This window comes from Equus caballus, chromosome 20 (assembly GCF_041296265.1).
Source record: "Equus caballus isolate H_3958 breed thoroughbred chromosome 20, TB-T2T, whole genome shotgun sequence".
Taxonomy (NCBI): domain Eukaryota; kingdom Metazoa; phylum Chordata; class Mammalia; order Perissodactyla; family Equidae; genus Equus; species Equus caballus.
Window position 1 is genome coordinate 50,877,769 of NC_091703.1, and position 144,179 is coordinate 51,021,947.

General features: G+C 37.5%; 5 protein-coding genes and 1 pseudogene across 11 annotated transcripts in view; 4 read left to right on the forward strand and 2 right to left on the reverse strand.

The window, feature by feature from the left end:
* Positions 1–3,856: 3,856 nt before the first annotated feature.
* Positions 3,857–34,799, reverse strand: MMUT (methylmalonyl-CoA mutase). Of its 4 annotated transcripts, none has more exons than XM_014734211.3 (13): positions 34,550–34,799; positions 29,674–30,098; positions 28,294–28,661; positions 24,941–25,098; positions 23,050–23,221; positions 21,277–21,525; positions 18,745–18,856; positions 17,543–17,658; positions 15,480–15,595; positions 13,789–13,920; positions 12,473–12,620; positions 8,574–8,741; positions 3,857–4,199 (listed from the first exon to the last, which is right to left on the reverse strand). In XM_014734211.3, exons 2-13 carry the CDS (start codon positions 30,056–30,058, stop codon positions 4,071–4,073), a joined length of 2,253 nt encoding a protein of 750 aa, XP_014589697.2. In that variant the 5' UTR covers positions 30,059–30,098; positions 34,550–34,799; the 3' UTR covers positions 3,857–4,070.
* Positions 34,737–53,187, forward strand: CENPQ (centromere protein Q). The gene is made up of 9 exons (XM_001498531.7): positions 34,737–34,904; positions 39,197–39,339; positions 40,104–40,158; positions 41,223–41,349; positions 41,942–42,010; positions 44,877–45,006; positions 50,563–50,682; positions 50,821–50,898; positions 52,222–53,187. The coding sequence occupies exons 2-9, from the start codon at positions 39,238–39,240 to the stop codon at positions 52,351–52,353; spliced, it is 813 nt and encodes a 270-aa protein (XP_001498581.3). The 5' UTR covers positions 34,737–34,904; positions 39,197–39,237; the 3' UTR covers positions 52,354–53,187.
* Positions 53,188–57,527: 4,340 nt separating this feature from the next.
* On the forward strand, positions 57,528–74,267 carry GLYATL3 (glycine-N-acyltransferase like 3). Of its 3 annotated transcripts, none has more exons than XM_001498549.4 (6): positions 57,528–57,673; positions 61,686–61,802; positions 66,218–66,325; positions 67,068–67,194; positions 69,984–70,110; positions 72,307–74,267. In XM_001498549.4, exons 2-6 carry the CDS (start codon positions 61,725–61,727, stop codon positions 72,731–72,733), a joined length of 867 nt encoding a protein of 288 aa, XP_001498599.4. In that variant the 5' UTR covers positions 57,528–57,673; positions 61,686–61,724; the 3' UTR covers positions 72,734–74,267. The 3 variants fall into 3 exon arrangements, with proteins under 3 accessions (XP_001498599.4, XP_070100812.1, XP_070100811.1); XM_070244710.1 differs by having other exon boundaries at positions 57,587–57,673; positions 61,697–61,802; XM_070244711.1 differs by lacking the exon at positions 66,218–66,325 and having other exon boundaries at positions 57,552–57,673.
* A 17,698-nt stretch (positions 74,268–91,965) lies between these two features.
* On the forward strand, positions 91,966–96,776 carry C20H6orf141 (chromosome 20 C6orf141 homolog). 2 transcript variants are annotated; one of them, XM_014734485.3, is made up of 2 exons: positions 91,966–93,931; positions 96,363–96,776. In XM_014734485.3, the coding sequence occupies exon 1, from the start codon at positions 92,940–92,942 to the stop codon at positions 93,534–93,536; it is 597 nt and encodes a 198-aa protein (XP_014589971.3). In that variant the 5' UTR covers positions 91,966–92,939; the 3' UTR covers positions 93,537–93,931; positions 96,363–96,776. The 2 variants fall into 2 exon arrangements, with proteins under 2 accessions (XP_014589971.3, XP_005604039.3); XM_005603982.4 differs by having other exon boundaries at positions 92,043–93,849.
* Positions 96,777–130,465: 33,689 nt separating this feature from the next.
* LOC111769372 (U4 spliceosomal RNA) lies at positions 130,466–130,597 on the forward strand (annotated as a pseudogene).
* A 10,815-nt stretch (positions 130,598–141,412) lies between these two features.
* RHAG (Rh associated glycoprotein) overlaps positions 141,413–144,179 on the reverse strand; it is a 20,561-nt gene continuing 17,794 nt past the window's right edge. Inside the window, exons 8-10 of the mRNA XM_001498599.7 lie at positions 143,161–143,234; positions 142,866–142,939; positions 141,413–142,126 (exon numbers count right to left, since the gene is read on the reverse strand). Coding sequence (XP_001498649.4) covers positions 142,100–142,126; positions 142,866–142,939; positions 143,161–143,234 — 175 coding nt within the window. The 3' untranslated portion in view covers positions 141,413–142,099. The remainder of the gene's footprint in view (positions 142,127–142,865; positions 142,940–143,160; positions 143,235–144,179) is intronic.

Sequence of the window (144,179 nt, forward strand, 5' to 3'; positions counted from 1 at the left end):
GCACAAATGCAGCACGGTTCAGGAACAATTATCAACATTTAGTTTCATTGACCACAGATCATGATCACAAAGGATGACACTAGGTGCACTAAGCAGATTATTAAAGAGATGTGCTTTTTCTGAGAGTGTTTATAGCACCTATGCATCTCTAGGATGGACATCATTTCAAATATTGTTTCAGGGAAATAGAATAATCCTGAACTTAGGGAGACACCTACAGGCACAACAGAAAAAAATAAAAGGAGGATCTGAGAACCAGAAAACAAAAGCATTATGTTTAATCAGGAAACCAAAATGATTTTTCTTTGAAAATATTTTTGAATGCTGAGAGCATTTTTCATAATGATAAGCACAAATTACACAAGGATACCTTAATAAAAAATATATACATATTTGTATATATATTTTTTAATATTTTATCTCTCAACTTTAGGCTACTTATAAAAGCAAGCTTTGTCTAATGGCCTAAAAGATGGTCCATAATTCTTCGGAAATGAGTCAAGATTTACCATTGGTAGAAATAACATTAGTTGTTATTATCATCATCATCATTTTTACTGAGTATCTACCAAACAGCAACAAGTCTATTTAAATATTCATCACTTTGATAAAGTTTTTTTCCCCTCATTTAAAATAAAAATATCCCTGGTAAAATAAACATATTCTACATTAGCAGACAGTTATGTCTTAACATAAATGGTTTTATTAGATCCTTTATTTTTTTGAGAGAAGGTTTTTGAGTAGTATGAAGTGGATCGGAATTTACAGATATTAGTGGGGGGTAATGGTGACACGTGGCACATTCTTGTTTTCGGATAGACAGCTCTAGAGCTGTTTAACAATCCCCCTCACCTCTCCTCTCCATTACATGAATCCTCACACCCTGAAATGGAAATCAGAGAAAGGAGAATTTGTCTTATTTTCTTTTATTTTTTACTTTATCTTTCCTACTTCCATGCAGGTTTTGCTCAGATAGGATGCCTCTTCAAATCTCTCCTCCAATTCCTATACTGTTATTATAACATTTATATAACACTTAAATTTCCATTAAGCTGCAGGGAAAAAATTCTGATGTCTTCAAAGTACCCTACAGACATCATTCTAGAGTACTTCCAAAGCCAGAAATGCTTCCAAAGCTCTAGTACTGACAAAAAGATCATTGAAAATCAAATCCCATAATTTTACCTTTTTCTGACTTTGACATTATACCAGTGTATCCAGTCACGAAACTGCACATCACGAAAGGTCCACAAAACAACAACCAAAAGTAGGTGAGGGGACATAGCAGAATCCACACAGCAAATACCTAAGGATCAAGAGCCTATTCATTTTTTTAAGATAAAAAAGTCAGATTCTGTCAATACAATGTTCCAAAATAAGATCATATCCTCTCCATCTTTGCCATCTCTGAGCAGACCTAAGTGCACAAGCTTGGAGACTTACAATCTCTCTATTACATTGCTCTACCAGTCTCTTATCTCCAGTCCCACCCCCATTAAAAGGCATCTTCCACAGAGCTGCAGTGCTAAAACACAAATCTTATCAGATTATTTCTGTGGTTAAAACCCTTGTATGACTCTCTGTCTTTACCTTCAGGCTAAAGTCCAAATCCCTTAACTGTACAAGCCTCTACACATGATCTGGCCCTTGCCTACCTTCCCAGTTTCATACCTTATCATTCATTCCTTTGTAATAATAACAATAATAATAGCAACAGTAACCATACAACATCAATACTACTACTACCAACTACCATTTATAAAACATGTGCCATACGTCAGCACTATCCTAAATACTTTTTTATTGTGGTAAAATATACATAAAATTTACCTTATTAATCATTTTTAAGTGTACAGTTCTGTGGCTTTAAGGACATTCACACTATTGTACAACTATCATTACCATCCCTCTCTGGAACTTTTCACCTTCCCCAACTGAAACCCTATGCCCGTTAAATGCTAATTCCCCACCTCCTCCTCTCCCCAGCCCCTGGCAGCCACTATTCTACTTTCTGTCTCTTTGAATTGGACTATTCTAGGTACATTATATAAATGGACTCATACACTATTTGTGCTTTGTGACTGGCTTATTTCACTTAGCATAATAATATCTTGAAGGTTCATCTATGTTGTTGCATGTGTCAGGATTTCCTTCCTTTTCAAGGCTGAATAGTATTCTATTGTAAGTATTTACCACATTTTGTTTATCCATTCATCCGTCAATGCACATTTGGGTTGATTCCACCTTTCAGTTATTGTGAATAACACTGCTATGAACATGGGTGCACAAATATCTGTTTGAGTCCCTGATTTCAATTCTTGTGAATATAACTTCCTTGACTTAGGATGTGGTTATGTCCCAATAAATCCATTATATCTTGAAAATATCATAAGTCAAAACTGCATTTAATATACCTAACCTACCGAACATCATAGCTTAGCCTCGTCTACCTTAAACATGCTCAGAACACTTACATGAGTTCTCAGCTGGACAAAATCATCTAACAAAAGTCTATTTTATAGTAAAGTATTGAATATTTCATGTAATTTATTGAGTACTGTACTAAAGTGAAAAACATAATGGTTGCATGAATACAGAATGACTGTAAGTGTATGGCTTGTTTACCCTCATGATTACATGGCTGACTGGGAGCTGTGGCCCGCTGCCACTGGCCAGCATGACAAAAGAGTGTTGTACCACATATCGCTAGCCCAGGAAAAGATCAAAATTCAAAATTCAAAGTATGGTTTCTACTGAATGCGTATTGCTTTTGCGCCATCGTAAAGTTGAAAACTCAAAAATCGTTAAGTGACATCATCATAAAAGTCTGGGAGCATCTGTATGCCCAGAAGTGGAATTGCTGGGCCATTTGGTAATTCTGTTTTTTGAGGAATCGTATCATTTTTTACAGCAGCATCATCATTATACATTCCCACCAGAAATGTACAAGGGCTCTGTGATAGGTAATTTTATGTATCAACTTGACTGGCCACGGGGTGCCCAGATTAAATATTATTTCTAAGTGTACCTGTTAGGGTGTTTCTGGATGAAATTAGTATTTGAATCAGTGGATTTAGTAGATTGCTCTCCTCAATGTGGGTGGGCATCATCCAACACATTGAGGGCGTGAACAGAAAAAAAGGCAGAGCGAGGAGGAATTCACCCCGTTTTTCCTGCCTCACTGATTGAGCTGGGACACCTCATATCATTTTCTCTAGCCCTTGGACTGGGATCTAGACCATGGGCTCCCTGGTTCTCAGGCCCTCAGACTTAGAATAAATTATACCAGTGGCTTTGCAAATTATACATATATATACACCATAGCCCTTCTACCTCCCAACTTACATCATCATTCTGGAGGAAGCCATATTGACAACCTAAGCACTTTCACTTCAGGGAATATTCATAAACATCCACTCTCCTGGGTCTTGAGCCAAGCCCAGCAATAACAAGGTCATATGTTCACTCCCAGGAAGAAAGTAAAGTCAGACCTGAAGAAATATTCTGCTGTTTCTCCCCTGTTTCAACCTTCGGGTCTGATTTAAAACTCAAGGTAATCCTGGTAGAGTCTGGCTGAGGACCACAACCACAATAGATTTCCCTACATTTCCCACTATTCTTCTAAGATAAGTATAACTATTTTATTCATATATAGATTTTATTTTCTGGTGCTCAAGTCGACATAATGCTAAACTGAAGAATGAGACTACTAAGATTTATTTTTAGGTAAAGTTAATTCTTAAAATAGAAAGTAAATAGATTTATAAGAAATATTTCAAATAAATATCATGATGTTTTAAAAAATAACACCTTTGTCTAGAGTTTCTGCTAAAGTATTGAGCAAGGGATACAGAGAGTTTTTTTAAGGATACATTTTTTTAATTTTTAAAGTGAAACTGTACATCACACTTATAACATGACAACATTCTTATAAATCAAGCTTTTTAATGTAAAGCTTTCAGATAAGCACATTATCAGGAGTTGAATTAAATTGAAGACATGGCTGTATTCTCTTTGATCATCATTGAAAGAATATTTTAGAAAAAGAAAGCTAAATCAAAAACAAGATGTTATATAGATTGCTGTTTCTTTTCCAAACACTTCTCGATATCATCAAGCACTTGAATGGCAGCCTTTGGAATTCGAGTCCCAGGACCAAATACATTGGAAACACCAACTTCAAATAGAAATTCATAATCCTGTTGAAAGAATTTGTTTAATTAATAGAAGAGACAATATTTCTAATTTCAAGGACAATGAAGGCTGTCCTTTCTTCTTTGTCCCTAATGCCCCAAACTTTCTCAACTGGTACACCACTGGCATTTAGGGCTAAAAATCTTCCTAGGTTGGGACTGTGACTAATGGCCACTAGATCACCCATACATTCCAAGTCATTAAAAGAACAAAACACACTCTGCCCAATTTCTAAATACCCCAGTGTTTTACTGTTTGTGTGTGTGGTGGCAAGCTTTATGGCCCACCGATTGAGATCTTCTGAACCCTAAACCATAATTTTTTTCACCTAAATTTTCACGACTTGTCATTATTTGTGTTAAATTGAGTATCATATTATAGCTTTGAGTATCATATTATAGCTTTGAGTTTACAAGGTTATTTATTTTCTCCAAGGTATTTTTTCTGCAGCTACTGAATGGTGGTACTTTGAATTTGGCTTTATGATGGAATTAGATTTTCTATAAATGAAGATTAGCTCATTTTTTAAAATTCCCTATTGGTGCTGCTGTGTTTGTTAGTTTAGTTTAAATAGTCTAAGTTTGAGTGAAAAGATTCCCAGGGCACAAGTACTGCTCGAAGCTTTAGTCTGTTTAATATTAGAATATTTGTACTGTGGTATCCAGATTAGGACATGCTTTAAAGTCTTGATCCTCATCCACTAGGGTGATCACATATTCCAGGACATTCTGGTTTGTTGCTTATTGTTGCAGCACCCTTTTTTTCTTTTTATGAGTCTTTTTTCTTTTTCATTGAGGTATAACTGACATATTATACTAGTTCTGGGCATACAACATAATGATTCAATGTTTGCACATACTGTAAAATGATCACAATAAATCCAAGTTAACATCCATCACCATATATAGTTAGAAAATTCTGTGTGTCTTTTGAGAACTTTTAAGATATGCTTTCTTAGTAACTTTTAAATATGCAATACAGTATTATTAACTATAGTCACTATGCTGGACATTACACGTCCATGACTTATTTATTTTATAATTGGAAGTTTGTACCTTTGACTATCTTCACCTGTTTCATCCATACCCCACCCCCTACCTCTAGCAACCATCAATCTATTCTTCCACATGTAAATGAGATCATAAAGTATTTTTGTGTTTCTCTGTCTGACTTATTTCACTTAGCTTAATACCCTCAAGATCCATCCATGTTGTCACAAATGGCAAGATTTCACTCATGTTTATGGTTGAATACTATTTTATTATTCAAAAATATATATCACATTTTCTTTATCCATTCATCCATCGATGGACACTTAGGTTGTTTCCAAGTCTTGGCTATTGTAAATAATGCTGCAGTGAAGATGGAAGTGCAATATCTTTACAAGTTAGCATTTTCATTTTCTTTGAATAAATACACAGAAGTGGAATTGCTGGATCATATGGCAGTTCTATTTTTTAATTTTTTGAGGAAACTCCATACTGTTTTCCATAGTGGCTGTACAAATTTACATTCCCACCAACAGTGTACAAGGATTCCCTTTTCTCTATATTCTTGCCAACAACTATTATTTCTCGTCTTTTTGATAACAGCCATTCTAACAGGCATGAAGTGATACCGCATTGTGGTTTTGATTTGCATTTCCCTGATGATTAGTGATGCTGAGCATCTTTTCATGTGCCTGTTAGCCATCTGAATGTCTTCTTTGGAAAATGTCTATTGAGATCCTCTGTCCATTTTTTAATCAGATTGTTTGTTTTTTGCAGCACCCTTTTTAATAGCACCCATTTTCATTCTCAAAAGTGATCACATTTGTATGATAAATTATATGATCATGCTAATTATCCCCCATCTACTTCTTTTCTGTCTCTATTATTTCCTTGTAATATTCTTGTAATACTGTAATTCTGCAATGGCATTTAACACATCTTATTGAACTTTTCTCCTTCTAGTCTGTGAACTTCTAAGGGCAGAGATCACATCTAATCTTTATATCTTAAGCGTTTGACACATAAAGGCGCTCAAAATGTGCCACTGTTCTTGGGCAGGTGCTATAGATTTAAGAGTTCATAAGAAAATTTGATGAAATGTGTAATAACAATTATCGTCAAAATGGAGATGGTCAAATTGATAGGTTATTTCCGTCTATCTTTCCTAATAATGCTGTGTACCATTTGTTCTGACTCTGAGTTACAGATTAGGAATGGAGGACTCAGCTGAGAGGGGACTGTGAAATGCTGCAACTGAAGAAAGCTCTTGACTTACCTAAGCTTTACATAAGCCTTGTAAAATGTACTTCAGTGAGGGGATGTAATGTCAGAAATAAGTGAAGTGAGTAAAGGGTATACAAGTGTTCTTTGTACTATTTTCATTTTTGTACCTTATCTATTAGTTTGAAATTATTTCCAAATAAAAAGTTATTATTATAAAATATCCTCCACTGAGCTGAGCCAAGCATACCAGATTGGCTGCTTCATGATGGAAGTAGACCTCGAGGCTGCTAACCTTGCCTAAAATACTTGGAAGCCATTGCTATTAAGAGGGTTAGAAGATCCTGACGGTAGTAACACACACTGGCAAGCACAGACCATATTTATTTAAGTGGGCTGCAGAAACTGTAAGCTTCATAATGGCGGTGGCTAAATCTGTTTAACTATCACGTATTAGTGCTTTCTAATTTAAAGTCTAAGTGACCTTCAGCTGAATAATAGCAACATGTTATATATTTACTGCAAACAAATTATGAGAAAAATACATGGGTGTTGACTGTTATAATTATATTATAAAGGATACCCATATTAACACACAAGTGTGCCATTATAGAAAATGATCCTTAATCTTTAAACTTATGGGGGGAAAAGTATGGAAAACACCTACAGATGTTCTAAGTAATTCAAATATCCAGAGGGTTACTACAACTTGTGTGAAATACATTTCTTGAAAATGTCAGCTCACTTATATAATAGGCCTGTGCTTTTTCTCAACTCATATTTTAATTCCAATATTTTCTGCTGCTTAATTATTTTGGTTCTTAAATTTTAATATCATGCCCAAGAGCTTAGATATTATAGACTCTAAAACTGCAATATAGATAGAAGTGTTCCATAGATAGACAGCAATAAAAGAATAAAAGCCTTTTATATTCCCGAATAGTAAACTATATTTATGAAAATAATAGGCAAGTAGGTTAACAAAAGCAGTTGTCTTGACTATATCACCTTAAGTACTGTGTTGTTAGAAAGAATAAATAATATAGGTTTACGTGCTGGCCCCACATTATGAATCTCACAACCTCATACATATGTATTTTCTCATTTATAACTAGTACATAACATCATTATTTTATATCCTGAGCTGTAATGGAGGAAAAAACTTGTAGACTGGGCACAAGATCACATTTCGCTGAGACACTCCTGCTGTAGTGGTTAGGCCTGTGTAACATCTATAAATCATTTACTTAGAGCAATCTCCTCTATAGTTCTTCTAACTCAATATTTTTTCCATTCTCAGTAAAAAAAGAAAACTTGATATAATTCAAAGTTGGATTGGAACTAGGCCCAATTTATATTATAACTAATTATTTCAACTGATAGGTACGGTAATATGCGGACGGTGTCCCCTCACTCCATTAATAAATTCACTGACAACATTGATTATTACCTAGCCTCCATTTCTCCTTTCCTAAGAGGATTCACATTTTTGTTCAAGAATCCACCTCTTCCCCATTCAGCCAATAATTTTCAAGACAGGCTAATTCCATTTATGTCCATCCTAAAATCCCATTTAGGATATTTTTGTCTCTAAGAAAACTATACCTCAATCAGATTAGCCTTAATAAAAAAGCAGTTTTATGGGTCCATGTAACTGATACAACTCTGAGTCAGATATGGACAAGGTAGTTACAACAGAAGCAAGTGCTGTCAAGTGCTAATTAAAGGACTAGCGCGACAAGGAGTGCTCACTTTCTCTCTGGCAAGGAGTTGATACAGGCACTGTGTGTTTACCATTCTTCTCTATTCCAGCTGTGAAATTTTATTACTTTTATCCTGTTCCTTCTCTATCACTGCTTATTGAATATGAAGAAAGTAGATCCCTATCTAGGTTACTAGTTTGCCAGGAGGTAATTCCCTCATAGAAGCTTTGTAAAGTGTTTAAACTATACATAATGAATTACATATAGCTTGAATAGAAAACAACATTGCCCACTTTTGCACTTTATAGAATTTACTTGGTAAAATCACCAGGAAATAATTGGGCTCAAAATCTACAACAAATTTATCTTTAGTAAAAGTGCACAGTAAATTAAAGAACTACATATAAGCTATTGTTACTCAGGATTCCCATTACTGAACTAGAAAAATATAGGAGATGAAAAATACCTGTGGTGGTATCACCCCTCCACACATGACAAGAATATCTGGCCGTCCAAGGGAGCTGAGTTCTTTGATGAGCTCAGGAACCAGGGTTTTATGACCAGCAGCAAGTGTGCTCACACCCACGGCATGCACATCTGCATCCACAGCCTGCTGGGCCACTTCACGGGGAGTCTGAACAATTAGAAAGGAAAGAGACAAATTATCATGTATTCCAAAAAAGTGTTTTAAACATCTTATCTATTTAATCAACATTCCAAGATTTTCCTCATTAAAAATATTGAAGGGAAAATAACTTCATATTTTATTATTCTCAAACCATAAACACCAACTTATCCAACTGATGCAATAAACAGCACTATATTTGCTTCTAGCACGAGAATTTATCAATTAGATTTAAGTTACATCAAAATATAGTTCCCCAAAGAATCTTCAAGATAAAGAAGAAATATAGCAAACTATATTATCTCTTCATTGTAATTTTTTAAAAATACATCAGTTGTCTTCTTATCAAGATTTGAGTGGTTATGCAGTAAAAGGCAACATGTTATAGTATCTATGACGAAGTAAAAGACTAAACATAAAATGCAATGTGAAAAAGTAAACTTTCAGTTTTAAAATAGAATGATAAGGAGTGATGCTAACAAGATGGCGGACTAGGAAGCTCCAAGACCTTATTTTCCCACAGAGACACTGAATTAACAGCAATATATGGACCAAAATAACATTGTGAGAACTCTAGAAATTAGTTAGGGGGCTACAGCACCCAGACGAGTACATAAACAAGAGAAGGGATGATGCCAAGGAGGGTGTGTTTCTCATTTGTTAACTGGACTCAGCCAGTTTGGGATACAGAATCAGAAAGGACAATTTCATGAACTGAGTTACCCAAGATCACATCCATTCTCTGCAATGAGTCTGTGACATTGCTTTGATACTTTATGTGTATTTACATCATTCCATATAAAAGATGCCTACAAGTTTCCAACTGTAACAATTATAATGTAAATTGAGAAATTTGGGAAGGATGAGGCCACCTCAGAAATCACTGCACAATTATAAGCATAAAAAACTTATTAAAATCTGTGAATTTTCTGAGTTTTGTAAGATTTTAGGCTCATAATTTAATGTGGAAACAAAAAGATTCTATACTCTTGATAATGGAGCCACACTCAAGAGGATCTCTAGGTAAGTCATACAGCATATAGGTAAAACCTTGAGTCTGTGAAAAATATCAACAAATAAAATTGAAACCTTGGAAAAAAACATGCACATTCTTGCTAATGATTTCTTTATTCTTTTTTTTTTTTTGCTGAGCTAACATCCATGCCAATCTTCCTCTATTTTTTAGTATGTAGGTCACCAGCATGGCATGGCCACTAACAGAGCAGTGTAGGTCTGGCACCCTGGAACCAAACCCAGGCAGCCAAAACAGAGCGCACTGAACTTAACCACTAGGCCACTGGGGCGGGCCCTCTTGCTATTGATTTCTTAAAGGTAAGAAAGGTAATTAATTTAAGTAGGATTTGTCGTTCATACCATCCATGTTACCAAAATTTATTAGATTAAAATTCTATTTAAACAATTCAGTTCCATGCTTTATGCTTATATAAATGAAACTGTATTTTACATTATTAAATGTTGAAAATTTAAAACTTGAGATCTAATTTTGATTAAATCAGTCATCAGGGAACTGCAGAATTGTACTTTCAGCCACAGATAAGTCTTTTTTTAAATGACACAGTATTATGTTAATAGAGTTGGTGATACCAAAGGCAAATTATATTTTTATAGATGGGATGTAATGAGGAAATAAACTTCCAGTTCTTTGAAAAATTCTTTAGCTGCCAATAGCTGACAAGAGTTTTTTTAAAATTACTCTCATTTTATGAAAAAATATTTCCCAAACGCTAACTACTAAAAATTGGAAATGCATTATATTCGATCACTACTTAAACAAAAAACTAAAGTAAAAGGGTAATAGAACGTAAGTAAAAAAATAAAATGGGAAAGTATTCAAATTAAAGGAGGAATGAAAGCAATTTAAATATATATTTATTTAATCCAAAATCTATTTGAGATTCTTAACAAAACCTACCTTAAATACATAAGACTCTAAACACATTTATGAATTTACCTACCAACACAGCTCAAGGACATATCTCTAGAAGTCTGGGCTAACTCTTTACAGTAACAATTTCCACTAGACTCTCTAGAATAATATTTAAAAATTCAAAAAGGGAAAACTCATGGGAGACTCTACAAAGGCTAGGCCTCTTCAGGAAGTTTACTTCTTTACTAGTGAAAATACAATGACTACTCTAGTCTTCATCTCAGTTGACCTATCCGTAGTATGTAATAATAGTACTTCCTTCTTGAAACTCTTCTTCTCTTTAGTTTTTATCCCACTACTCATCCCATTTCCTTTCACTCCTTTGCTGCTTCCTTCTCCTCTATTTCCTTTTAATGTTCAGGTTCTCACCTTGCTGCATATACTCTTCATGAGAAATTACATCCATTTTCTTGGTTTTAAGTACCATTTATATACTGATAAGTATCAAAACCTTGTCTATGATTCAAGCTCTCTCCAATGCTCCAGACATGTATAGACATCTTCATCTGAATGTTGCACAAATTGGTTCTCTTAAGCCTGCCTGCCTATCTGTAAAATAGCCCCTTCACGAATTTTTCTCCAAAATCCTAGCTAACTTTTTGTTTCTGGTAAGATCCTGATACTGCCTTGTTTAAGGCCTTCATTGTTTCTCACTCAAATACTGAACATCTTAACTGGACTCCTTGCATCTAGTCGCAGCTCCTCTGAACCCACTTCAGAAAGTGATTTTACTAGAAAGTGAGCTTCCTAAAGTATAAATTTGATTGTGTCACTCTACCCAAACACCTTTGGAATGAAGTTCAAACTCCTTAGAATGGAATATAAGGCTATTCATCTTAATCTACACACCGTCCCAAGCACTGTATTTGGATCTCACCGAACCTCTTGCAGTTACCTGAAGGCATCATGTCTTCTATATCTCTGCACCTCTGCTCATGCCAACCCTTCCTCTTAGCATGCCCTTCCCTGCCATGTTCACCAGGCTTCTGAAAGGCACAGCTCAAACATAAGTTCCTAGGATACTGGGACAAGTTCCTTGTCCAAACTTAATTACAGTAATTATTACTCTGCTATGATTACTGGTAAGTAAATTTCTCTGTGTTGGGGCCTGTAACCTTCCCTGAAGACAGAAATTGTATCTTATTCAACTCAGAACCTAGCATGTGGTAGATGATCAATAAACATGTAGTGGATAAAGCTTTTAATATAAGTTATTACAATGTACTCCTCAGCTAAAGATTTTTTTGCGGTAAATGGTTAATGTTTTATCACTCTATAGTGAATTTCAGCTTCATTTACTTCCAACAAATTATTTTCCTGCTGGGTCAATATTCTGCGATTAAATAAAATGCTACTAGAGAGTAACAAAACAGAAAATCTAATTACGAATTGAGCTTACTCTGATGCTTGATTTCCCTTTCAACACATTTTCCATCAACCCAATGTAGGCTATCTTTCCCATAAAATGTTAGCCAACTCTCAAATAAATACTACAGTAAGATCTTTGAAAGTAAACTTCAGTTTCAGAAGCCTAATAAAAGTTTTAGTTCAGAACTGACATTGATTTTTACAAAATCTGAGTAACAAGTATTAACATGAATTATATTTAATTCTTATTTCTATCATAATTGGATTATATGCATTCAAAAATAAATTAGGGAATTTGTTGAATTCATGTTCTTCTTTTACAAATTTAAAAACATCAAATTGTTCTATCATCTTTTTACTATTTTTCCTAAATGTAAGTAATTTATGACATACTTTTGAAATTTCCCCTAACAATTTTCAGTACCTGAAAAAGAGGACCTATGTCCACATCAAAACCAAGATCAGCAAATCCTGTAGCAATAACTTTTGCTCCTCTGTCATGTCCATCTTGTCCCATTTTTGCCACAAGAAGACGAGGTCTGCGACCTTCACGTTCCATGAATTTATGAACCCTAAGGAACATTTTTAAATACAGTAAGTTATATTAATTGTCCAAAAGTAAAATATAAAAACTATATTCACAGCAAATCTTTCAAGTTTATTTAAAAACACCTAATTTGTTTACTCATACTTTGTTAATATCTCTATTTTACTTTGAGAACTCCATTAAAGTGTGAATATGTTTACTATCTCCCTCTTAGAGGAAAATTTGAAAGAGGGCAAAACCTGCAAGCCCCTAACACTGAGAACATCTCAGTGAAGCAAGATGAGAATACGACAACTTTTCACTTTCTTAAGCCAGTCTCCAGAGTACAATGTGCAGAAATATTTCAATATAAACTAACAGGTGCCTTTCAGAGTTATTTATACACATATGTGACTCACCAGCTGTTCTGAACTGTCCATATCTCACCTACCCTTCACAAGAGTGAACTCCCCCAGCTGACTGCAATGTGGTGTCTTATAGTGATGTATAACCAAAGTACTTGCTTACTCAATAAAATAACTAATCAATAAATTAATTAACAAATTTACACCCTACATGAAAAGGCACATTCATTTTTGTTAAAAGAAAAAAAATGTTCCATTTTGATAACTTTCACCTTAGCTGTTTTGATATTTCTCTCATTTATAAGGAGTGACATAAAATTCTTAGTGGGAAATTTATTACAAGAGTTGAGAAAACAAATCATCAGGAAGTTACCTTCTACACTTGAGAAGCAGGATCAATTTATATTAATTTATATTTCCAAATCATACTTGACAGTGTTATTCAGTGTCAGTGCAGTGAAGACTGATTTTAATTTATGCATAGATGGCAACCAAATATTTACTTTCAAATAGGAAATTAAGATTTCACAATTATTTGAGCAATTAAACAATGTAAATAAACTTAAGAAAATATGAAAGTGTACGGTAGTAAAGAGATTGAAATGTACCTAGCTGGAGGATATGAAGCAATACCGGTGTTAGTTAAACAAACACTTGTTTGAAGTGAGAAACTCCTACAGGGGACTATGGTAAAAGTTCATAATCTTATTTTCATAAAACTATAGACTAACAGGAAAGTCAATCAAATATTTTCCAAGTGGTATGTGAGAAAATCAAGCCCCCAGTAGATTTATGAGGATTGTGTTAACAGAAAAGATGACATTCTGGTTTAAAAGTCTCACATATTACCTCTTGATAGCAGATGATATCTCTTTACTTTCTCCAAATTCCTGGCGATACGCTCCACTCACCATACGATCACTCGCTTTATGTTCACCAAATACCTTTTTCAAGGCATCTGTGATTTCCCCAACTGTACATCTAAAATATTAAATGGAGGTTCTGTTAACATCATTATTTGAGATAAAAATATTTATTCACCTTAGTATTCAACACAATTAGACATCTGCTTTACCTAAGTAAAAAATAGGCTGCTAAAAATCTAAATGTTTTTTATTACATTCATGAAGGCATGTTTCTTCAGAACACTTATGAAAAGATGATTCTGGATGCCTTTAAACACAGCAATCTCTTTTCAACATTTGTTAATCAAAAAACTATAAATAGACAAATGTCTATAGGTTACTGAATAACTCACCACTTAATATGAATGGGCAAAGAACAAGATTCTGACTGACACTTTTTGATAAAAAGTAAATCTTTTAGCATATTCCAGCCATTTGTTTATTAATTCATTCAACATCTAGTGAGCACCTGATACAGGTCAGGCACGGGTAGGCAGCAGAGCTACAGTGATAAATCAGACTGAAAAAAAAGTACCTGCTCTTACAGGGCTCATCATCTGGTCAGGGGACACAGAGAGTACACAAGCAAACAAAAAAATTAATAAGATAATTTCATGTGGTAATAAGTACTATGAAGACACTAAAATAGGCAAAATGGAATGGGCTGCCTAGAAAAGCTACTTTACAGATATCGGAGATATCAAGATATAACTTTTGAACTACGATCTAAATGATGAGGAGGAGAAACCCAAGGGAACATAAGGGGGAAGAGTGTTTGATAAAGGAAACACTAAACGCAAAGGCTGAGAGGAAGGAAAACATGCTTTGTGTTCTAAAAATAGAAAGGAGGACACTGGGGACACAGCCTAATCCAGGAAGCAGGATGAGGTCAGAGAGGTAGGCAAGAGTCACATCCAGCACAGTCTTGCAGGCCATGGTAGGATTAAGTTTTAATTTAAAAGGAAAAGGAGACCCTTGGAGTATTTTAAGCAGAGAACTCATGTCATTTTTTTTAAGAAATTAAAACTGAAAAAAAACTAACCCACATACTACTTACTCTACCCCTTAAGCACTTAAAACATGTTTTAAAAAGTTCATTATATTAGGCAATAAATAAGAAAAGCAAAAATAATTTATTTAGTGACATTATCATATACTGGGAAAAGTTTCCATGGATCACTTGCTTTTCTGCGTGTCCTTTGAGGCAAAGCACTGATTGTCCTTTATTTTGACTAACTTTTCAAAGATGTCTGTGTAGTGAATGGAAGGCAGAGATATTGTCCACCTCTGGACAAAGGGCAGGTTTGCTCAGTATCCAATATAATCATGTCTCCCTAGACTTGAAAGTACATCAAACTAAAACCCGCAAATTAGTGAAATGGATTCATTACAATAGAGTCAAGGGTCCTGAGCCACAGGGAAATACACAAGTATTAATACACTCCATTCAAAATATATGAATGTTTTAAATGCACAGATGTTTAAGAAAAATAAGAATTAATTTTATTTTGGTTTCCAATATTTTGTTTTGGGCTCACATGGTTTACCAGATCAACTTTTCATTTAAGTACACTCTGAAAAGCTAAACTGGTCAACTTTTAGTATTTGGAAATCCGCAAACTTACATATCCCTACCTTGCACGAGTTGCATCCACTGCAAGAGCCAGAATATTCCCATCTCCACTGGCTGCACATTCAGTCAGTGCAGCAAGACACCGTTCAGCCAAAGCTTGATCCCTGCTGGATTTGACCTAATGGAAAAGGTCAAGAAAAGGGACAACTTACATGAATAGAGAATAAAACAGAGATCAGGAGATTAGATTCTGGTATACATCATATGGAAATTGTTCCATAATCCTAACCTCAAAAATAAAAGAAAAAAAAAGAAAAGAATAATACGTATCCTAGGTCTGATATATATTTAATTTATTCATTCACTCATTCAACAAACACTTAAGGACTTTCTAAAACAATATTAAATTCTGTGTAACCCTGATAAATCAAAAACAAGCAGGGCAATAATAAGTAATAGTGCTGACCCTCCCAAGTAGTAACATGCTCCTTAGGATTTCTAATGTAGCAAGATGTTAAAAATAAATGGATCTTGAATATGGAGAATTTTGAAGAATAAAGACAAATAGCGACAAGGAAGAAAAAAATAATAGATTAGAACTTAGAGAATGTTTTAGTTATAATTTAAGTTTCCTTTAGCTAACTAAATATATGTAATAATACGTATGTATATTGCCATTTTTTCTATTTAAAAATAATCCGAGAGAGAGACAAAGACAATGAGAAATATTGTGATAGAGAAAGACAATGAAAAGCATAGTCAAAAACTTCTTTCCTCAGATCCTAGCTCTACTCTTCTCCACTAACATCCTGCCTAAACAAAGTTAACTAAAATCCAATTTTTTACAGTCTTCACCAACTGTAAAAGAGTCTAAAATATGATACTCCTCAAGTTGCCACTAAAATCATATAGTATCTATAAGCAGAGGTGGGACAGAAAATTTGTATTAAGGGCAAGGAAAAACCTAACTCCATTATCATTAATGAATTTCTCTCTTGCTTCAAAGAAGGTTTATCATCATTTATAGTAAATGGAACCCCTCAAGCTGCGAGGATATAGAGTTAATAAGAACCTAAAGTATAAAAGAGAGAAAAGGAGTTTTCCAAATGTTAAACACTGAGATATTGTAATCACTAAAAATAAAATGCTACGTCTTAAATAGGGCCTTTCAAAAAATGACAAAATGTGAGAGAAGAGTCGTTATCTCCCGGTTGAGGGTGGAAGAGGAAATAACATCATTAAACATCTGCCATTAACTCTAATGGGAGAAAAAAAAAAACAGAAGACGATAGTTACACATTCAATCTAACTGGACAGTCTATTAGATTCTTAAAGAACATTTGAACTGAGAGAGAAAAAAGTCATATTTTAAACAATCACAGTGAAAGTGAACAGAAAAGAACCATTAAGAAATTTCAAGTTTCCTGCCTTGGAAATAGTGGTAATTACAAAAGCCAGAGATTCAGAGACTATGGTAGCTTCATTCAATAGAAATATACAGGTTACAACAGTAAGAATATGTTTTATCTATTCTAGTATTTCATATTCTTTGGATCATCTGGAAATAAAATAGAAAGACACTACTCTAGTTTCAATCAAAATAAATATAGTTCATTATAAACTGTTACTTACTAAAACACTACAAAATACATTTGAATTAAAAAATAAAGAGAAAGCAAATGATTCTTTTACAGTATTTTCAAGAACCATAGTCAAGTGGAAATAAATTACATTCAGAAGTTCTACGTTCAAATACTGACTCTGAACTTTATTTTGTTTTTAACTTTGATTGAATTATATAATCACCTAAGCCTTAGTTTTAGTCTGTAAATTACGGGAGGTATTATTATTATGGTGTGGTTTTTAATACATTTCACAGAGGCAGATATCATGATTTAAAACATGAGCTTTTAATGTCAACAGACCTAGATTTGAGTCTTGGCTGTTTAATTATTTACCTCGGGCAAGTTTTTCAATCTCTCTTATCTTTAGTTTCCTTATCTGCAAAATATTGGAAAATAATACCCCCTTCATAAGGTTGTTGCAAGAATTAAGCAAGACAATGTAAGGGCTTAGCCAGTACCCAGAACACAGAAAGCACTCAAAAAATGATAGCTATTATTACCTTCTTAAGTTTTTCAATCTGCTTGTTACGCACTGAGGTATTATCAATTGCCAGAACATCCACAGATTCTTCTTTTTCCAACTGGTACTTATTTACTCCAACAATTACTTCAGAACCTATTAATTTCCCAGAGGAAAATAATATGTAGATTATCTTCAAAAATAATTGCGTAATGGTAATGCTCTGATCATCAGGTATTTTCCCTATAAGTTTTAATATTTTTAAGTAATATTCTTAACTCTTAATGAACTTCAATATAGAACAGCAAATCCCAATATGAAATGGGAGTGGGAGTGGAAGGAACAGATATATATCAGAATCTCTGTAAGGGAAGACTTTTGTCACTCTCCCAAACTATATGCTTTCCCAGAATTTCTGAGAAGCCCTCTTCTAACACTGCAAAATTAAAACAGTTAATAGCAGCTACCATCTAAGATTTATAAAGCAGAGGATTAACATCCAACAGGTTTTCTAATATTTTCTTGAATTCTCTTACAGCCAATCGCTTTTAAACAAAAAAATACTTTTAGAATGTCTAAGTGATAAATCAAAACTACGAAGACACTTTTTTAACACGATAAAGAATATATTTTGACTCAGACTACCAGATTATCACTCTATCTAAAGACCTCCTGCCACCCCTGCCCCAGAAGGAAATTATATCCTTCTAATTTCCTTCATAGAACTTACCACAATCTGTAACTATTTTGTTTATTTATTTGTTCATTTTCTTTCTCTCTCTTACTACAATGTAAGCTCTATGGGTGCAGAGATCATGCCTGTCTTGTTCACAGTTGTATGCCCAGACATAGCAGTGTGTCTCAAATATTAAAGACCAAAAAAGTGTTGACTGACTGAATGAATGAATGAATACTCCCATGCAGAGCACAATGACCAATAATAATGTCATCTTCAAAATGTTGGCGATACCCACCCACACACAAGTACATGTACACAGTGGGCATACTTCCACAAAGAGTTTGTACATATGCCTGCCATGTACATGCATGCATGCAAAACTACAAACCCAGAGACAGACAGATAGATAGACAGACAGATGGATATAGATGAGAAACATTTTACCCAAGTTTCATTTTTTCATTATTTTTGTTTTATTAACTGTATCTGTTGTCTTCAAATGCAAATTAATATTTCTTTTTAAATACTGAATTTCACATATGAACTTTTTCACTTTATCTTACCAGAATCTATTCTAGCTTGTCTTCGGGCAGCACATTCTTCAATTCGAAGTTTAGGTATTCCCTCTGCTACAGCTTTGGCCATTCCACCCATTTCTTCAATTTCATTAATGAGCTAAAACAAAAACAGATTAATAAAACTAGAAGAGAATGTAAAAATATTTTTATAAACTATACAAATTTGTTATGTTACATAATTACTGATATTAATAAAATTATAAACTATGTCAGTGGTAAATTTAATGATTCATAAAAAAAGAATTAAGTTAACATCAAGTATGTTAACTACAAATTCTGCAGAGTTAACAATACTGTATTGTATATTTGAAACTTGCTAAGAAAGTAAGTCTTAAAAGTTCTCATCACACACACACACAAAATTTTAACTGTGTGGTGATGGACATTAACTAAACTTATTTTGGTAATCATTTCACAATACACACATATATCAAATCATTATGTTATACACCTAAAACTAATACAATGTTATATATCAATTACATCTCAACTAAAAAAAAAAGAAAAAAATTTGTGTTTAAAGTTACTTGGAAAGACAACAGTAAAACAAACAAGTATATTTTGGAAAACATAAAACCTCTCACTCAAGTCTTGGGGGAAAACAAAAGATAACGTCAATTTCTAAGCTTCATTTTTAGTTACACAAATAAAGTTTTCATGTTTATATAAGGAAACTCTTTAAAAAGTTTAAAAAGTATATTTCAAAATGCAATTTTACTTTTGATTTGAGCAGCAGAGTAATGTTATAACTCCGTCTTTATTGACACCAGGAAACATCTTAACCTTGAATCACAGCCTCACATACAAATGAGATGGTGGAAAATGGTTGATGGAATGGTACATGACTTAGCAGAAAGAAACAAGGTCAAACTTGCTTTCCCTTGAATAATTCAAGAAAGAAGAATCTGTATTGGATTCAACAGAAACCAAGGGTAAGATAGGAAGCTAAAAAGAGGGTGAGTACTTAACAATTTGCAACCACCCATCTTCCATTCTGTCAGGAGAACCAAAGTTTACTGTCTGCAGAAAATGAACTAGAGGTAATGACAGAGAGAGGCAAGGGTAAGACGTCTTACTGAAATAAAAACCTACAAGCTGAATGATAAAACTAAAGACAAAAGGCACACAGAGGAAACAGAGGCAATACAAGATGTAACAGAAAACTTAAAAAAAAATAACTAACATCCTCAGAAAAACACAAAGAGATTCTGCATTAATGAAACAAAGGAGTGTGACATACAAGAGGGAAAATTAAAAAACACAAATGAGCTCTTAGAAATTAAAGATATGACATATGAATTTTAGTATTTAAGTAGAAAGATAAAGTTGACAACTCTCCAAGAAAATAGAACAAAAACTCAAAGATACATTATAGAACAGACAAGAATAACAGAGCATCATTTAAGGAGGTCCCTACATGATAACTAGGAGTTCTAGAAAGAGAAACCACAGAAAAATGGCAGAGAGGAAATTATCAAAGAAATAATACAAGACAATTCCCAGAGCTATGAGAATACGAAAAAAGGGCCAGATGAAAAATGATCACCAAAGGTCCAGTACAATATACACCCACCAAGGCATATCAACACAAAAATAAAAATACAGATCCTGAAATTTTCAGAAAGAAAGATCCTGAGTGAGAATGGCATCAGACTTCTGAACAGAAATATTGGAAATAGAATAAAAAATAGATCAATGATTACCAATTTGCTTAAAAACTCCCAAATGAAAATAATTTCACATCTAATCAGACTATCAATCAAATAGGAAAGTAGAATAAAGACATTTTCAAACATCAAAAGTTTCAAATAATTCACCTCCCATGCACCATTTTTAGGAGGTTCCTATGAGATGTACTTTAATAACAAGGGACAAATCAACAGAGATTGACACAGGATTCAGGATACAGATTCAAAAGAGCAGTGGTGAAAAGAATTCCCAAAACACTGGCAAAGGGAAGTCAAAGGACAGCAGGGGTCTAGGGAACCAGTCTAAATCAATTGAGAACATAAGAGGACTTCAGGAAGGATTTATATTGAGATATAATCATATTGGTAGTATGGGACAAGAGAAAGAAGGGCTAAGAATCAGCTAAAATACTAAACTACCAGACTAACAAAGCAATAAAGCATGTCTAAAATTAATGGAATTAGAACAAATAGTAAATACGTGTTATTCTAAAATATGGAGATAAAAACACATAAAAAAGATGTAGCTGACTCAAGGAAGCAGGAAAAAAACAAGTGGAGGACAAAGGACTGTTGCTTTTTTGTTATAAGCCTTTTAATACTAGTTGTCTTTTTAGCCCTTTGAATAAAATACTTTTATACAAATGCGTTTTTAAATTGTTTCAGTTTTGAATACTATAAAGCCAAATCTAAAATTCCCTTTTTCTCTCAAACATTTTATAAATCTTGATACAAATCTATAAATGATTTGATTTATAAATCAAAACACCTATAAATCTTTATAAACCTGTAAATCTTGAAAGCAAAGTTTCAAAGAGGAGAAACTTACCTTCAGGGCGGCATCATAGACATCATTTGTGAGAGATTCCATCATATATGAACCTCCCCAAGGATCAGCCACTTTGGGAATCCCAGATTCTTCTTGAATGATGATTTGTGTGTTCCTGGCAATTCGAGCACTTTTCACAGTTGGCAAACCCAAGGCTTCATCAAAAGAATTTGTGTGCAAAGACTGAGTCCCTCCAAACACTGCTGCCATCGCTTCTACTGTGGTACGAATAACGTTATTGTAAGGATCCTAAAACATTTAGTGAAAAACAAAAAACAAAACAAGGCAACAGTTGACATACACTGCAGCTGTAAAAGACAATACGATTAAGCAGCGGTTGCTGCATACTTTCTTTTCCAATGTCTACCGTAGGCTTCAGAATATCAAAGAAATTTAGACAAATTAGTAAATGAGCCAGACTTAGAATTAAGAGTCAAAGTATCCAATCTGTGCTTAGGCACTAAAATACTGCCTCCTGGGGCTGGCCCCATGGCTGAGTGGTTAAGTTCGCGCGCCCCGCTGCAGGTGGCCCAGTGTTTCGTTGGTTCGAATCCTGGGCGCGGACATGGCTCGGCTCATCAAACCACGCTGAGGCAGCATCCCACATGCCACAACTAGAAGGACGCACAACGAAGAATATACAACTATGTACTGGGGGGCTTTGGGGAGAAAAAGGAAAAAAATAAAAAAATCTTTAAAAAAAAAAATACTGCCTCCTATAATCCCCTGAAATATTAAATATTTGTTGTGCTTACATTCGTATTGTCTAAATAATCTTCTATGAGGGTAACACAAATGTATACATTGTCTACTTAGATTATAACATCCCTCATTTCATAATTCACTATCTCCTAATTATTTTGTATACCTCAAAGTATCTAATACAAAGATGTGGACAAGACAGGTACTCCATAAATGATTTATTAATAAATGATTAATAGAACAAATGAACAGGGGCTGTAAGATAAAAATCCTTGGTTCTGATTTCTAATTGTGATTTAGAAAAGTCATTGGACCTTTCTGAACTTTAATTTCCTTAGCTCTTGAGGAGGTTAAGACAAAAATGATTATTAACACTTCTTCCAACCCTGAAATTTATATTTCTCTATTTATAAGGACATGAAGTTATACTTACTACGGAGTATATTAGTTTATATTCACTTTTAAATGTCTAAAAGCAATGTAACTTTAAAGGTATAAATTATTTTTAAATGTATCAAAAAAATTTAATATGTAAAAAAAATACATGTAAAAAAAGATCACCACCACACAATTTTTAAGAGAATGAAATTAAATTAAAATAAATTACCCAAGTAATAGTTTTTAAATGGTCTGCTTACATGCATGCTTATTTAAATACACAACTATAATAAAAAACATAAGTACAAAAGCATAAAACCAAATTTTAATTAGGCAGTTTAAGAATTTTAACTCAGAATTATTTGACAATATTAATTATACTTAAGACAATATTAATTATATTATGATTTGTACTTCTTCCTCATCACATATTTTTTTACTTTTAAAAGAGCAAAACAGCACTACATGTAAGCTAAGATTTAAATGATTTTATATTCTTAACCACTAGAGGGAGCCAAGTCTATGCATTTATTATGTGTAAAAACAAACGTAAGTGCGCACTACACTTCAGAATAATTATGATTTTCAAATATTAGCAGATAAGTTCTTAAATCTATTTCCTGACTGTGCCATGTTGCTTAGAAGAAAACATATGACCTTATTAAAATTCCCCACTTTAAACTATATACATACCTGCTCAGTAAGTGACCATCCTGATGTCTGACAATGTGCTCTCAGAAGAAGAGATTTAGAGTTTTTAGGCTGAAACATTTTCTCTATTAAGTGAGCCCAGAGTCTTCTCCCAGCTCTCATTTTTGCTATTTCCATATAGAAGTTCATCCCAATTCCCCAGAAGAAAGACAACCTAAAATAGTAATGTTAAATCCAGAATTTGATTATACTTAACAATATAAAATGGAAAATAAAACGAATTGTATCACATAACAAAAAACAAAAAATGTCCAGAATTTAACTTCAAACAACTTAATTTGAATTAAAACCAACGCATATATACTTCAGTAACTTTAAACCTAAAATATAAAAGTACAGTTCCATGCCTACAGAAGAAATTTGCTTCAGGTAAAAATTATTCACTTTACAATTGGTTTTCTTTACGAAAGAAGCTCCTCTTATGTCCTCAATTAAAAAATGATTCACTTTCTTAAAAAAATAAAAAATTTCCAACAATAAACAAAGGCGAGGTCGTCTACAAAGGAATAAAACCACAAACGTGCTTTATTTGGATAGCCAGAAAGTTTAAAAGAACGCCCATGTATTTGGTCTAGGCATATACTTTTCCAATTGTTCCAAACCCACTACTCCCTTTTATCTTATATCCTGTACACATTTAGAGTTACTTGCCTGCATCTAAAGGCACAAAGATTGTGATCCCTTATATGAAACAATGTGAAAGTAAAGAAATTAATAAAAATTCTTGATATACATTTGGAAGAAGTTCTTAACACAGCAGTTCTCAAATATTTTTGTCTCAGGATCCCTTTTCACTCTAAAAATTACTAAAGATCCCAAAGAACATTTCTTTATTTGAATAATCTCTATCAATATTTTATATATTAATTGATTTAGAAATAACATATCTGCAACATGTTAACATAAGTACATGTTTATGAAAAAAATGACACTTTCCTAAAATAAAAAAAATTATAATAAAAGAGTCATTGTTTTACATTTTTGCAAACCTCTTTAATGTGCGGCTTAAGGAAAGATAGCTGGAGTCTCATACTGCTTCTGCATTCAATCTGTTGCAACATCACATATCCGGAAAAAACACTGTACACTCTTAAGAGAATGAAAGCGAAAAAGGCAAATAAAATCTTAATATAATCATGAAAACAGTTTTGACCTCTAAGACCTCAGAAAGCGTTATAGTGATTCCAAGGAGTCCTGAGACGACACTTTGAGAACTGCTGTTGTAATAAGTATGCAACAGCCCCTGGTATGAGGAGTATTTCCCAGACTCTAAACTCAGAAGCCATGTTTTTCACCTGTTGTATTCCCAGCATATGAGCCAGTGCTTGGCCCAGAGCAAAGCTTAGCAAGTGATTGCTCATCCAACTGATCTGTGACCCCCAAATTTAAACATTTCATAAACTTCATTTAAGCTTCCCATATTTTTCATATGACTTTCTGAAAACGCTATTATGAAACAAAAATGTCTTAATAGCACTATGTATTCCAAAACATTTATATTACATAAGTGCAACAGAAAAAAATAAAACGCAATAGATAACTTCTGTATTTTAAAATGGAAAAATTAAAAGCATAAAAGCAAATCTGTCTAAAACATTATGTTTACATTTTAATATTATTTTAACAATTGTGTTCTATGAATAGCAGAAGACAAGATTCCTCTAATTTACCCAGAAGTATGGTCAAACTTAATTCTGATTTTTAATTATAAACAGTATTGGTTTATTCTCCCATTACCACTCAGATAAAAGATAAGAAAATCCAGTATGACATTTATATATACAAATTTATTTTAACAATACATTTTCCTCTACACTCATAAAATGGTCCTATGAATTTTCTTAATGTTGCGATATGAGTTTAATTTACTCACCGTGGTGCAAATTCATCAATTGTCAGGCCAGCTTGGAGCCCAGTTCTACAGTACTCCAATCCATCTGCTATAGTATAGGCCAGTTCCAGAATGGCATCAGCCCCTGCTTCCTGCATATGGTATCCACTAATTGAAATTGAATTAAATTTTGGCATGTGCTATATAAAATGATAAAAAACACAACAGTGAATAAAAATATGAAAAGGTTCTATTAAAACTGTTTTCTAAAAGACAACATTATTTTAAAATGATGTTCAACTCAGATATACTAAGTAATTCATAATATTAACTGAAAATATTTAATGCTTACTTTGTTACAGTTAATTCATTTTCCAATTTAAATGGCTGATTCAATGAACCATCGTAAGGACTGTACCTGCCTTGCTTTTCTAGCGGAAAAGAATGTGCACAAACCATCCTTTAGCACCAAAAGTTTAAACTTTAAAATTAGCTGGCTGAGATTAGGAATGTTACCGTTGGCCTGAGAACTGATTGAAGACATCTTTAGTTCCAAAGAAATGACTTCAACCTTATAAGAGGTCCTAAGACCTCATAACTTTGAGCTAATCTGTGAAGATGTATAAATTTAATTATTATTTACTAGTTATTAATTATCTTCTTTGAATTAAGTCATTGAACATGAAAAGAAACACAGAGAGGAAAAAAAGGAAAATGATTCAATCCTTAGTACTATATACTGAAACAAACAGGATAAAATGAATGGCTTACAAATCGAAGGTTTCAGTTTGATTTACTGTAACATCTAACACTGAGCATATCTCAGACAGGTTCTTTCTACCACAATCACTAAGTAAATGGCATTTCCATTATTCCCCTAAAATTTCATGTTAGGTAGGGTATGTAACATACATATCCTCCAGAGCCAAAAAAAATTATCATCCTTCCCAAGATTTAACTAAACATAAAATAATAAAAACTAAATCACAGAAACTCAATACAGTGGTTAAAAACATGGGCGGTGGAGTTAGAGTCTTCAAATTCTAGCTGTGTCACTTAACTAGCCATGAAACTATAGGCAAATTTCTCAGCCTTGTGACTCCTTGGTTTCCTAAAGTATAAAATAGATATAATAATTGTACCTTCCTCATGGAGCTATTGTACGATTAAAAGAAATGATTCAGCTAAATCAGTTAGTATTATGCCAGTATATAGGAAGCATTCAAAAAAACATTATTTGTTGTTTGCATATGATATGGATTATCTGTATTTTAAATTTGCGAGTATTTTTTTTATAACTAACCAAGAACTTTTGAAAAATCTTTCATCACAAAAGCAGTAAGAGGATTGAATTACATGAAACTGAGAGATCAGTTGAGTATATTTGAAGTTTACAAATAAGAAGCAAGGAAGCCAACAGGTACTTCTCTACTGAGGAGATTAGTAGCAGAATTTCTTTAAGAATAGAAATACTAGAATACTGGAATATTATTCAGCCTTAAAAAGGAAGGAAATTCTGACACATGCTACAACATCAATGAACCTTGAGGACATTATGCTAGCTGAAATAAGCCAGTCACAAATAGACAAGTACTGTAGGATTCCACCTATAGGAGGTACCTACAGTTGTCAAATTCACAGAGACAGAAAGTAGAATGGTGGTTGCTGGGGGCTGGAGGGAGGGGAAAATGGAAAGTTATTATTTAATAGGTACAAATTTTCAGTTTTGCAAGATAAAAAGCGTTCTGGAGATGGATGGTAGTGATGGTTGCACAACAATGTCAATGTACTTAATGCCACTGAACTGTACACTTAAAAATGATTAAGAAAGTAAATTTTATGTTATGCATATTTTGCCACAATTAAAAATTTTTTAAAAGAAATAATATAAAAGTTTACAGTTTACAAAGTACTTCAATATAACATTATTTGATCAATATCTGACACTGGCACTTTTATCACTTATATGTAGGATTATATAAAGCAATTTTGAACTTGTAGATGACAATAGGATCTTTTACAAGGTGAAACACCCAAGTACGTAACAACACAGTTCCTACTCTCTACTTCAATAACCATTCTCCACTCTCCTACGATATCTGAACCATAAATTCAGAGTGCCAATGTGCAAGGACTACATTTCCAATCTCCTCTCACTACTGTGGGTGTCATTGAGATACAAGTGGAAGTTTAGTTTATTCCTTCGGGAAGTTCACCTATAATCAGAGAAGTTGGGTCCTTCTCACCCTACAAACACACCTGGCCCACCTACTTCCATAACCAAAAGCCCACACACTAGAGGAGAAGAAGGATGAAAGGAGCCTGGAACCCTGATGACTGTGGAGCGTCCACACAACCAAGCCCCTGCCAGCCTACCTTGCAGCTTCTTTTAAGTGAAAGAGAATTGGCTTCTATTTAGTCGAAGCTACTGCTACTCATTTCTCTGTGTGTGTGTGTGTGTGTGTGTGTGTTATATACAGCTAAATGCAATCTTTCCGTGCATATGTTCTTGAAATTGAAAAAAGGTGACAAAAATGTACAATTCTATACAATTCATGTGGGCAGATGGAGTTTATAAAAAGAAATAAAATTCCAAAGTGTAAAAGCTAAACATCAAATGAGGAGAGTAGGCGATGCTTGTAAGAGTTCTGAGATAACATCAATTACAAGAGATGAACGAGATTAAAAAGGTCTCATGGTGGAGGAAAGATATGCCCTTTGCTATGAAATAATGGTCTAACTTTAAGGTACATAAGGAGAAGGAGAACACTGTCAGCAAGATGCAAAGTGTGAATGATGCGGGCAAAAATACATGAAATACTCAGGAAAATGAAGAAGCTTTGTATTTTCCTGCAGAGGGACTGCTGCTAATATAGGAACAATATAAGAACCTTCTTTTCCCACCACCCTGATTGGGGAAGATTAACTAAATTAAGGAATGAAATATTAGGGACTTCATTTTGGTTGCAGATATAGGAGATATCTTGTAATCCAGTTTTTAGCAGAAATAAAGCTGATATTTTGATCGCCATCTGTCTGACACCAGTGTCTTATTCACAACTGAATCTGAATTCTGGAGAGAAACAAAGAAGTATAAATTATGAGCCCTCCTTGATTCTAACAATTATCAGACAATAAAAATTTTAACAATAAAGAAAATATAATAAATGTCTAGTGCCCAGATTCCTACAGGTAATGACCATAAAATGAGTACATGAAAAACCAAAAGGTAAAAACGAACAACACACACACACAAAAAAAAAACCCCACACCCTGACTTTATATTTACAACTATCTCAGACTCAGTTACCAAATTCAAATTAGATTATAGTATGCTATAAAAATTCCTACATTCAAAGTACTACAGTAAATCCTACAATAACCACAAAGGATACCTGTGCTGTATATTGGAAGATGTCAGCGATAATTCTCATGGATGGTTCTGGAGGAAAAATATAAGTATTTCTGACCATAAACTCCTTTAGTATATCATTTTGGATTGTGCCAGTAAGCTTCTCTTTAGGTACACCTTGCTCTTCTCCAGTTACTATAAAAGCTGCAAGAACTGGAATAACTGCTCCATTCATGGTCATGGAAACTGACATATTTTCTAAAGGAATTCCATCAAAAAGAATTTTGGTATCTTCCACAGTGTCAATAGCAACTCCAGCCATTCCAACATCACCACGAACTCGAGGGTTGTCTGAATCATAGCCACGATGTGTTGCCAGATCAAAAGCAACTGATAATCCCTGCTGACCAGCTAAATATATAAAGAAAAATAATTTAGGATTAAAGAGTCTGGCATCAAAGTAAACTGATTTACTTTAACACTACTAAAAGTGTTGATTCATCTCATCTAGTATACTTTCATAACAAACATATTTTTATGCTTATACATGTGAAAACAAATTTAAATAAAGATACTTTATTTCCTAAGAGAGCCAGCTATCTCCCATATGCTAAAATACACAAATTGAGTTCCAGATCTCACTATAAACAAGAATGAAAGGAACAAAACATCTCACTTATCTCATGTCCATCCGAGAATTTTTTATCTTAACAGTTTAGAAAAATTTTTAAGATTCATAAAAAGATCTGGCTGTTTATATATAGTTAAAATAATTTAGTATTTGTCTCACTTATTGTTGTTATTTTACTTAATATGGTCATGACAGGATGTCTTGGCTATTCAAATATTCTGGGAAACAGAATTACAAAAACCAGGCAAAAAACTAAAATATTCCACACCAAATGTAAGTTCAGGCCTTCATGGGCAATACAAACTTAAAGATCCTCAAGTTTAGCATTCAAACAATATGATTTTATTATAGATCAGAAAAAAGAAATAGTAAATATAATTTCCATAGAATGAATGCCAGATTGCACTGAATATGTTTGTATCACATTATTATTTGTTTATTACTTCCTCTGGGCATCATTTAAACCATTTCCCCCTCCAATTCCTTTCCTAACAATGTTAATCAAAAGCTTTTCAAAAGCAAAGCCAATATCTCTTTTCTTCATACAACTTAACTAAACCTAATTCCTTTTACACAGAGCACATTTAAGTGTGGTTTCTTTCAAGAATTTAGTACTTTATTCTGGCTTATCTATCTTTTTGAGGATAGAAGTTGGAAAACATTCATTTTTTTCAGAGTATAATCTTAACTACAGAAATATAAAGTGACTATTATCTTTAGAGAGATTAAATAGCCCTCAAAAAAAGCCCAGATTAGGAAGTGTATGTTTGATCACAAATACTAAAATCTCACCTTTAATATTGTCCTTATAGAACTTATTGCTCTCTTCCACAGTACTAAAGCCCGCATACTGGCGGATGGTCCAGGGCCTAAAGGTGTACATAGTGGGATATGGTCCACGTGTGAATGGCTTCATTCCTGGAAGTTCTTCAGGAAAGTCCTTGGTATCTCTGCTGGAATATAAGGGCTTTATGGAGATCCCTTCCGGGGTGTGCCAGACCAGGTCTTCTGGGTTTTTGCCTTTCAGCTGCTTTTTAGCCATGGCAGCCCATTCCGGGTGAAGGGGTTGTTGCTGGTGTAGAAGTCGCTGCCATACAAGCCTGCAGCCTGATGACTCTTTTAGTTGCTTCAGGTGATGAGGTGAAAGCAGAAAAAGCCGAGTCTTAGCCCTCAACATGATGAAGCATGGAAAACACCCAGCAGGAACAAGAACTGACCTAGAGAAAGAAGCACAGTGTATACATTTTTACAAGAGAGAGGCAAAATGGGAGCTATTGGTGAGAAGAGAAATGAGAAGGAAGAGGGCATTAGTATAATTTCTTCCCTTCTCCTTTTCTGCTTCTTGTACCTGATATTTATAACTTTGGCCCCTCTTCTGCACAACTACTATCTCTGCTCTAGTTGTAGTCTTCTTCCTCAGTAGCCTTTTAGCTGCTTTGACTGACCAGTCTTAGGCCCCTCTAATCCATTCTATACACTGACACCAACGCAAATCTGATGTCACACTTCTCTTAAGATTTTTCAAAGGCTCTGCATCATGTAGAGGACATAGTATAGCTCCCAATTAATTTTTTCATTCAAATAGTTTTTATTTAACACTCGCTTTATGACAGGCATTGTTTTGGATGTAGGAGAAAAAAGCAGTGAACAAACTCCTGGAAGATAATATTGGTAGTACACTCTTTGACATTGAACTAAAAAGGATCTTTTCAAATACCACGTCCTCTCAGGCAAGGGAAACAAAAGAAAAAATAAACAAGTGGGAACTCATCAGACTAAAGAGCTTCTGCAACGCAAAAGAAACTAGGATCAAAACAGACAAACCACCAAGTGGAAGAAAATATTTGCAAATCATATATCTGACAAGGGGTTAATCTCCATAATATATAAGGAACTCACACAAATGAACAATAAGAAAGCAAACAACCTGATCGAAAAGTGGGCAGAGGAGATGAACAGACGTTTTTCCAAAGAAGATATATAGATGGCCAATAAACACATGAAAAGATGTGTTCAACATCACTAATCATCAGGGGAATGTAAATCAAAACTACTCTAAGATACCACCTTACGCCTGTTAAAATGGCTATAATCACTAAGACTAAAAATAACAAATGTTGGAGAGGGTGTGGCGAGAAGGGAACCCTCACACACTGCTGGTGAGAATGCAAACTAGTGCAACCACTAGGGAAAACAGTATGGAGATTCCTCAAAAAACTAAAAATAGAACTACCATATGACCCAGCTATCCCACTACTGGGTATCTACCCAAACAATTTGAAATCAACAATCCAAAATAACATATGCACCCCTCTGTTAATTGCAGCACTATTCACAATAGCCAAGACATGGAAGCAACCCAAGTGCCCATCGACCAATGATTGTATAAAGAAGATGTGGTACATATATACAATGGAATACTACTCAGCCATAAAAAAGACAAAATCATCCCATTTGCAATAACACAGAAGGACCTAGAGGGAATTATGCTAAGTGAAATAAGCCAGTCTGAGAAAGACAAACACCAGATGATTTTACTCATATGTGGAATATAAACAATGAAAACAGTTCAGTGGTTACAGGGGGTGGGGCACAGCAGCTGAAGGGGAGCACTTATGTGGTGGCAGTCAAGAAATAATGTACAACTGAAATCTCACATTGATGTAAACTATTATGAACTCAATTAAAAAAAAAAAGTAGTGAACAAGACAAACAGGCATTCAAGCCCTCCAAGACCTGATCCCTGCCTACCTCTCAGATTCATCTCTGCCTCTGTCCTCTAGACATTTTGTGTCCTAGAAATACCTGATTACCTACAGTTCCCTGCATATGTCAAAGTTCTGTGACATGCTCTTGCTCTTCTATCTGCCTAGAATGTCCTTTTTTGGCTAATTCAGCTAAGCCATCATCTTCAATATGCATGGCTTTCTATGTGCCAGGCAATGCTCTAAGGACTTTACATAGAGAAGCAAATTTAATCCTCACAACACCACCAAGAGATAGATTCTAATATTATCTCCATTTTACAGATGAGGAAACTGAGGCACAGGAGAGCCAGTAGGTGAACCTACACAGCCCTGTTTCAAAGTCCTTGCATTTAACTGATACACTCACAGCCTCTGCCTATACTCACAAGCTGGACTAAATGGCCTCTTCAGTAATCTACAGCACTCTGCTTCCCTTTTATACATCTATCATCTTCCACACTACAATATATTAGAACACTGTTTTTTATGCTTATATAAGATATATTATATGATACATTTGATATTTATATAAAATACATCTATATATACTTCTATATCTATATATCTCTGCTAGTCTAGAAACTGCTCTGACATTAGAGCTATATATATTCCTGATAACTAACAGAAAGTCTTCCACTAGGAGACTAAGTCCAATTTCATCATTTTACAGATGTAGAAATTAAGGCCCAGAGAAATAAGGAAATAAAGTAGCTTGATCAAAATTCCACACAGCAAAGCAGTAAACTGAATACTTGTCAGAATCATATAGCCTCAACATCCTGAGCCTAGTATTTTAAAAGATTTTGAGATGCAAATTTTATTAATAGATTAATCATGTCATATTGTTTTATAATGGATAAGGCAACAAGTAACATGCACTTAAAATTCTATTTTCCCTACCATTTCTTACCTACCAATTTAATGAAGCTTAAAAGAAAATAAAAGAATACCCAACATTTGTTAGGGGGTTGCAAAACAAAAGATCTAAACCACTGGTGGGAGTATTAATTGCTTTAACCACTTCAGAAAACAAATTGGCAATGTGTGCAGAAAGTCTCAGAAATGATTATGCCATTCCACTGAGGAACATAACTCCTGGGAAAGCTACTATTTAAAATATACATTCCCTATAGTTTTACTTGTAATAAAGAAAACAAAACTCAGAAACATCATCAATGTCTAACAACACAGGAATGAGTAAGTGAATTATAGCACAGACCAATAAAATTTTATGCAGCTATTACAATACGTTTAAAAAATAGACAAAACTAATCTTTGATGTTAGAAGTCAGAAGATTGGTTACTTATGGCGGTTAGTACAGAAAGGGAACAAGAGAGGAGCTTTTGGGGTGATGGTCTTGATCTGAATACTGATTATACAGATAGATTATTCAGTTTGTGGAAATTCGTCAAACTGTGTAATTCGTCAAATTACAATTATAATATGTGCACTTATCCATAAGTATATTATACATGAGCCAAAATTTAAAATATGTTATACAGTTTCTTAAAAAGGAGACAGGCTCAAAAAGTGTTAAGTGAATGAATCAGGATAAAAAGTTGTAAATGCAATATGTTCAACTAGGTAAAAAGTACACAGAACAACGTCTACACGGAAATACAACAAAAACATTTCCTATTATTTTTTAAAGCTTTTATGATTTTGATTCTATTAAATCCATGGGGTCCTTGTCATCCATCTTCTTGCAAGCCATCCACTATATCTACTAGCTTAAAATGTGGGTGAGAAAAATAACTAAGTTATAGCTGAACCATTAAAGTAGTAATGATATAAAAGGTAATTTGAAAACTTTCTGAGACTAGATTGTAGACAGTAAATACACCCTCGTTTCACACAAAATACTCATGAGGCTTTCCTAAACCTGGAGAAATGATAGGAAAGAGCCCTATATAAGAGACTTCCTGAAAATCACATGGCAAATTGGTAAAGGCTGGAAATAGACATCATTTTTAGATAAGAACACCACTACCACTGATAGCAACAGGACTTGTGAATTTTCTCAGAAGATCCATCAAGAGAGGCTTCAAGCACTCAAAGAAGCAACATGTAAAGCAAATATGTTATTGATGATTAGAATGTGTTAAAGAGCAACGATGAAGCCCATCCCACCCCCCAAAAAACATATGAGAACGACACCTACAGTTTTGAATCAAACAACTTTCAAGTTTTGACTGTTTACCTACGATTACACATTAACACTCCAAGAAGGCTAGCTTCCAATGTTTACCCATTTTGAGTTGGGCAGATGACAACATACAGCATGCAAATTAAATTTATTATTAGCATAAATAAATCATTACACATAAGAATATATTGGGGAAAAACCCATCAAGTGATTTAAAACTTTATACACATACGTTAACCAGGGTTTTGAACTTCTTTCAGAAGCTGCTCTCTTTCTAGATAAAACTGAGGATAAGTTAATAATTTATATCAATTTAGACCTAGATTTCCTGTTCTGCCTCTCACCTTTACCTCCACCTGTATACAGAAAGATAATTTCAGTCTTGCCATCTCTTACAGAAAACCCTGTGGAGCCCACGCACCCTGCGGGAATCGTACAAGTGACCCCTGCTTAGAGGAACTTCGTTCGGGATGCTTGGGGACCCAGCAAAGATGGTGACATGGCCCCTAAGGCAGTAAAAGCACCTTCTTTCCAGCAGCATCTCCGAACTCCCAAGGACCTAACTGAAAGTGAGAGGTCAGTCGAGAATCTAAACCTAAGAAGAAGGTAGAGCGTGGGATCCCATCACAGTAGGAAGGTCAAGAAGGAGGAAGTTGGGAGGTGGGAAAAGACAGGCTCAGAGAACAGGGGTAGGGGGTGAGAGAAGCAAGAAGAATGGAGGGATCTGAAAAGCTGACGTGCCCCCAAGGTGCACAGTCCCACTCACTGGCCAACCTGTGTCGGACCTCGGCTTTCGAAGAGGGCTGTTGCGCACTCCCGCGCCCTGCAAGTCAGACGTCCACACACCTGGGTCCACTGAGCAGGCGCAGAAGCCCGCCAGGAGGGTCAGGGGGCGTCGGCCGACACCTCCCACCTTTCAGCCAATCTCATCGCATTCTCGTGGCGCGCTCCTGATTACGTCAGGCTTATGGTGGACGCCCGCCTCTCGCCACCGGAGTTTCCTGTTTCCACCCCGCCCACTTCCGGGTCTCCTCCTCTTTCGATTGTTTGGGCGCGAACTTCCTCAGCACGGCTGCTTGAAAGGTTCCAGAGGCGTCGTTGGTGAGCAGCGAAAGCGCCTCGCCTGCCGGTAGGTCCAGATTGACGGATGTTTTGTGGTCAACTCCGCGGTTTGCATTTGAGGAGCGTGAGGCTATTTTCCAAGGGGAGGGGAAATCCGGACAGCTCTGCCCTTCGGGGCCACGAATTGAAGTATTTGATTCCCGAGGAGCGAGTGAAGCCACGCAGCGTTCTTCCCTCCCTTCCCCGAATCTTCCTCATCCTCGTCCTCCTTCCTTAATCTCTCCCGCAGCCAGGCGCGGGCCGAAGTGCAGCCTTAGGCTTCAGTAATTTTGGTTTCGAGGTGACTGCGGTCGGCAGCGGCGCTGCTGGAGGCGCCGCTCGTCAAGAGGTGAACGCTGTGTGTGTTTTGCCAGACGTCGTGCTCACCTCTTGTGCCCACATAGAGGTCTAGATTGAGATACTTGGTTTCCCCCAGTTTTAGCCAGCTGGTCACGAATCAAGACAACCTGGGCTGCCTCCGCTTTTCCTACGGGGTAAAGATCGAATCTTTACTGCAGTGCACAGTCTGGCCGCAAATACCATTCCAGTCTGATTTCTATTTCTCTCATATACGTGAAAAGTCTCGCTGAACTTTTCCTGTCCCTGAACACACCCGTGTCTCTCAAGCTGTCCTGCATGAGGCTTTTGCTGTTTTCTCTAGAATACTTCATTCCTGTTCCTTCTAGTTAAATGTTTCAAAATGTAATTCAAATACTGCTTTCTTCTCTGAATGCTGTATATCCCTCCTACCCCGCGCACACACCAATTTGAGATAGTCATTCACTCATTTGTCTCTTATAACGTTTGTCACATTGTGTATAATTGTGTATAGTAATTGTTTTCATATATGTCTCTACGCACAACCATTAGGCTGTGGTTTCCTGTGCATCTAAAACGGCAAAGTTTCTATTCCTTTTTGTATATGCTACAACTAGCCCAGTAGTGATAGAAAATTATTGCTTTTATTTATTGAGTTCTTACTGTGTCTCAAGTTTATGTATTCTGTACAGAATTTTAGCTTTACAAAAGCCTTTGATGTTGGTACTTTTCTTAACCCATTTTACCAATGGGGAAAGTGAGCAGGTTTACTTGCCTCAGACCATACAGCTAGTTAAATGACAGAGCCAGGATTTGGAACCTGGGCAGTTTATCCTCACCCCTGGCTCTCTCTTGGCAGTGGTTCTCAACCTGGGATGATTTTGCACCAGGGGACTTCTGATAGTGTCTGAAGGCAATTTTGGTTGTCACAACTAGGGAAAGTGCTAGGTGGGTAAAGGCCAGGGATGCTGCTAAACATCCTATGGTGCACAGGACAACCCCCACACCAAAGAATTATCCTATCCAAAAATTAGTAGTGCTGAAGTTGAGAAACTTCTTGCACTTTGGTTTATTCCCTCAAGTAGGTTATCAGTGAAAACAGTGCTTCTTAAACTGTCTGTGGTAAAGGGCCAATTTTTGTTTGTCTTTTATTTTTAATCAGTCACAACTAACACGTTTATAAAATACAATTAAAAATGAATTGCTAGTGAAATCCATAGAATGTACAACGGCAAAAATGAACCCTAATGTAAACTGTAGACTTTGGGTCATAATGATGTGTTGGTGTAGTTTCATGGATTGTAGCAAATGTACCACTTTGGTACACGATGTTGATGGGGGGAAGGCTGTGGCAGGGAGGGGAGCGAGGTACAGGGGGTATACAGGCACTCTGTCTTTTCTGCTGAGTTTTGCTGTGAATCAAAGACTACTCTAAAAAAGAAAGTTAATATTGTTTTAAAGATAAATTCTAGAAAAATGAAACTTAGAAAAACAAAAAACAAAGCCAGTTATTTTTTTATCAGATTCAACGTACATAAAATTGCCAAATTACTGTAAAAGTTTCTAAATGAATACTCTCAATTTCTATACTTAAAATGACTATAGCAAGTAGTTTGTGAACCAGATTTGGAGCAGGACTGAATTACGTGTTACTGAATAAAGAATATTAAGAAAAAATGATTAACAGACCCAAACAATAAGTAAGTGCCAACTGAGAGTCAGAGAGCATAAGAGCCCATTCACAGAATGAAGTGGAGTGGTTAGGAAGGCTTTGAGGAGCAGGTGGCTCACGTTCTGGGAGGGTGGGCAGAGACAGGGGAGAGCAGCTCAGGTAGAGGGTACAGTATGTGCGTTACTCAAAGTGTGTTCAGAAAATCATCCAATGTAGCTAGAGAGGGAGATTCAATTAGGGAGAAGTATGGAAAGCTAGGCAGGGCTGGATTGTTAAGGACTGTAAGTGGCGTGGTAAAGAGTTGGATGTTGAAAAGTAGGTATTGGGAAAGGATTTTTTTTTTTTTTCTTAGTGAGGAAGATTGTCCCTGAGCTAGCATCTGTGCCCATCTTCCTCTGCTTTGTATGTGGGGTGCCTCCACACTTGATGAGTGGTGTAGGTTTGCACCCAGGATCCAAACCCAGAACCCCGGGCTGCTGAAGTGGAGCACACTGAACTTAACCACTATGCCACTGGGCTGGTGCCATAGATTTTTTTTTTTTTTAACTAAAGAAAAAATTACTTATTTTCTTCCAAAATTTGGGATTGAAAGGATTTGGTAGGGCTGACTCATGTCTTTTCCATGCAGTGTCAGCTGCAGCGTATTGGCTCAGGTACCTACACCAGGCCGGCAAGTTGGTGCTGGCTGTTGGTTGGGAGTTTCATTTGGGAGTGAACCTGGGCTTCAGTTCCTCTCCATGTTGGCCTTTCGCATGGCATGGTAGCTGGGTTCCAAGAGCAAATATTTCAAACAGGAGGAGGTTGCTTCTGCCGGTCTCTTCATGCCTGGACCAGTAAACTGTTACAGAATCATTTCCACCATATTCTACTGCTCAAACAACCGCAGAGTCTGCCAAGATTTAAGACAAGGGTACATAGACTCCACTTCTCAATAACAGAAATAAGAAGGAATTTGCACCATTTTTAATCTACCAAATGGAATGAGGACTAAATCTCAGCCCTCACTTACTCCCTCACCTGGATACTCTTCTTCAGTGAACAACCTGAACGGCTGTACATGGCAGCCCTTCCAGAAGACATCCACAAATGAAACTCTCATATGGATTGGTTTTTAAGAAGGGGAAGTATAAGGACATGGATGTCAAGTTGAAAGAATTAGGCATTTCAGGAATGGAACACAGGAGATTGGATGTAGAGTAAGGTACCACATGGTTCAAGAGCAGGGTAAAGTGTATTTTAGCTTCTACTGCTTTTCATAACTGATCTGACATGCAATCCCCAGGTGTAGTTTGTGATCTTTCAACTACTTCTTTCCCGCTATTTTTCTCAGTGTTACTGAAAAGAAAAGAAAAAAAAGTTGGAAATTTTTTCTTTTAAAATTTAAGGGAATAGATTTATCCAGAGTACCCCCTTTATTGTCTGTCTCTAAATCTGCATATACATTTAAATTTATTAGTGTAATTAACTCTGAATTTTTAGAAAAGGAATGGTGACTAATTTATCTATATATCTAGCTATATATGCCTTGAAAACAATATATATAATGTACACACCACACATATGTATGTGTGTGTATATACTTATTTCCATGTATACTGTACCTAACTTCTAAGCTGGCTACTACTTGTGGTCTAATATAAGAATAAATAACTTATTTTTCTGTACCTTTTAGCAGAAATGAGTTGGGTGATAAAGGACTATTACATAGGGAAAAGGAGTTTTTCTAAGTTTTGTCATTGACATCACCATCCCTACTTCTGTGCCTGTTTCGTAATTTGCGGGAGGAAAGAGTACTCAGTATACTTCAGAGTTGTAGTTTAAGTCTTTATGAGTGAATTTACCACACGAATTTCCACAACACAGATTCATGGCATAATCCTAAAATTTATCTCCTTCCACCCTTGGCATAAGTTCAATGATAAATCCATTAGGCTTAAAATAAGATGACTTGAGTATTACTCTTTGAATTGATATTATCTGTGACCAGAGTAAGACAACTCAACACCTTTTACTTCCATTTTCTTGAATTTAAGCATGGAGATAACATTGTTGTATGGGGGAGTGTAAAGTGGAAGATACAAAAGCATTTTTATGTTTTTTTTTAAAGTCTTACAGATGGAAGATATTTCTAGGAAGAAATTGAATTAGGTATCCTTACTCTAATGAGAGCCAATGTTATTTTAAAATATGTTTAAATGTTTTAAAACACAATACTATCCCAAAACTTTCATTATGATTTTTTAAAAGGCAAATTAGAAACATTTATAGATATTCTTTTTAAAAAATATTATACAGTCTTAAGCATTTTTGTGTCCTTTTCATCTTTACAGATTTTCTGAAGCACTGTTGCAATTGTTCTGTTTAGATCAAGATGCCAGGCAAAGCAAATGCTTCCCCAAAAAAGTCTCAACAGTTACAAAGAAATCTAAAAAGAAAAACTGATGATGAGGAAGTGGAATTTTCGGAGAAAGAGGTAATGAAAATATCAAGTCTGTCATTCAGAACTCTTTGATTAGAAATATCATCTGTAAAAAGAGTACGTGAAGACTAATGGTCAGTTTTACTACAAATTATAGTAATTTAGTTATGTGGGAACTTGATAATATATAATTCACAAGGTTGTGTTGCAACATGATTTGTAAAAGTTCTCAGATAAAAATTGTTTACTTCAATTTCTAAAGATATTGATCATAGAGTTCTTTGGGGAAGAGGAGGTCATGGGGCATTGCTAAGGTGTTTAAAGTGTGCAAATTCTATGGCATTCATATGTTAAAAGACAAGAGAACCTGTCAGTTGGCGATTTTTATTAACACAGAGAAAAATACTTTGGGAACAATTAGCTTCTTCCTACCATAATTTTACCCCTCTCTTCTAAAAGAATAAGTGAAAAATCAAAAATTTTTTGTTTTACCCTTTATTAGGCAATGCCTATATTTGTTTTTCAGGTAAAGTATGTAACACTGTTTCACAGGCAAAATGAGTAATGATTTCTTTAAAACATTCTTTAACACCATATGAAATTCTATTATACATTTTTACCATTGTCCAGGAATTGCTTTAGTATATCCTCTGCCTGTGATAAATGTACACTCTTTTTCTGAGAAGTGGCAATATGCTTTTTTTCTACCTAGCCAGAAGGTGTATGAATACTCTCCAACATATATGACAAATCTATTGCAAAAGCAGTATCTTTTATTTGATGTTTAATTCTTTGTTTGCCCGTGTTTTTCCCTTTAGGTTAGAAACACAGTGAAAAAAGGTAAAAATCATCCAAAGCGTCTGTCTTCTGAAGGTATTTCTTTTCTATGTCTTGTTTAACCTGTCTTTCTTAGGCTATCTATATGCATGAAAAAATCCTCAGCATCTTGTATATGAGTTCTGCAAAAGCAGAAGATAGTAATAAACAGCTGCATTCTTGCTTTTGCAAGAATAAGTAGTGCTGGTTAATCAGTTATTTTGGTCAAGTGGAATTTTACTTGCCACCTCAACCAAAATACTGTGTAGGGTTCTAAATTGATAGGAACTAGAGAAAAAGTGTCCCAGAGTCTGAATTATTACTTATCTGTGATATGTAGACACACCTACAGATTTCTCTTTAAGACAAATATGCCTCTGTTCTGCTACCACTGTAGAGAGTAGCTTGGAGACACTATCTAATTTTGTTTGGATTAAATTAGTTTGGAGTAGTCATCTTTACTTAAATATCACTTCTTCGTAGAAAAATTTCCTACCTCTCCTCCCCCAAGACCAGGTTAGGTCCTCTGGTTTTATACTTCATAGCACACAGGACATTTTCTTTTATAATGCTTTGCATTCCTGTAATAATAATTAATTTATTTGGTCTCCCTTCTGTCCAAACCTAATCTTCATATGAGCCCATAGTATGTCTCTTCTGTTTCTCCCTTGTAAGTAGAACAGTATCGACAGCCTAGTAGATACTGCATGTCTATTTGTGCTTTGGTTAATCTCTCTTGTTTCAGTTGCCATCCAACATTTGGTAGAAAAAGTTTTCTAGTCTTCTTGATGAAGCTCTTTAATTCAGGTCATTTCTGAGATCTAGACTTTTATGCCAAATCCTAAGAATTATAGCTTGGTTCTTCATTTAAAATTGTCTTGAGTTTGAATCTGCAGTATCAGTTAATGGTGTTTCAGTTAACATAACACTAGATAGCATATTCATATTTAATACCTGGCGTCTTATGGCTGTGCAATAAAAAGGAAATTAAAGTTGATACAGCTTTATAATATTTTGGTTCTCATAATTCCATTAGCTTTTTAGATAAATTTATATTTGAATCACTTTTTAAGTAAAAACATACAAACTTCTAGATTGACCAGAGTCTCTTCTTTCACCAGTGATGGGACAAACAAAGCATACTAATCTAAAACAGGTAAAGATATCATCTGACAAGAGAAAAACTTGGCAACCTCTTTCAAAGAGTAGCAGAGAGCATTTGCAAACTATGATGGAATCAGTAATAATGTGAGTATGAAATTTTTCCATTTCACTCATTTGATTTCTAATTATATGTTTTGTATAGACAGTATCCTTTTAAATGTATTTTATAGTGGTAAGGTATTTTTCTATATCGGAAGAAGATAGTATGTCTTTTGATGGCATTAGTCTTCAAAAAAGTCTTTGTTAATTTCAGAAACTTGGAATTCCATCAATGAAATAAAAATGAAGTCTATGTGGCCTGATTGCTATCTGCAAACTTTTAACTTATTCTGTTGTTAGGGATACTTTAGGAAGAAGCTGAGTTCAAATTGATGCTTTATATGAAGCTACCGTGCTAGAAGAGATACAAAGAAGATAAGACAGATTCTGCCACCAAGGAGCTGAATCCATTAGAAGAATCAGGCATACAAATTATTTATGACAATATAATGTGATAAAAAAAAAACTTTGATTATACCTCTGCTTAAAAAACATTTACTGTAAAAGGAAAAGTGATTGATTCTGCCTGGCTAGTAAGGAAGGGGCACTTGAAAGAAATTAAAGAGAAAAAGTAGACAGATTATATTAGTTGTGTTTCAAACTAATATTTATTCAATCCCTTTTTTTTCTTTTCTAGAGCAATTTTGAGTAATAAAGTTATAGAAAATGAACAAGTTCAATATCATCTTAACTTCCTAAAGAAAAGGTAATACAGTTTTGCAATAGAAAATGGTTAAAACATAATTTGTAAAAGTCTAACCTGTTTCTATGTTGTCAGAACAGGCATTTGTATAATATAGAACTTTTCTGTTTTGGGTTTTTGCTTTTTTGTTGTTGTTGTTCTTTTAAAGAGATGAACAATTAGGGAATATACTTCCCTAAACTGCTGCTGCATGTGATTCTGAAGTAAGTTATGTTTTAAAAGAATTTATAAAGAAGAATCTGAAAATCACAAACGCCTACTTCCACAGTTCACTTTTCTGTATTGGGACTTGAAAAATATTTTGTCGACTTTAACTCCCTTGAACTTCATTTTGAACGATTATAGAAGTTAACAGTTCACTACTCTTATCTGATGTTTATCCTCTCACTGTGTTTTTCATTCGTTTCATATTGTACTACATTATTTGCACAAGCCACAAGTGTAATTTTCCAGGATATTACTGCTCTTCATCTTGTGGCAAGTCACAAAGGGAGATTTCTTTTCAAGTGTTCTTAAAAGTCTTACCACTGCCAGTGATTTTTAGTGACTGCTTTTTTCTAGTATTTGCACAGCTTTTCCTTTCATAGAAGAATGTTCTCCATCTTAGTTTCAGATTTGCCTGGAAATGTTTATGACCAAGTACTTTATTCTTGGGAGGTCTGAGCACAAATTCTGTTTACTTTAATTCTCAATGATAGTAGCAAAATCGAAAGGATGGAATGGGATAGGATGGGTGGAGGGTGGAAGTTTGTGGATATAGAACAAGTAGTCATGTTTAGTGTGTAATAAGAATATTACAGTATGTAATAGCTGTTCTTCACAGTGATTACTCTGGATCATCAAAAAATATTAAATTCTGTTCAACATATAGGCTGTCTCTTCATCATGTAGAAGCCATCGAGATATACATTTCAAAGACTGCCTGTTGGTCTCCTCAGTTTTGCTTTCACAACTCACTTTCTTTAGTTCCCAAAGTAACAATACTCAAGATACTTTCCCTTCTACCGATATAGCAGAGTACAGCCTTAGCAAATTGATTCTAATTGGATCTCTGAATAAATTTTCCTCTAGCAGTATTTCTCACTATATCTGGAACCCTTGTTCTTAAAGATACTCTATGAATAAAAGTGATATATAGTGAATTATGTTTAGGCACATTAGTGTATTAAAAGTCCTGCAGTAAATAAATATATTTCATTTTGTTTAACCTCGTTTCTCCCAAATTGATATTTACCACAAGAGGTCTCTTTCATATATTAGTCTCATCTCTGCCTATGTCTGCATCTTGGCATCTTTCATTTAGACAAGTTGTCCTCAACAAATTAGAACTGTAGATATAGGAAGCTCCTTATTTATCTTTTCAGCCTTGTGAAGAAAGGAAAAAGAAAACTCTTTTCCTTTTAGCTTCAGTTAGAAAATTCTAAGAGATAGACTCCCTTTGGCCCAGCTTAGATGATGCGCCTATCTTTGAACTGCTTTTGTGGCAAGAGCTGTTATGATTTATGTAGACTGGGTCATATGCCTACCCCCATAGTCAGACAGACAGGGTTCCTAGTCAAACAAAATGGTTAGCCACTGCAGTTTCTAGAAGAACATACTTTGGAAAAGTCTGCCCTATAGAGCAAATGTTATAAATGGTGATCAGGTGGTGTTGATATAGTAAGATATATTCATGTTACTCTTGTAGTTTAATCAGATTTTGTAAGAATCCTGGAAATCTAACCACTGTTTAGAACTTTTGAAACAGTGAATGACCCTTCTACAGAATTGATGTAATAAACTTTTAGAAGAAACTTCATAAATGGAATCTTTATTTTAGTTAAGAAATCAAAAAACCTGTTCCTCTTGGGAAGACTTATACAGACAGGTTCTTGTGCTTAAATGTGTTAGCCTAATGCTGATTTTCTGGAACACTGAAGTTTTCCCCCAGCAGTTTATTGAAAATTATGATTTGTCAGTTTTATACTGTCAACTTTTTTCTATACAAAAATTAATATTTTGAATAAGATCCCAGGAAGGTGAGTCTTGTGTTCCACTATTTGTTCCACAAAGTGCCTGCAAATCTTAAGTAGTAGAACTTTTTATTACCCAAAGATGCTGCTATTAGGTAGAAGCAATGAAATTTAGATTTCCTTCCTTGATTTCTTCTTCATGGAATTCAAAAATCATATCTAGGAAAGCTATGTTGCTCTCTGCTAGAAGTGAGGGCAGAAGTAGGTCCGTTTCTGATGGTGATCTAATCAACCCAAATTTGAAGGAGGATTTTTTAACTTTAATATTGAATACTATGCATGTTGATAGTACTATAGAATAAAGCACTTTAATCTTAGTGTTTTATTTGCCTTAAATTCTATGGGACTCAGTTTTCTTTGAAATCATTAAGTTAGAGTAACTGGTGGAGAAGTTCTCTTTTATTGGACACGTTCTCTAAAACAACAGATTTAGAGTCCAGCGTTAAAGTTAAGACTTACAGAGTACTGCTCTATCTCTTACTCAGCAATTCACAATAAATGATAGACTTATGTGCTGTAATAGTCTAGGAAACACATTTAGAAGATACGAGGAAATTTTTACTTTAAAATGTATATAAATAAATAATTGGTAAGTGTGTAAAATAGAAACTTTTCCTTAAGTGCCCCATGATTTGAGGTAAATCTTAATAAGTTGAAAGGTTAAATGAAGATTTGTGAGGGCTTTTGTTGGGAGATTTACTGCTAAGGTTAGCCACTGTTAATAAAGAATCCTATAGCCCTTTGGAATATGAGGGCAGAAAAAAAGATGACAGCAATATTTCAAAACAATTCAATAAAGCAAAAATAATACTAATGGTACTCAAAAATAATAATTATGTTTTTATTCTCTCCCTAAGATTGCTACAAGTCTTTGAAACCTTGAAAGTCCCTCCCAAAAAGCCGAAAGATTTAACTAATGTGTCAAGTCTGCTGAAAACGGAAAGGGCACAGCACAGAGCTAATGAAGAAGGTCTGGCATTATTGCAGGTATGGCATTTGAACAGTGAGTCCACAGAGAGGGGAAAGGAGAAGAGACCAAAACGTTTTTTAAATTATCATGTATTCTCCTAGTAAGAGTACTAGATCTTGAACCAGATTTTTCAGTAAACTCTTTTTTTTAAATGAAAGCAAAACCATTGCCTTAACTTTGGGCCTCTAAAGTTAAAAGTATTTCTAATATATTAGTGATTAAATAGCAGTCTTTTTTTTTTTTTATCAGACTTTAACTATAACTGAACTATCTTAGTATTTTTGATTATCAGATGATAGGAACTTGTCACTAAATGCTAGAGGATTTCAAAACATAGTGGCTTTTCCGTCCTGTATATAGTACTTTATCGACAAGAAGAACACAATCACCATTATTGTTATTTTTATTATAGCTAACCTAATGAGGGTTTTCTGTGTTCAAAGCACTATTCTATGAACTTTATAGTTATATCCCTTCATCCTTACAGTGATTTAAAGAGGTCTGTGCTATATTGTCCCCATTTTACAAATGTGAAAAAGAGACATATTGACATTTCTAGCTGAACTTTAGACGAACTGCCTAAAGTTGTGGTGCAGACCTTAATCAGTCTGACTTCAGAGCGTGATTCTTCATCATTATCCTGTGGAAGATAATGGGAGATAACATTAGCTGTCATTTTTTCTTTTTTTTTTTTTTGAGGACAATTAGTCCTGGGCTAACATCTGCCACCAATCCTCTTCTGTTTGTTGAGGAAGACTGGCCCTGAGCTCACATCCGTGCCTGTCTTCCTCTACTTTATATGTGGGATGCCTACCACAGCATGGCTTGCCAAGCGTTGCCATGTCCGCACTCGGGATCCAAACCGGTGAACCCCGGGCCACCTAAGCGGAATGTGCGAACTTAACCGCTGCGCCATCGGGCCGGCCCTAGCTGTCATGATTAACTTCAGGCTTTTATTTAGTGGATACTTGAACAATTAAGAAAAACAACTTTCAGGGGCTTCTTAAATAAGTTTAAAAAACTAAAACAGATTGGCCCATATATCCCTTAGCCATGTCAAAGTAGTTTAAAGATGTGTTGCTTAGGTGTTTGGTAGCAATTCAGTAAATACAAGGTGGTAGTAGTTTATGCAAGCATTTCTAATAATTCAAAATACACAAATAATTCATTCAAGTTTTTCACATGACTGGGAATGATATTGGAAGGATTAGTTTCTGAGCAACAAATCTACATATGTTGTAAATTAGTAGGGTTCTTCATAGTGTGGGATTATTTTTAATTTTCATCCCAATGTTAGTACTTTTCAAGGATATATTTTTAGTACTGGCACTAGTTCCATTTAATGAACAGTTGGATGACATTAATGTAAGTTATTTTTTTTTAATTTCAGCTTTATTGAGGTATAATTGGCAAATCAAATTGTAAGAGATGTTTAAGTGTACATTGTGGTGATTTGATATATGTATACATTGTGAAAAGCTTCCCCCATCTAGTTAATTAGCACATGCATCACCTCACATTATTTTATTTTATTTTTTTTGGTAAAAACACTTAAGTTCGACTCTTAGCAAATTTCAGTTATACGATAACTGTTATCAACTGTAGTCACCACGTTATACATTAGCTCCTCAGACCTTCTTCATCTTATAGCTGAAAGGGTGTACCCTTTTACCAATCTCTACCTATTTCTGTCACCCCCAGCCCTGGTAACCACTTTCCTACTCTCTACTTCTATGAGTTTGACTTTTTTTTTTTTTTTTAAAGATTTTATGTTTTACCTTTTTCTCCCCAAAGCCCCCCAGTACATAGTTGTATATTCTTCGTTGTGGGTCCTTCTAGTTGTGGCCTGTGGAACGCTGCCTCGGCATGGTTTGATGAGCAGTGCCATGTCTGTGCCCAGGATTCAAACCAACGAAACACTGGGCCTCCTGCATCGGAGCGCGCGAACTTAACCACTCGGCCACAGGACCAGCCCCCTTGACTTTTTTTTTAAGGTTATTTTAAAAGGTTTTAAAGTATAATAATGGTAAATGTTATTTTAACATTTAACATTTCCATAAGTCACTTGAAATTAATTAGTAAACGATTATGTGATTTTTGTAATACTGGGAGGCATTTCTGTTTTACAGCTAAAATTGAACCTTCAATTTTATGCTCCAAAAACATAAATATAGTTAAGTAGAAAAAACTTTTTCTGTACTCACAACAGTTCTGACACCAAATATGTGGATGTTCCACATCAAGCAATTCTCCAATTCTCTATGGACACCAGCTGGATGTCCTACAATTTAATTCAATTCTGACACTAACTACTGGCCTTAGCACAGACCCCATAGGTTAAGGGCTCAGTCCCACAAGACTGCCCAATACTTCAGATGCCAGTTGCAAATCTGAGCCTCCTATACTTGTGACTAACCAAGTGTAAATTGGGGGTACCTTTGAGCCCTTCTCCGGTTCGATAGTTTCCTAGAACAGTTCACAGAACTCAGGAAAGCACTTTACTTACTATTGCTGATTTATTATAAAGGATACAACTGAAGAACAGCCAAACAGAAGAGATGCATAGGGCAAGGTGTTTGGGAAGGGACTCAGAGCTTCCATGCCTCTCAAGCATGCCACCCTCACAGCACCTCAGTGTGTTCATCAACCTGAAAGCTCTCAGAACCCCATTGTTTAGAGTTTTTACGGACGCTTCCTCACATCAGCATAATCGATCATTCACTAAATTTCCAGCCTATCTCCCCTTCTCAGAGATCAAGCAGTGGGGCTGAAAGTTCCAACCCTCTAATGACATGATTGGTTGCGCTGGCAGCCAGCCTCCGTCCACTAGGAGTCATCCATTAGTGAGCCATCATTAGCATAAACGCAGGTATGATTGAAAAAGGACTTATGAATAACAAAAGATGCTCCTCTCACTCCAGTCACTCAGAAAATTCTAAGAGTTTTGGAAGCTCTGTGCCAGGAACCAGTACAAAAAAGCAAATGTTATAACAAAATATGCTCCTATCACCTCTATCACTCATGAGGTTACAAGGGTTTTAGAAGCTCTGTGCCAGGAACTGGGGATGAAGACCCAATATATATTTCTTATACCACAACAGGCTATGGTTTGCTTGACAGCCAGTTACTCGATGGAAGTGCTATTGGTATTTTGGGCATAACAGTTCTTCATTGGCATAAGAGAGTCTTTGAACTAGGGGTTTGTAGATTTCGTATGTATCCATTAGTTTTCTCCTGCATGCCTTACTTAGAATCACTGCTTTTTCCCACTGAAGCGTAGAGTTATTGCCAGTGTGACTTTCCAAAATGTGTATCAGCTAAATCAGTAACAGAATTGTGTGTTCAACAACACATTCATTGTATTCCCAGTCAGTGATGGTGATAGAGAAAAGGCAGTGGTGAACAAGTCTCAGAGATTCTGAGAAGATGATATACGAACTGCTGGAGCATAGTTTTTTAATCTCTCTCGAACTCATCATAAAATCAGAGCCATAGAATTTCTCAGAATTAGCACAAGAAAATAAAAGAATAAGGACAAAAAATAACATTCCTACAGATAACAAAAGCATGCCAAAAATATGTGTTCACAAAACGTTGAACACCAGCCTAATTTCTCAAGTGACCTGAAAGACATTCAGAAAAACAATAGAAAGCATGGGGAAAAACTCATAAAATCGGTATCATAAATACTAAAAAAGGAATTTACAGAATTCAGGAAAATATTAGAAATAAAAGGAAAAACTTTTCAGATATGCAGATTAAATTAGAAGGAGCACTAAAGCAAATTAGCACAGCAGGTAATGCTTACAATAAATACAAAGTAAAATGAGAAAATTTTAATTAAAAGAAAGACATTGTGTAAAGGTATTGAGAAAAAATGACAAATATAAAAGTTAGGCAAAGGGACAGTATAGGTATGATAGGAATACCCAAAGCAATGGACCAGGTAAATTTTACTCCTTTACCTCTTTTCTTCATTCAGTGCTGTTATTCATTCCCTTCTGTAGTGGGTTGAATGGTGGCCCCAAAAAAGATATGAACCTGTGAATGGCCTTATTTGGAAAGGGAGTCTTCCCAGATGTAATTAGGTTAAGGGTCTCAAGATGAGATCATCCTGGATTATCTTTGGTGGGCCCTAAATCCAATGACAGGTGTCCTTCAGGAAACAGAAACATGGAAGACTTATAAGAGGCACAAAGACGTGGGAGAAAAGGCCTTGTGAAGACAAATGCAGATAATGGAGGGATGCAGCCGAAGGAATGCCGACGGCCGTCAGAAGCTGGAAGGGGCAAGAAAGGCTGCTCCCCTGGAGCCTTTAGAGGGAGCAGTGCCCTGCCAACACCTTCATTTCGGACATCTGCCCTCTGCAACTGTAAGAGGACACATTTCTGTTGTTTTAAGCCACCAAGTTTATGGCAATTCCTTATGGCAGACACCAGAAACTGATACATGTGGTTTACGTTATATTTGTATTGGACAGCACTCTAAATCAAACAACCAATTCACAGGAAATTCAAGGCTGAGGGAACAGGTGAAACTTGACCAGCAAATGCCGTCTGCAAAACTCTGGCTCTGGGAAATTCTACCGAGCAAACTATCCAGTTTCCTGCACAAATTGGTTAAGAACCAAAAAAATTGGAGTGGAAAACTATAGATGAAGAGAGACTTAATACCCACCTATTAGAATGGGCAAAATCCAGAACACGAACACCAAATGCTGACAAGAATGTGGAGCAACAGGAATTCTCATACACCGCTGGTGGGAATGCAATATGATCCAGCTGCTTTGGAAGACGATTTGGCAGTTTCTTACAAAACTAAACATATTCTTGCCACACGATCCATCGATCATGCTCCTTGGTGTTTATCCAAAGGTGTTGAAAATGTGTCCACACAGGATCCTGTATGTGGGTGTTTGTAGCAGCTTTTCATAATTACCAAAACCTGGGAAAAACTCAGATGTACTTGAGTAGATGAATGGATAAATAAACTGTGGCACATCTAGACAATTGAATGTTATTTAGCGCTAAAAAGAAATGAACTATCAAGCCCTGAAAAGACATGGAGGGACCTTAAATGCATAGTATTAAGTGAAAGAAGGCAATCTGAAAAGACTACATGCTGTATGATTGCAGCTACGTGACATTATGGAAAAGGCAAAACCTTGGTGACAATAAAAAGATCAGTGATTGCCGGGGTGTGTGGTGGGGGTGGAGAGGAATAGGCAGAGCACAGGATTTTAGGCCCAGCAGGGCTTCAGCTTTGCTGGATTCACACAGGTCTTCCAAGATCTCTGACACTAGGAGCTGCGGGAAGTTCTTGAGGAAATGTACATGGGGTATATCTCCTTGCTCCAGGGAAATTAAATTTCATAATGCATTATTATCTTGGTAAATCAGTTTCTAGGAAGTCTGTTTTTTAAAAGAAAAATGAAAATAAATTTACTGATTTCTTCTACAAGTCTTTCAATATGTGAGGTGTTTTTAAAATATATATATGTACATTAATATCTGTTTGAGTCTCATTTGATAATATGTTTAATTTAAAACATTAACTTTCTCTTTCTGTCTCAGGAAGAAATAGATAAAATAGTAGAGACCATAGAGTCAATGACTGGGGATATTGAGAGCCTGAAGAACAAAATTCAAATTCTGACAAGTGGGGTGGAGGACGAGGAGGAGAAGGTAAAACAGGTAATTGTTGAAAAATGTATCACTAGACTCTGGATGTGACGTTTAATGCTTAGATTCTCTCAAGACAACCTTTGAGTGTAGTAAGATGAGAGGAATCAGCCTTTTTAGGTAATCTGTAGCTTTCTTTTTCTACTTTAGATGTTTCAAATAGAGAGCAGTGGGGTACTGTCTCTTCCAGAACTTTCTCAGAAGAGTCTCAAAGCACCCACACTTCAGGTAAGTACCAGTTTACCATATTGACGGTATCACCATTTATGAATTGCATGTATAAAAACATTCTATCCTATTCCTTTTTTTTTAACCAGATGGAATCTGTGATGTAAACTCTTAGGCAAAATTATTTTCTCACGTGACAGTATAGTTTAAACATCTTTCTCTGTCAGTTCATGTAGATCTGTCTTATCTTGTCAGTAGCTGTTTACTATTCCATTGTATGGATATACCATAATATAATTTGTGAATTACTGATGGAATAAATAACTTTTGCAATTACAGATAATGAGTACTCCCTGTACATATATCTTTACACATTTGTGTAGTCATAACTGTAGGATAAATTCCTGGAAGTAAATTCTAAAAGTTGCTTTTGTTTGTGCTTCTAACAATAGCATATAACTCTCCATAAAATAGTACTGTATCTTCTTTGTAGGAGATAGTACACTGGTAGTTTATCTTTCTTCAAAGGAGCCTAGTAGATATTGTAGTATAAATGTTTACAGCGTTAGAAAGTCTTCATGTTTTCTCAAAAAGTAATTTAAAATTTTCCTATCTATTATCCACCTACGGTGAAAGGGGCAGGAACGGGCAGAAGGAAAATAGAATAAGATAGGGGGCTGGCCTGATAGCATAGCGCTTAAGTTCCCATGCTCCGCTTTGGCAGCCCAGGGTTTGCCGGTTTGGATCCCTGGTGCACACCTATGCACTGCTTATCAAGCCATGCTGTGGTAGGCGTCCCACATATAAAGTAGAGGAAGATGGGCATGGATGTTAGCTCAGGGCCAGTCTTCCTCAGCAAAAAGAGGATGATTGGCGGCAGATGTTAGCTCAGAGTTAATCTTTCTCAAAAAAGAAAAAAAAATAAAATAGATTTGAAAGAAGAATAGCAATGAGTTGATGATTACTGAAGTTGAGTGATGGGTACATGAGGTTCATTATACCTTTAAATAACATACATTTGACATTTTTCATAATAAAAAGTTAAAAACTAACTATATGGGTGAAGGTGGTCAAAGGGTACAAAGTGTCAGTTATAAAATATATGTCATGGGGATGTAATGTACACATAGTGACTATAGTTAATGATACTGTATTGCATATCTGAAAGTTGCTGAGAGAGTAAATCTTAAAAGTTCTCATCACAAGAAAAAAAATGTGTTAACTGTGTAGTGATGGATGTTAACTAGACATTGTGGTGATCATTTTGCAATATATACAAATATCATATCGTATTGTATACCTGAAACTAATATAATGTTATACGTCAATTATATCTCAGTGAAAAAAGAATTTTTTTAACTAATTATACTATTGTGCCCACAGAAAGAAATTTTGACTCTAATTCCAAACCAGAAGGCTCTTCTGCAGGACTTGGATGTTCTCCATAACTCATCCCCGACGAAGAACATGTTAACTTTCATCGAAGAAGCCTATAAGAGATTGGATGCCTCTTAAAGAGTTGTTTAGATTGTTCCATATTCATTTAATGTTTATGAATTTGTAAAACTGTTAACCTACGATGATGTTACAGAGGCTGAGGCTTCTTGAGGATTTAGTCTCTCCTCACGTGCACTTTAAAATTAGCCTCTGTAGGTCTACCCTTAGCATCTAATGTAGTCCTGAAATCTCTGGTTTTAGCAGTTTCCAAGTCTAGGAACTCACGTTTATGTTGCTGCATCCCCAGTGATTTTCCTGAAACCGTAAAGTGAGAACAGCCACAACCTAATGGTTTCTAAAGGCTGAGTAGAGCTCATTTATTGGTTGGTGCAGAGGAAATGTGATAGCGTGACTTAATGTATGAGCAGTGTTTCTAGTGCCTCGTACATACACACAGAAGTGCTTGCTGTCATTATTATTTAGCTGATGACTTGCATTTTCTGTCTGGTCATCTAGAACTTGAGAAATCCCCAAATGCCTTTACTCTTTTACATAACTCCCTACACTTCTTGTGGCATAATTAAGATTTGCCAGATATCTTCAACTTGGAGGTAGCATGAAGATTTTATTTCTTTAGTGGGGTTAGTGAATAGATGTTGAATATTTATTTTCCACTGTCATCAAAGCATACTTTTATTTCATAAAATTATTAAAAAGGGACCTAAGCACATTTATTCCCTTAAAACAAAAACCAAACAAAAAACCTTTTCTAAACCTTTCCTCATTATGATAATAAGCATATACATGTGAATAAATTATCATTTAAATATATTAAAAATAATTTCTAACCAAGTACAGTATATTGTCTAGGTTGCTTTTATCTATTTGTAAAATAAAATAACTGCAATTTAATTCTTTCTCTGTCTAACCTACAATGTTGTGTCAGTTAATTTAGAAGGTACCGTGATTCTGCTAATACCCTCCAGGCAGAGGCCGCCAGGAACACAGCCGCAGTTAAACAAGTTGGGCTTCATGCTCATTGCTGTTAGGGAGACCACACATCATGGAGAACCCTGGCAGCTCAGTAAAAGGGTCAAAAGCAATATCCTCTAAGGAAATAACGGTCAAGGAGGACATTAATGGATTTTAGAGGGAAAGAAAGTCTTCAAGAAAGGAAAACTGTAGCACAGCATTTAAAGAAGACATTATCTTATACTTCGGAACTGCCTGTTACATGCCAGGCATAGCAACTAAAAGTAAAAGATACTACAAAATGTCTTCAAAGTTAAAAACCCTTAGCCTGGCCAGTGGCGCAGCAGTTAAGTTCACATGTTCCACTTTGGTGGCCTGGGGTTCGCCGGTTCGGATCCCTGGTGCGGACATGGCACCGCTTGGCAAACCATACTGTGGCAGGTGTCCCACATACAAAGTAGAGGAAGATGGGCACGGATGTTAGCTCAGCAAAAAGAGGAGGATTGGCAACAGATGATAGCTCAGGGCTAATCTTCCTCAAAAAAAAGTTAAAAACCCTTCACTTGGAAACTTAAAGTTTCATCTTGGAGTGACTAATAGAGCCTCAACTCACTAATTTTTATCATTAATTGTAACGTTTATAGTAGCTTCTGGTGGGGAGGGAGGAGTTACATTAAAAGTCTGTTTCTCTCAGATCACCTATTAACATTGGACGTCAACCGGAATTTTTACTTACCACTGTTGCTAAGTGAGTTCTTCATGCGTGAACTGGTCATACTACCCTCTTGTAGCTTTGAAAAGTATGCGATCTAATTTGGGGAGATCTATAGTATCTTCTGGCAGGTGGCAGGCAATCCAAAATATACACAATATTTTCTTCAAAGACTGAATCTCGGTATGCTCTGAAGAATTTAAGAGTTACTTACAGACTCAAAATTCATCTGCACATGTTCCCAGTGGTTCAGATGGCTGTCCTCCTATGCAGTATCCTAACCCATCTAAGTTCTCACACGCACAGGCCACGCTGGCTATATTATAACTCCTCCAGTGACTAAATGCCAATGCCAGAAACTAAATTCTAAAAAATACATATTTTGGGATGGAGCATATACAGTGTAAACCTGTAGCATATGATTAAGATGCCATTTCAAATAAAATGCAGTGAAAATACATTATTCAGTAAATGGTCTTGAGAAAATTACCTAACCACACTGGGAGATGGGGATGGAGGGATAGTGGCTAATATTCCTACTTTATGCCAATTAAATTCCAAGTAAAATTAAATATAAAAATAGAAACTAGAAAGAACTTACGAATGAATAGCTGATGTCAGTGTAGCAAAAGCCCTATTATGCGTATAAACAAAGATAAAACCCATAAAGGAAAAATTGATAGATCATTACATACAACTGAACTTTTTAAAGTAAGGTTTAAAAAAACAAAGCCAAAGACCTAGCACAGACTAGAAAATATCTACAACATATATCAAAGAAATAATATCCTTACTCATAAAGAGCTCCAAAATATCAGTGACAAATAGATTACCAATAGAAAAATGGGCAAAGGAAGAGACGTAGATGGTTATTAAGTATTTGAAAGATGTTCGACCTTATACTAATCACTTAAATGCAAATTAAAATGATGAGATGTTTTCACATATCGGATTGAAAAAGGTTAAAAGGGAAATTTGCTGAACATACAGGAAAATGTGTCGCCAGTAATGCTGCTGAAGGAAGGCAGGCAAACCGGTGTAACTGGGGAAGGCAGCCTGTACAGATAGGTGGCAGAGCCTTAGTGTACCATCAGTCATCTAAAATTCTTACAGGAGCCCTTCCACTTTTCCCAACTCTCAGTTGGGCATATATTTAACAAACAGGTTTTGTTTAAATATGAGACACCTGCACTGAGACCTAAAATTAAGGGATTTACTTTCTTCTATTTAGTTGGACAGAATTTCCTGGCATTCTCTATTTAACAAAAATAAATACAGGTGCGCCTGTCAAAATGTGTATTTGAATAACTCAAGTTGGCTTAGTTTCCAAACAAGTCTTCTAAATCCTCTCATGTTTCATTCATTGTCAAGAAATATTGCGCTTTGAGGAAAAGAGAGAGAAGAAGGAAACCAAACGTAGAGAGAAATTTAAATCTCCCGTTCGGGCTTTATTGTGTCTGACGTGACTGAGCCCTTTTTGTGTTCTAACAAGCTTTTGTTGTTAAGAGTTACTGCCACTGAGTGTATTTCTCTGCTACTAAACCCCACAGAACCACTTTCTCTTGGCTTAGGTGTTGCTCTCATTAAAGTGACCTCTCCTGTTATCAAGGCTATGAAGTTGCTGTAGCAACCGTCTCCAAAGATTGATTATAGTTGTTAAAACTGAACGAAGGGGAAGATGGAGGAGAGAGGATTTTCAAATTCAACAGAACTACTATAGAGTACTTTTTAAAATGAAATTGTTCATTTTTTAGCTAACAGAAACAAATATGCCTTAGCCAATTTCACCCCATTTCCATCCCCAAGGAGATCCTTGAAATTAATGTAGGTTTTCAAAAGGGACAACAGGTCCAACAACAATAATGACGACGATTGAAATGGCTGACATTTATTGATGTGTGCTATGCGCCAGGCACTATTCTAAGCCCATTACATTTGTTCATGCATTTATACCAAAGTTTAATCCTAAAAGCAACCCTATGGGGATTAAACCTCATAATAGTCACTATCATCTTCCTGCAGGTGAAGAATCTGAGGCACAAGGAGGCTAAGAAACTGTCTTAAGATCACTCAAAGAGGGAGTGATAGAACTTGGAAGTGAAAAAAAAATTGTAATTTTGACTTCATAGGAATTTGCTGATAAGCTACAAATAGAAGGAGTTACTGAAGCTAATGAGTAAGTCCTATTACAACAATGTACAAGTCCATTTATTTCTCCAGGTGTCACAATAATATCTATCATGGATTTGTTCACAAGGATTTATAAAAGAAAATCTCTTTAAATTTTCTTACATTAGTAATCTCCTCTTTTCCCTCCCTTCTTTCTCTTTTTCCTTTTAGTTTCAGAGTTAAAAGTTCGGCTCAGCTTGATGGACGTATTTTGAATTTAATTACCTTCAACCAGTGCAGTTTTCCTGGAAAAGTAATTTGCTTTGCCTTTTTGGTTATTTTTCCTTATGGCAAAAAGCAAATTTTTATTTAATTAGTTGTGATGTTTTATAGGGAGCAAAGAACTCTGAAAAAACAATAGAAGTTTCTGTTTTGGATGCACTTGGGAACGGGGTATAGTCTAAACCTGGGAAGACAATTATATGTCTCTCAGTCCATAAATAACTTGACCCCGAACTTTTGAAGATTTTTTCTGATATCGTGCTTCATATCTAATCCAGTTTCTGTTCTACAAATAACAGCTTCCGTTCATTTTTTCAAGTGATTTTCCTCAAGTAATACTTAGAAAAGACTAGATTTATATAGGATCCTTAGGGCCATGCACAGATATATGTTGCCCTCAGTAACATCTTAAAAAAAAAAGTTACCAATATGCCAAAATCAAAAATACTCATTTTTTCATCCAGTAATTGTCATCTAATACAATTTCTCCAGTCATTTTCAACTGCCAACTACCCACTATATTACTTAAACCAACATCTTCAAGAATGCCCTAACTTACCCCTTCATTTGATCTTGACTTTATGAGACATAAAGATGGTAAACAGTATCGTCCCATGAGACCACATTCAAGCTAAAGTACTCTGCATAAGCTGTTGAGACATTCGTGCTTTTATTATTCAGGTATCGTGTTGTGTGCCAAGATGCCCACTTAAATACTTATACGGTGCTTCAAATTGCAGCCATTTGAAGGAAGCTAGTAAACTCTGAATGAACTTTCCTTTAAAAGAAGAGAATAAAAGATTTAAAATTCTCAAAAATACTCTCAATTCCACAAGTCTCCTCTTTAGCGCTTACCCCCTTCCAGCCTTGGAAGTTTAAGACAGCAAAATCATTTTCTTCAGGATAGATAAATATATATAAGGGGTCAGTACCACTATACTGTTTTCTTAGCATACCCCATTTACCTGGGTCCCATTCCTTTTTACTCCCTTCCACAAGATCCTGACAGATAGAGTCTGCATCTAGAAAATGTCCATCTCTAAATCAACATTAGTTTTCATTGGCTTTCACACCCTAAGACTAAATGCGATAGAAAGGAGGAGAAGGGGTGAAAACACTTGCGTGGTATATGTGACGATTTTCACCTGACATCATAAGCTCCTCCCTTTGTACAGGTGTGGACAGCTTTCCCTCTCCCTCCTTTTCTCACTAAGGACTAATTAGGGAAGTAGGCTTGAAGAATACTGACTATTTATGGAGAACAAGCCGCTGCACTGACACGCGGTGGAAGGTCTCAGTTTCAGACTGAACTCTCAGTAGCAGGTAAGCATTTATTTATTAAAATATTAAATTTCAAATCACTGGTTATAACCACAAGAAGAAATGGAAGAAATAGAGAGAGGAGAGATGAAATTCGACATCATATGGGAGGAATAAATTAATCAGGTTTAGGGGAAAAGATATTTTCTTTTTGCTTTTGTTTTTTTGGGGTTTTGGGGGTTATGGGGAAATAAGCATTACAAAATATAAAATTCTTTGCATTGTGACATGGGCACAACTAGAGAAACAGATAAGAGGGAAATCCCTCTTAACAGAAAACCCATCATCTGAAAAATAATTACTAGCATTGGATATCAAGAACTTTAAAAGAAAAGAACTTTTTTCCCTTGTTAACAAACAACTCCCGTTGTATTATAAATGATTCATTACACCATAAAAACAGAGATCTTATAAGGATTAAAAGCTTCCCAGGAGAGTGTCATGTTTTCATTGTCTGATTAATATTAATCAATAAAATACTTTAGGATCTTGCTGTGTGCTGATGGACGCTTAAATGCTGCAAAGAAACTTTAGTTCCTAAAACTTATAAATATGGTTATTTTCCTTGGAAAAGACTTCAATTAGTGACCCTATTGTTGATAACAATTTGGCTAAAGGATTTACAAAACTTTACCCTCCAATTCTAGAGCACATTAATTATGGGGAATTTATAATTGAGTGATAAAGATATGACATTCTGATCATGCAGCTTTCAGAGTTAAAAGTAGTCATGATGACTGTCTAATATAATTCAAAAATGTGTTAAAAAATATTTTCTGCATCAATGCGAACTTCTGCATTTTGTTTTGTGGCCTGTAAAAAGTATCTCTGTATTTAATTAAAAAAAGCTCCAGGGCCGGCCCGTGGCCCACTGATTAAGTTCACGTGCTCTGCTTCGGAGGCCAGGGATTCCACTGGTTCGGATCCTGGGAGGGGACATGGCACTGCTCGTCAGGTCATGCTGAGGTGGCGTCCCACATGCCACAACTAGAAAGGCCCACAGCTAAAATATACAACTATGGACTAGGGGGATTTGGGGAGAGAAAGCAGGAAGAAAAAAATGGCAACAGTTGCTAGCTCAGGCGCCAACCTTAAGAAACATCTCCTATGAAATTCATCACCGTTTACTGAAAGGATATGGCCCAGTGTTGTTCATTAATTATAGTGTCCTCTCTGTGTGAATCCATGGGAGAAATGTCTCTCTCATTTTAATGTCACCAATATCTGCCACCATGAGTAATTTGTGAGTTGAAATAGCATCTTAGTCTAGAAAGGTATCTTGAAGCCAGATCAAGGAGGGTTTTGATTATTTAGAAGTTAGGGAACTGGATTTCATTTATAGATGGTGCAAGTGAGAAAGTCAAGCAAATGATATGGTAAAGAGCTAAGGATGATTTTATGGGCAAATTGAATCCTGTAACTAATCATGTTTGTTTCTCTTCGACAAGAGAGTTACAATGTTAGCTGCTAGAAAACTTTGGGTAAAAAATAGGCTCTCACCTCCTGCAAGTACAGTGGATTCTCATTGTTCACGGTAGTTATGTTCAATAAAGTCCCAGGAAACATTATGTGTATTTGTGTTTAAAGACATATCATTAAATATATATAGTTGGTTTATTATCATTGAACCCACAGTCAAGAGCATTATAACTTATGCCTGAAGGAAGCTTGTCTTACACACATATTTTCTCCATAAGGCACGTTACAGGCTTTTTCCACTCAGGAACTCTAAACTGCACTTAAGCACTATGCTTGGGGGCTATTTTTAAACTGTGAAATCACCAACAAAAGGCAAAAAATGCCAAAAAAAAAAAAAAAACCCATGGCACTAAATAAACCACATATAGGACTTGTTTACAGAATGAGATCTGGAAGAAAAAGTCAGCTTCTCTGACTTCAGCTGAAAATGTGGACATTGGGAGACTCAAATTTTTCACTATTCAGCACATGTCCACAAACAATTGCAAAAGCACAGTCAGTATTGATTTTGGGGGATTACAAATAAATTTTAGCAAGTAGGTAAATTCACAAATATGGAATCCATGAACAAAGAGGATCAACTCTATATGTAGGACTGCACTCCATGGGCTTTCCCTACGGACCTCACTCTTGACTCCAGATTGCTTTTGTACCTCCTCCTTTTCCCATTGCCTGAATTTTAATTTAAAATTAATTTTTCTTCATATATTTTACCTATGTTTATAAGTGGTTTTAGATCCTTTTGGGAACAAACCAGGCAATAAATAAACAAACCATCAACAAATACTTAGAATTCTTACTCTTTGCAGCAGCTACTTTGCTATGTATTAGGACACACAAAAATCTATAGACATCAAACGTAATAAGAGACACATGATCGCCTTCCTTTTGAAATAATTTCATTTAATTTTCCCTGAAAAGATATTGAATTAGAATAAATGAATGTGTTTAACATGAGGATCTCCTAAGAAGTTAAAGTTTTGTTTAGAGATGAAGTGAGTGAAAAGTCAAGCAGATACAGGGTGAAGAGATGATCACTACACTTCTCCTTCCTTTGCTCAACCTGGACTCTGGAAACTTGATCTGTTCACAGTTCCTAATATTGTCTCAGAGTATGAGTACCAGGGTCCAGAAGCCTGATTTTCAGGTGCTACTTGGCCCTTAGTATCTCTTCTGACTCCTGCAGAGAATACAGACACATCAGGTGTACCACTCAGTGAACTGGAGCCCACAGGGCTTGATTGTAGGGAACATGCTTCTTAAACTCACATAAATGGTATGATAGAGTTTTAGAGTAGATGTTTCTTTTTCTTTCTTTCTTTCTTTTTCTTTTTGGTGAGGAAGATTGGCCTTGAGCTAACTTCTGTTGCCAATCTTCCTCTTTTGGCTTGAGGAAGATTGTTGCTGAGCTAACATCTGTGCCATTCTTCCTCTATTTTATGTGGGATGCTGCCACAGCATGGCTTGACAAGTGGTGCTAGGTCTGCACATGGGAGCTGAACCTGTGAACCCTGGGCCACCGAAATGGAGCACATAAACTTAACCACTATGCCACTCTGAGTATCTTATAGCCACACAGAGATGTCACATAAGGAAATCAAGTAGTTTTCTCTGTCTGGAAATTGCGTTGTAAAGGAACGACCCACCTCAATCCTAGAAGCATCAGGTTCTTGTGTCAGCTGAGTTATCTTTGCGTCCTAGCGCCTGGCTGCTAAGAGTGAGTGGATAAGCTCTACTATATTGAATAGAAAAAATATTTTTTTCTTTAATTCGTTCAAGACCTGATTGACATGTTGAGGAAAAAAGTTTTCTTGGGAACAGAAAGCAGGAGCGATGGAGCCCCCAAATGTAGAAAATATAATTGCATTAGAAGGAATGAAGTTACGTACATTACATTTAGGCTGGTTTTCGTTCCTTAATTTCATCTGTCTAAAATGAGCCTCAGCCTTTGCTTACCTCTGCTTCTTCATCTTCAATCTTTTTCTCTCCAAGTTGCTCCTCTTAACCACCTGACACCTGACCCACTCAAGTCCTTGAGAAGTTTCTCTGCTTAACCCTAAGACTCTTACTCCGAACATCATATCACCATTCAACAACTACTTAGATGCCCACGACTATGCGCCAGGCCCTGTGGCGGGTGCTGGGGATGCTGTGGAGTGCAAAGCCCATGTGGGCCCTTCCTTCATGCAGCTCACAGGCTACTCGAGACAGACTTAAATCAAAGAAAACACAAAGAAATATGAAATTACAACTGTTCTTGTGTCCTGAAGGAAGAGTTTAGGGTACAGTGAACGTGTATAATAGGAAGATTAACCCAGCATAGAAACTCACAGCTTTCCAGGGTTAGGTCAGCAACACTCTCCATTTCCATGTGTCCTCTGATTTACCTAGCCCAGTGCCTCCCTATCTTCCTCCTCCTTCCATCTTCAGAGGAAGCAATGGCATCCAGAATTACACCCAGGGGAAACAGGTCTTCAAGGATATCCCAAGGTAGAGTCGAATGTTAACAGGCAAAAATTAAACATATACCTTCAAGTTTTTGATTAGGTGTGGAATTGCTAGAGCTCTGGAGAAGATGTTGGTGCTAAGCTGTTCTACCAAGTTACTGATACTGGAAAAAATGTTGAAGAGTCACTTTCCTGAATCACTCAAGGTATTATAAATTTAAGAGTTTTATTTTTTTTAATTTTATTAATCTGTGAAATACTGTCAGACTTGTGGCTGTTTCCAACATTTTTCTGATAATAAACTTCTTTGTGATCACTTCTTAAACATACAGCTTCCCAGTCCCCTCCTGCTAGAGACTGAGTCAATGGATTGTGCATATGAGCCAGAAGGTTATTTTTTTTAATTAGCTTATTTTTATTTTTTTGGTGAGGAAGACTGGCCCTGAGCTGACATCTGTGCCAACTTCCTCCATCTTGTATGTGGAATGCCACCACAGCATGGCTTGATGAGTGATGTGTAGATCTGCACCCAGGATCCGAATCTGCCAACCCCAGGCTGCCAAAGTGCAGTGTGCGAACTTAACCACTATGCCACCAGGCCGGCCCCCAGAAACTTATATTTTTGCCAGTAGCTCTAGACGACTCCTAGGAAAATTTAAGTAATGCTGGACTAGAGTATTTCTAAGGTAAATTTGATTTCTAAAATTTTTAAGTGGCAGAAGAGTAGAGATTGGGTGGCACTGCTGGTAAGAACATGGTGTAGGTACACAATGGAACTGAAGTTTAGGGGTTATTATAAAGTTTTTTTCTGTTTATTTAAAGATCTTTACTTTTGAAGTTTTTTCAATGGCTTTGTTAGTCATCAAGCCTGTACTTGTGGAGTCTTCTAAAAGTCCATGAGAGCATGCTGATAACTCAGAGCTACTGTGGGAGATGACATTAATCAAAGATTACTAATAAATGTAAGATTAGAAATATTTTAAGCACTTGGCGAAAAAATGCAAAATGTAATGGAATTGTCTTTGAGGACTGAGTTTCTTGAGCAAAGAAAAACCTCTACAAACAGTGATTTTAAAATGTGAGTGGCATGCTAATAACCAAGAAGAGAGATAATGAATCATAATTTCTAAAGACAGACCAGGGACCTGTAATTTTTCCAACACCCTGGATAATCCTTATTCACACTAAAATTTGAATGAAGATAATCTAGAGAATGTCCTCTAGCACTGAGTTGATTAAAATCTAGTCATCTCGCCTATTGATCATGCTTAACTATATGTGGTAGGGAAAATCTGAGTGATAATTTGGGATCATATGGCTGAAAAAGAACCAAATGGACACTGATCCAAATTTTCCTGTTTTGAATGCTGACACGGAGGCGAATAAGTGGAATAAGATGGTAGGCTACTTTGCTATGACAATGTTTGGCTTACTCTTTTGCCAGAGAGAACTAAAAAGGTTTCGGTGACCTTCACAGGGTCATAAAAGATGCTATAATCATCAACATTATGATTGGCCCCTAGATTATAAATATTATACTTGGATAGTACACTAGCATACATAGAATTGCAATTTTTTGTTTTTCCAACAACTTCGTAACGTTTATTAACCCATGTTATAAATGAATAAATTGAAGCTTAAAGAAGATAACATGGCAAGTAAAGAAGCAGAACTGAAATCTCGGTTGTTTTGATTTCATATCTATTGCTTTTCCCACATCAGTTTAGCTCCCAGATGCCCAGGTATAGACGTTGAAGTTTTTTCAGTCTTCCCACAGTGCTTGGCATGGGGCTTTGCTCATAATAATTACTCAGTAAACTGTTGTTGATTGGTAAACAGAAGCTTTATATAACAGTTACTAATTCCCTACCTGTTCAGATCTTATTTTTAAAGACTTCTGAATTCAGATTACTTGACTTGATCTGAATAGTAAGTATAATTTTTGAAAATATCTTTCACACTGTCTCATTTGAGCATCATAAAAACTAATATTAATACCTCCGTAATACTAACCCTTCAGTAATGTTAATACCTCTGAATAGGCAGATATTTATATTATAATTTTATAGATGATATTACTAAGCCACTTCCCCATCTCTAGGTCTTAGGGTTGAGATTTAAATTCAGGTAATCAGATTCAAAATTGAGTGTTCTTTCGAAATGTTTGCCTCTCATAACACCATCTGAAGTCAGAGTTAACGAAAGGAAACATGTAGGTACAAACCGATGCCTTCCTTGTTTAATCTTCTCTTTAATAGCTGCTTAACTTGATACTCCCAATTTCTCATTTTCCATACACTGAGGCTTTTATGCCTGGAACTCTTTAACCTACTTCAATGATTGCATTGTTATGTAATGCCTGGCTTTGGATCTTTGACCGTACTTTCAAAACAGCCTTTCAGTTACACTAAGTCCTTTAGAAAATAAAAAGATAGTATTGTTGTCCACCCTCTTTCATTTTTTGGAATTTATAGCTATGTATTTTATAATCTCACCTTAGTGGTTAAGTGATTAAACATCCTCACAAATTCCTTTACAAGCTCTAAGTGCTCATTTTTCCAGCATCTTTATTCCCCCTAGCCACTTCCTATCTCCTCTCAACATTCACTCTTTGAATAAATAAATTAATTAATTAACTAATAAGAGCTATTGGAAGGGTTTGTTTGTTTTCAACCAATGCCAAATCTTTCAGATGGTTCCAAATCTTTTACAAACAAGTTATGTTTTTTATTTCTTTCAGAGTTTGAATATTGAAGAGAGTTTTTTCCTTTTAACCTTCTGAACATTCCAATCATATTTAAGCTCCATTCTTGAATAAGGATATATGGTTTCCTCATGTAAACCATTTTAATAAATGTATTCTGTGTATGTAAGATTAGCAGCCCCCGAATTTAATGATTAACAGAAACAAGCATGACACTTCCAGGTTACCTTAGTTCTTGGATTTTCACTAAGTGTGATCCATGTTACACAATAGTATCAGCCAGATGAAATTTGGAAAAATACATTATGAGAAAATTGGAGTGAGGTAAGACAGAAGAGTTGGATAGTGTTCTAGGCATTTAGGCGAGTGATTTGAATTAAGATAGTGATAAAAAAAGAAAACTATAGGTCCCAATGCCCCTGTAATTTAATTTTTTTCATTGAAGTATAACACACACTAGAAAGTGCACATAACATAATTATGTAGCTCAATGAATTTTCAGAGCAATATTTGTGTAACCTCCACTCCAGTTAAGAACATTATTTCAGATGCCGCTCCTTCTCCCCCGCAATGTGCCCTTCCTGTCACTACCTTTCCCTTCTCCCCAAAGGATCCACTATCCTGGCTTCTTAAGCCATAATTTAGTGTTGCCTGTTTTTGAATTTAATATAAGTTGGATCAAATGACAAGTATCTTTTTTGTATCTAGCTTCTTTTGCTCAATGTTATGTTGTTGTTTTGTAAGCCATAGTAGGAATATGCCACAGTTTATTTTTTCCACTGTTGATGGACATTTAGATTGTTTCCAGTTTTTGGCTCTTATGGAAATGCTGCCACGAATACTGACCTATATCTCAGCTGTCCTCATTACCACAATAGCTTTCTCTTCTCTGTAAGTACACACATAACATATGAAAGTTGTTTTGTAGGACAGACATCTTTTTTTTTTTTTTTTAAAGATTGGCACCTGAGGTAACAATTGTTGCCAATGTCCTTTTTTTTTTTTTATTCTTCTCCTCAAAGCCCCCCAGTACATAGTTGTAGATTCTAGTTGTGAGTGCCACTGGTTGTGCTACGTGGGACACCGCCTCAGCGTGACCTGATGAGCTGTGCCATGTCTGTGCCCAGGATCCAAACCTGTGAAACCCTGGGCCACCGAAGCAGAGCGCAGGAACATAACCACTTGGCCACAGGCTGGCCCCAGGACAGACACCTTTGATTCTTAGTAGAGGAAAAAATGTGAAAGCCCACAGAGCAGAATTCTAATATTACTTCAGTAATGTTTAGTCAACAGGCATTTGATCAGCTATGTCAGACTCCATGGATACAATAATGAATGAGACGTAGGTACGATCCTCAGGGAATATTGACAGAGCCTTGCTCCATCAAATCTGAAATGCAGGGGGATGTTTTGGGCTTTTTGTTTTTGGTAGGGAGTTATTTTACCCTTAAGTGATGTTTAATTGTAATTCAGGGTTGAAGGAACACTTGTACTTCACAGGGTATTTTCAGATAGTATAATAAACTTCAGCAGCTGAGCACAAAAATTATTATGGGATTTTAAAAGATGTATGAGCCCTAAATCCATACATAAGATTCTGATTCATTCAGGAAGTATTTGTTGCTGACCTATGTGCCAAGCACCCATCTAGTAAGCCTGTTGATTTAGTATCTCTCACTGTTGAACTGTAAAATCTGGGTTTAGGGAGATTTTTCATAGGCCCTCATAGACTTTTTACCAGTTTTCATGTGTACTGATGAAATAACAAGAGAGAAGTTTGTATGTTATTACATGTGTGTATATATTCATAATTTCTCCTCTCATGGCCACAATTTTAGAGTAGAAAAAGAAGTGAAAAGGGTCATCTGCAACTGAAACAGTTAGTAGATTGGCTTGTCTCTCTGGGTTCTGGCTCAGGTTTATGGAGCAGTGATGAACATAAATCGTGGGAATCCCTTCCAAAAGGAAGTGGTGTTGGATTCATGGCCAGACTTCAAAGCTGTTATCACCCGGCGGCAGAAAGAGGTACAATTTTGAAAGGCAAAAAAGTAAGAGTTGGCATCCACTGGAAAGAAAAGACAGGTTAAGGGGATATTATAACCATCATTGCCATATACCTGCGCTTAACAAGCTGCATATTTCACTGTTCATTTCTAATTTGACTGGCTTTGGACTATCAGACATATGGAAAATGTCTAATCTGCGTGTGTTCGATGGAAGTGTTTCTTTGGTGTTTCATAGTCTCTAGAGGCAGGAAGCATACAGACTTGTACATACTAGTTATTCCACTGGGTTGGTGATTCCTTGTGATGGATGTCTTTGGTCATGTGGGTAAATATAGAAGAAGACTGACAAAGACAATTATCTGCCCCATTCTACCCCTGAGATCAAAGAGAGGCTCAAGTGTTCAAAGATGTGCTTCCCTGACCTTGTTAAGAAAGTTCTGAGAGTTCTACTTGATTCTTGCAGATGGATTCATTGAGTTATACCCTTTTTATTTGTATAAACAAAATCCTAGAAAAATGTGAAATGAATGTCTTAAAACCTCCCTAATACCAGAAGAAATAATCAAGCAAAAGCCCCCAAATTTGTCTTGTCATTCACTACAGTTTATCAGCCACGTTCCCACTTAGCCATCGTTTGCAGGTGGCTAATTTTGGTAATGGAAATTATCTAGCCATGCACAGCTAACAGGGTCTAATCTAGCTAGCGTTTGAGTTACCTAGAGGACATGTTTATGTTTTTATGATTATGTCTTCTGTCCTAGGCTGAGACAGATAACCTGGACCATTACACTAATGCCTATGCTGTATTCTACAAGGATGTTAGGGCTTACCAACGGCTGTTGGAAGAATGTGATGTTATCAACTGGGAACAAGTTTTTCAAATACAAGGTGAGGTCAGGTGCAAGGCACTAAGCAGTCTTTTTTTTTTTTTTTCTCCTTTTTGTCATATATATCAGATAGATATGACATGTTTCACATGTATGGTATATATACACATATGCACGACTATACATATATATACACACACATACATTTATATATTTACAATTTAGGTGTTAGAGTTTTGTAAAAACACATTTTTTACTCCTAATGAGGCTTGGCCTTTGGGGTATGCAGGGGCCATTTAAATGGGGCTTCTTTTAAGTGACATGTTTTTTCCCACTGTTACCATGATATGGATATCAGTGAGTATCACAGCATATTTTTCCTTATTACTATTAACCTTTTTCAATCACAACCTTTTAGAATAACTCTAAGTCTAAGCCAATAGGTAAGCCTTTCCTTATTTCTGAAGTAAATGATTCTAGAAAGAGATAATCAACTGATCTGCATAGGATTTCCTGAAAGGATTTTTCGGGAAAGAGTATAAGTGAGCTCCAAGGAGATAACTGCGTGGCCATTGATACTAGTGGAAGGACTTTTGCCAAGACAGAAGCAAATTAAGATTTCTAATAGTTTGGATGGCCAGTTTCAGCTTCAGTGTATCATTTACTCTTTCAACTTTTCATAATGATTGGGGGTTGAACATGCAATGAAGTTACTGTTAATAACTGTTCCAGCAAAATGAGTTCTCTGATCATTTACGGGAAGGTAGGGATCCCCCTGTTAGAAATATAAAGTCTGGTTACTTTTTTTCAGCCACAAACAGCTGAACCTCTCTCACAAGCGGAAGCTTCTGTCAACCTCCAATCAATGACTGATGCATATTCATAACCTAAAGACTTGGGATGTTGTATAAAATCCATTTGCAAATATTCAAAAAGAACTTATGGAGGAAATTCTAAACTCTCTCTCACCTTTAAGATTTACCCCATTTATGCTGATTTTCCCCAGTTATGCCAGTCAGAAGTGAGACATGCTCCTACCACTCACTTAGCAATTGTAGAAAAATTTTCCCACCAATATTACTTTAGTGTGGAAATGAGTGTATCTCTTCCTTGATGTGAAAAATCATCACAGTAATTGGATGGATTTCGGTGCTGTGGGCCTACTATCTCAAATCACCTGAGTGCATCATGAAGGAGCAAGCATCCGGGGCTGGCCCTGTGGCACAGCAGTTAAGTGTACACATTCCACTTCGGCAGCTCGGGGTTCATCAGTTCGGATCCCAGGTGCAGACCTGGCACCGCTTGGCATGCCATGCTGTGGTCGGTGTCTCAAATATAAAGTAGAGGAGGATGAGCATGGATGTTAGCTCAAAGCCAGTCTTCCTCAGCAAAAAGAGGGGGATTGGTGGCAGATGCTAGCTCAGGGCTAATCTTCCTCAAAAAAAAAACGGAGTGAATATCCCTGTAATTGTCAATATTTTTTTTTTTTTTAGAAGGCTGAGCTGATAGTCGTGAGTCAGTTATAGTCAACTAAATTGACCCAATCATCCTTCCTGAAGGTTTGATGGGGACAGATGTGAATGAGTAGCACCTAATACAGCTGGAGTGGTAAGGGCCCCTCATTTAGCACGTAAGTCAGTGCAGGCATTAGCCGTGGCTTCTGAAGGCGTCTCCTGACTGTAAGCTTGTACAACTGTAATCTCCTTGGAATACTGAATAGCTTCTAAGAAGTCACCATTATCTTTACTAATCTTAATCAGAGCACCTAAAAAAGTGCTGTTTCCATAACATCCACAAATCATGAACAATTCCAAAAGCCCTTGGTTAGCACTAACTATGTCTCATAGATAGTTTTTTTAATTACTTACATGTAATTCAGTGTTATAATATGGGATGCTAGCCACGGCATCTATAATTTTAATAGCATTAACTTGAAGACCTGCTTATCTTTTCTTAGACTTAACTCCCTGAGGAAGGAGCCAAAGCTCAGATATCTGACTATGTTCAACATGGCTTCCCACTCACGTATTTTTCAAGAGCAAGTGACTTACTGGGAGGAGGAAACAAGCCATTAGATATGGAAGGAAGTGGGAAAGTCCATTTCTAGAGGAGTCAATCCATCAGGACCCAGACCGGAAAGGATAGGGCAGATGGGGATTAGGAGAAGCAGAGCAAGTCAGCTCTAAGTAAAGAGAAGCTAACCTGCCATGCCATCAGCTCTATCAAAACAGAGACCAGACTCTTCTTATGTCCCTGTGTGAAGCAGTGCCCATTACAGTGCTTTGTATACAAGTACTGAAGAAAGATTTATGGGTAATATAAATATAGTATAGCTATGATAAATGGGTGGGAGTGGCTGAGTTAAGTTCAGGATAAATCTCACCAACATGAAATTTATACCTTGATATTTCTGTACTGTGCGTTTAGGCAAGAGGCTGGCAGAGGGTCTTTAAAGTCAGAATGCTGTGCCAAATAAATCTAAGCTCTCTTACACTTCTAGCTGCATGGTAGATTGTAGACTTTTAGAGCTTATAAAATGTCCCTTCCCTTAAGAATAGTCTGAGGAGTCAGAAAAATCAAAATTCCCACAAGAAATTCCAAACTACCAAGGGATATTCACATCAGAAATTTCCATGGAAGATCATGATCACGGTGGACAACGTGAGGGGAGGTTGAAAATCCCACCCAAAGTTTGAAAATCAGACAGAGAGTAGCTGTAATAATTCATGTAAAAATACATAGCGGTCAGGATAACGGGGTGGTATTGATGATAAAAATACTGCAACAAATTTCATTTTTGAGTTTTCAAATAAAATGCCCCCCTTTTTCATTATGTGTTTCCACACACAGGGCTGCAGAGTGAGTTACATGGTGTTTCCAAGGCTGTGGCTGAGTCAAAGCGGTTGGATGTAAAGCTCAGTTCCTTCAAGGCCGTGCACCTCCCGCCTGTTTCAGCTCCGCCAGACACCAGTTCCCTGTAGGTGAACCGAGTTTCTGCTTTGGGATAGGACTTACTCTACGGAAGTACAAATAGCAGTAACTTAGGCGTCTCGGGTTTAGGCCATTGAGTCTAAGTGTGCATTTATTCCTTTCTGCTGTACTTGGCTGTTCATAATTTCCTGCAAAATCAAATCGGGGTCTTTGTCCCTAGTAATAAATGAACTCACTGTCCTGCATTTTCACAGTATGCATGGAGAAATAATTCCTTGGTATCTTCCTCCCTCAAAATTCTTAATGAGCTCTATTGTCTGAGTCCAAGGTTGTTGTTACTGTTTGTTGTTGTTTCAGAGAGGAAGGCATGTGACTGACTTATGTTGAGCTCTCACGTGCCAGGCAGTAAATGTTTTAAATATATGACCCCTTGAATCCTTTCCACAACCTGTAAGGTGGCACTATTATTCTTTTCTTTTGGACCCGAGTTGAAGTAAAACACAGGAGTAAAGTGTAAAGGTGGGAAGTAGTCCCAAGAAGTCTGATTCCAGAATCCAATCCTCCAAAACATTTGTTAGTTTGTTTCTGCATTCTTCTTTTCTGCTTACCGTGGAGTCCCTGCTCTGTCATTTACTGGTTATCTAAATAAAGTTCATACATTATAATATATATTATATGGCTGTGTGTATTATATGATTACTAGCTCTTTTAAGTTTCTTTTGACTGATAGATTCCCCTTTCATCTATTTTATGTCTTATATTACTTAATGTTGAAGAAACCAGGCTGTTTGTCCGTTAGAGTTTGAATTTCCCATGGTCTGTCATATCCCTGAGATGTTATTTAAAATTGTCCTCTATCCCCAGACAGTCCTTTAAAAACCAGGTTTTGATGTGAATGGATCTCTTCTGTGTAGGAAGTTAGACAATATGTCTTTAACACCTAAGTGATTAGCCAAATTTGTACACTCTATTTTATTTTATATTTGGCTTTCAGATACAAGGTCATAGTCTCCAATATAACTACTCCAGAACGTTTGCCTTGGCAATGTTTTTATTTGCAGTGACATTTTTGCCTGAGGCTTCTTTGCCCTTGTTTTAAAGTTCATTTTCTTTTTTTTCCTTTCTTTCTTTTTTTTGTTTTTTTGCTGAGGAAGATTTGCCCAGAGCTAACATCTGTGCCAATCTTCCTCTATTTATATACGAGTCGATGCCTCGGCTTGGCCGCTGCTGAGTGGTGTGAATCCACACCCAGGAACTGAACCCTGGTGGTGGAAGTGGAGCGTGCTGAACTGTATCGCTAGGCTGCAGGGCCAGCCTCTAAATTTCATTTTCAAAAATTAAGTTAAAAATGCTATTAAGCCAGTTATTGCTTGTATTTATTTATCTTTCCCCCAGCTTAGTGGTTAGATGATTGATTTAGTGCCAGAGCCCATAATATGCCTGGAATGTGAGCTAAAACTGCCGAACCACTAATAAAAAGAAAACACAAACTGGTGCTTCATAAAGAAGATCAAAGCAAGAATGACCTTACCAGTCTCTTAACAATCGCTGGGGATGGTCTCACAATATTGATAACTTTAAGAGTGAAAGCAAATTTTGAAGCACAACCAGCCCCAGAGGCTTTCAACTAAGTAATCCATCTCAGTTCTTAGAAATTGTACCAATTCCTATCTTTGTCTTAACACCATGGGCTTTTAGACCTTTTTGCAGACCTTTTCAGGGCAGATCTGGAAGAACTAGCATTTCTTGAGTCTCTCCATGTGCCTGGAACGTTAAGCAATTTGTATTTCTTTTCTGGGCATGGATGCATAAAGATAGAAGTTCTATCTTAAAACTTTTTTTTTGTTTTAACCAAGGAGAAGATTAGGGCCCAAGGATCTAGACTTCTTCAAGGATTCAGAAAGGGTGTCAACAGACTCGGGACTTAAGAGCAAGTCTTAGAATTGTTTTACAGGAAAATGAAATACTTGCCTTGATCTATACTGAAGACAATAACAAATGGGCATGAACTTAGAAGAGAAGACTTAAATATGGCATAATGAGTATTTTGTACTATCAGAAGTGAAACCCTGAAAGATGTTTATAAGTGGGAGTGATGGATTCTAACATTGAAAATGCTTAGGTATTGGCTAGGCACTATCCCTGCGATGGTTTCTCAGTTTGAATTAGCATAAAAGAGAAGTACTTGTTTGTAGTCGCACGATCCCAAGTTCATATTTCTTCTCATGGCATTTTCTTCTAGAATGGGGTCTTCTCCACGACTAACCTACCTGAGTGTTGCTGATGCTGATCTACTCAACCGGACTTGGTCGCGGGGTGGCAATGAACAGTGTCTCCAATACATCGCCAACCTCATCTCCTGCTTCCCCAGTGTGTGTGTCCGTGATGACAAGGGAGACCCAGTCTCTTGGTCTCTCACAGACCAGTTTGCCACCATGTGCCATGGCTATACCCTGCCAGAGCATCGCAGGAAAGGTTATAGCCGGCTGGTGGCACTCACACTGGCCAGGAAGTTACAGAGCCGAGGATTCCCCTCTCAGGGCAATGTCCTGGATGACAACGTGGCATCCATAAGCCTCCTGAAGAGCGTCCATGCTGAGTTCTTGCCTTGTCGTTTTCATCGGCTCATTCTCACCCCTGCAACTTTCTCTGGCCAAGTTCACCTCTAGCCCATAAAACACTAAGAATTTTTGTCCTTTCACTAAACATACACACATTCCTTAGCTGCCAAGAAGGGGAAAACTAAAACTGCAATCAGGAGAATCTTGGGTTGTTGAAAAGGGTCTGGAGAAAACATGCCGGATCAGCCTGAGCCTTTACTCTCCCCATCTCAGGTTTGCACAGTAATAACTGGGGCAGTCAGAGGTAGCTGTGGCTGAGAAGAGAGGATAATGATCTTTCTTGGGATCCACTGCAGGAAAACGATTCTAAAGCCAGCAGCTCTTAGCACATAGCAGATGTGACTGCATGAGAACAAATGAACTGCTTTATGATTGCTGCTTGGGCTTCTGCTCTGCATTCTCACAGTCACACCGCTTCCCTCCTACCATAAGTAACACTCCCTGTGCTCGCCCATGCTGTGTCTGCCCAAACTCGGTCCCTACTGCCTCTACCCGAGTTCTCTGTAGAATATCAGGCTTTTTCTCCTCTAGTTACTGGCTCCCCACTTCTGCCTATGACTGGCAGGTAGTTACTCCCTGAGAACGTCTGATTGCAGTGGTTGTCACATTTTAGTGCACTTTAGACTCACCTGGAGGGCAGGTTGCAACACAATTGGCTGGGCCTCTCCCCCACAGTCTCTGATTCGGTAGGGCCTGAGAATTTGCATTGCTGACAAGTTCCCACTGCTCAGTTGCCTCAGATGGAGGATATGGGCATTTTAAATGTTAGAAACACATGATGTCGGCATAGGATTGGACCATCTTACCTATCACTGATTCCAGCCTCTGTTTGTAATCTACTTTCTCATAAGAAGCTAAAGATGCATATATAGGTGTGAATGTGGATGTGCTAATGCACATATAGACGTCTAGTCATCCCTCTGTATTGGTGGGGGATTGGTTCCAGGAACTCTTGGGGTGCTAAAATCCGCAGATGCTCCAGTCCTTTGTATAAAATGGTGTAGTGCAATGAAAACAGTCAGTTTCCCCACGGTTGGCTGAATCTGCGGATGCAAAACCCACAGACACATAGGGCCACTGTACTTACATACTTAACATACACCCATGTATATGTACATTCCTTTCATATTTTCTATATGCATATGTATATACTCATAAATTTTGATAAGATAATGAACTTTAATTCTCTTATTACATATGAAGAGTTTGAGGACCAGGGAACATAATGACTTTTTCAAGATTGTGTAGGGGGCCAGCCTGGTGGCACAGGGGTTAAGTCTGCACATTCCACTTCAGCGGCCTGGGGTTCACAGGTTCAGATCCTAGGTGCGGACCTTTGCACAGCTTGTCAAGCCATGCTGTGGCAGGCGTCCCACATGTAAAGTAGAGGAAGATGGGCACAGATGTTAGCTCAGGGCTAATCTTCCTCAAAAAAAGAAAAAGATTATGTAGATAATCAGCGCTGGAGGCTGAGCCAGAATGTTGTTATTTAGATTTCAATCTATTCTTTTCACTAAACCATGTATCTTTTTTGTAAACAAAATTTAAATGCTTAAATAAAACAGTACTTTCGTTAGTCTTTTATCCTTGTCAGTGTTTCTTAATTTGAGTTCAAATTGCTTGTGTATCTTCTGAGAACAGTAAAGGAAGAGCTGTGTTCTTGCGTTTGCAGTAGAAGCGGGCACAAACACAATGGTTGGATTTGTCTAGTCTGCATAGTTACTCAGCCATATAGAAAATATTAGTTTCTTATCCCAGTGGAGGTCACAAAATCCCAACTACAAAGATAAGAGGAAATCCAAGTTTTAGGTGTTTATACTGAGAAAAGTCAAAACAACTGGCTGAAGGAAAGCTTCATTTTAATAAAAAGATCACTTCTTGGGAGTGAATTGTTTAGGTCGTCCTGAGCCGGTGGTTACCTAGAAACATCCTTGGTGTAGAGGGAAGAGCACCAGTAAGGGGAGTTCATAGAGCTCTAGGGAGAATGTGTTTCTGCCCTCGGGATACTCATTATCTTTAGCATTGGTTAAGCATGGGTTACTCCTGCCTGGTAGGTAGCAATAATATTATAGCCTTCTTTTCTTCCTTGTAATCATATGCCTGCCATTTATTTAAAAATTAAGTAGGTGCTAATAATTGTGCCAAATACTAAGTGTATATATAATTTATTCCTTGTAAAGGGTAAGGTATTGTCTTATTGCAGGAAGTCTGGCTCAGAGTGGTATGACTCACCGAAAGTGATGCAGATTTTAAGTGGCCAAGTCATGATCAGAACCTGAGTTTGTCAGATTTGAAGCCTGTACTGTTATTATGCTAGTTGGCCTCTTAAGCAGCTTGGAACTCTTTGGGGCAATTATTCCTTTATCTCATTGCTTTCGGAATTTTCCATCTCCACCCCCACCACAACAATGGACTCTATATTTTGAAGTTTTAAGAAGGAAAAAAAATGCTTTTTACCCACCAAATTGCACCTATGACATTATTTTTTTACTTTTATCTTCTAGATAACCATGTTGGATTTCATTGCTCAACTTTCAACTCTGTTTCTGACCCTTTTAAGGAATGGTATAGAGCAAATTTTGGAGTAAGTGGAGAAAGGCAAGGAAACAAGTGAGAGATTTAAGGAGGAAGATGGAACTAGATCAGCAGAGGGCCTTAAGGCTGATTTAAGGAACTTCTTCAGTGTAATATACAAACCGTTGAAGAGTTTTAAGCAGAGTATTAATCTGTTTGGAAATCAGTTGGGAGGCTATTTGCAATAGTCTAAGTAAGAGATGATCCAAGTTTAGCTTGGATTTGAATGCTTGCAATAATAATGGTGAGAAGTCAACTATTACCAAAGCTATTTAAGAGGAAAAGTTGTCAGGACTTCGTGACTGCATGGTACGATGAGAGAGAAATATCAAAGATGACTCCTAGGTTTCTATGTTGTGAAACCCATGGCTGGTGGTATTTTTCACTGAGGTAGAAAACCTTGGAACAGCACCAAATCTGGGACAATTGGGAGTAGAGGAGATTGTTTGCTCAGTTTTGGGATGTTGAGTTTCAAAATATACAAGTGATGAAATCAAGTTGTATATTTGAGTCTCAGAGAAGTTGTCTGCAATAGAGATATAAATTTAGGAGTCATAGGCATATAGATAGTAACGGAAGCCATGTATTTGCCTGACATTGCCTAGAACTGGACTTTAAGTACATCAAAGATTTAAGGTTGAGTGAAGACGAAGGCTCTGGAATAGGAGAAGGAGCAGCCAGAAGATAGGAGGAAAGTCAGGAGATGATAGAAGAGAAAGAAGAAAAATTTCAAGATTGAGAGACAGTCAACGGAGTCAAATTATGATGAGAGGTCAAGAATATGTAAGGAATGAAAATTTTCCATTGCACCATCAAATATTTTAAATACATATACCAAAAAGAAGCAATAAACAAGAATACACGCTGTATGATTCCATTTACATAAAGTTCAAAACCAGGCAAAACTAATCTAGAGCCTTAGAAGTCAGGAAATAGTTACCCTTCAGAAGTATAGTAACTAGAAGAGAGCATGAAAGTAGCTTCTGGTTTCTGGTAATATGCTGATTCTTGACGTGGTTGGGCTATAGAGGTGTTCTCACTTTGTGAAAGCTCATCAAGCTATACAATTATGATTTATTCACTTTTCTGTATGTATGTTACACTACAATATGAAATACTCATTAACAGAAAACAAGCCTGGAATCTGGGGGGAAAAATGGCATACTCCTTTGACCCAACAGTTTCACTTTTTAAAATTTATCCTACTGATATAATAGCAAGTATGCAAAGATTTATATAAAAGAATGTTCATTACAGAATTGTTTGTAAAGATAAAAAATATACTAAGTATTTTAAGTAACTCACTGATTAAGTATAGCAGAACCATTCAATGGAACTCTTACAGAACACTAGAAGATTATGACTGCTGACATGGAAGGGATGTACATGATAATACTAAATGCAAAGCAGTGCAAAGCAATTATAGAAAAGTATGTATCATCTATTTAAAATTCAACTGTAAGGAAGCAGATAGATAGATAGTTTGGAGAGCTGCCTAATGGCTTTTACTGGGAAGGGAGAAGACTTTGGCAAGTGGTAGCAAGTATTTCATGGTGTGGCCATGGCTGGATATGATGATGAGAGGAGCCAGTGCGGGTAAGATGGTCAGCTCTCCTGAGGTGTGTACTTGTCTTGTTTGCTCTGGGTGGATGTTGACTAGGTTTTGCAAGTGTCTGTGTTATTTGCAAGAATGAATATTCATTCTGCCTCAGGCCCACAAAGGGGAAAGATAGAGGAAAACCGAGAATTCAGTCTGCTTGAACTTTGGGAACAGGATAAGGCAGTGCAATTTTGGGGGACATTTGAACATCCTCTAGAACAGAATCTCATCTAATAATACAAGTTTAATCCTATTCATTTTGCATGTTTAATCACTAAGTTTTTTTTGGTGATTTGGATTTTGGGAAAGAACATGAAATAACTATGAATTAAATTTCTTTAAGTTGCCCATGATAACACCTACAGTTTTGTATTCACTATCTCTAAGCTCAGTAAACACTAGGGGCAGGGCAAAAATAAAACCTGCAAGTAAAACACAGCAGGTGGAATAGCAGAGTGCCAAGTACAAAGATGATTTCTTCCTTCTAGCCTGGGATGTTTGCATTAATGTTACCAAACCAGGCTTGTTTTGCCTGTCGCAGGGCATGCCAATCATCAAGACAATGAGTTCACAGCAGAGAAAGGGTATATTCACAAGGCAGCCAAGCAAGGAAACAGGAGAACAAGTCTCAAATCTGCCTCCCTGAAAATGGGGATTAGAGATATTCATGGGATAAAGGGGCACGGTGGTCTGAAGGGTGGGGAGAGATGATTGGAGGTAAGGATAATTGGGGTATTCGATGATCTGTGCAAGTGCAGTCCAGTTTCCTGGCTCTTCATAGGACACGTTCACAAAATAGTGGTGTTAGCAAGCCCTGAGGGTGGAGTTCTCAGGCCCCTGACGTCAAAGGGTCACCTGTTGGGCATTTCATGAAGGCCCAGTTGATGAGTTGGTGGTCTTAACCAGCCTGCACTGGACCAGGAGTGGACTCTTGGTCCCTGAAAAACTGCTTAAGCACTCATTACCATGGTGTGCTGGGAGCCGTGGCTACATCATTTGATCGGCTGTTTGACAGGGTCCAGCCGATTAACGCTGAGGGGTGCAGGGTCGCCCCTTGGTGAAGAATAACCGGCCAGCCCCTCACATAGTTCTGAAACCTGTGCTGCTTTTAACTGCCCTTCATTCCTTTTCCTTTCTTAACCTCCAGTTTTCACTCCTTTGGGTGGCTGCTTGGGAGGCACTACCTCCCGGGAAAATTAGATACAGTAAGAGAATGTGACCACCTGCAGGTAACTTTCAAGATATTTTTCAGTTAATTAATGGAGGAGCACACAGTCCCATGTGAGACAATCAGAAAGGAATCCTGCCCAGATAAGATGTCGAATTAGGTTTATGGCCTCCATCTGGTTAATGTTTCCTTCTCCCTCCAGTTCTTTGTCTAAATATACATATGCATCGTCCTTCTAAGTTTGCTGGTTAATTGGATGATCAAGAAGTATCTATATATTATTCTTGACCTTCTGCTTTCTGTTAAAATGTTATAGAGGTTTTCTCCTAAAAGCAATAAACAATAAATAATTGGTGAGTAGAAGGGCCGAGGGGTGCAAGAATGCCCCTCGGTGAAGAATGGCCGGCCAACACCCCCGATATTTTCTGAATTATATGCATGCTTTCTATCAAGGTTATGTGTATACTTATTTCTCTTTTTTATTCTTGAAGATTTATAGTTTAGCTTAGCTTTTCAGCCCTTTACTTTACTAACAATATGATACTTTCTCCGGCAGTGTACTTAAGGGACCGTTAGCTCTACAATCTAAAAGACAAAGGAATGCTTCCACCCCCTAAAGGGCGCGAAAAAGTAAAGATGTTTAACTGCCCGCTGAGAATGCAGATAGCCCTGGGGATAAGACACCCTGGAGTCACCTTTTGTTCCCATTAACCATCTACACTAATGGCGTAAATGATTGAGGGAGGCAGGGATGGCTCCACCAGGATGTAACCAGACGGGCTGCTGCCCTGTCCGGAGGCCTGGACCTTCTCTCTTTGATTTAACTTTACCATGAATTACAACAGACGCCTAGGTACCTATCTCCTTTAGCTTAGAGACAACAAACACTAGTTAATTGCAGAGAAGACGATCATTAACCTTATGCTCTATAGAATGGAATGCTAATAAATATTCTTGTGCTCGTTTCTTACTTCCTTATCTCTCTGAGAATATTTGTAAAACTATTTCTGTACTAATCCTGAAAAATATATAAACGACACTTGTGCACAGTAAAGTCGGACTTGCTAACACCAACCCAAGTCTCACGTCCCCTTTATTTTCCCCCTCCCTCATCGCGCCGACGCCGTCCATCCCTCAGGAACCTGGACTCCGCCGGGGCGGGCCCCCGGCAATGGTGAGGCAAACGTCAGAGATGTTATCTATATAGGATGGGCTTCAGTAATGCATTATCCAACTGCTTTTGCAAACAACCAACTGAGTATAGTTAAAGCAAGTTTGGCCCCTAGTTTCTTTAAAATGATTTAAAAAGTAAAGTGATTTCAGCGGCGAAAATGAAAATAGTAGATATATAAAATACAGATGGAGGGGTTTTTCTATATCAGTGTAACTAGAATTAACAGCCTTGTTCCCTTTAACCAAGTTTCTAATAGCCTGAGTTTCTCAATCTCTGATAGAAATCTTGGCTCCAACTATAAAACGCAATTGCCGGTACTTTGCTTTTTCTGATCTTGGCCCTTCCCTTACTGTACCTGAAGAATGAGATAAAAGAGGGAAGGTAGCCACTCCCAGCCTCTCCGCTTTTCTTGACCCCTCCTACCTCAGCAGTGCTGGTGTGCCCTATGCTCCCAGCCCTGTTCCAATTTTGTTCATTTCCTGAGCGAACTTTTTTCTCAATAGAATTTTTTCACTTCCCCTTATCCCTACTCTTGTGATTTAAACAATTATGAATAAGAATAGCTAACATCTGGCTACTCCTCTTATTAATTTATGTACTGCTTTCTCTTCCGCTAACAGATCTTCGTTTTTCCAAGGCAAAATATGCTCTAGGTTTTAAACACTGTCAAAAGGCATTGCTTATAATATAGGAAGACTATCAGACGTTTAGTTAGTACCATGCAGTTACTAAAGTGACCTCTAGATGTCAGACTTTAGTTCTAGAGTATTTCCCAAAGAGAGAGCACTTGAATTACTTCTAATTGTTTCATTAGAATTTTTGCTGCATTTTGCACTGTTTCCTTTCAGCATATTCCTGGGGCTAGACAAGTTTATTCTAGGGTTTGTATGGAAAACAAATGCTTAAGAATAGCAATACAAATTCTGAAAAAAAAAGAGTAAAATGGGAAATTAACTCCGCCAATAGCAAAACATACTATAAAGATTATATAATTTAAAGTATTGTAATGGTACATGATTATGTAGAACAATGAGACAGAAAAAAAAAGGCCCAGTAATAATTAAACAAATACCCAGGAAAGTTTAAAATAAGATCAAAGTGGCATTTCAAATCACTGGAGTAAAAGAGGAATCTTAAATAAATGGCAATGAGACAACTGGATAGCAATTTGAAAAAATTAAAATAAAATTGGAGTTGTACCTCACACCCTATGCCAGAATAAACTCCAAAGTAATCAATCAATCAATCAATCAATACCTTTAAAAAGAAAAGAAGTCATGCAAATACCAGAGGAAAACATGGTTTACTTCCTTTATAACCTGAACATGAGGAAAACCTTTCCAAATTCAGAAACTCCCAATTCAGGAGTAATAAAAGAAAACCTTTTGTTTGATAAATAAATATATGTACACGTGCACCATAGCTAGAGTCAAAATACAAATGACAATCTAGGAGAAACTATTTCAAGTTATATCAGAAATAAATTTATATTTCTGTAAAATATAAAGAACCTTTAAAGTTGAGAGGAGAAAAAATACTAACTCAATAGAAAAGTGGGCAAGAGACCCGGTTAGTTCACAGAAAAACAAACAAAATGGCCCTTAAACATATGAAAAGACGCTTAACTTCCCTTAAGAGAAAAATGCCGTTAAACTTTTACGCGATACCATTTCTCACCGATCAGATTGGCAAAAATAAAAAACATTCAAACACAAGGTTGATGAAGTCGTAGAAAACAGGCATACCCATACATTGATAGTAGGAGCAGGAAATGTTATAACTCCAGTGAGGGGAATTTTGTAATATCTAATAAAATACATATGCATTTATTCAACAATTATACTTTAAGGAATTTATCCTGAAGATTCCTCCACAAATATAAAACAAATGTTTTCAGAAGGTTATTCATCTGATGTTATTTGTAATAGCAAACTTCTGGAAACAACCTAAATTCCCATCCTTAAGTGTCTAGTTGAATGAATTATGATACATCCACACTATGGGGAACTTGTAGTAATAAGAATGGCTGTTGGGAAACAAGATAATAACATAGAGTCAAATTCTCATCCTAAAGATTGCTTATTAATTGTAAAGGGTGAAATGTACCTTTATCATGGAGATGTCTAGTGGTCACCATCTTAACCAAGTTATCAAGCTCAGCGTGAGCAATAGTGGGACAGTCTAACACCATGTGCCTTCTGACACGATGTGATGAGAAGCGCAATAGATCACCCATGGAGAATTCTTACCAAAACTTAACCTAAATCTGATCATAAAGGAAACACTCAGAAAAATCCAAAATGTGGAGCATTCTATCAGACAAATGGCCTGAACTCTTTAAAAAAGTCAGTGTCACGGGAAAAAAAAAAGATATGAGTGCTTCATTCTAGATTATAAGAAACTAAAGAGACTTAACCAACTGCAACTTATGAACCTTTATTGAATTCTAGATCAGGGGAATAAAATCCAAAATACACAATTTAGGGACCATCGGTAAAAATTAAATGTGGCCTCTATATTAAATGAGAATATTGAATTACTGTTAATTTTTTTAGGTATGATACTGGTAATGTGGTTACATAGAAATTTAATTTTTAAGATGCGTGGGGACGTATTCAATGTTAGAGTATGATATCTGTAACAATTTCCATTAGTTTCCTAGTGAAGGGATGTATATACAATTTTGTGTGTGCATGTGTGTGGTGGGAGAGACAGAGAGAGATCAAATATGATAAAATATTAATATTAGTGAATCCAGGTGAAGGGTACAAAGCAGTTTATTATACTACTCTTTCAACTGTTTTTATGTTTGAATCGAAGTAAAAGTATGGTTAAAAAAGTAGCAGATTTACAAGTAGCTCAAACTGTGCACAAATGACAAACGTCACCACAAATTTAATATAAAACATTATATTTAAAATGATATTTTATTCTCACTTTTCTGTGAGTAAGGATTTCTTCTTTATCTTCTCATTGGTAACCCCATAACTAATAATTATTAAGAAATATTGAATTTGCGATGTTTTACTCTATTCAAAAACCTTAAACCCAGACAAAGGAGACAATTTAGGTCAGCAATAGATGATGGAAACCTGAGAGGCAAAGAATGCAGAAGTAGAAACAAAGGAGACTCAAGGAGGAAAGAGAGAGGAAACAGGGCTCCAGAGAAAACACTGAAAGAGAAACACGGTAGAAACAGAAACTTGATTAATTCACCCATGGAGTCAGGCTCTGTTCTAGGACTGGGATGGAACAGTGATAGTTCCATTGCAGTCAGCAAGACAAAAATCCCTGCCTTCACTCATCCCAGAAGAGAAGACTGTGGCGGGTTCTGTTCTAGGGACTTCACATGCATGAACTCACATAATCCCAACAACAACCGTGCAGGATTGGTACTATTCTTACCCACACTTTTCAGATGAGTAAACTAAGGCAAAGAAAGGGTGAGTATGCTACCTAATGTCTGCACCTAGTATGTGGTAGGGGTAGGAATTAAATCCAGGAGTTTGGATCCATCACTCACACTCTTAAAATCTGCCCTATATAATATTAGAAAGTAAGCAAGGAATTGCATAAAAGACAAAAAAAAAAAAATAGAGCAAGGATGGGGAGAAAGCACAGAGAAAAGGTAAAAGACACAAAATGTGGTCAGAGGAAAAGATTGCTATCAGGAGTATTAAAGTGAATGACTAAATTCTATGCCTGTCTATGAATTCAATAAATTCTATGAATTTATGGTATTGAAAATAAGAAAATAACATAAGATTGTCCTTAATACAAGAGTTGAGAAAGAGGGGGGAGTAGAGATAGGCAGTGGGGTTACTAACGACCAACTCAACCTACTATACCATTTTGTCCAAGCCTTGCCCTTGAGGGGTGAATTATGAAGTATGTATAAGAGATAAAGAGGGATTACTATGAACAATTTCTTTGAATTCATCGACATTCTGGATCAACTTGTTTGCAGACTTGCTAAACGAGACACTCAGTATTTTCCACCCACTCTGGGCTCTGTTAATATAACATAGCACATTATAACAGATAGATATTTGGGGAACGAAGTCTCTGTGGCTGTAAAATGTTTTTGAGGATTTCCACAGCTGTCATATTCCTAACCTGATCACATGTACATTGATTAATATAGTAATATAATGGGAAGAAAAATTGCCTTGCCCCCTTACAATTTTTTATTATAACCTAATCAAGATTGGGTATTAAGATCATGACCTTTATTCTACTAATCTGAGTTTTATTTTATTTGAAATATTTAATAAACATTGATTCACCCATATTAAGTCAAGATCAAATCATCTCTAGAATAATGCTACGTGCTGCTGTTGAACAGGTCAACTTTTGTTTATGCTCAAGATGGATGTAGGGAAAGAACACTTGTTCTTTATTATCATCATTAAATGCTGACTCATTTACTAATGATTCAACTTCCTGTTTAATAAGTTGCTTACTCATACACAATGAGAAAGCTGGTTCTTAAATCCTGGACTCTGACAGGAGAGGATGGTGATGATGACTAGACTTTAAAACTCTGGATAACGCAGACAGTTGGCACTGAATTACAATTTAAAACTCTTGCCTGAGCAGCCAGTACTCAGAGTGCTACATGAGTCATCCCTTGAAGTTACCTGGCAAACCTAGTATTCTTTGTCTTTTAACCCCTAGATTTCCAAGTGTCTGGCTAACATCGTTTAGGGGCCACCACTTCTCTATGGAATGAAAAGACAACGTGCTCACGTTTCATTCAGAAAATATGTAGAGCAGGTTAGTCTTAGGGCCACATGTTAGGTAAACTAAGCCCTTTTTTTCTTCTCCCAAGAACTTATTGGTCACTCAAAACTGAAGACAAAGATCGCTTTTTAAACAATTTGCCCCAGTTTCCATTTTACATCAGGCCGCTGGGCTAAATTGCTCAATATTCACAGGATTGCCACAGTCCCACTCTTGCTCTTTTTTCCCCAATTTATACCTACCAATATTTGCTCCTCTATCCCAAGATTATGAGTCTGGTTCTCATTTTCTAGCTCCAGCCCTTGATTACTGCATCTTTCCCTGAGGATCTCATTAAAAACTCCTCTTTGAGTTCCCAGTTCTAAAAACTAATGATGAACTTTAAAATTAAGTTAAAAAAATATTTTGCAGGCTTCGTAGTTTTCAAAGTGTTACCAGAAGTATTGTTCCACTTGATCTCCACAACAGCCCTAGGAAGCATGCAGGACAAGTATTATGTCTACCTTGCAGATGAGAACATAGGTTTACAGACATTGGGAGACTTGCCCAAGATAACGAGGCCCGTCAGAGTCTCCTGACTCAGTCCAGTGTTGATTTTCTTTTCCAGTGTCTGAGTTTTCCAGGTCATGAGAACCTTAGTTGTCAAAGGAAATATGATTAAAATCTCTTTTAAAAGGCTTGTTCAAGATCCATCCATAATCAGGCTGGATTTTATTTCTATAGACTACCCTCGCACTGTTCTCAAACCTGCACTTTGTGTTTATTTAGGCAGCTTGTTTGTTCCTTCTTCAATTCATTCATTCCACTATGTACAGTGACAGGCTGGGGTAGGCTTATGAAGACCTTTTCTACCATGCCTAAGAGTCTGACACCATTTTTGTAGCTGAAGGGATTAGAGAGCAAGAGACAGACAGGAAAAAATATATATATGTATATTAAGGAAGTGGCATCTGCCACACTTGGTTAAATAGTAGATATGAAGATAAGTAGCCATCAAGAGAAAGGAAAGATAATAGAATTGCCAATCATACTCATCTTTGAGATAAGGAACAAATAAAGAGGGGGCAGATTTACGAGAAAAAATGATAAGTTCACCTTTAGGTATTTTGGGTTTATAGTGAGCATGGAACATTCAGAAGAGGTGTCCACAAAAAATTGAACAGAAACATTTTTCATGAGGTTGGACTGTGGTAAGTCTAGGGAGGAAAACATTTCCTCTACCTGCTCTGGGTCCTTCTGGCTGGACAACGAATTAAACCCACATGAGACAGAATAACAGGAGAAAATTAAACAAAGCTTTATAAAATGTATACATGGGAGAGGCTCAGGCAAACTGAGCAACTCACCAAAATGGCAGAAGCTCTTACCTTAAATACCATCCTCAGCTAAAGACAAAAGAGGATGTTGAGGGTGGGGGGAGCCAGTTATGGGAGATTACCAGAAAGGCACAGTAAACAAGGGTAAAGTTATTATGCAGATTTAACTCCTTGCCTTCCCCACTGATAAGAGTTTCTAGAGAAAGGTCATCCTCACTTCTCCCTGGTACAGACAGAGAGACACATTTACAGATGGAGATTTCCTTTACAAACATAAATGTCTTTTAACAAAGGGTTAGTAAATTCTACTTTTCAGAGTTTCTCTCATGTCGGCAGTTTTTAAAAGTAACTGGCCCAAAATAATCCTCATGCCGGAGAGATATATCTTGGGGTGGCCAATTCCAGTCCCCCACATAAGAAGCAACCCCCCAATTTCTTTTTTCTTTTTTTTTTTTATTGCAGTAACATTGGTTTATAACATTATATAAATTTCAGGTGTACATCTTTATATTTTGATTTCTGGGTAGATTACATCATGTTCACCACTCAAAGACTAATTACCATCCTTCACCACACTCATGTGCCTAATCTCCCCTTTCACCCTCCTCCTTACCCTCTTACCCTCTGATGACCACCAATCCAATCTCTGTTTCTATGTGTTTGTCGTTGTTTTTGTCTTCTACTTATGAGTGAGATCACACAGTATTTGACTTTCTCCCTCTGACTTATTTCACTTAGCATAATACCTTCAAGGTCTATCCACGTTGTCACAAATGGCTGGATTTCATCTTTCTTTATGGCTGAGTAGTATTCCATCGTGTATATACACTACATCTTCATCCATTCCTCCCTTGATGGGCACCTAGGTTGCTTCCAAGTCTTGGCTATTGTGAATAAGGCTGCAGTGAACACAGGGGTGCATGTATCTTTACACATTTATGTGTCCATGTTCCTTGTATAAATACCCAGCAGTGGAATAGCTGGATCATATGGTAGATCTTAACTTTTTGAGGAATCTCCATACTGTTTTCCATAATGGCTGCACCCAAATTTCATTGGTTTGTGATAACAAAAGTTTATTTCTTGCTTAGAATACACATCATCTGCTGCAGCTCTGCTGGATTCTACTCAGCTCTTTTCTATGTGTTGTCTTCATTCTTTGATCACAGCCGAGACAGCAGCCCTAACCTGGGGCATGCCCAGAGACAACCTGGCAATGACTCCTCATGTTTCAGCTCAGATGCAACCAATGTCACATCTGTTTACATCCTATAAGCAGAAGCAAGTCACATGGCCAAAGTCAACATCAATGGGGTAGGGAAGTATACTCCCATAGAGGGAGAATTGCAAGTCATGTGATAGACACCCAGGAAATATGATCCTCTTTCAGGAAGAGGACCATCATTTGATACAATAATATAAGCTACCTCAAGTTTAGACATAAGCATCATCGTCTATTATAGAGATATACATTTGAGAATCATCAGTTTACAGGTTTCATTTGAAGCCATGGGAATGGATAAAATCATGGAGAGTGTTTCAGACTTTGTGAGAAGAGAAATGTGAAGGGCAAAACCATTCTCTACATATGCTTCCATATTTACCATTGCACCATTGCTCATAATGTTTCCTTACCCAGAATACCCTATTCATCACTTCCATGTCCAAGTTCTACTTATAATACTTAGTGTGGTAACATTAGTGAGGGCTTTTTAACCTCTTCTTAACAACACCCTGACTTCTTTTTGGGAATATTACCTCTCCCTATTGTACCAGTTTGTTAGGTGGTAAGTCCAGCTGGTTGCTCTTCCATTACAGAAGCAAGGGGGTTCCCAGGGGCTTTTCCAACTAAATCTTCCTTTTTACTTTCTGTATTGTTAAGGGGTAAGCAGGTTGCATAAACTCAGCCAGTTAGATACTTCTGAGGTGGAGTTTGACTCCTGAGTAAGTGTCACAAGGACAAGTGAGAGAGTTGGAGTTCATTCAGCCCAGCAATGGAATCTGTTTAGGTAGTACCAACTTCCCATCTCTCTGCAATTGCTTTGATTTTACCTATTTTAAAGTCTGGGACTCACACTTTCCCAACAAATTTGTGAGTTCCTAATATCCTTATGATAGAGCTTATTTTCCTTAAACTAGTTAAGAGTTAGTGTATGGGGCTGGACCACTAGTGTAGTGATTAAGTTCGCATGCTCCACTTCAGTGGCCTGGGGTTCGCAGGTTTGGATCCCAGGTGCAGACCTACACACCACTCATCATGCCATGCTGTAGCGGTGCCCCACATGCAAAATAGAGGAAGATTGGCACAGATGTTAGGTCAGGGTGTAACTTGCTCAAGCAAAAGGAGGAAGATTCAAGCAAAAAGAGAAAGAATGGCACAGATGTTAGCTCAGGGCCAATCTTCCTCACACACACACACACACACACACATACACACAGAGTTGGTGTATTAGCCAGCTCAGGCTACCATAACAAAATACCATAGACTGGGCAGCTTAACAACAGAAAGTTATTTCTGTTCTGGAGGCTGGAAGGCTGAGATCAGGGGGCCAGCATGGTTGGGCTCTGGCTAGAGTTCTTTTCCTGAGTTGCAAATGGCTATCTTCTGGCTATGTCCTCACATGGCAGAGAACAAGAGAGAGAGAGAATAAGGCCATAGTCCTATCAGATTAGGGCCCCACCCGTATGACTTCATTTAACTTTAATTACCTCCTAAAGACTTTATTTCCTGCTATAGACATATTGGGGATTAGGGCTTCAACATATGATTTTTGAGGGGGACACAATTCGGTCCACAGCAGTTGGGTTTCTAGAACTTCCAACCAAAGTATACAAACCAATACAGATAGAATTCCACTTATTCTGTAAAGCTTTTCTCAACTACTCTAGCTCTTACCCATTATCTTCCCTTTACTAGATTTCTTTAATTTTTTTTTTTTTTACTAATTGTCCCCAGGGCCGGCCCAGTGGCACAGCGGTTAAGTTCGCATGTTCCGCTTCAGCAGCCCAGGTTTTGTCAGTTCAGATCCCGGGTGCGGATGTGGCACCACTTGGCAAAAGCCATGCTGTGGTAGGCATGCCACATAGAAAGTAGAGGAAGATGGGCACGGATGTTAGCTCAGGGCCAGTCTTCCTCAGCAAAAAGAGGATTGGCAGCAGTTAGTTCAGGGTTAAACTTCCTCAAAAACAAAACAAAAACTAACTGTCCCTAATATAAATTTTATTTTTAATTTTTCTTTCTTTAGTGTCATAGCCTTAAAGATAATCTAGTTCAGTGGTTCTCATATTTGGTGGCTTGTTAAAACCATCTGGGAAGATATTTTTAAACTTGCCACTGCCCCAAGCTGCCCCCAAATTAAGTCAAAATTTTTTGGTGCGGGCCAGATAATACTATCATTTATTTTTACACCCCTCACGGTAATTCCAACGTACAATCAAGTTTGAAAAGTAATGAAGTAGTTCAGTCTCATTCACAAATTGAAAAATATGGCTGTTTCATATCTATTAGTTTTGTCTCCCTAACCTGATTGTAAATTCCTAGAAATAGGAATTCTTGCATTTACTTAAGAATAGCATAGTTAGTCATGGTGGGTGCATATCTGGCAAACAATAAATAAGCTCCATTATCTGGTGGTCTGTTAATCATTTCAGACACAGTGGTTTAAAAAGTACTCCTATCTGCACCTCTCCCAACTCCCTAATCTGATTTATTAGTATCAGGAGAGGCCTGAGCTTCACGAACAGCCATAGTTAAGAACCACCGCTAACCTATTTCCTGATGAAACTGATGTGTGAGTGAGCACAACCTGTCATAACATGGCAGGCTCATTTATTTCTAAAGAAGAAAAGAATTGTCTGGACAAATTTATTTACCAACGGACCCAATAAGAGTAAGTGGGCCTAAGAATCCTTGCTGAAAGAAAGACTGTTGTCTGAATTGTGAATTCTGTTACCAGAGGCAACAGTCAGCTCTTAATCCGCCAGTGTACCAAGGACTCCTATAGAACAGAGTGTCCCATTCACTTTAGAACCAGATCAAGAAGGCAAACTGTAGCTAAGATGATGAAATAGAAAAGTTCTTCTTTATCACTCCACTTTGCACAGCCCTCTGCATTTCCTAACTTTTAAAAGAGAAACTCTATTAATGCTTTATCTGATTAATGTATTGATTCAATAGATGCATTGATTCATTTCCTAAGGCTGGAGCCACCTACAGCTGTTTGTAACCAATGACTACAGATCCATTCTGGCCCCAGTTTGTCCTCCTCACTATCTACCCGTCCCTCCCCAACATATGGCCCTATTTCAGTTGGGGGCATGGCACTGTATGCTTTCCAAATTGGCCAATTTAAATCCCAGTAACCAAAGACCGGTAGGAACACGCCTATACTAAAAAAATGAAGTTAGGTTTATTTATCTTGCTGCAGCAAGTAAGAGTGTGCCCTTGAGAAATTACGAGACATTTCGTTATGTGGAGCTGGGAGGGGCTTCTCATAGGATTTAGACTTGAGCTAGATGATTTTAAGGAAGCAGGAGCTGTGCTGGATTTGATGTTGTCAAGAAATGGGGCAGATCCGAGAAAGGTCACCTTGGTGAATTTTTATCTAGGAAATGAGAGAATTAAAGCAGGAGTAGACTACACGCGTCATTGGTAAAGCAGCAATAGTCACTTAGGTTGGCCATAAGAGGGGGATGTTTAACCTTTTTTGTGGTTTTATAGTGGCCTTGTTTCTGCTCACAGAGTGCCCCTAACGTTGACCATGTTTACATTCTGTGAGCATTGATTATGTTCAGTTGGGCCCAACTTGGCCCGGCTCCCAGCAGGACTGCTTGTTACTTTCTCACAAGTAAAAAATCATTTGGTAGACCTGTTTTTAAATCAAGAATTTGAGATCTAATAGGAGAAGAAAGCTATAAAATACTAGCATGAGTATAAATTAAAGGCAGAAGCGTGCCAGTGGAGCATAAACCTTCTAAAGGCAGGGACCCTAGAATAACTGAGAGTCATACTGTAGCATAAGGATTTAAAATAAGTTCTGAATCTAACGGGCACAGTGCGATGCCCTGGCCCCTGGAGATTGGGCTGCCAATGACAGGCTTCTTTTGACCCTCCCAGGGCATAGTGTCTGCCATCACTTTCAGACTCCAGGGATAGAAATTGCTTAGCTACAGCTCACTGGCCTGTATATTTGTACGTGTGGTAGGCGTTCAGAGAGGAAGTAAACAGGTTCACTTTAGCACCCTTATCAGCCTATTAGGCACTTGGAGATATTACAGCACAGCAGACATCACTAACCTGGCGAAGCTGCCTGTTTCTCCGTTTTATATTCTTTTTAGACTATCTCTTTGAAGTTTAATTTACTTAGCATTTGCTCTTAATATTCTTTTATGCATTAATACATAACTTTTTGACATCTAGAAATTCAGGTGTTATATAATGGGTGAGTCTGTCTGATTCCTCACCAAATAGGTTTTCCCCATTCCCCATCCCACTCTAAGCCTTCACCCAAACCCAATGGCAAGAAAACGATTTAAAGCAACAAACCTTGTGGTTTACACTACCCTTCCCTCAGAGTACAGACACCTTCAATGGAATTCCCCAATATTCCTGCAAGGAAGGAGAATACAGTGTTGTTATTGCCGCTTGAAAGCAGCAAAAAACGCCCAGAGTTTATCTATGCAGATTTTTGGTAATGTTTCTCACAATGCTGTCCATGGACCACAAGCATCAGAATTACTGAGGGTCTTGCTAAAAATCCATATTGTAAGCAATACTCCAAACCTATAACAGAAACTTTGAGAACAGAATAGGGCATTAATCCACAGGAGATTTTCATGTACATTAAAGTTAATTTATTATCTCCTACTTTTGGACAGAGGCTTTGATGTGTGTTACTATATATAAAGAATGCAAACTTTCAGGGCACTTTGGCTTGTTCCCCCAGATGTCCCCATCACCTAGAAGAGTGGCTGACCTTTAGCACACACTCAGTGATTACTGTTTAACTACATGAACAGAAAAGAACATGAAGCCACAGGCTTAAAATAGGAAAGTAATTGAAAACAGGAGGAAGCACTTATGTCAGAATCCTGGCTCCCTGTTTATCACTGCTTGACCTTGCGCAAATAACCTCCCTGTTCTTCAAAGTTCTTAAGGAGACTGCAGTAAGAGTACCACTTCCTTAGTTTGTTGTGAAGAATAAATGTTTAAACATACTGAGTGCTTAGAACAATTCTTGTCTAAAACACTGAAAAACTTTAATTAATTATGATTTAGCAGCAACCAGCCCAAGGCCAGGCATCCACTCAGCCAGATCTGATCTAAATTCTCTCACTCCTCCTACACTTTTAAAAAATATATACAAGACTTGGCAGATATCAGAAGATCCTCTCTTTCCAAAATAGCTCTTTCACATACTGCTTGGTCCTTCCTATATGGACAGAAATTTCCACCATGGCAGTCATTCTGCTACATCAGACAGGAAAGCTGAGCATTTTCTAATAAAACAAGCACCTTTTCCCAAGGGTGTACTGGAAATCACAAACTAAGGCCTTCCTTTTCTATTAGCTAGCCTTCCGCATGAACTGCAGGCAGGTTGGTGTGTCAGAGGGCCTGGCAATGAGTAGATTTCAAAAGCCTATCAGAGATACCCTTTTTTAACCTCTGCAGTTAACGATAAGGGGAGCGGGGGTGGGGATGGGAGTAAAGGGGGAACTTTTAAAAACGACGTGAACACAAAATTTTAAATCCCGAGAAAGTACACTGAGCCATTTGATTTTGTTTGTTTCGTTTCTGTTTGATCAAGGGCACTAAGCCCCTTCCTGGGATAGGCAATGAGTAGAACCCAGATGAGGACAGGTGTGCCCACCGTCCCACAGCGTCTGGCCTTCCAAAGGAGGAACAACAAACCAAAAGCCATTTTCTTTAAGGCTTCCACTTTTCCAATCCAATCCTTCCATCTGCATTCGATGATCTTGGCAGCACGGTGAGGGTGGATACAAAACCCTTTTCAGAAGAATTTGACTAAATCAAGTAATTTTTTAAAAACGAGGCTTCCTTGTTCCTACACTTGGAGAAGTGACCTTGGAAAGAAGACGCACGTCATCTTGGGCATTTCAGCGGGCGCAGTGCGAAAGGTGTGTTTGGTGCCTCAGCTCTGGACAAAACCGAAGGTGGGAATGGAAACTCGGATAGCGCTGAGAAGTAAAAGAGGATAGAATCAGAAGTACGACAGAGGCAGCAGAGCCAGGGTGGGGGTAAGAAGGAGAAGAGGAGCGCCTGGGAGGGATGTCACGCTTTTTGTCTTTAAATGGTTAGAAAGCCGCAAGGTGGAGGAGGCTGAGAGGAGGGTGGAGGGAGAGGACGGAGGAGGGAGGGGGGAGGAGGGAAAAGAGAGAGAAAGGAGGACCGGGAGGAGGGAGGAGGGAGGAGGAAGAAGAGAGTGGAAGGAGAGGAGAGAGCAGGGAGAAGAGAATGCGAGGAGAGGAAGGTGGAAGGAGAGGAGGGTGGAGGGAGAGAAGGCGGGGTTCACTCGCGAAGTTGGCCCGAGGCGGATCCGGTTTCCTGCTCTCAGCGCGGGGAGTCCCGGCGGCGCGGAGACCGCACCCGGGGCCTGCCCGTCCCGCGCTTTCCGAGCTCGGCGAGAGTTGGCTGCGTGAACCGGTGAAACGCCCAACGAATGAATGACCCTCCTACCGGGATGGGGGCGCCGCGTCCCCGCGGAGGTACGAATCTCAAGGACTTTCCCCGCAGCCTGGGGCGCGCTGCGTCCTTTCCGCGCCAAGTGGGGCGCGGGGCTCCCCTGTCCCCGCACGCCCCGAAAACCACGGCGGCGGGGACGAGAGTAAGCCGGGGCGGCGCCCACGAGGACCGCCGGGCCGGAGAGAACGTGGATCGTGAGTCCTGGGTCAGAGAGAAAGTGCTCTTTCTTCTGCACCCTGAGAGGTGGTTGGGGACTCGAGAGGACCCTGCACGGGAAGAGGTGGCCGGTGGAGAGGATCTTTCCCAGACAGGCGGAGACGATCGGGAACTCGACTGCCCTTCTCCCCTCTTTCCACAAGAAAAGGGAATTTCTGGCAGGGGTATAGACTTAGATGCTGCCTCTGGAGCCCCGCCGCGAGTCGCCGCAGCCCCACCGAAATCCGTGCTTGTGCGGGTCGTGGATTATCACGTGACGGAAGAAGTCCTGCAGACCGCGTGGACGAAGGGCTGCATGACCACACGGACCGAGGAGTGCTCCATGACCGCCGTCACTTTTCGCACCAACAGGGAGTGAGGCAGACTATGGGGCGCCGGGAGCGCGGGAGATCCCCGGGCTCTCCCGGCACACAGAGAGAGGCACCCCTTGTCCACGCCGCGGAGAGAGGCTCCTTTTACGGTCCCCAAGGACCTGATTCCCCGAGGAGATTAAACAGGAAAGAGGAGCCTGAGGAATGCTCCGGGCTGGTGAATGAGCGATAATCCTTAAGAAAAGAAAATGCTCTTCCGGGAACTCCAACCTGTAATTAACCAACAGCAAGAACCTTTTGAGAGGCTGGCGCAACGCTTCTGGGAGGCAGACGATGGCACCCAATCCCCACTGAAGAACTGTAAGCAACATAATACCTCCATTGTGGCTCAAATACTGTGACGGTTTGGGGACCTAAGCCATTCAGAAGAGGAGAAGAAAAGGTATTTTCAAATTGGCAGAATGCGAGAGTTTTGAAATAAGAAAATCTGTTGTTAGCACTCACTTTGCAAGCCTCAGTTGATCTTTCTGCCTCCTTCCTTTCTCTTTGAGGCCTAAAAGCAGAAGTGAAGTTGAGGTCTGTTCTCTGCAAAGGGGGTGGGAGTGGATGGGGGAGAGGCTTGTTTTAAAAGCTGAAAAACAAAGTACAAAGAAATGGGAAAATTAAAACAGCAGCAAGTGAACAAGGTCTTTTCTTTTTACTCTCTTCTGATGTGCACATTTTCCCTTTTTTTCACATTTAAGTGTTAGGAAGCAAAGAGAGGAGCTAGGTAAAGAAGCGGGGGGCGGGAGAACAGAAGACTGAGCTTTGAAGGTGAAATGCCCTAAAGTATCTAATTTAGTCCAGTAAGAATGCTTTTAATCTGAAATTTTTAATTATTTTAATGTTTAAAATACTGCAGATAAATCTTGTGATCTAAAGGTAGATAGAAATGTATAGTTTGCCGTAAAATGGTTGTATATAGTATTCTTACCCATAATTTTTTGTTAATAACATTTGTGGTCAAGACTGGATTGAATATACATCTCTTCTGATGTTGTTGGAAATAATCTCTCCTGGTGCTATTGAAACTTGTTTTCATTTTTTTATTCCTCTTTTTTATTAAACACTATCTTTATTAACTCTTTAGTCGCGTGGCCTGGTTGGGACATCTGTGTGGGGCAGAGTGCGCCCTCCAGAGGTGCACTGCTTGACTTTAGCGCTGCTGCTGGAGTAATTGGTTTCTGCAAGAATGAACAAGACAAGTGGGACTCTGGCTGTTGAGGAGCAAACTGTTGGACAGTGCCCCCCATGCGGCTTCTCCCTCTTTGCACCTTATTTTCAGTTTAGAGCTTGAAATGCTTTCAAACATCCTCTGATACACGTCTTGCCTCTTGGCAGACAAGATACTTAAGACATGTCCCTATTTTACAGATGAACCAACCTACGCCTAGAAGTCATGTGGCTTGTGTAGGTCACACGGCTAGTACTTGCATGTGCTTACCAAGTAGATAATAATATGATGATCTCTCTCTTAGAGATTTGGGTGTGGGCTTTAGAAGGGCTTACTTCTATGGGATCAGGAGATGACTGGGGGCATCCTGGGTTTTCTGACTCCTGTTATGAGAAGTACTACAATCCCCTTGATGTCCCTAGTCCTGAGGGCCTGTTGGCTGGAGAATCACCACTAGCATTCTCAGGCCTGTGAGATCCTCATGTGAGAGAGGAATTCAGCACCTGACATCACCTGTGTTCAAAACTGCTTGGTAGGGAGAACAGGTAATATAGGCCCTGGAAAGTGCGTTATCTTTTCCTCGAACAACCTGCCTGGCTCCTATGTGAGGTTAAACTTCTTGGCAGACAAATTTCACACCTGACTGAATAAATTTGGTTGTGAGTCATTATATGCCCCAGATGATTGAGCATGGAATATGGTCAACAAGAAAAGCCTTATTAACATTGACCCAAATGGTAGCATCATTTGGTCGCCTTCTCTGTGGAGGCCAGCTCTGGAGTTCAGCTTCTTGGGTTCAAAACCGCTTCGCCTCTTACTGGGTGACTTTCAGCAAGTGCTTAATATCTATGTGCCTCTGTGTCCTTGTTGGTTAAATAGAGGCAATAAATACTATCAACCTCAAAGGGCTTTTTCCTAGGATTAAGTTAAATGAAAAATATTTACAACAATGCTTGGCATACAATAAATGCTCAAAGTTAGCTATAATTATTATCAGTGTTGTTGTTATTGATTGGTTCACTTTCATCCTGACCAGGTTTTAGTCTTTTATTTAAGAAAAAACAGCTGAAGGCATACAACAAGAAATCTTATAGAACTCAAACCAATGGTTTTCATTGACTCTTTTTCTGAATTCCTGAAAGAAAAGGCTTATTCTAGCTTTTCCCAACATTTCATAGATAAGTAAATACATTCTTTAAATTCCTTACAAATGACGCCCACTTCTTGTGATAAAGATCCATCCTAAAGGTCAAAGTCCTGAGGTGCTCCATACTCCCGGACAGTCTTTGAAGAGGTTTCACAGACCAGTAGGTTCCCCTTGGCAGTAGGAACTTCGAATACTTTCTTTAGAACCTGTCATGTTGGTTTGTTTTCGATTTAGGATTTTAAATCTGATGTCCTGTCGTCTCAGAAAAGCAGAATAGGCACAATCCTCGTTTTATCTCCTTTCTGTCAAAAATGCATTTTTGCAAGTCATTTTAATTCCTTTAATCAAAATATATTTGGGTTAATTTTATCTCCTTTAAGTAAAAATTATTTTTAAAACACGTATCCAACCTTCCTGTTAATTGCCTACAACATGCTTATAGATTTCTTTTAAACAGATGTCTCTCTCTTATAAAAAGCAGTAAGTTGAAGTCTTGTTGAATTTGCTTCACAGGTTTCCTGATGCAAGCAGAACCTCATCAGGTGAGGAGCCTGAGGAATCTTTTCCCATTCACAGTGTTCTGGGAGTGAATCTAAAGTGAAACTTGGGCATCCTCAATACTAAGAAGTCTCTGAGAATGGCTGGGTCTGGACTCTTGGGTCTTACCTCCACGTCACCAGGAAATGTGATCGTGTAAAATTCTTAGGGGGATTAATCGCAAGGACTTCCGGAAGCCACTTGGCCACTCACGCGACCATAAGACGAATACACAGGCACGTAACCACCATGGATCAGGCCAGTGTCGACCTCTCTTAAAATCTTTGTCCACCACTTCTGTCCTTGGAGATTCATTATATTTGACTTGTTGCTCTTGTTGGTCATCACCAACACTTGATGTGACTTTTTGCTTAAAAAAAAAAAGAAAAACTTTCTATTAAAATAAAAAGTTATATTCACTGCAGAAAATTTGAAGAAATATTACTTTGTGAGGAAAAAGAAAAATGGAATAAAAGAAAAGAACTCTCCATGACACCAAATCTTTTAAAATATTTGGTATATTTCCATCTGGTTTTATTTATTTAATCTGTTTTTAATGTGTATACACTTTCCTGAGTGTGTGTACACTTTCCTGACCATAAACTGTGTATAAGATCTGAGTATTGTCTTTATATAAACTAACATACACTGATGCCACTCAAGGTGTGGTCTGTGAACGAGGCACAGAATGATGCATGCGTGGGCATCTCCAAGGAGGTTTTTAGAAATGCAGAATCTAGGCTCCACCCCAGGTCTACTTGAATCAGAATTTGCATTTTGACAAGATCCCTGGGTGATTCACATTAAAGTTTGAGAAGCATTGACATATATGCTGGATTTAGTCTGTATCCTGCTTTGTCACTTACCAAAAATAAAACTTTTTTTTTTTTTATATTCTCCATTAATTGTTAAGAATGCCATGGAAATAATACTCTGTAGAATTATGAAAACATTTAGAGGTTGCAAAAGAGTGAAATATATACTGGTTTATGAATTGGCAAAGAGATCTCTAAAAAGCTTTATAATGTTTTTTTAAAGAGCCTTATTCTAAAGTTTTTCCTAATGAAACATTGATTATTGGAGTTCAAACTATTTCAGAAATGTTGTTTTATTGTCTGAGAATGTGAAACAATACTTTAAAACCCCTTCAGGGAAGAAGGCCAGAAAGTCATTAAAGAAAGCACAAGGGGCTGGCCCACTGGCAGATTGGTTAAGTTCCACACTCCGCTTCAGTGGCCCAGAGTTTCACTGGTTTAGATCCCGGGTGCGGACCTAGTACCACTCATCAAGCCATGATGAGGTGGCATCCCACATAGCACAACTAGAGGGACCTACAACTAGAATATACAACTGTGTACTGGGGGGCTTTGGGGAGAAGAAAAAGAGGAAGATCGGCAACAGATGTTAACTCAGGGCCAATCTTTTAAAAAATAAGAGGGGAAGGCAGACTGAAAAATAATTGGTATATAATTCTCATGCAGTACCCTACGTTCAGTGAAATAAAAATTTAAAAAAAGAAAAGCACTCTTGCAGCCCTTGCTGGCTGAGTCAGAACTGTCAGCCACTTGTAGTGAATGGCCGGGGGAGAGGGGAAAGGTGGAGGCTGAATTTGAATCAACTGATTCAGGTAAGAAAACAAAGGCCGTGACTCTTGAACACCCTGATATCTTTATAACTCTAGTCAGTACTTTGCTCTTTAATTAGGGAGGGCAAATCTTTGTAAGTTCACTTCTCTAGATGAAGATAAGGAGAAAAACAATCCAGTTTACTTTGGAAAGGGTGAAGAATTATAATCACTTCTTAGGCACCATGCAGCCAATAGTTAACCAAGCATAAAATTGGTTGGCTTCAAAGCAAGGAATTAACTTTAAATTCAAACTCGGATGTCTAAGTATGAGACAGAAAGAGTACTCTTAGGAGACTGCAGCCTTCACAGAAGTAGGACAGAGGCTGTTTATTCAGAGTTCAGTGTAGGAAGGGAGTCAACCAGCATCACTTGCACTTGGCAGGGAAGAAAAGACAGGCAGGGCGCGCGGTGGGAAAGCATCATAGTGACCAAGATGACTTTACAATTATCCTCAGCTCAACTAAACTTTAAATAGATTTCTTCCTGACTCTAGGTCCCTGATTTCTTTATCTCAGAGCACTTGCTTGAGAAAACTTTCAACTGTAGATTCTTTCTCTGCCCGCTTTGAGATGTAAATCTTCTAAAAAATCTCTTGTCAGTTTCACAGCCCAGGAATCTCTTTCTCAAGGAATTGGGAGCCATCCCTTTGAAATATAATCATGAAGAAAGACAGGGTCCCTAACTCCTAGTCTCTCTGAGAGGGTAGGAGCCCAGCTCCATATAAGCATCAATTAGCAAACACAGATGGCCTAATCATACTGACCAACCTCCTCCCTAACGTCCTCCAGTACTGTCCCACTACCTCACTCCCGTGCTCAAAATCACCTCCCCCTTTTGTTTCAAAGGAGTTGAATTCACTCTCTCCTGTTACAATAGTCTTGAATAGAGTCTTCCTTGCCTGTTTAACTCCGTCTGGTGCAGCTTTTCTTTGACAACTGGAAAAAGGAAGGCTTCCTGTATACTCTGATTGGAAGCCATTAGCATGGGGAAGCTGGAGGTGGGCTATCGAGAAGGGCTTCTTATGTGATTGGTTTAGGGCTTTCTCGTCTGGGTCCTCAGTTGGAAGGGTGCAACAAGTTTGGGAAGCTGGTAGTCATTGACCAAGTTCTGATCTTTCTGGGCTGATGGCAGCAGAGGCTGTGGTCTGATTTCCCAAGCTAGTTGCCCCAGAGATTGTAGGTTGGAGTTCTGCAACTTGATAAATAGTATCAACCTCACAGGGTTTTCTCTAGGAGTGAGTTAAAAGTACTTAGAACAGCAGAAAATACTCAAAATTAGCTGTTACTGTTATTGTTTAGTTCACTTTTCATCCTAACCAGGCTTTAGTCTTTAATAACAAAGAGCAGAATACATACAACACCAGAAATCATATCAAACCCAAACCAGTGGTTTTTGTGAAGATTCTTCTTTTTTCATGTTATCTGTGGTCTAGTCATTGTCTATTTATATATTTGGTCTCGCATTAGTTTTAGGACAATCTTGAAGATAGTTAGAAACTAGAAGACCCAGTCACAGAATTCTTTTTTAAGACAATCACATTATATTCTAGAAACATCTAGAATGCGGATTTCAAGTAGTTTCTTTATGGGGGTGAAATATTCTTTGACATAGTTCAGCCTTGACAAAATGCTATATAATGGATTAGTGCCATCTTACTGAGAGTGAAGAGCTGTGTAGACTCCCAGGCATGGGGTATTACGCAGTGGTCTCTGAGGGTATTGAGTGCATAAGCCTGAGCTTAAGACTGGTTTGTTGGACAATCTTCCCCAGGCTCAGAACCCTGAGCGTTAAAGCTGATTCTATGCCCATTGGCTCATCCTTGGGCACATGTCCTACTTCCATAATAATTTGTGACTTTAAAGCTATTTTGAAAGTCCTCTAGGTCTACACAAAAGTGGGTACAATTGAATATCCCAAATTCAACTTACTTGAGAGAAGAGTAGGACGGTATAAGGGGTACTAGATAGTTTCTACCAAACCAAGAGAACTTTCAGGGAGGGTCTCTGAACACAGTCAGCTTCTCTCAGGATTCTCTGACAGCTGATGTCCACGTCTCAGAGAGAAGCCCTGAGCGTGCCCGTGGACTTCCCAAGCCAACCTCAATATTGACCCAGATCCCCGAGGTTATAAGGTTCAGGCTATGCAGTCTTTCCATCCCAACATAACTGGGTGGGAAAATGTGCAAACTTACAAGTGAAATAACCTTATAATCAAAATGCTGGAGTGGAAGAAAGGAGATTCTGTGACCTATATTCAGCGGCATGCCAAAGACTGGGCAGTAGGCAGAGTTTGCCCCAGGAGTGAGCAGTAAGCAGTGCACCATCTTTCAAGATTTTAAAACAGTGATAAAGCTGGACTAAAAGTCTGTCTGCCTTTTATCATCACCATGTGCTTAGTGATCAAAGGCTCCTCTCTGAAAAAAAAATGTCTTCTTGATCTAAATTCTAAAAAATTCCTGTGATTATTGTTTGAATTTTAATAATACTGATGTAAGCTTTGAATTAGCACATTTTAATTTTCCTTTGCTATATTTTTCTATGTGAAAGCTAATTTAAAGAACCCTCAGCATTGTCCTCCTAATCTCTCTGGCCTCCTCATAAACACAGTGCTCGCACACACACACACACACACACACACACACACACACAAAAGCAGCTACCTGCATTCATTTTGACAGTAAATTCCTAAGGACTCAAAATCTTTCAAACTCACTTGGAGTGTTCTTTGTGTCCCCAACTTCTATCTATTCCTGCATTTCAAGAGCAGATGCAATATAAATAACACAGTGATTGTAGTGATTAAGAAAACGAGCTTGAGTTACTTCAATTCTGACATTATATGTGACTTATTGTGTAAAATTTTACATAGGGAAACAGCAAAATGTAGTATTTTTTTGTTTGATAAGAGCAAACTTAGTTCACACGTGAACTATTTTATTGGATTTGAATATATTTAACATGAAATCTATTTTCTATGGCTCATTATTTTAAAACTAAAGAATCGTTCAAGAAAATAAAACATTACTTGAGTGGTATAATTTAGTGGTGGTCCTGTTTCTTTTACTGACATTTCAGTTTTATTAAAGTTTATTTAACAATTTACTTGACAATTAATTTAGACAAATTGTTATATCAGACTAATCAAAAGATGAACGTTATTTGTTTTACTATATGATCATTACTGAACATTATTTTCTCATATTGGTATTAAAAATTATCTGCTTCTGGTGTTAGGTTCACTAAGTATACACCACCAGTACGTAGTCATAATGTTAGAAAAATGGAGGACTGAAAAGTTTGGAATTAAAACTCATATTTCCTGATTTCTAATCAAAGCTATTTCTGTTATTCCCTCTGTAAGAGAAAGCAGTCCACTAATTTTGACTTCAGATTTAAGATTATATTGTTGAACACCAATTATGTGTTAAGTGCAATTACCTCTTATATGTGTTCAAACCGTAAATTAAAATTAGCAGGTCCCATCTCTTTATCATTTACGGTTTCATGTAGTTCAACTGACAAGTCAGGGAGCCTTAGTATTCCCAATTTGGCTCATTCTAAAAAGGGTTTGTGGAAAATGCTGGATTGGGATGACCAAGAAGGCCTCAATAGTCCTCTCAGCTTGACTAAATTTTGTATAGGTTTCTTCCTGACACTAGGGCCTGACCTCTCCCTTTTTAGAACATTTATTTGAGAAATCTTTTCATTATAAATTCTTTCTTTGCTCCTTTAATATATAAATCTTTTAAAAAAATCTCTTGCCAGTTTTATAATCCAGGGACGTCTTTCTCAAGGAGCTGGAAGCCAGCCTTTGGAATGTAATCGTCAAGGAAGTTAGCGTCCCTATTTCCCAGTCTCTGTGGGAGGGTGAGAGCCTAATTTCAATGGACACTAATTAGCAAACACTGATGGCCTAATCACGGAGAAAGTATCTGCAAGTTAAAGAGTAGTTCAGTGTGCTGGATGGATCCCAGTGATCAGCCTCCCCACTGGTGTCCTCCTGTGCTTGTCCACTATCTTGTCCCAGTGCTGACAGGCCCTTCCCCACTTTGTTTCGACAGGGTTGAGTGCAGACTAAGTTCTGGCCTCTCTCCCCTATTGCAATCGACTTAAATAAATTCTCTCTTGACTATTAGCTTTGTCCAGTGCAATTTTTGTTTTGACGGGGAGTAGGTAGGAGTAGGGGAGAAGCATTTATGTTGATGATGGGGAGATACATTTGACATCACAAAGGCTAAAGATGTTTTATGTTTCAGGGGGACTGACAATGATTTCTTTATTCTGCTGACAGAGTCCCTTACATATGCCCTTCCTGTGACTTCAGAGCACAGAACACAGGGATGTGGTGTCTTCAAGTTCCAATTATGTCAGGAGTAGGAGCATTCATTTTCTGATGTAAGAAAACTGGCTGTGCTCACAAGCAATTATGTTCCTAATCAGCTTTTTTTGGTTATTCACAGAATGAAGTCAATGTCTTATGTTTACTGTGATCCTCATTCAAGAGTTTAATTTTCTTCTTTGCAGTTTTAAAGATGTTCATGGGCATCCTAGTGATGAGGATTATTTTGGGCTGGTTACTTTTAAAAACTACAGATGGGAAGGAGGCTCTGAGGAGTGGAATTTGCTTGCCCTTTGATGAGAGACATTTGCATTTGTGAGGGAAGTCTCCATCCTCGGGGGTGTCCCCCTCTCTGCTCCAGGAGGAAGGGGGCATGAGCTTATCTCTCTTAATGGGGATGGCAAGGACTTAAGTCTTGTTTACTGTGCTTGTCTGGTAACCTCATGTAGCTGACTCCCCCCACCACCAACATCCTCTGGGTAGCATAGGATATCCTGACTTAATCCAGTCTGATTCTTATCTAAAGTTATAGGACCACCCAATAACCAGACCCCACCTGCACTGATACCATTGTAATGACTTTTTTACATATTCTTTCCTTTGTCTTGTAAAGAGATAACTCATATACCTATGCCTTAAATTTAGCCCTACCCTCAACCCATGTTTGCAGCGGCTCTTTACTGCCCATGGGTCCTGTCCCCATGCTATTCCATACTATTCTCTAAATAAAAGAGCACTACTGCCAGACCTTGAGAGTCCAAGAAATCTTTCTTTCAACTCCTCGGCTCACAGAGCCCGCATCACTGGGACAAAGTGTTATATAGTCACCCCCTGCCCCAATAGTTAGAATTATTGATTCTAGTGATACTTAGATGTTTCATATGCCTTGGAGGAAAAGGACAGTTTCAGTTTGAAGGGGAAAACTCTAGAGAACTAAGTGAAGCTTCTATTTGTCAAATGTTCTGTTCATTTGTTCCGTCTTGGAGAATGGCAGTAAGGAGATTTCTCCTACAGTGATTAGCGTAGGAACTCAATCTGACCTGACATGAGAGCACTCTGCAATGATGCAGCTGACTGCTGAAATAATGCTGACGTGCTTGGCCTAATAACATGGCTGGCAAAACGCAGAGAAGGAAGTTGGTGCTAAGCCACACAAACTAACACTGAGAACTGGGGCTGCCCCATGCGTGCAGAGCCTGGGCCTGGAGCAGAGCACGTATCTTGTGAGGCAATTGGTGGAGTGGTGAAGCTGATGTCTGGGGTTAGGTCCAGGTCCAGATGGGAAACCCCAGGGTGTGGCTGGAAGGTGAATTTCTGTATGAGGGTTGTGAAGAAAAGGAAAAGCTCCATCTTGGCCAATGACTCACCAGCACACATCTGGCAATCTGGAGAGATGGATGTGGTGGAGGGTGTAGGGGAGGACCCTACACCTGCTCTGGGTCCTTCTGGCCAGAGAATGAATTAAATTCACATGAGACAGAATAACAGCAGAAAATTAAACAAAGCTTTATAATTTGTATACACGGGAGAGGCTCAGGAAAACTGAGCAACTCAGCCAACTGGCTGAGGCTCCCTGTTTATGTATCTCCAGCTACAGATGAGGAGGATATTTGGGGTAGTGGTTTGGGGCTTCAGAGGGGAGGAAGACAACCCATATGGAAATGGAAAAGCAAATGTTTGGTAAATAGAACTTTGACAGGAGTGGGCTTAGCAAGGATCCTCCCAGTCTACTGGAACGCAAAGTTGTGTATGGTGATGGCCTGTCTTGGGGACAGGCCTTTATTTTAAATTTCTTTTAGGCAGTCAGGAGGGAAAGGTCGAATATTCTGCTGAGTCTGGGCCTTTATTGTCTTCAGCTCGAAATAATCTACGTACCACAGTGGCGCATCTTGGGGCGGCCTGCCCTGGACCCCATCAAGAGTTGTAAGATGTACCGGCACAAAACTCTGAAAAATGACCTAGACAAAGACACACTGTCCACATGCGATTTCTCCTACTTTAGAATGTGTGAGTCAGTCACTTAACTTCTTCTGAGACTCATGGGCTCTATCTCCCAGTTTAGGCACTGGAAATACAAAATTAAGTACATATGCCAGCTCTACCTTACGAGTTCCTTTGAGGGAGACAAGCAATTATACAAACATTAAAGTTTTAATGTGAGTGGCTGGTTCGGTGGCACAGCAGTTAAGTGCGCACGTTCCACTTAGGCAGCCCGGGGTTCGCCGGTTCGGATCCCAGGTGCGGACATGGCACCGCTTGGCACACCATGCTGCCGTAGGCATCCCACATATAAAGTAGAAGAAGATGGACACGGATGTTAGCTCAAGGCCAGTCTTCCTCAGCAAAAAAAGGAGGATTGGCAGTCGTTAGCTCAGGGCTAATCTTCCTCAAGAAAAACAAAAAAAAAGTTTTAATATGAAAAATGTTATGACAAGTAAAGCCGAGTGTGTCATGAGAACATATAGTGAAGATAATCAATGTGATCTGGAGGGTCAGGAAGGGCTCACTTTTGCATGAGAGCTTTATATCTATGAGCTTATGCAAAGAGTAAGAAGTTAGCCAGGCAAAGATGGGGGAAGACATGGAAAAGGTTGTGGTGCATTTGAGGGCTGAAAGGAATTTTACTCTGGTTAGAGCATAGCGCATGAGGCAGGGATCTGAGGCCAGAGGCGTGAGTAGAAACGAGATCAGGCTGAAGCATTTTAAGAACAGAGACTTGGTTAGTATTACTTTTGAACCATGAATTTAGGGAAATGTCAAGATATCGGCAAAGTGGAGCGAGTTAAAATTGAGGAGGGAAGACTTCTAGGTAGGATTTTATTACCACAAGTAGGGTCTTAATGATTATATGTATTTCTTAAGATGTTTTATGATCAAAATGGTGCCTTTTTGCAGCTTAAATTTAATGAATTTTGTGGTTACATTTTAGAGCAAAGATAGTATATTTGATAGAAATGTAGCAGAAAAGTTTCTGCGTCTGGCCCTTCAAAAGAACCAAGCAGATCTTTCCATTCCTGCTCCCAGAGTCTGTAAATCCTAAGCCTGCCCCTTTGCTTTACTGCTAGTAAAATGCCGTAGACAGTCAAGCTAGATTTCTTTCTCCCTTTTTTTTCTTTTTGCTTTTTTATTCAATTTGGAAGATAACTCAAAAGTGTGCTGAGTCACAGAAGACTTCAAAGTTCAGAAAAAATTTTAAAATGCAGACATTTTACAACAGGGAAAGTATCAGCACTTTGGTTTATATAGGATTTCCAGGGAACAGATTAACTACACAAACGCAGTTACGTATTCTTATTATGCCTGGATATTCATGGATATCGCATATTACCTCTCTCTGCCTGGAAATGTTAATCAAATGAAAGCTAACCATTCAATCCACTGACATGTGTTCAATGTCAGCAAGATCCAGGTCTTGAGCTCTGAGACTTTGCTCTCAAGGGGCTTACCACCTACTAGGTGAGTTGGACAAGGAAATAGGTAATTATGATACGGTGTCACAAGCTGTGGTAGGGTGTTGAGGGAGCCTGTGGGAGCAACTCCTAATCCAGCTTTTTGGGTCAGATCTTCCCACCTGCTCAGGAAGAAATGCCTGATTGAATGGTGTCATCTAACTGGATGATAAATAGGGCAATTTAGGGTGTGAGTTATCTACCCTATGTTTAGGACTTATTCAGTTTCATGGTAAGAGTCCAGCTCCTCAACGAGACAAGACTTGTACCACTTTAGTTTATTCTTAAGGATAAATAGGTGAAAACATAGTAAATTATCTTATCCTTTTCCAAAAAGAAATGCTGTATGCAAAATTAGTTAGGAGCGGTCTTGGAGGCCAATTAAAAACTTTATTTAGATCCAAGAAGCCCTCTGGAGAGAAAAATCTCTGTCTTAAAGTAGCAAGTAATAAGCAATAAGGAACAAATTGGGGAAAAGAATGACTTTAACACAACTAGAGGAACCATGAGAATTTGGAGAGATTTGGTACTCAGAGTTGAGGCACAAAATTGGTTTTATATTATTTTTTCTTATTGTGGCAGTTTTATGATAATTACATTTTGAGAATATTTCTATTTGTCTATGATAAAAATGTTATGATTACTAGATATACCTATCACTGAATGGATATCTGGAGTGAATGCTAAGCTATTGTTTATACAAATGGAAAAGTCAGGAAGACAAATTGCTTACGGTATAGTTTTGCTAACACTCTTTCCTAGGAATGGAGAATTCATTTCACATTCTTAAGTTCATTTATTTCCTTGGATTTCAAATTTTACTCTAGTGTAAAGCTCTTTTCTCTTCTCCTCCCTACTCGCCGCGCCCCCCCCCCCCCCCCCCCCCCCCGGCCCCAAGAAATCCTAAGAGAAACACTGGTATTTAAACATCTTAAAGCAAAGCTCTTCTGTTTGGAGTGAAGTGCACTGCCCATGTCTCTGTGCTTAACTCTCTCCTCAAATTCTCAAGGCTCTACCCTAGCTTCAGCCCCAAGGAATCTTCAAGGATTCCCTAAGAAAATGTCATTCCAGTGCCTAATGTCCTACAGCCAATTTAAGCCAAAGGGGGACAAGCTCTTTCCACTCTTCCATATTTCTGAAGTTTAATGCCACATGGAAAAAATGCAAAATGTTAGCACAGTCCTCAGACAAGGCCAAATCTCTCCAGATTTTTCAAACTAGCTGTCTTAGGTAAGATACCTCACACACTGAAAAGGGCATGAAAGCTTCTTTCTTGATAAACTTCCCAGTAGAACTGAGGAAATGCTCAGGATTAAACGTGTCTGGTTTTTCCCACTATGTTTGATCCTGAAGTACTGAGGTCAGCAAAGTGACGGCCTCAGTGCCCTAGAAATCAAAATGTTATTAGGGACAGAGATTACATTCCTTTCTAAAAAGGTGACTCTTTAAAGATGTGTGGTGATCTCTGTTGGCAATTTTTCAGAAGCAGTGTGTTCTGGAAGGAAATGGAAGAGGAGGAAGTGGAGAGGTGGCAGGCAGGGTTTGAGATTGAGTGTGGAATATTCATTTACTCAACCAAATTTTGACTCAGTAGCTACTGAAAGATGCAAGCCTTGGACTCAGAACTGGAACGAAATTCTTACTTAGTCATGCATTCACTATGAGATGGCAGTGTGCTAACTTTGGATAATTCCCCAGTTTCTAAATTTGTATGATGGAAGCTGAACAGTCCTCATTTCGTGACTCTGAGCCTTAGATATTATGAAATAATATTAATTTCAAATGATGTTAAGAAAGAAACTGTTGCAGTTCCAGGCAGGTTTGGAGCCTCAGGGATGTTCTGCTCTTTTACCTACAGAGACTATGAGAGTAAACAAGCTAAGTCTAACAAGCCCATCAAAACAAATTCTCTAGAGTAAGCTACCCACTTGCACAGCTTGCCACGTACTCTGAAACAACTTAGGGCCATCAAAGAAAGTACTTTCAATTATGATATAAGAAAGAGTACTCTGACAACTAAAAATAAAATAAGAAGAAGAGCAAAAGCCTGCCCCCAAGTTAAGGACAATATTCACTACTTCACTTTAGCTCATCACAGCTTCCTCTCTAAGCAAGCTTTGGAATACTCTCATTGTGGCTAGCTGTTGTAGCACATGAACCTGGAGTTCTCAAGTCACCAAAAGCAAACGATTGCTTTAAAATGTTTTGTTTTAAAACTTTTTCCTTCTTTTTTTCTTCCTTTCCTTCTTTCCTTCCATTTAATTATAATTATATGTACCTGAGCATCGTACATGGACTTTCTCCTCTTCGTGACAACTGTGCTGGTTAACGTATTTCCATTTGACCCAAGAGAAGATTGGGGCTCAGTGAAATGGAGGCACCTGACACCCAGTAGCATGGGAGGGCAGTTAGATGCCCTATAACCGCAAAGCTCTTTCTAGTGCAGTTTCTAGATAACTGGAACTAAAATCCTGCCATTATCATTGCTTCCTTGGTGGTCTCATTTTTTTTTCTTTTTGACCTTGGTTGTATTTGTATTCCCCTTTCAGTTGCTAATCTGATTGATTCAGTCCAACAGTGTGTTTAAGGTGTGCTGAGAAGAGAAACACCAAAGATGAAAGTAGCCCGCTTGTTTGCAGGGTATGCACAAGATAGGAAGTGAGAGTGTGAGGAGGGCTCCCCATGGATTCATGCAGAGGTGAGACCAAAGCGGTGAACAGAGTAGGTATCAAGGAGAATTAGTGCTGTGGGCATACAGCTACCTTATGCCAATTCCTGCCTTCATTTTAGTTTTAGGAAAGATCTATACATCCTCAGTTTACCACTGGACATCACAAGGTTGCATCTAGATGCCTTGTATTGGGAAACAGAAGGCATGGACATGTTTCTGTGTGAGGACAGAAATGAAGCGTGGAGGTGCTGCTGGAAGGAGGCCTGTGTGGGCAAAGTGCAGGGCTCCAAAGGGTGGCACGCCCTACCTGAAGTCTGGCTCCCTTACACAGCAACCTTGCTTTAACTCTCTGAACCCCAATTTCCTCAACTATAACATAAAAACTAATACCTTACAAGGTTGCACAGAGTAAATTTCACCTATCACACACACATACGCATGTAGACACTCAGTTACCTTTTGTTGGATGATAGGGAGGGGGACAGAGAGGGAGCAAAAAGGGAAGGAAGGAAAGGAGGGAAGGAAGGAGGAAGGGAAGGAAGGCAGTCCAAGATTGTCTTTGACAGTTTATCTCTGTGCTTCTGTGATTCTGAGCAGCTGATTTCTTTCTCTCTCCCCTCATCTCCCCTTCTTTAACGCTTACCTTTGGAGTATAGTAATCTTTAAATAAAATATTTGTGGTTTTCGCATGGGGGAAGCCTGTGGGCAGGATGTTAGCGAATCTCTGCACTTCGTGAATGACAGCATCTGTGTATGGCATTTGAGTTCCGTGTGCAATTCGAGGCTGGGTCAACCCCACAACTCTGATGATCTCATCACAGACCTTTTCTGGACAAAATGGAGAGGGTTAGAGACTGGGGTGGGAGGAGGTGTTGGAACAGTCTTCCCCATTTTCTTTACATGCGAAAGTCAAACCCAAGTGCTCTCTGAGTTCTGGCTCATCCTTTCCCTGCACAGCTCCCACCCTCTGGGCCTCCATTCCTAGGGCTTCTCTGAGGACCTGCATGTAGTGATGCCTGCAGACCATCTCAGGATGCTTAGAGGGCAAAATCTACTTTCTTTCTGCTTTTTCCAGTCCAAGAGCTTTCTGACTCCTCTCCTCCCGGTGATGCTCTGAATCGTAGGAGACTTCCTCTGAACCTCAGGATGTCGCATCACGAGCAGAATCCCCCAGAGCAGCATGGAGGCTGTGGTCTCTGTACTTGCCACAAACAGATTACCAACAAGTGCCACCAAATTTTCATGGCTGAAACAGTCAGTAGATGTATCTTTCTCCTGAAAGCGGAAAAGGAATTGTTAGTGATGAAATAATTTTATACTGGATAACTGTAACAAATAACAACATGAATTTAAAAAACAAAGTGTTGCATTCTTTCCTCAATTGACTGGAATTTTTTTATTATGAGAATGTTGTGCAGAATTTTGGTATGAAGGACATCCCAGGTGTTAATAATGATAAATAATTCTTACAATGGAAAAGGGTTTTTGCTATTTAGGATGATTGGAAATTAGTTTTTAACTCAGTGATTAGAATATTACTACCATGATTTCTTTTAAAAAATTTTAATTAAGTAATCTTTCTTGGGATTGTCAATTTTTTTCACAATTTTCAAGATTGTGAAAAAAGAAGTACTGATTCTAAAAGATAACACATCTGACATCTTCTCTGTCTTGGTTTTTTCAGAGTGATACAAAAAGTGGTGGAAAATATTTGAGAATGCAAAATGTAATAAACAGCATTCTTTGTAGGGTACAAATCTACCATTATTAACTTAATTGGATTCAATTATCTTTCTTCCTTGAAACGAATATTTTTCCTCCAGATGCTGTTAATTAAACCAAATAATAAACAATAGGCTACGGTAGCCCCTGAAGAAAACACCAATACCGCCTGCTGTCTTCAAAAAGGCGTTGGTTAAAATTCTTGGGTCATTTTTTGTCAAATTTATGACAGTGATCTAGGAATGTCATCCTTATAAAAGAAAATATTTCAACTCTATTCCTGAGTACTGTCTTATGACTTTATAGGAGAAACCCCCAAACAGGAAACATACTGAAAAGCTAAAAGAATAAAAAACAACAAAGCAAATTAAATATACGTGTGTAATGCTTATCATAATGAGAATGGCACCATTATTTCTGAAAGCATTATAGAAGTAGCATCTCATATAGACTTCAATTTCATCTCAACTAACAGTGGCAGACTGAACTAGACAGCGAGATTTCCTCATTTATCAGAATTAAGTAACTTACAATGAACATTAATGTGGCTTACAATAAGTTCTATACACCCAGAGTATTTTGTGTATCATGCCTGTGTTATTACATCTACTTAGAGGTTAGATGAGACGTGAAAAGAGACATGAAAACAATATTGGCTTTATGATCAGAGCTATAACTCGAAGGGTTTTTCTTGTAAAATCCCAGATGATTCCATGTGAAACTATTGCAGTTCTATGTAGCACAGTAAATTTACCACTGTTTCCTTGTAGAATCAGAATAATTATTTCTCTAATTTATAATAGGCTTACTATATAAGTCCCATAGAGCAGCACCACTTTATTTAATATTCCCTGACCTTTAAAAAGTTCCGGAAGTACTTCATTGTTTGCTAAATTTAGTGTGTTTGTCAGAATATTCATTTTTTGAGAGATAAGTTCTATATATTTCGTGAGATTCTCAAAGGTGTTCTTAACCCTCCAAATAACCTAATAAATATGGAAGCTAAGAAGCCATGCCTAAAATTAGACATCATTGTTGCTGGACCCAGTGTTCCCCCAAACCTGTATTTAGAGTAAACCAGCATTTATAGTAACAGAGCCTAAATTATTCATAAGTGAAATAATACGGTAGATTGTCAGCGGTGCTATTGAAAATGGGAATGATTTGACAAAGCTCTTTCTTCCTAATTCTAAAAGATACTTACTTTATCACTTGCAAATATTGAAAAATTGGGTTGCAGCACTATTGAAAAGTTACATAGCTCAGAATAAACATTGCTTTATTTAGTACATCATTTTTTTTTGTACTTGATAGTTCTCCTTTGTTAAAATTCACTCTTCTAAGTGAATTCTATTGAGTCCTCCTTTTTTAACTCATGGCTTATCCCATATTCTATGCTTAACTAGTGGTATAGGTAAAAGAGATGGCCAAAATTATAGGAATTTACTGAAGCCACGTGATTCATTATTTATTGGTGTGATTCACAATCCCAGCATTATAAAATATTTGATGCAGAAGTTTGTGCTGGGAGAAGTATCAGATGTGTTAACCAGGCAGGCTTGTCACATCTCTGTACACAGAATATTCCAGGAAGTGTACATTTTTGAAATGACAATTTTCTAATAAATAGTTTTCATGGTCTCTTGAACAAGCAAGTGTACCTTAGAAGAAGTGAAAGTGAATAGGAAAGATACAGTTACTGCAATTCGAGAACCTCCAATGAGTTTCATATTTTCACCAATCAAGGTTAAGAGTGTCAGGAATTTGCTGTCTTGGTAGTCAAACCGTTTTCCAAACAACACGGACACAATGATGTTAGCAACACAAGTGTTCATCACTGTTTCGACCTCAAAGGGCTTTCCTACAAAGGAATTCATTAAGCAGATTGGGAATATTCATATACACTGCATTAATCAGTTCTAGACTGATGGGGAAAGCTGTCAAGTAAGGAATTTCATAGAAGAAAGTGATTATTGGTGACTGCGCCTTCTAAGGAGAGATGAAATTAGAATGGGTCTTGAAAAATATCCAGAATTTGGTTAGAAGATTGCCACAAGGAAAACTAAAAAAGTATATGTCAAAGAAAATCTACATTGGGCTCAGTTAAATAAGTTGAAATGTGCTGAGTGAGGCACATTTCAGTGTGTGTGTGTGTATGTAGGGTGGTGTTAATGTGTACTAGCTGGACAAATATAATTTCAACCTACTAGGCTGCATTCAAGTTTAAAAGTTTAAAATAGGACGTCTAGATGACTAAAATGATTCTACTTCAGAGAATTTCATCCAGAGTAATTCCTTGTTTTAGCCTCATTTGCTACTGGGTCCTGTTTTCATCATTGAAAACTATTTACATTATTAAACATGTATCAGTAGATGGGCATTTATTTTTAATTGAAGAGAATTCTGGCTGCTAAGATTGGAGGCTGAATACCTAGGAGAATTCTTGCAGAGAATATGTTTGCTTCTTCATATACAAATGGAAAGGCATGTGGGATGTTGTGTACACACAGGTCTGAGAAATTAATATTTGTTAAGAGCTTAATATTGGAGAAGGAATAGTCATTTTTGTGTATGTACTTTCTCGAAACTGCCAACAGTCTCTCTTTCTAAAGGTACAGACACTACTGATTGAGCACATGAGGCCCTGAGCCTTCTGCTTGTCCTCTGCATTCATTTCAGGGTTGTCTACCCTTGAACATTTCTCTTCATGTTAATTCTTGCATCAGTGAAGGTAATATTCAAATGAACTCATTTTTAATAAAGAATGAGCTCAATTTATTAAGCAAATGAGAAAACTCTTGATTTGAAAATAAGTTTTTGGACTATTCATCCCACAAATTGATAAAAATAATATGGAATTAACTCTATGTTACTTGAAGGGATCAAAAACATATTCATTACTGAGGAACTATATTAGATTAAAGGAGGCAAAAGAGACATGACAACTGAATGCAATGCATGCTCCAAGATTTCCTTTCTCTATTTAGGACATTAATGGGACAACAGTGAAATCTGAATAAATTTTGTTGATAAATAATAACGTCATGTCAATGTTAATTTTCTGATTTTTGAAAATTGTACTTTAGCATGTATGAGAATTATGTAAGAGAATGTTTTTGCTTATTTTAAGAAAACACACTGAAGTATTTAAGAACAAAAGAACAGCATGTCAGAAATGTACTCTCAAACAGTTTAGAAAAAGAGAAAGAAAGGGAAAGCAAAGGTAAAATGATGACATTTGGGGAATCTTAGAAAACAGCAGAAAGATATTGGGAATTATTTGTAGTATTCTTGGAATTTTCCTAAAAGTCTGAAATTATGTCACAACAAATAATTAAAAGTATATCTTGGATGGTGTCAAGATGGCGTCATAGGTGGACTCTGAACTCACCTCCTCACACAAACACAACCAAGATACAGCTATCCTTGGAACAATTACCACTAAGAGAGAACTTAAAACTGGATGAAAATAACCCCTGTGACAAGGGACAGTCCTGACTGAGGTGGAAGAAGTAAAAATTCCTTCTGGAGGAAAAAAACCCACCTCCACAAGCCACAGAGATTTACAGCCAGCTGGGAGCAACATAAGGTATGCAGCCTTCCTTTGAGGAGTGGGGTACCTGAACAGGAGAGCATTACCACTATAAGCATTCTTCAGACTCAGCACAACTGAGATGAAACTCATAATGTCTGGCTTTGCTGGCTAGTAACTAGAGCAGAGAATACCCCCAGAAAAGCTATTGAAATAAGCAGACAAAAGTCAGGCCTTAAGAGGCCCACATATAAATTCACCCATTTCAGAAACCAACCTAAAATCACCAGAAAGAAAGATGCACAATCCTTTCATGAAAAGAAACTCATCTGATAGGCTCTGGGTGCATCTCAATGAGAGGTGAGACCTCTCTAGGGACTGAGATGTTGGTGGCAACCATTATTGTGACCTAGTACAGGCATGCTGACACAGACACTGGCAGATGCCATTGGATTTCTTCCCCTGGCCTGTTAGCCCAGGGTCTGCCCCACCCACTAGACCACCAATTTAATCCAGGTCAGCCAGGGCAGGCAGCCTGCCCTAGTGACTGGCCCCACCCAATGGCAAGCCCTTGGGCAACTTTTTGGCCTGCTTAGACTGGGTGCATGGATCATCTGCAGGCAAGTGAGTGGGTCTGCCTCTGTAGAATAGGACATGCATGAGGAAGGTTGAAGTGGGTGGGGTGTTCGTGGAGTGTATGGGGGCCTCTGCAGTGAGGTGACTGGGTACGCTCCAGGGGGTTGGGATGTGTTCATGGGGCAGGACTGTGTTGATGGTTTGTGTGGCCCTGTGGGCCAAGGGGCTTATCAGCAACAGAAGACCTGTGCCTCACAAACAGACAAGCCTTCCAAAGCCTGAAACAATTGAGTCCTCTTGTGCCTGGGGCCAGCCCCATTCAGCTGCAACCCTGAGAGAGCTGACAAGTACCTTGCAGGCCAGAGGCCTACAGCAATTATAAGCCCCTAAGCCTAGAAACCAGCCATGTGGGGGGCCTACTCACTTAACAGAAAAACTGCAATGGGATGTGCTATTAGACCTTGCAGCCAGCTTTGCTGAGGCTCCACAACCCCGATAGTGACTGAAGGGTCCATAGCAGCCACATGCAGCTGAGAATTACAACCAGCTGGCCAGGGGGACAGCCTAGCCTAGCCTCCCTGGGCACCTGCAGCAAGAGCAACCCTGTCACAACAGAAGGACACAGATAGCCCATACAGGGGCTAATACTGGAACATTTGGAACTGGTGACAAGAGGGATGCACACTGCTGGGCATCATAAGGCATCTGTTGCATAACGCCACCTGTCCAAGATCAGAAGATGTATCTGACCTACCTAATACATAGATATAAGCACAGAGAAAGAGGCAAAATGAGGAGGCAAAGGAATATATTCCAAGTAAGGGAAAAGGACAAAACCCCAGGAAAAGAACTAAATGAAACAAAAATAAACAATCTACTTGACAAAGAGTTCAAATAAAAAGCCATAACGATGCTCACTGATCTTAGGAGAAGAATGGTTGAACTGAGTGAGAATGTGAACAAAGAATTGGAAAATATTAAAAAGAACCAATCAGAAATGAAGAATACAACACTGGAAATGAAAAATTCACTAGGGGGACTCAATAGAAGAGTAGATGATACAGAAGAACAGATCAGCAAGGTAGATGAAAGACTAGAGGAAATCTCCCAAACCGAACAGATGAAAAATTAAAAAGAACAAGAGCAGTCTAAGGGAACTCTGGAACAACATCAAGCACACTAACAACCATATTATAGGTGTCCCAGAAGGAGAAGAGAGAGACAAAGGTGCAGAGAATCTATTTGAAGAAATAATAGCTGAAAACTTTCCTAATCTAAAGAAGCAAACAGGCATGCAAGTACAGGAAGCACAGAGAGCACCAAACAACATAAACCCAAAGAGGCCCACATCAAGACACATTATAATTAAAATATCCAAAATTAAAGATAAAAAAAGAATCCTAAAAGCCGCAAGAGAAAGGCAACAAGTGACATACAAAGGAAACCCCATAAGGCTATCAGCAGATTTCTAAGGCAGAACCTTACAAGCTAGAAGGGAGTGATACAATATATTTAAAGTGCTGAAAGAAAACCCTACAGCCAAGAATAGTCTACCTGGCAAGGTGATCATTCAGATTGGAACAAGAGATAAAGAGTTTCCCAGAGAAGCAAAAATTAAAGGAGTTTATCACCAAGAAACTGGTTTTACAGGAAATGCTAAAGGGACTTATTAAAGTGGGAAAGAGAAGATCACAAGTAGGAATAAGAAAATTATCAAAAAAAAAAAAAAAAAAGAAAGGCAATAAAATCACTGGTAAAGGCAAAAATATAGTTAAGGTAGCAGATCAACTACCTATGAAGATAATATGGAGATTGAAAGACAAAAGCACTAAAATTACCTATTTCAATGATAAGAAGGTAATGGATACACACACACAAAATAACAAAATAAGAGGTTAAAGATGATATCAAAAAAGTGAAATGTGGGACGAGGGGAGCAAAAGAGTAGAGCTTTTAGAAACATGTCAAAGTAAAGAGACTATCAGCTCAATATAGATTTCTATATATGTGGATTATTATATATGAACCTTATGGTAATAACAAACCAGAAACCTGTAATAAATACACAAATAATTAGGAGAAAGGAGCCCAAATGTAATACTAAAGAAAGCCAGCAAGCCACAAAAGAACAGAGCAAGAGAAGAAGAAAGGAACAGAGCAGAACTACTAAAACACCCAGGAAAGAAAGTAACAAAATATCAATAAGTAGCTTCTTATCAATAACTACTTTAAATGTCAATGGACTAAATGCTCCAATCACAAGGCATAGGGTGGCTGATTGTGTAAAAAACAAGATCCATATGTATGCTGCATACAAGAGACACGCTTCATACCTAAAGACACTCACAAACTGAAAGTGAAAAGATAGAAAAAGATACTCCATGCAAATGGCAAAGAAAAAGCAGGGGTAGCAATACTTATATCAGACAAAATAGACTTTAAAACAAAAACTGTAACAAGAGACAAAGAAGGGCACTACATAATGATAAAGGGAACAATCCAACAAGAGGATATAACACTTGTAAATATCTATGCACCCACGATAGGAGCACCTAAATATATAAAGCAATTATTAACAGACATAAAAGAAGAAATAGACAGTAACATACTAATAGTAGGGGACTTTAACACTCCACTGATATCAATGGATAGATCATCCAAACAGAAGATCAGTAAGGAAACATTGGCCTTAAAGGACACATTAGACCAGATGGATTTAGTAGATATATACAGAATATTCCATCCGTAAACCACAGAATACACATTCTTTTCAAATGCACATGGAATATTCTCCAGGATTAATCACAGATTAGGCCACAAAACAAGTCTCAATAAATTTAAGAAGATTAAAATAATACCAAGCATCTTTTCTGATCACAATGGTATGAAACTAGAAGTCAGCTACAGGAAGAAAATCAGAAAAGCCACAAATATGTGGAGATTACACAAAATGTTGAACAATGATTGAGTCAGTGAAGAAATCAAAGGAGAAATCAAAAATTGCCTAAAGAAAAATTAAAATGAATATAGGACATGCCAAAATCTATGGGATACAGCAAAAGCAGTTCTGAGAGGGAGGTTTTGGCAATTCAGGCCTACCTCAGCAAACAAGAAAAAGTCCAAACAAACAATCTAACAGTGCACCTAAAGGAACTGGAAAAAGAAGAACAAACAAAGCCCCAAATCAGTAGAAGGAAGGAAATAATAAAAATCAGAGCAGAAATAAATGAAATAGAGATGAAAAAACCAATAGAAAAAATCAATCAAACCAAGAGCTGGTTCTTTGAAAAAATAAACAAAATTGACAAACCTTTAGATAGATTCACCAAGAAAAAAAGAGAGAAGTCTCAAATAAATAAAGTCAGAAATGAAAGAGGAGAAATTGCAACAGACACCTCAGAAATACAAAATATTATAAGAGAATACTATGAAAAGTTATACGCCAACAAATTGGATAATCTAGAAGAAATGGATAAATTCTTAAATCATACAACCTTCCAAAACAGAATCAAAAAGAAATAGAGAATTGGAATAGACCAATCACCAGTAAGGAGATCAAAACAGTAATTAAAAACCTCCCAAAAATAAAAGTCTAGGACCAACCATCTTCCCTGGTGAATTCTACCAAACATGAAAAGAAAACCTAATACCTATCCTTCTCAAATACTTCCAAAAAATTGAAGAGAAGGGGAGCCTTCCTAACTCATTCTACAAAGCCAACATTATCCTGATACCAAAACCAGACAAGAACATCACAAAAAAAGAAAATTACAGGCCGATACCACTGATGAACATTGATGCAAAAATCCTCAACAGAATACTAGAGAATCGAAAACAATACATTAAAAAGTTCACACACCATGATCAAGGAGGATTCATTCCAGGAATACAGGGATGGTTCAACATCTGCAAATCAATTGATGTGATACACTGCATTAACAAAATGAAGAATAAAAATCACATGATCATCTCAATAGATGCAGAGAAAGCATTTGATGAGATACAGCACCAGTTATGATAAAAAAAACCTCTGAATAAAATGGGTATAGAAGGAAAGTACTTCAACATAATAAAGTCCACATATGACAAACCCACAGCTAATATCATTCTCAATGGCGAAAAACTGAAAGCTTTCCCTCTAAGAACAGGAACCAGACAAGAATGCCCACTTTCACCACTCTTATTTCACAGTTTTGGAAGACAGCCAGAGCAATCAGGCAAGAAAAAGAAATAAATGGGCTCCAAATTGGAAATGAAGAAGTGCAATAGTCACTATTTGCAGATGCCAAGATTTCATATATAGAAAACCCTAAAGAATCCACCAAAAAACTTTTAGAAATCATAAATGAATATGTTGAAGTTGCAGGATACAAAGTCAACATACGAAAACCAGTTGCACATTTATACCCTAACAACGAAGTAGCAGAAAGAGAAATTACAAATACAATCCCATTTACAATTGCAACAAAAAGAATTAAATATCTAGGAATAAACTTAACCAAAGAGGTGAAAGATCTGTACACTGAAAACTATAAAACAGTGTTGAAAGAAATTGAAGAAGACAAAAAAATGGAAAGATAATCCATGACCTTGGATTGGAAGAATTAACATAATTAAAATGTCCATACTTCCAAAGGCAATCGATAGATTCAATGCAATCCCTATCAAAGTTTCAACACATTTTTCACAGAAATAGAACAAAGAATCATAAAATTTATATGAAACAACAAAATACCCCAAATAGCCAAAGAAATCCTGAGAATAAAGAACAAAGCTGCAGGTATCATACTCCCTGATTTCAAAAAGTACTATAAAGCTAGAGTAACCAAAACAACATGGTACTGGCACAAAAACAGACACTTAGATCAATGGAACAGAACTGAGAGCCCAGAAATAAACCCACACATCTATGGACCGCTAATTTTCGACAATGGAGCCAAGAACATACAATAGAGTAAAGATAGTCTCTTCAATAAATGGTGTTGGGAAAACAGGACAGCCATATGAAAAGGAAGGAAAGTAGACTATTATCTTACATCATACACAAAACTTAATTCAAAATGGATTAAAGACTTGAATGTAAGACCTGAAGCTGTTAAACTTCTAGAAGAAAACATAAGCAGCATGCTCTTCGACATCAGTCCTAACAACGTATTTTCAAGTACCATATCTGACCAGGCAAGGGAAACAATAGAAAAAATAAACAAATGAGACTACATCAAACTAAAAAGCTTCTGCACAGCAAAGGAAACCATCACTAAGATGAAAAGACCACCTAACAATTGGGAGAAGATATTTGCAAACCATATATCTGTTGAGGGGTTAATATCAAAAACATATAAAGAACTCATACATCTCAACAACAAAAAAACTAACAACCTAGCTAAAAAATGGGCAAAAGATCTGAACAGATATTTCTCCAAAGAAGTATACAGGTGGCCAACATGCACCTGAAAAGATATTCAACATCATTAACTATCAGGGAAATGCAAATCAAAACTACAATGAGGTATCACCTCACTCCCATCAGAATGGCTGTAATTAACAAGACAGGAAACAATATGTGTTGGAGAGGATGTGGAGAGAAGGGAACACTTATGCAGTGCTGGTGGGAGTGTGAACTGGTGGTGCCACTATGGAAAACACTATGGAGAGTCCTCAAAAAATTAATAGACCTACCATATGATCCAGCTATCCCACTGCTGGGTATTTTTCCAAAGAATGTGAAAACACAAATGTGTAAAGATATATGCACCCCTATGTTCATTGCAGCATTATTCGCAATAGCTAAGTCTTGGAAGCAAACTAGGTGCCCTTCAAGGGGCGAATGTAAAGAAGATGTGGTATATATACACAATGGAATACTACTCAGCCATAAAGAAATGAAGAAATCTGGGCATTTGTGACAACACGGATGGACCTTGAGGGTATTATGCTAAGTGAAATAAGTCAGAGGGAGAAAGTCACATATCATATGATCTTACTGATAAGTAGAAGATAAAAACAACAACAAACAAACACACAGAAACAGAGACTGGATTTGTGGTTACTAGAGGGGAAGGAGGGAAGCAGGAGGGTGAAAGAGGTGATTAGGCATGTGTGTGGTGATGGATGGTAATTAGTCTTTGGGTGGTGAACATGACATAATCTACACAGAAATCAAAATATAATGATGCACACCTGAAATTTATATAATGTATAAACCAATGTTACTGCAATAAAAAAAGAAATAACGTGCTTATTTGACACCAAAAAATTAGCACAGTAAGTCTACCTCATTCTTTGTATGTATTATTCCATAGTATAGATACACTACAGGTTATTACATCATTCTTCTATTGATGAACAGGCAGGGTTTACTCTGCAAATGTATTTAATTGCATATAATGCTTCAATAAATGCTCTCGTATACGTTTCCTTATTTAAAAAAGAAAAATATATCTTCTGTTGACTTCTTTCCCATGAAAAATCAGGCGTGATTTTATCTGTTCTGTGCACCCCTGTGGGAGTCAAAGTTCTGGACGAGATGCTGTCATCCCTCTACAATTGCATCTTCTACGATCCGCTTGCCCGTTCCAAAGTTCCGTAAGGTGGTCAACTTGAATCTTCTCATAGTTTTCCACATTTCACCATGAGAGAAGACAATTCCTTATAAAGAGAAAAATGTTTAAAATTATATCATTGAGAATTTTAAAATTTAATTTGCAAGGACAAATAAAAGTTTAAAAGAGGCCTAATTCTCCCTGTTAGAAGTAAATGAAGAGACTACTCTTTCTCTTAGAGCATTTACTTTAGAAAACTTTGTAAGTACTTTCTCCTCCCTTTGAGTTGTATATGAAGCATTTTGAAAACCAGATAGGTCTTTTGTCAACTTTATGACACAGGACTCTTTCTCACAAACCTGGGAGCCATCTCTTTGGAGCATAAGCATCAAGGGAGAGAACATCTCTGTCGCCCAGTTTCTTTGGGAGGGTAGGAGCCTAACTTCTTGGTGGGTGCCTTGCTCCAGGCTGCAAAACTACCTCCTGTCATGAGAAGTTTCTTTTTCCTTTGTATAAAGCCAATTAACACTGATGGTCACACCAATTACCAAGTGAATCTAGGATGAACCATGTAGGACAAACAGTGCTGTCAAGTCCTCTAACTTGAGGACGAGTTATTGTTCGTCTTGAGAAGATTTTTATGATGGGTTGTATCTGCTTGGTTATATATAAAAGAGTGAGATTTTTTGTCATTGCAATTTCTTAGTAGATTGTCTGTGATTCACATCACATTCTCGTCTACTGCTTGTTCGATAATAAAATTGTTTTCTTTCTCTATTACCTTTGTGGAGAGGAGGATTTCTGGGTTAGGAGAAGATTTTGCTTTTAGTTATATTTCTCCAACAAATTCAATAAGCAGTTCTTGAGTATCTACTATATGCTTACGTCATGTTAGGTGTGGCTAAGGGATCGATGAACAGTAGAAAACAAAGTTTCCTTTGCCAGAGAAAAATGTAGACTAGTAGACACGAGACCACCCAAGTAAAAAGTTAGAAGTAAATAATTACAAAGCAGTATAATCAAGCTTCCACGGTGATGCTATACATACTGATTTCTAGGGACACATATTATTGAAACATATAGTAAGTGCTCAATAAATATTTAGTGACTGAACAGATATGTGAGGTTGTGCATAGGTAAAGAAATAGTTATCAGATGAGAGGTTTCTTAGAAGAGTTAGAGCATATGCTAGCTATTAGAAAAATAAGGACAGAGAGGTTTACCAAGATTTGCCCACATCTTTCCGTGGTGGAATTTGTGGTGATGGCAGCATTATTCCTTGTGGTTCGGTTGCCAGCCCTTCTTTAATTTGCATGTTTCTCACTTTTCTGTGGAGGTGCAAGAGACAGGGGAGGAATTTCTGAGTTTGACTGATAACTAAAATAGGAAACTAGAATAGACTAAAGCAACCTCTATGTTAGAAATGGGGCAGGATCAGCTTTGCTAGTCTCAACATGAAATCCAAGAGACATGAATAGATATCTCCAGAGCTGCTCTTGCCATGTCCTGTCAGGTTAAGCCTTCCTTTGAAGGGCTACTGAAGGTTAGATTCTGCTCACATTCAATTCTTATATTAATATAATATCATTTCTGTCTATGAATCTTATACTGCATAATACTCTTGATAACAAATATGTGACTCTTCATTCTATATCATCTTTACATTTAACAATTTATTTTCGAATACACTGTTAGAATATTAAGGGCCCACAGAAGTCACTCTATCTTTCAGAGAAGACCCATAGCCCCAGCATGTGATTGTGAAGAATGTTAGTTTAGCACCATGAGGAACTGAATTTCTTTTAAATGCTGGCACCAAAGTCCTAAATATATCTAAGTCATGCAGCCAAATAATGTATTACGGTGAAGTAACAAATACTCCAAAAATATTAAATTCTTTGGTTCATACAAAATTGCGTAAAGAATGCCTATACCTATTTGAATGATTTTGGATTACTAGACTGGGAGCGGGGACTATAGGCATTTTCCTCTTTGAACAATATTTCCTATGACAAATTAAGTCACTTAAAAAGAAAAAGACTGCAAGATCCCTAAAATGGGTGATTTGATAGAGGAAAAAAATATTATATTTAATATCAATAAAAGTTAAAACAATTTTGTGTATAATCATCGAATCAGTGAGTAACATGAGGTATCGTGGAAAAGAGCAGAGAGACAAGAAAGTGTCCTAAATTTCTACAAGAAATAAAAGAAGATGAATCCTAGAAACTACGGATGAGGGATCTCAAATAACTGTTGTTTAAATAAAATTAAACAGGCTCTTGGTACTTTTCTCAGAGGCTTCAATATGCTAATGGACACTCCCTGAGTCTAAGAGAGGCCTATGATATGTAGCATTTCTCAAATTCCCTTCAGTGATACTGCTCTTTCCGCATAGAATAGTTACTAACATCTCGTGGAACTAGTTTTTTGAGGACAGTAGTGTGGGAAATGCTTTTTGAAAAAGTTGTTGAAGCATTAGAATGGCTTAGTGGAATTTACAAGGAGCCAATATTATTTACTGAAAATTATTTAGTAAACTAAATTTAATAAAACTAAGGGCAATTTACTAAAAAGAATTAATGTCAAAGTGAAATCATTCCCCCCCCCCCCTTTTTTTGGAAGATTTTCTTTTTTTCTTTTTTTCCCCAAAGCCCCCTGGTACATAGTTGTGTATCTACAGTTGTGAGTCCTTCCAGTTGTGGCATGTGGGATGCCACCTCAGCATGGCTCGATGAGCGGTGCCATGTCCCTGCCCAGGATACAAACCAGCAAAACCCTGAGCCACCAAGCGGAGGGCATGAACTTAACCACTCGGCCACAAGGCCGGCCCCCATTCCCTTTTATTTCTTTTTTATTAAAGATTGGCACCTGAGCTAACAACAGTTGCCAAACTTTTTTTTTCTTTTTCCTGCTTTATCTCCCCAAGTCTCCCCGGTACATAGTAGTATATCTTAGTTGTGGGTCCTTCTAGTTGTGGCATGTGGGATGCCTCCTCAACGTGGCCTGACACAGTGCCATGTCTGCGCCCAGGATCCAAATCTGTGAAACCCTGGGCTTCCAAAGCAGAGCGTGCAAACTTAACCACTCTGCCATGGGGCCGGGCCCCCATTCCCATTTTTAAAGAGTTATTAAATTAGTGTTAAAGAGTTAGTGTTCAAGAGTTAATCTAACAACTTTACTAGATTAGTGGGATGCCAGAAAAGTAGAGTATCTGGGTTTCACCAAGGCATTTAGCAGACTCACATGAGCAAGATACAACTTTACCCAGGTGAAAATATCACTCACTATATTTATAACTGCAAGTGTATTGTTTAAGGATCTGCCAGCCATTAGACTGTCACCTCTTTAAGCTGATGCCCTTTGTTCTTTTTCTCTTTTATTCCCTGGCATTGTACTTTTCACCTAGTGTAACCAAAAGTTCGGTCTCTGAACCCGATGCCAATCCAAATAACGAGAACAGAGTCTTGAGTGGAAGAGGAAAGGTTTGTACTATGTCAGGCACAGGGAGCAAAGCAAGGGCTCATGCCTCAAAAATTGCTAGCTCCCCAATGGGGAATGGGTAGGGATTTTTATTTGGGGTTTTGGGTAGGGGTGGGGGGAACATGTAGCTTGTGAAGCTCCGTGCTTTCCCACCAGCCTGCGTTTGGCCTTGAGAGGCTGCTTGCAGCAAGGCGGGGGGAGGGTGAGATAGGAGGATGGCAGGTGGGCGTCCTTCGCCATTGTCTCGTCTTCTTGTTTGAGGTGGGTTCCAGCACCGGGAGTCGAGGAGTTGAGGTCTGGGAAGCCTCCGCTCTTTGATACTCTTGAGACAGTGGCTTTCCCGGCAAACTCAAGGACACAGGATTAGCTAAACTTTAGTGTGCCTCCAACTCCAGGCCACCTGGGCTTTTAACAATTTGTAACTCCCATTTAGTTGTAAAGCTCAAAGAGTCCAAGTTTAAAGAAACAGGGATTTACATGTGAGTGGAGCTAGAGAAGCAGGAAAGGGGGTGGTGGGTTTTAGTTTTAACCCCATATACGCTGGGTTCAATGTGGGGAACTGATATCAGGCCTGATGTTAAGAGCCTGTAACACTAGTAGCTGGCTAATAACCATTTGTTTAATAGAAGAAATTATCATGTACAAGGAGAATAAAACCTTAAAAGCATAAATTTTCTCCTAAGTAAATCCTATTTCTATAATATATATTGATAAAGGAAAAATTAAACCACGCAAAGAATTATGCAAGAGAATACAGTGCAACTGATTTAATAATTTTAACCACAAGGACTTTATTTTTTTGCAGATTAGCCCTGAGCTAACTACTCCCAATCTTCCTCTTTTTGCTGAGGAAGACTGGCCCTGAGCTAACATCCATGCCCATCTTCCTCTATTTTATATGTCGGATGCCTAACACAGCATGGCTTTTGCCAAGTGGTGCCATGTCCTTACCCAGGATCCGAATGGCAAACCGCAGGCCACCAAGAAGTGGAACATGTGCACTTAACTGCTACGCCATCGGCCTCCCCAAGGACATATTTTAAATTTAGAATTGGTTAGCTTTTCCTTCAAAAATTCTTTCAAATATAAAAGGCACTTGAGATCATTCCCCAAATTGATCATCATAATTGACCAGGGCATCTTTCACTGTCTCGTATCTAGAGAGCACCACCACCTTTTTTGGCCCCATCTGGACACTGTAAATGGAGCCATATTTCTAGGAGATCTTGGGTGTATGAGAATAAGAGAAGCAACTAAAGCATTGTGCTATAATAAAAAGTGAACCGGATCTTGATCTTTGGTAATTTAATTTCAACAAACTAACCAGTTTTATGATCTTATGAAAGGAGAATATTGAACTGGTTGGCTAAGGATACTCCTGTGGTTGCTACACCTCTTTAAGCCATAATTACTATGATCATCAATTGATTGTCCTTGTGCTCCATTTTGTTTGAGATTTCATAGTAACAGTGCTCTGATATCAGGGAATCAACCCGTGGTTTCTCACTGTTATATGTTTGTTTGGTCTCAGAAATGCCCACCCAGGACTCTAGGGAGATGAAACACTTCCAACCACGCATGCTCATGCCCACTGCCTTGCGGGGTGCTGTGAGCAGAGTAAAGCAAGTTAGTTCTGCATTACTGTGTGACACTTCTTACTGCAAAATATATTCTATTTTCTTCGATAATTAAAAGAATAAGACCCATCATTTATTGCCTCCTAACTATATTCCCATCACCATTATCTCCTTCAATGTACATTAGAAACCAGCGAAGTAGATATTATCATCATCTTTATTGTATAAGCAAGGTACTGTGGCTTCAAGAGGTCACACACCTAGTAAGTGGCAATGCTTAGCAAGGAATGCACATTCAGGCTAGCTGGCTATAGAGCTTGTGGCCTTAACCTGACTGAGGTTCAAGTAGAGATTGAGATGGGGACTCCTAATGTTCCTTTCTTTAAGAAACTTGACCTTAAAAAATAACATTAGGGTTGCAACAGGAATTGCAGAAGGACTCACTGATTTAGGAAGATAATATAATTAAGATTAATATTACAGGGAAGTGAAAATTAAAATGGGAAGTTGAGGCTGTGAGGACAGAATCTCTCAAGTGAGCACCACTGTATACAAAATGGATACATTTTGTATATGGATGGCGTGTGTCAAGCAAAGAACAAAAGTGCGAGAGGAAAATTTTAAGAAAAAAATGGTAGACAGATTAGGGAGAAGTGAGGGGAGGATATTCCATAGGTGAAATTAACACAGAACAATAGCACAGAGGTGTAAGTGAGAAAAAAGTGAAAAACTAAATAATAACCAGATCAATCTGGTTAATATGTAACCAAAGGATAGGAAAAGTTGAGGAAACAAATAAATGTGGTTGGGACACGTGGAATTAGATGAAGGACTTTACTGAAGGGTTTTCTTCTTCTGAAGAATTAACCTTTCGTGTGACCTTTGAATGTAGGAGAAAGTGCCACAAAGTGTCATAAAGAAGATTAGAAAATTCAAGTCCCGTATTTTTAGTTACTGATAAGTCAACTGCTTTGAGTCGGACTTCTCTGTAGAATTGAGATGAAAATATCATCCCTATTTTCCTCCTAGGGTAGTTGGGAGTGAAATCCTTGTAGCCCTTTGTAAAATAAAAAATACAATCCAAATATAAAATGTTACTATTATTATTATTATTATTATTATTATTCTGTTGCCCATTGAGGTAATGATCTTCTCTTCAGGATATCGCCCCTTAGGATTTTCAGACTAAGACATTATAGAATATAGCAGAGCTCAACTTCAATTATCTGCCCTCTAGAACTTAAAAATTGGAATTTATGGCAAAATGTCAACTATGAACTCTGTATCATCTATTATCTGCTTCTTTCTTTTTCTTCCTTCTTTCTCTCTTTCTTTTTCTTTCTTCCTCCCTTTCCCTCTTCCTTCCTTCCTTCCTTTCTTTCTTTCTCTTTCTTTCTTTCTTTCTCTCTCTTTCTTTCTACCTTCCTTCCTTCTTTCTTTCCTTCCTTTCTTCCTTCCTCCCTCCCTCTTTCTTTCTTTCTTCCTTTCCTTTCTTTCACTATCATCTATCATCTCTATCTCTCTAACTATCTATCTATCTTACCCCACAATCAAGAACTATAAAATCTTTGAAGCGGAAATTAGAGAAATTTGGTCCAGTAGTTGGTCTAGCCCTGTAATTTGACAGACAAGGAAATAGAGACTAAATCCTACATAAATTCACACACTAATTAACAGCAGACCCAGAATTTAATTCTGGGTTTCAATTTCTGGGCCATGTTCTTGATTGTGCGTTTTGTTCACAGTGTTTTGAATAGTTAACTAAAAGTCTCTAGAGTAAGACTGTGATCATAATTCAGTTCCTTCACGGTAGGGTATATATGAAATATGTAGATCAAAATACTTGAGATAAAGGATATAGGTGTGGGGACCTGAAACTGGCCACCCCAAGATATGTCTCTTTGGCATCAGGATTATTTGCAGCCGATTGCTTTTGATAAACTGGGACAGGGAAGGAGGCTCTGAGGAATGGAACTTGCCCTTTGTTAGGACACGTTTACATTTGTAAGGTAAATCTCTATCTGTAAAAGGTGCCTCCCTCTCTGTACCAGGAAGAAGAAAGGAGATGACCCTCTCTCTAAAAACTCTTAATCAATACCAAAGGCAAGGACTTAAAATCTGCATTTTATTGTGCTAGTCTAGTAACCTCCTGTAACTGACTTCCCTCCCCCTCCCAACTTTGGCATTCCTTAAGGATTAAGCATCTTTCCTTAGGCTAGGAACTGATTGCTGCCCTCACCTGTGACCACCCAGCTCCAGACAATCCACTTGCCTCCTGCTACGCCCATCGAGATAGCAGACCACTAGCTGCTGTGTCCATCAAGCGCTGTGCCCGACAGGGCAATCTTGTGACTATTGTGGGAGGGACATTTCAATCACATGTGAAACACTCTGTTTGGGGGTATATAACCACTATGTGCACCCCACTTCTTTGGTGCCCTTTCTTCCTTCGGGAAGAAAGGCCCCGGGCCATGGTTCCTCATAAAGCTTTGTTTAATTTTCTCTTGCTATTCTGTCTCATGTGAATTTAATTCGTTCTCCAGCCAGACGAACACACATTTGGGGAGAGGAAATGTCCTCCTCCCCTACATAGGTTATAAATGTTTCAGGATAAAAATACCACTTTAAATAATATGTTTACTAATATGTTTATATATGCAAATTTAAAACAAATTAAATTTAAAGCAGCTCACTTAACTTTGAATCTTATCTGATTAACTCATTATATATATGAACCAGTTGTAAATACATGTATGCTAATAAACCTATGAGGATAAGAATAATTTAGGAAATCATAAATATGTGTGAAGCAAAGAATTATCGATCTTTTTTACCTCCAGCATGGTTTGATACGGCCTCTTCAGATTGAGAATGTGTAGATTTCCAATAATTGGCAAAAGTCTGGGTCCTGGAGGAAAATGTCTCTTGGAAGCTTTAGTCATGAAGATTTTAATATTTACAATAAAAATAAGAATCAGGCTCAAAATTGGAAGTATGACAGAAGAATCAAATCCACTCATTATCTTTAAGTAGAAGTAATTATTAAAACAATAGAAATCTTTGTGATTGCAATCAGACAGAATCAGCAGCTTCCAATGCAAGCCAAAGCATGAAGGCGTTGCTAAAAATATTTGCTGTAATCTATAGTCAACCATCTATTTTGTAATTAAAATGAATTAAGCCCTACCCTGTATGCTTGCCTTAATTGAGCTTCTTTCTCCTTTCTCCCTTTCCACTTATCAGTTTTATCCAGTAAAACCTGGAGAGATTTTATTTTCATGTAAAACAAAGATTGGTCTTAAATTTCAAAGAAATGCACATTTAATCCTCAACGTGAAATCTACACTTTTACAATAGAACTTATTTTATTGCTCACTAAGATATACCATGGTCTGTGTGTGGTTGGTCAAATAACTGTCATATGAAGAATTTAAAAGTATCTTATACAACGATGAAACTCACACCCTTCCATCCTCCTAGAAAAGTCTCATGGGAGCCTCAGTGGCATGGAAAGAGCTCTGATTTTTTAACTTAATGAGTGCTGTGCACAGATCCTAGCAAGTTACTCAGCCTCTTTGAGGCTTAGTGTCTTCATTTTAAACTGAGGAAAAAATAACAATAAATAAATTGTTGAATTATTGTGATGAGTTAAGAATTAACAGATATACAGCTCTTGACAGATACTTTAAATTCAATACCTGGCACTCCCTGTGTTTTTGTCTTTCATTTACTGACAAGCATTCTCATTTGTTTACGTCTGTATCCCCTTCTGTAGAAGTTAAATTTTTTATTTTGTTCTCACCAAATTTTCCACCTTTTTGTGTTATTCACTTTTATTCCTGTTTCTGGGAGATAGCTCATCCTAACTGACTTGCTCAAGGAAAAATATTTATCTTTCCTTTTTGTGTTAGAATGACTAAAATTAAGGAACTAGATTAATAGATTGAGTTAAACGATATTGTATATATTGCCTTCTTGATAACAATATTTCCTCAAGTTTTTACTAGTTGGCATCAGACTATATATTAACTTTTTAGTTTATCATTCATTTGTGGAATTCTCATGTCTAGAACAGTGCTTGGCACTAAATGAATTTAAATTAGTGACCAAATGAAGGCGTAAATGATTGATTTAAGTCTTCTAAACATTTTGTTTCTGGAAAGTCATTCCTAGTAACATAGAATTTGAGGGAACCGTGTGACTATGTGTACCAAATTCTGCGATTTTATAGGTAAGGAAATTGAGACCCAGAGAGTTCAGATTTGACGAGGGTCATGCAGTTTCTTCCTAAGACAGCTGCAGTTAGGACTTATCTGCTCCTGTTATGATGCTCTTTACCCCACATGGCTTAATGCCACACTACCAAATATTTTGTACACAGCTACTTGATTCCTCTGCTTGGCATGGCTTTGGCCCGCTGGAACATAATCCCAGATAACCCTGTCTGGCAGGCACTAATGAAAACCTTCTTGAGCCAAATCTCGAACGTTTGAATAGTCTAAAAGAGGTTGCTGCAGGCACCAAACAAAGGGCAGCATTTTTTTGCAAAGAAAGTAATTGTTAGCTTTGTGCAGTGGCAGTATCACAGCCAATGAGGTTTATCCGAGGTGCCATTATTGCTAACTGAAAACAAAAAGAAAGTAACTGTTAGTTTCAGAGCCATCTTTTTAATAACATCCACACCTAACAGTGTTAGCATCAAATAGGCTCACTTTCTAAAACAAAGAGCAGAGTGAGAGACTAAGAAAGAGTCCAGTCAGACCAATTAGGGATGAGTCAGGAATTAAAATGACTTGTAGTCAATTCTTTCAAATCGTTATATACTAATAAGCAATACAATATACAAAAATAGATCCTACTGATGCTAGGATCAATATTATAAATGAGAAAATGAGGCTTTAAGATGTTAACTGATCTGCCCAAGGTCACATAATTGGTAAGTGAGAGAATTCGAGTTTTCCTGATTCCAAAAGTCTTAATCTCCCTGATACGGTGCTACTTCTCAACATTGGTGATTCACTCCTGTGGCTCTGATTAATATAGTGCCCGGATACTGATTATAGCTAACAATAAAAAATATAGTCATAAATGTTTGTTGATTGCTCTGCTTCTGAGTGCGTAAGGAAAATTGCTGGATATACTCACCCTTATCTTCTGGGATCTGAGTTAAGAAAGCTGGGGATTTTCTGTCTACTTCTATTAATTATTGAGAGTGTAATGAAATTTCTAACCGTAATTGTGAATTTACCTATATCTCTTTGCAATTCTATCCATATTTGCTTTACATATTTTGAAACTTTGTTATTAGGGGCATAAATATTTAGGATTGTTATGTCTTCTTGATTAATTAACCATTTTATTATTATGAAATTACCTTTTTTATTCCTGGTTATATTCTTTTATCTTAAATCTACTTTGTTCAATGTTAATATAACTCTTCCATCTTTCTTATGACTAATGTTAGTATGGTATATCTTTTCCTCATCCCTTTACTTTACTTCTTTATGGTTAAAGTGCATTGCTTGAAGGCAGCATATAATTGGGTCTTATTTATTTAATCTGACAATCTCTTTGTGTTAATTTGAGTGTGTAGACCATTTATATTTAATGTGATATGACTATTTTTTTTCTATTTATCTCCTGTATTCTTTGCTCTTTTTTCCTGTTTTTCTGTCTTCTTTTGGGGTGTCTTTTTTATAAATCAATTTAATCTCCTTTGTTGGTTTATTAGCTATAATTCTGTTTTATTTTAACAGTTGCTTTAGGGTTTTACTGTATACTTTTAATTTATCACAGTCTATCTTCTAGTGATATTATACCAATTCTTTATAGTATAAAAATTTAGAATAGTATGCCTCCATTTCTTCTTTCCTGGCTTTTATTCTATTGTTCTGCATTTTACTTTACATATGTTATAAAACTCAGAGTACATCAATATTATTTTTTATTTAAACAGTCAATTATCTTTTAAAGCATTTAAATAGTAATTTAATAAAAAATTTTATCCAAGTGGGCTGGCCCCGTGGCCGAGTGGTTAAGTTCGCGTGCTCCGCTGCAGACGGCCCAGTGTTTCGTTGGTTCGAATCCTGGGCGCAGACATGGCACTGCTCGTCAGACCACGCTGAGGCAGCGTCCCACATGCCACAACTAGAAGAACCCACAACGAAGAATACACAACTATGTACCGGGGGGCTTTGGGGAGAAAAAGGAAAAAATAAAATCTTTAAAAAAAAAAAAAAAAAAAAAAATTTTATCCAAGTAGTTACCATTCCTAGTGTTCCTTGTTCCTGGGTGTATTATATTTCCATCTGTTAAAATTTTTTTACTGCCTGAAAGACTTCATTTAAGAGTTATTTTAGTGCCAGTCTTCAGGTGATGAGTTATTTCCTCTTTATGTTTGAAAATGTCTTTATTTCTCTTTTAGGTTTGAAAGATATTTTCACTGGGTATAGAATTCTAGATTGGCAGTTTTAAAATTTCAGTACTTTAAAGATGTTTCTCCATCGTCTTCCTGGCTGCATTGTTTCTGATGAGTAATCTCTTCTCATCCTTATCTTTGTTCCTTTGTACATTCCTCTGGCTGATTTTAGAATTTTCTCTTTATGACTTGTTTTGAGCAATTTGATTATTAGATTATTATGTGCCTTGGTATCGTTTTCTCCATCTTTCTTGTGCTTGGTATTAATTGAGTTTCTTGGATCAATGGATTTATAATTTTCATCAAATTTGAAAAAGTTTTAGCCATTTCTTCTTAAATATTTTTTCTGTTACTGCCTTAGGAGACTCAAATTATACATATATTAGGCTTTTAAATTTGTCCCACAAAACTTTTTATTTTTTTAATTCTTTTTTCTCTGTGTGGTTCATTTTCTATGTCTATGAAGACATTTGCTATGTCTCCAAGTTCACATTTTTTCCTGCAATATGTAATCTGCTTTTAATCCCATCCAGTGTATTGTTTTTTATCTCAAATATTGAGATTTTTATCTTTAGAAGTACAATGTGGGTCTTTTTTGTGTCTTTCACAGCTCTTCCTAACTTTTTGAAAATATAGAGTACAGTTATAATAACTACTTTGATATCGTATCCTTTTAACATCTGTGTCAATTCTGGGTCAATTTTTGATTGTTTGATTATTCTCTTCATTATTGATTGTGTTTTCCTGCTTATTTGTGAGGCTGGTAATCTTTGATTGGCCTCCAGACATGGTGAATTTTACCTTTTTGTGTACTAGATATTCTGTGTTCATATAAATATTCTTGAGCTTTGCCGTGGGATGCATTTATTTGGAAACAGTTTGATTCAAGTCTTGCTTTTATGATTTTTCAGGCATTTCCAGAGGAGTCTCAGTCTAGGACTAATTATTTCCTGCCTCTGAGGTAAGACCTTCCTGAGTATTTTACCAAAACCTCATGAATTATGAATTTTCGTCTGATTGGTGGGAACACGTACTATTCCTGGTCCTGTGCAGGATAGGCACTATTCCCTCTGATTCTTTTGAGTAGTTCTTCCCCTGGCCCCAGGTAGTTTTTTCATATGTAGACACTAATTAGTACTCTGCTTAATATTCAAGAGATTGTGTGTAGGTCACAGGGGTTCTCTCTGTGTGTAGCTCTCTCTGGTACTCTATTTTGCACACTCCAGCTGTATTGCCTCTCTAGACTCTCAGCAACACATTTTTAACTCATCAGTCTGCTAGGCTCCACCTGGGTTCCCTCTCCCTGCGCCATAACCTAGAAACTCTCTCAAGGCAGTAAGCTGGGACTATAGTAGAGTTCATCTCATTAGTTTTCCATCTACCAGGGATAACTGTGTTTTATTGCTGATGTCCAGAAGGTCTTGCCGTATATTTTTCCCTGTTTTTTTGTTGTTGTTTGTTGTTGTTGCTGTTTGTTTGGTTCAGGTGAGAGGGTAAATTTGGTCCCTATTAAAACAGCCAGAAGTGGAAGTTAGAAGATCTCTAAAATATATTATTGTGAAAATATAAATAATAGGCAAAGAATATAAATAGTATACTTTCAATTGCACAAAGGGAAATAAACATATTTGTTTATGTATAATTTTTTTTAGTCTAATTAACCTGTTAATAGCAGCAACATCTATTAAGAACAGAGTATCTGGGTGGTGGTTAAGGAAAGGGAAGCTATAAATTGTCATTTAGAAAATAATTGGTAATTTAGACTTTTTGCTATATACATGTCATATATGTGTATTATTTTTATAAGCTTAGAAAATGTTAGAGATTTTAAAAATCGGTTGCAGAGTTAAGGAGGCCAGAGAGGAAACTTTTTACTTTCTTCTTATTTCAGAATAAATTAGGACTTTTCATGTTTGTGTGTGTGTGTATGTGTATGGCGGGGCGGTGGGGGGGGGGTGATGTGGTTGGGGGTGAAGGATTAATTCTAGAGAAATAGTGTGTAAGCTACCATGCTTGCAAGTCGATGGAGCACAGAAGGTCATCCCTCAAGGAAGATAATTTTGATAACATGCAATATGATAGTTATCATTATTACTGAGAGTTTACCATGTGCCTGCCCTATTATAAGTACTTAAGTATAGATATAGAACAAACACAATAAACCTATGAAAATAGTTAATTTCTGTCACCATCTTTGGTGATAAAACTGAGATAAAAATAAATTAAATAAATTGTCCAACCTTATACAACAAATAAGAGACAGATCTTGGATCTAAACTTAAGGCAGTCTAGCTCCAGAATCCACACTTTAATCACAGCGCATAACTCCTCTCATAATTGTTTAAACATCCTTCCCAGCATCCATTTTGCATTTTGTCTTGGAGTTAAGTAGTCATCCCCTGTGGGTGTTAAGATTGGGCTTGGGTGCAGTACTGGGACATGAAACGGGCAGTAGCTTTTTTGACTTTGCTTCAGTGTCTGAGGGTCTAACCCAAGTGGCTGATTCTGTAGGGGAGAACTGAATTCTAAGCCGATTCTAGGGCCTTTCAACCAAGGCATCATTCTATAAGGTTCCAAGCAGAGAGGAGGAATTGAGAAGCAACAGGATGAAAATAGGGTAAACTTGATTACACACAAGACTGTAAAGCAAGAGTCTGTAAAGAGAGCCTGGAGCAATTCCCAAAGCCAGAGAAGGTGTATATTAGTTTACTAGGGCTGCCATAACAAGGTTCCACAGACCGGGTGGTTTAAACAACAGAAATTTATTTTCTCACAGTTCTAGAAGCAAGAAGTCCAAGATCAAGGTGCCAACAGGATTGATTTCTTCTGAAGGTCTCTCTCCTTGGCTTGTAATTTGCCCTCTTCATACATCTTCACATGGTCTCCCCTTTGTGTGTGTCTAAATCCTAATCTCCTGCTCTTATAGGGACCAGTCATATTGGGTTAAGCCCACCAAAATGACCTCATTTAACCGTATTACCTTTTTATAGACCCTGTCTCCAAATACAAATACAACTACATTCTGAGATACTGCGAGTTAAGACTTCAACACATGAATTTTGGAGGGGATAAAATTCAGCCCCTGACAGGGTGGTTACAAAGTTAAGGCGCAGGCAAGTAGGGGGTGATGAAGGTCACAGACTTGCCTGGACACAAACCACTGAACTGGAATTTTCTGGGCTGAAGTTGATGAGAAAAAAGATGGTTTATTGTTCTCATTGGACTTTTCATATTTCCCTTTTCCCCAGAAAAGTGTGTGTGAAAGTGATTGCAAAGCTCTGTTTGTACTTTCTTTTTATATTTTAAAACTATGCAATAATACTACTATACATTTCTGATTATAGACTTATGTCAAATGCAATTAATTTTATAAATGTGTCACAAACATGACCTATTGTCTGGATTCTTGAAACATGATAAAAAAAATCTTCTCTCTTAGCTCTCAAATATTACACCACAATATTTAATTTCTGGACCTAGGACATAATGGGGGGGAAAAAAGTGTAGCCTTTGGTACCAAGCACATAAGAATCTGCATTCGGGTTCTGCCTTTTATTTTGTTGCTTGTGGCAAGCTCCTTAAACTCTCTGTGATTCAATACATTCAATATGTATTATTCATCTGGAGGATTTATCACAACTGAAATAAACATATAAAAACAACCTGATCTATTGGGCGATTGTCCACTTTCGTTGATGATTGGGCAAATTTTCTATATTTATCAAGCCTTAGACTACCAACATTCCTATTTAAAAGATGGAGGCAGTTTGACCCCTAAAATTTGTCCCATTCTAGTGGGTTGTAGATGGAAATTGTTATGTGGATAGCTGGTTTTTTATAAAATGTTCTGTTATTAATCTGTACATCTACCTCTCTCATTACATCCAAGACTACAAGCCATGATCCTCTTATTGTTTCACGTGGGAACTCACTTCTGTGGACCATCTATAGGACACTAGATTGTTTCTTGGGCATCAAATATAATTGGAATTTGGGCTATTTAGTAATCTGTAAATATAAGAAAATATAACCAGTTTTTCATAAAGGTCACCACCTGATCAACAAAATGGGACACTTGAATATATTTGTTTAGTTCTGATAAAATCCCAGATGAATGACATATAGTCTCATATCCTCCCCCGCCTAGGCAGAGCCCTCTTCAATTGTACAATAAGCAACTTCAAGATTAGCGGTGGAAACAAAGGCTGGTAAAGCCTGAAAACATGTAAATTTTCACACTAAACTGTAATTCCGGCCAATAATTATAAACTAATCTCTCAGATTTAAAATGTGAACCAAAAATACAAAAACTTCCAGAAATAGGCCATCTGAGTAGAGTTTGAGACTTTTAATCAAATCATTCAATCAATCTAAGCAGTATTACTTACCACCTTAGTTGATTTTGGAATAGATAAGGAATAAACATACCAAAAGTGTTGTTTCAGTGCCTCAGAGTTGGGCTAAGCCTTAGGGCTCTCCCCCGGGAAGAGGGCCTTGGGGCTCTCTGCCCTGCCTGAGATATGAGGGTGTGAAAGGGGGAGATGGGGACAGGGAGGGGCAGCATTTTGCTGACAACTGGGCAGTGACTCAAAAAAGGCAGTAGAGAGGAGAGAGAGATGCCATCTAGCGCAATGAAAGAGAAAAAGGAAGAAAAATAAGAAAGATAGAAAAGGAAGGAAGGGAGGAAAAAAGAAAGAAAGAAAGAAAAAGAAAAGAAAAGAAAGAAAGAAGGAAAAAGAAGAGACAGGAAAGAAAGAAAAAATATATTAGGTTCATAGATAGCCATACAACATATGTATTTTTAGGTTCATGAATATTCACATTTATATATATATATATTTATACTGAATATACATTTAGGCTGAATCTATCTATAGATTCAGCTTAAAATCCCCTCAGAGTCTTTAAAACAAATGAGTGGGAGTCCCTATCTTCATTTTCATATTCACTCTTGAACTTTGCTGTATTTTTCTTGCCATGTTCTTCCTTAGCGTGAATTTTAACCTACTTTCACTTATATAAATGTAACCCATAATCTATATAGCCTCAACATTCAGTAGACTCTGTCAAATAAAAAACAGATTTAGTGAGCAGGGACAATTCAAAAGGATTATCGCGAGGGAGGGAAGGGGCTATTGGCACAGGGAGAATGCTGTGTAAGGTCTGCAAGTATCTTGAGTGCACAGAGAGAAGTACACGAGGCCAGAAGGCACAGGGCATGTGCAAGTGGGATGACAGGATAGGATAATAGCTCAGAGAATATTTTACCCTTTGGCCAACCTACTCTCCGGAGGAGTTTTTTATGCTGGTTCACGCTCAGGGTGGGCCAAAGTTCACAGGTCTGGAGGAAGGAGAGAGGCTTAACCAGTTTGGATAACAAGCACTTGGTTCAGACTGGTCAGTGCAATGAATAGTTCAGGTATTAATTTATAAGGCAAAGCATGGGAATTTGGAGGGTATGTGCCTGGCCTTGTCCTAGACAAACAAGGGGCTTTTGTGAGTCTTATCTAAATATATGGGAAAGGATGGTTGTTTTTCAATAAAGTTTTGTTTTCTGGAACACAGAAGGGTGAGGTTCCTTTACGCTTCCTTGTTTCCAGGAGCACAGGGTTCAAGTATAATTCATCGTTGTCAAACACCTGTTATCTAATATTTGGCATGTTATTGAAAAACTTCTTTAAAACTAGAAGAAGAATTAGCGAATAAAGACCCACATACATGCATTTATTCACCAACCGTTTGTTGTAAAACCGAGGGCTCTCTTTGAGTCTGCTGATTGAAATTTCCTATCTTCTTTCTGGCATAAACTACACAAAAAGTACACTGGCTAAGACGTTCAGTTTCATATTCTTTAAGTAACATAAAGAAACATGACAAGCAATCTGAACGAAGAGTCTTTCTAGATTTTTGTGTTGTTTACTTTCCAGTCTTTATTGTTGTTTTGTTTACATTGAATGCAAAAGCAATTTGTTTATTTTTTCCTTTTTGTTGTTGTTATTGTTTTAGCAACTTGTCTTTAGGGTCTTTCTAATATACGCAGCATAGAAATTACCACTTTCATGAATTGTACTTATAAACTGTAAGTGAGCATTGAATTGGATGTTATAGACAGACTCCATAGGGTGAGCTACTAAAATTGCACCCTTCAAGGAAGTATTAAGTAAACTGATAACATATAATTATGTGAGGTCTGGACTTTGCTCTCAGCTTCTGGGAGGTAGCCTCTAAGCTCTTGGAATGTCCTGCCACCCAGACAGTCTATGCCAACAATGTGATGTATGGTATGGTCCTGAGCCATGTGGTAACAGCTCAGATCTCTGGAGGGGTGAAGACTAAGGCCAGCCACGTGGGTGGTCAACCATATCTATGTGACTAAGCCTGAATGAAAACTCTGCAAACCAAGGCTTCGTGATTTTCCTGGTTGGCAGTACTTCAGGCATGTTGCCACACATCATCGCCAGCTGTAAGCCCTGTTCACTTGACTCCACTGGGAAAGGACAACTGGAAGATTGTGTCCAGAACTTTCCTGGGCCCTGTCCCAGGTGCTTCTTCTCTTGCCTGATTTTAATCTGTATCCTTTTGCTATAATAAACTGTCACCAGGACCATAATGGCTTTTCGGAATTCTGTGAGTCTTTCTGACAAATTATTGAACCTGAGGGTGGTCTTGGGAACTCCTAAACTTTGCATTTTCTAATAAATTCAACATAGAAATTGCCACTCAAATTAAGTACACTTTTACAACATGAGTGAGTATTGAATTGGCTGTTTTAGAAAGGCTCCGTATTGGCAAGTTCCTAAAATTGAATCGTTCAATTATTAAATAAACTGGTAACATATAACTGTTCCAATAATATGATTACAGTAACAGACTAGACAGTTTGCTTAATTCTATGAGTTGAGTAAAACGAATGTCAGTAAAGAGAACTTCTACAGTATGTTGGCTGAGAAAATGACGAGAAGGCCACTGTACTTCATTTTGGTCACTTCAGATACGTGAATTTTTAGCTAATTGTTATATGTGATATAATGACATCTGAAAGGGATCTGTTATTCAAGACTTTTTAAAGATATCACTAGGACCTGTTCAGAATAACTGAATCTACAAATCATTGTGTAAAATATTTACAATTTACCAGGCATACTTACGACCAATAAACACAAAAGGACATATTGTGAGATCTGATATAAATTCTCATTTCTAGTTCAATAAAGAGCTAGTGATAATTATTAAAAAGTGCTTCTAAAAGAATAAGTTTTAACTGCACTGGATTCGAGCTAGATTCTTCTTAGATCAGATCCTAGAGAAATTTCTGCGGCTCCTAATTGTCTCCTCTTACACACACTCACATTTTGTTTTAAGGTGCTTTGCCCTGAGATTTTTAACTTTGCCTATGCATTTATACAAAGAATAAGTGGCTAAGTTTTTATCCATTGGTTTTCATATGTTCTGTCTTTCTCTATTCAAAACTAAATGCTGGCTATCTGTTTTGTTGGTAAAAATTGGAGATGATGGCATCGTAAGGCAGCTCACGCCTTGTGTGGTCTGGTCCCTATTCCTCTACCCTTCCTGCTTGAAAGCCTTTTCCCTGTGAGAGGCGTGTGTTCTATATGTCATCATCATGGGTGTGTACAGCTCATTTTGGACTAAAAAGTCACTTTATGTTTAAAATCATGGATAAAGTGAATTTTTCTTAATGCATAGCACACTAGACATCCACCACATATTGAAACAGCAGCTTATGAAGCGATATTTTTTCAATCACTTCTTGGTCCATGTTGGGTGTGTTACACTAGAAATTTGGGAGAAGGATGGCTGGTAACTTTTCCTGGTTCAATATAGATGCGGTCCCCAGAGCCTTCTATAAGATTAAAAGACTTTTCTAAAATAGAATAAAGCTAATTCCATAATGCAAGTCCCGAAGATAGAGCAATTGCAGGGTGATAGATCACTACTTTTTATTCTTCGTTTAAAAATTGCAACTCTTTCTTCCTCTTTTTCCTACATCTTCTTTTAGTGAAAAATTTAGTATTGTAGTTCTTCTATGTGGGAGGCTGCCACAGCGTGGCTTGATGACTTCTGTGTAGGTCTGTGCCCAGGATCCAAACCAGCAAACCCTAGGCCACCAAAGCAGAGGAACTTAACCACTCAGCCACTGGGCTGGGCCTCCCAGAAGAGGAAGTTATTAAATAGTGGGAGGAATTTTATCTGAGCAGAAGGAGACTGGAATTTTCAAATTAAGATGCTTCACTTGATTCCAAGCATGATTGATAAAAAGGGATATACACTATTGTGAAAAAAAGACCACTAACTCAGAATGAAAAAAATAAGACCACAGTTTACAAGAATTTTATGGCAGAAAGGCAGGAGTGTTCACAAGGCAGGGTTTGATGACCGTCGCACCCTGGTTCCTGAACACATCAAAATTGTAGGCTTTTAAAAAATAGCTGAGCATACTCAAGCCCCTCAAAGTTTTGCCTTATAATCAGCAGGGAATGCGTGGGTCTGGAGAAATCCTCATAGTGAAGCTGCTTCTCTGTGATTATCAGCAAAAGTGGGGACAGCAGACATTATAAGTGCGCACACTTCGAAAAGCCCATGTGAAAGAGAAACTGGTGTATGTTTGGACGAAGTCACCTATTTGTCTAGTAAAATATTTAGGATCTATAAATTATACTATTTTTCCAGATGAATAAAATATTAAATAATTTGCTGTTAGTTGTAATTTTTAAGTTCTGGCATTCAGGAATTGAAGTTTGGTTAATTACGGCGGGGCTGATTCCCTCACTGATACCTGGACACATCCTGACAAGATTCCAGGACTCCAGAAGAAGAATCTTAAAAGTTTCCAGAGAGAAAAATATTTATTTCCACAGAAGTGGTTTTATATGACTATGTCAATTACCTTTCCTAGAACTCAGTTCTTTAAAACTTATGACGTGAGACATTATCTTGATATTTTTGTAGTGGATACATAGTAAGTAACAATTTATTTGGATTGAGTATGGACTAAATATGACAAATCTATGTGTGTGTGTGCTTGTTACTAAAATGAATTGCCACCACCAAAGAAAGGAGAGACAAAGATGAATGCTTTACTTTATAAGAATATTTAATCCATTGAAATTTTATACAGAAGCAACTTTGATCAGATAGCATTTGAGCTCTTGTTTCAAATAGCAAGCATGTAAAAGGAATTAAGCATAAGAATATGCAAGCAAAGATATAACATTACTAAGTAGACCATTTTTTAAATCAAGAAAGCATTGCTAAAAACAATCCTATTACTGCTTTACATACATACATTTCTGTCACATTTCTTATATCGATTCCTTACACAGATAGGCTTCAGTTTTATAATCTTTGGGATTGAAGATATAGTATCTACATTAAGAAATTGACATGATTAGAAACTGCTGATTTCTTTGTTAACCTACCTTTATGGGGAAAAAATATAATACACATAGAATGTTCACCCTGTAACTACCCAGTGGCAAGAGTAATCTGGGAGTCCTGAATAGAATCCATTTGACCATCTGTTTTATGAGTCACATTCCTTCAACTAAACAACCACTAAATATGAAGAGACAGTAGGAGATTATGTTAAGATATTTTTACACTGGACATTTGAGGCTCAGAACCTATCCATTCTGGTCCATATTCTATTTGGATGTTGCCTTTTTGTTCATTTACACTTGATTCTAGATATTGGGAAAGGAAGCTGAGGCATGGGAAAGGTGTTTAGACTCCAGAGTTCAGCGGGTCCAGGTCACCATTTTCAGTCATATTCTTTCTTCTCTGGGACCTTTAAAGAAAACAAGGTTAGGGCACTTTTATAGTCTCTTTCACTGGGCCTGTCAGAGTTAATCAGAGGTTAGAATTGAAACAGAGGTATTTTTTCTAATTAAGATCCAAGCTTAGGACAAACTGGGAATAAAAATGGTTTGAGTTGGGGAACAATAAAAAGAACAAAAATATTTATCCCACCCACTCTGACTGCATTCTCTCTTTCCCAAACCTGTTCTCTCTGAAAATCTCGCTGAAAACACCCAAGCGTCTATCACTCTTCAGCTTTGTAGGAAACAATTTGGGAGAAAAAGTCAGTGGAGTAAAGAAGTAGAAACTGGAGGATAAACAGAGGCTGATGTTTTGTTGTTCTAGAACCTCTTATTGTGTACTCATTGAGATTCTTCAAGTTTCCATGATCCACCTGCTTTTGCCTGCTTTCTTATATGATATAAAATCTCACATCATTGCTCAGGATTCCTAATATTTTTATGAGTAGCTTTTTTATTGCTCTCAGAAGAATGAAAGGGCATTTGCCAGGTAAATTCTTTCTTTTCTTCATTTAGTCTCTGCTTTGGAAAATACCGTAAATCCTGATTTAATCTGTCTGAACATATTGTCTCAATTTCTCTCTATAAATAGGGAGTTCATCCAATTTCATGACACGGGATGCCACAATGTCATGTAGGCTTGAGGACAGCAAAACTTTAACTAGTGGAGTCATCATTTACGTCTTTATTTAGAACACTGTACAGTACCTCCCAATAAACAGAATCATCGTAGCAGTCCAGGTCAGATGACTGGCCCCAGATAGGTATCCTTAGAATTAAACCTGCAGTGATACAGAGAAAATAAGTCATGTTATGATGCTGGACAGGAAAATCGACTTGAATAGTAATGAAAATACTGTTATAAAACCATCCCCTTGAGCTTATGTGATTACTTTACTGCCAGAAGTTTAGAACATTTTCGGATTTACCAGTCGATATGTTTATTAATCATCTATTATGCTCATAGCTCAAGGTACAGGGAAGTGTCCACCTTTATACTGACCTGTGACCAGCCCTCCACCGACTGCTGTTCCGATGGAAGAACCTAGTGCTTTTGCCTGACTGGACACGGTAAACCTAGGAAGCCAAAGAAAAGAATCATGTTGTTTTTCCAGGACGCCGGCAAACAAATCTTATCTCCTGAGGCTGTGGATGCCTGCCATCTTCTGGCCAGACACAGCGTCACACACCAGCAAATGAACATCTGTTGCAATTTTTCTTTTATTTCATACTTTTATTTTCTTTGAAATTCTTAAACAATCTTAAAAATCCTTATAAGCACTTAAACAAAGGCCATCTTTTTCTTCAGGAATGATAAAAAGATCTTCCTTAGAAAGGGATTAGTATTTTCTAAGAATGTGGTACCAGGTTCTGATCTCTGATCTGATTCATTCAAAAAGTATTTGAGTACTCTGTATCCTCTGTGCCGGCTTCTCTTCTAGGCACTGAGGCTAGAGTAACATACAAAACAAACATGAGCTGCCATCTTTCCTCATTTCATCCTAAAGAAACAATTGTGATAAAATTCAAAAAGCAACAAGGTCAGAAAAGCTAATTTTAGCATAGGTTGTAGAGACAACCCATTGAAGATGTTAAGGTATATCTCTATGTCATCTTAGAAGTAATTACCCTAAAATGAAATTAATAAAAAATACCTCATAATTTTTGGAATGGAAGAATGTGATAAAAAAGCTGTTGAATCCATAAGGGTGTGACATGAGTGACAAATGAACTGGGAATGTGGGAGTCTCCTTAGCACAGTGCCTCACTCTTAGCAGGCAATTAATAAATAGTTGTTGAAAGATTGAATGAGTAATTGCAGGAAAGCAAGTGCATAATTGGAAAACAATATTGTGTTGGTATTTCATGTTCATTACCCAAGGAAAAGAAGGCATCAAACTCAGATTTTTTTTTTCTCTTTGTTTGAAGGGTTCAAGTTTTTTCTACTGTATAAAAAATTGTACAAATAACACGTGATCATTATACAAATATTAGAAACTGCTAATTAAGCAAAAGAAGGAG

Coding starts and splice junctions, on each gene's coding strand:
- MMUT (XM_014734211.3), bottom strand. CDS start 30,058: ATGTTGAGGGCTAAGACTCGGCTTTTTCTGCTTTCACCTCATCACCTG. Junction 25,099..28,293: donor TCTTCCAATATACAGCACAG/GTATCCTTTGTG, acceptor CATTTTATATAG/CACATGCCAAAATTTAATTC. Junction 8,742..12,472: donor ACATAGGTCCTCTTTTTCAG/GTACTGAAAATT, acceptor CTAATTGTTCAG/ACTCCCCGTGAAGTGGCCCA.
- CENPQ (XM_001498531.7), top strand. CDS start 39,238: ATGCCAGGCAAAGCAAATGCTTCCCCAAAAAAGTCTCAACAGTTACAA. Junction 40,159..41,222: donor AAAGCGTCTGTCTTCTGAAG/GTATTTCTTTTC, acceptor TTCTTTCACCAG/TGATGGGACAAACAAAGCAT. Junction 45,007..50,562: donor AAGGTCTGGCATTATTGCAG/GTATGGCATTTG, acceptor TTTCTGTCTCAG/GAAGAAATAGATAAAATAGT.
- GLYATL3 (XM_001498549.4), top strand. CDS start 61,725: ATGTTGGTGCTAAGCTGTTCTACCAAGTTACTGATACTGGAAAAAATG. Junction 66,326..67,067: donor TCACCCGGCGGCAGAAAGAG/GTACAATTTTGA, acceptor CTTCTGTCCTAG/GCTGAGACAGATAACCTGGA. Junction 67,195..69,983: donor ACAAGTTTTTCAAATACAAG/GTGAGGTCAGGT, acceptor TTCCACACACAG/GGCTGCAGAGTGAGTTACAT.
- C20H6orf141 (XM_014734485.3), top strand. CDS start 92,940: ATGAATGACCCTCCTACCGGGATGGGGGCGCCGCGTCCCCGCGGAGGT.